This window comes from Melanaphis sacchari, unplaced genomic scaffold, assembly GCF_002803265.2.
Source record: "Melanaphis sacchari strain LSU unplaced genomic scaffold, SCAv2.0 Contig27_pilon_pilon, whole genome shotgun sequence".
Taxonomy (NCBI): Eukaryota; Metazoa; Arthropoda; class Insecta; order Hemiptera; family Aphididae; genus Melanaphis; species Melanaphis sacchari.
Window position 1 is genome coordinate 16,403 of NW_020271152.1, and position 137,217 is coordinate 153,619.

The window sequence follows — 137,217 nt, forward strand, 5'->3', positions numbered from 1 at the left end:
AATTTTTAATATACTTTTTCACTGAGCAATGAGGATGTTTGCATTTAATGTAGATAAAAAAATAAGGTATCAATAATAACGATCTTAATTTATCTAGAAAACTATGATTTTTAGATGAAAGATCAACGAAGTTTTTTTTCGTTCATGACAAACCATACATAACGAGGACTCAAAACCAAAATGTGCAGCCATCTCAAGATATCCAATAGTTTTAAAAAATAATTTTAAACGGAAAAATATTTTATATATTTCCAAAATTAATAGTTTTTAATAATAGCCGCAATTATAAAAATTAACAAAATTTTTCTGCGTGAAGTCTTGTAGTTTGGGTTTGTTCTAATCAAAACTTGACTTAAAAAAAAAAGATAACTAATGTAAACAATTTCAGTCAAGTACTAAAAAGTTCCACAAATAGAACCTTTTAGATGTGAATACATTTTTTTCGTTTCGTTAAAACTTTTTTGTTCTGAATCAAATGTGTGTTTCCTGGGAAACAAAATTATATCGGTACAGCACGATTGCGTACCTACGTTTTTTTTTAACAAACATTAGACTGTCAGAATGACCTTAAAACACACGATTTCGTATGATTTCCTGTACAATGTTGCCGTTTATTAACACTACATATGTTTGTCAAAAATAGGCAAATTAATGAAAATAATTAACTTGAGTTAACTTTCAGTTTTTCTAAATAGTAACTCAACATTTTAAATGCTTAGCGGTGTGATGAATATATTATAAAATAGTTATGTGTGGTTTTTTTATTATTTATTGTGTCTATCATAAACTTTTGGAGGCAATAAAAACTAAAAATGCTTTGATTTTCAACTTTGACAGTGGTTTTTGATAACAAATTAAATCTAGCTGGTACTTGTGTAAGTCAAAAGTAAAAAATATCTAATACTTTCAAAATAACTGAGAAAAACAGAGAATAAACTTAGAAAAAACGTGAAACTCATACCATATCATGAAAATATATACTTGATAATAAAGGCTGACAATCTTTGTTCTGAATAGTTTTTCGTGCGGAATGATTAATCGTTGAATTCAAATTTAACACGTCATACATTATAGTGACTAACTCAATTGCGAGTTACACTTGATATTTACTGTACACCTAACCTATCAGCTATCTATTTATCCTTTTTTTTTGTTTTTGATATATTGTGTTGGAAGAAATTGAAATTTAAAAAAAAAGCCTTAACTATTTTCTTAATTTATGCTTGTTGGATCTGGTACCCGGAGTTGCTTTCCAGATTTGACCTGTGTAGTGTGTATGTTATGTAATAAAATATATTAAATAATACGTTATTACTTACTATATTGAGAGTATATTTTTAAAACCTTTTTTTAATAAAATCAATACCTATAGAATATTTTTAACACATAATTTAATTATAGCACCAAGGTTTTGTACTATACTAAATTAATTCAAAACGTGTATACTTCAATGTTTCGAACACTTCTTTGCATGTTTCATGAATACTTATCTCAAAATCTAAATGTAACTTGTGAATAATATAATATACAATACACATATTTCGAAACGTTTGGCGGCCCACTTAATTATTGAAGAAATAACACAAGTCAGTAATTATTATTTTTTTTTTTTTTTTTAGATTTATCAAAGAATACAAAATAAACCACTGAAATATAAAATCAATTATTTAAACAACTAATTGTTATATAAAGCTGAATATAATATTTCGCTGTGTGGTTAAAAGTAGGTACCATCAGAAAATCTGATGAATCGGTAGAAAATTTAAAATCTTGCTCTGCAATTACTATTAGTTATACAAATAAATAATTTATTATCAAGTACAAAAACGAATTTTCACCTTAACTTTAAAAACATTATCTTTTTTCCTGGTTTAGTTTTGATTTGTTCAATTAAATCAATTACAGATTTTGAAAAATTTTAATTCTAATTAACCATTAGTGCCAATGTTTAATTTCGTTTTGAAAGTTCTGTTCAAATAGTTGTTATGGGTCAGAAAGAAATAAAACGTTTATCTCACATTTACAGCGTATTGAATTTTCACATATTTTGTTTTTTTTTTAAATTTAATTAAAGATTGTTGTTTATATAATCATTTTTAGAGCCATCTTCTTGTGTTCAAATAAGCCAATATTTTCAGAAATTTAATAAGGCAAGATGATTTTGTTTTTCTGAAAAAATTAACTCAACTTCATTTTTCGTATCTTCAATTTAGTAATAGGTTTAATACTTAATACATAATATTTACTTGCTGAAACTGAATTTTATAATGCTTTGAACTGATCGTAGTTTACACTAAACGATATGTAACGACTATAGGTGATGTTTACAACGTACAAGTTGTGCAACGATAACAATTTATGATGTACATCAACAACCGTTATGTACAAACAACTTATGATGGTATATGATAGATATCTAAAATTCCCCATCCTACATTTATTGGTTATGTACACAATGTAAAACACTATAGTAAAGTTAAATACCTAATGTTACAGAAATCTGAAAAAATCGCATGAAAATATGCACAACTTCGAATTCCGGATAAATTTCACACGATCCTTATCGAACATATTTAGAGATGGGAATTTTACCGTCAAAAATAATATTGAAATAAATTTTTTATAGGTAATGGTGTATAATATTCCTGTTTAATAAATGTATTACTAACTCAATCATTGTATCACACGTTACCTATATAATGTATTAGGCATAATTAAATATGTATGAGTAAGATTTATGAATATGTGATCTTAAAAATATTTAAGCTTAAGTATAAATAACAAAAATTAACTTAACATAATTATATTTATTATTATTTATCATTATATAGATACCTTTGTTAAAAAAAAAAAATAAATATAATTTTACTAATTATCTATTTTAAGTATAATTCATAAAATTCGTCGTCACTTAAAATATTATGTTCATCTGATAAGTTATCAGATTTAACCAGATAGTCCTAAATATAATATTCCTCTTCTGTCTTCACTATCATTTTCATCTACAACCAAATCAACATTTTCCATATTTTTGTTGGTTATTAATTTTCTTACTGACTTGACATAGATATTTGAAAATTAATTGGTTGAACTAGTAGGAATTGATGGTGTTATTATTATTATTATTTTTTTGGTCTCAAAAAATCAATGTTATTTGTATTAACTTGAATAAATAGTAGTTTTTAGGTATTTATTTTACTAACCGGTTTCCTTTCTATTGTGAGCGTGGGGATGAATAATAGAGTACCTTCCAGTTGCATTCAAAGATGCTGATAAAGAAAATATAGCAAAGGAAACTTAAGAGAGTTCTGTGTTAGAACAGATTCTGTTCTACCATTTCGTACCACCTAATCTAATCTAACCTAACCTAAATCCATGTACTTAAATCACTTACTATATACGTATACGGTAGTTGGTAGGTAGAGTACACTTTAATTCGTGATGTCGCCAAACGCGGCAATGTTAATTATTGTAATAAAAATGAATTCCTGGTTTTGACAATAAATTCGTAATATTGAAGTATCAATATCGTAAATATTGTAGTGGAAGTGGAACAGATGTACTCAAAAATGTTAACACTCATATTCTAGTATTATCTTACTTTTCCTTTATAATTATATAAAGTTACAGAAGACGAAATATAATTATAAATCACCTTAGAATAGGCCACACTTCAATCATCCATCTACATATAATGACAAAAAAGGAGCCAACCAAATGTAACTATATTTAGTGTTCAAATGAGAGTCAAGCATATCCTTGTTGAATGCCGTAATTATCGGAGTGATCGCGAGTAAATTCTCTGCTCCACACAATTATATTAAATTCTTAGTTCAGGTTGAAATGCAATTCATAATTTAATTGCGTTCTTAAAAAACAATTCAATGTGTATAAAAAAATATGAACTATGTTTTGTGTAAAGTAGTATATTATAATATATATTATATATATATCAATTGAAATAATTTAAGTTATTGTCAGACAAATGACCACAGCTGCTGAAGTTACTCCTTTACTTGTGAATAAAATATTATTAAAATAGCGTTATTGTTCAAATAAAAACAATTAAAATGAGGAATTACTAAAGCTTATGAACGGTTTAGACATTTTATTGAGTAAAAACAGTATCGTTAAAATGTAAGTAAATTTACCGGGTAATTTTATCGAACTCGATGTTGTATCAAATAATATGATCATGTAATATTATATATTTTGTTAATGAATATAAATAAAGGTGGTTCTTAGATTTTAAACTGACAATTATTTTCGCCTCATCTCCTAAATAAATAAATAAATATACATACTCATACATAAAAAATGTATTACTTAAAATATTGGATTAATGGGAAAAAGTAACTTATACCTATTTTTTAGGATTATCACTAATTTATTTTATACTATAACGAAAAATAAAAGAGTTATTTATAACACAATTAATTATTTAATAATCTGCAATTTTACCGGTACCGCTTTTATAGAATTCCTTATTACGTTCCACGAATTTTAACCAGAAAACAATATGAACCAACATCGATGAGGTATTGTATGCGCTTGATAACTTGTTTTCCACGTAATGCGACGTCAATAATATTTTAAATTCAAAAAGTATTAAAAAAATAATAAATATCGTATTATTATAAAGTGCCGGAAAAATTAACCTAATGTAAATCAAAAACATACATTATCCACTACAATCAAACAATGAACTAACACCGTTACATACGCACTATACTAGTTGTAAAAATATTTTATATATACATATATGTAGAATACGAGACAACATATAATTACATTATTATAACATACTGCCGTCCATTAATTTTCAAGTTATGTATAAACATAATATGGTTTAAGTAATATATATGTAGCAGTGATTCTCAATTATTTTAAATAGCGGTACCTTTTTGTTGGACCAAATTTATCTAAGGTACCCTTCTGTAAATACTATGAAGAACATGATAAAAATGAATACTAGTCATTATCAATAACCAATTTAAATAATTTATTGAACATATTATAAACAAATTACAAAATTATAGTTGAAAATAAATAAAAAAAATTTACAAGACAGAAAAAAAACTATTTTAAAATTAAGAAATGAGTTTATGAGTTTGGTAAACTAATCACTAATAAGATTGGTATGACTGCTTATTTTTGGAATGTTTGACAATGCCTGATTCAATTTATGATCACTAGATACAAAGGTCGAGTTCTAAATTAAGAAGATTTCGATATTTAATATTATTAGTCGTATAGGCTAAAAATCTCACCTTACATTAATAAGTGATAGTAAAATAGTAAAGGGTAAGAGTATTATTGTAGATATTGCATTTTGACTCAAATCTTCAAAACTTGCATTATTTAAATTCAGTCAAAATTCAATATAAGAATTGCTGCTGAAAGTGGATTTCAATATTGAATCTGAAGTAATATCGATCAATTAATATTTAGTTGAAGACAAGCTTGAGAGCTTTCCACAAACCGCAAATGGCTACAGTACCTATCCATGGTATTTTAACAACACCTCTCAATATATAGGGAAATATTGTTCAAATTAATTTTTCAGCTATTTAAGTTTTCAGAAAAATCATTGAAAATTCAAATGGAAGCCTGCTCATCGTTTCCCTCCAAAATGGCCTGCATTATTTAAAAACACTCTAACTCTCTTTAGAAATGCACTCTGCCTAATAATCAAGTTTTCTTTTGAATGCACATACTCGGTAGTTCTCATAAAAAATGATCAAAGTTCTTCCTTGTAAGGGAAGACTTAGCTTGTTCGTTTTGTTATAAATATCTACCGAGTACGATAGTTGATAAAGTCTAGTGACGTCATTCATGGTTTTAGCTAATATAGCGTTGTGGTCCATTAGAAATAAAGCGGAATACCTACATAGAATGTTAGGAAAAACTTTTGAACAAATTACACACTGTGGCTGGCCATCGTTTGTTTCTACGAACCCTACCCTTCAAATAACTTACGTTGTATTTACGTTTTTTAGTCTTTTTCGGCACAGAGTTCATAAAGTCAGGAGTAACCGAATTGGTTCCCGTTTGAAAAAGGTATTTTATTAAGTAGAGCCGAATTGGTTCCCGTTTGTGTACAGGTAATTTTTAATTTTTAATAATTGGTACAAAATATATAAATTAGATAGTATAAAATATAAGTATACCTACACGGCTACACTCTATAGTCTATAGCAGTTCGTAAATATTTTTTCAAAAAAAATTCACGGGCCAAGTTTTAAGTGTCATTTTTATACTTATACACTAAAAACTAAAGGCAAAGATACATACAAAATCCATTTATTTAAATATGACTTAATATATTATGAAATTACTTTTATTATAATAACTATTGTTTATTTTTATTTTAATATTTTGTACCTACACTTATAAGTGATGAACTATAGTTGATTTCCAAATCAAAAATTTAAAATTGTATATATTTATCATTTTTTTTTTTTTAAACACATTAACACACATTTTTAACCAAGCCTACTTTTTAGCTGACAGTCCTAAGCCTGTAAAATTGAGAAGGAAAATGTGCGTAATTAAACTATTACTATTCGGATCAACTTAATAAAAAACGATTTTGAACGAAAACCAATTCGACACATGGAGTTGGAGCTCGGGAACAAATTCGGTATCAGCCCATAAAGTCACCCGTACTTGGCAGTAGGGTACTACTCATACCTGAAGTAATAAAAGTATTATCATGAACTTCGTCTTCATTGGTTATGTAAGTTATGTTACCTTTTTTTAAAGGTTGAGTAGAACAAAATAACTCCATAGTAGGCGTTTTATTAACAGATCTACTTTTCAATCAACGAACTATGTTAAGTTATTAATGATTATACTACTTAACGCTTATAATGTATCCCACAGACTGAAAATCGACAAGTTTAATGTAATACAAATTACGAAAATATACCATTGAATATTAATACAATTATATTTTATAATCTTATCTAAATTTATGCAACGTATGTCATTTATCTATTAATCGATAATATATAGTCAATGATGTACAAACTATAACAATGTATTAGATAATATATAATAGAGTGTACTAACGTTATGTAATTTTATACGTATAACAATTTTTTTGTCTTTTTACTACAAAAAATTGTAAATAATTTCTTTTCATTATCATATGATCTGTTTACAAATTAAATAAAACTAATAAATTTATAATGTCTTAAGAATTAAACTCGATTAAATATTTAAATTACAAATATTTTTAAAACATTTATTTGGATAGTTTTGACCAAATATACAATAGAGGTATAAAATTATATCCAACTAAAACAAATATTTTATTTTCTATAACCCATAGCAATCAACAATACAAATAAAAAAATATTCGTTTTTTGTGAACTAACAAATACCTGTGCGAGTCCTTTTAAAATACAAATTTTTTAAAAATTAACTTCAAGCTGTTCATCCTTGAGTTAAAAATTATCTACATGTATCTAATTATTTCAAATCCACGTACGCCATAGATTTGGCTGTAGATCGCTTATTAAACTCACACCCAAATTACCTTTTTTTAACAAAAATAAGAAATAGAACTAACAGGTATTATTTTTTATCTTAAAAAATTATTTTGACATATTCAATAATAAACGATTTTACGTAAAAATAATAAAAATAAGGAAAGAAATTCAATGCAAAATACAGGTTAAAATAAGTACAAAAGAAATAATTTTATATGCAGATGAAAAAAGTTTTGGTTTACTGGAAATAAATACAATTTTATCAAACTCAAAATTATAGTAAAGCAAAAATGAAAAAGAAAATATTTCAGTTGAACAGGTAATCTGAAAATGAATAATTAAATTAAATTTGAAAATAATATTAGAAACATTATATAATAGTTAATATTTGTTATGGTGTGAAAATGTAATTAACTACCTATATTGTTATGTGCACGTGATAAAGTTAAGCGAGCTGTCAAATAGTGGTTACAAATAGTATTATGGCCTCCTTTAAACTTATATCCGCATAGTGAAATGTATTAAACGTGATGAACTTCATTGATCTTAAAATACCTTAAATAATATCAAATGGCTAATAGTTAGATATATATTTATCTTGTTAAAAGTTGATAGTCAAATGTTACTCTAATATAAATATATTGAAAATTTCCTCTAATTAGTTTAACGCTATCGACAGCGTCAATAAATACAAATTGTGTCATTTAGAAATATACATACATAATAAAACAAATTTATACACATTTAGGTAGTATTGATAATATTTGTAGAGGTTGGAACAATAAATTTAAAACATAAGTCAAAACAGGACACCCTAATAATATTTATGTTTTCATAGAAGCATTAAAAATGAGTAACGCAAAGGTAAAGTCTCAAAAGTGAACAATAAATAAGCTGAGTAAATTAAAAATTTAAAAATTAACTAGCTTCGTACATAATAATTTTATTTCGAGCAACCTATAGATTTATTTAATGGGAAAATTCGAATGTTTTAAAAGCCGTTATAGTTTAATAAATAATAACAATGAAGTTAAAATATTTATCTAAAGAAAGTGCATAATTTTAATTATTAGTTCTGATATAATTAAGGCATAATGTTGGATAGCGTTAAAACATTTCTAAAAGGTCGTAGGTTTTTAAAAACATGTTTGCCCATAAGTCTCAACAATTATTAATAATATTTTAAACATAACATTTTTCCGGTAAAAGTTTAATGTATGAGTTTTTAAAAACAAAAACGAAAGCATATTCAGCTATTCGTTTTTAAATTACAAAAAAAAAAAAAAACTAAAATGAAAAAACTATTTTTTTTTTTAAATAACTCTTATGCGAAAATTCCCGAAAGTAAATAATAGTATATTATATCATATAATGTTGATAGGTTTAATTTCAAATGTAACACAAAATCAAACGAAGTTCTTCGTTGATTATCATTTATCATAATTATACATAATTGATTAAGCAAATTATAAAAAGTTTGGTTCGAAAAATAACAGCACTGACAGTTAGTATATAGCTAAAGTGCAGGTTCGCTTACACTTATCTAAACCATTCAGAATGTAGTAATTGCGTATTAAATACAACTTCATGAAAACAAAATATTAGATTTACTAGATTTTAGTGTATCATATATAGAGACATTCCATTGGACTGACAAGTGACGTAAACAAATGAAGAAGACGAAACACTTCTAGTGATACACTATAATATATAAATACGCAGACACGTCTATAACATCGATAACATATGTATATAAGTCACAAGGTGATTCACCAAGAAGTATGTCAATTGCTCACTCTTATTTCATTCTCTTTTTATATTATTATTATTATTATTATTCAATGAGGAATTTATTCAAAATCTGATTTTAGAATAATTAGTATCTTATACTTAAAAACCGTATTTTCAAATGAATTAAATGTTTTTTACTACTTTTAAGAAGTGTCTTGAAGCAATACAAATTTCTATTTTGAAATGAGAACCCTCCTTTTTATTGTACTCGTAAATTATTTAGTTAATAATTTTTTTTTTAAATTTGATTCATCTAATTCAAAATTTGAATGTGAAGTTTCTCAGTTATTAAAATATTTGTACCAAGAATACTAGTACTTAAAAACGGTTTTAGAGAAATATATTATTTGATCTAATATTTATTATAGATAATTATGTTGACCTACATTTTTACAAATTATAAATATTGATTGTTAAATAAATATTAATTATTGAAATTTTCATATCACTGTAGCTCCTATATTTTCTAAAGCTATTAGTTTTTAGTATACAAAATAAAATAACTAAAACAAATCGCTCGATATTTTGATTTTAGTACGTACAATATTTACTAATACTGAAATTGTGTACAATACAAAAGGGAAGTTCGCATTTGAAAAATAAAAGTTTGTATCTCTTCAAGAAACTCATTAATAGTATAAACAATTTTTAAAATTTTAAAAATATGGCCTTTAATTATTATATTTAAGAATTCCAAAAAATAGATTTTAAATAATTGTATTATTGATGAAAAAAGGGATAAGCTTGGTGCTCGATTAACCCCATATATAAATTATGTTTTTGAGATAACTAATGAATTTTTATATTATTAAGTAACATAAAATAAAAGGCGTGTAAGGTATTAAGTATTGACAAATGGTTATTTAGCAATATTTATTCTCGTACATACTCTATTATCAAGGCCAGGTGTAAAAGTGGCCATAAAGGCTGAACCTCTTCCCCTTTGGACATTATTTTAAAGATTCTTTTTCGTTTATATACTAAAAAGACGTAACACTTAATTATAGTCTATTTTCCTTTCCAGCCTACGTTGCATATATTATAATGCATTATATTTTACTCGCCTTTTGCAATCGTATTTGATATTATATTACTATATATTAACTGTAATAACAAAAATAAATAAAATAAACTTTCAAAATATTTCCAAAATATATAGCTATTCAAATCTTTTAAAAAAACATAAAACTTAAGAAAGTCTAAAAATAATATTCGGATTGTGACTTTTCGAAATAGCTTAAATATACTTCATTAAATAATTTTGTTAAAAAAAAAAAAATAAAAAAGTTTTATTGTCAGAATCAAATATCAAACATACAATCTTTCATTAAATTACGTTACATTACGTTATGATAACATAAATTATACATCCCTTAATTTATTAATATTAGAAGCTCAACAATTATTTGATTAAATAATATGCTAGTATTATGTACTAGTCACTAGACATTAGTGAAGTTAGATTAGTGTTCTTGGATTAAGAAGGTGAGAATTCATCATAAAATTAATGATGATAAGATGAAATTTTATATATAATATTTATGTATAACCATTAGCCACAGGGCATGAATAAATTATAGGAATTTAAGGAACGAACGATCACGAGAAATTATAGGACAAGATGAACGTCTAAACATCTATAAATTGTTACATGAGTATCTATGTAATATGAAAACAGTATAAATACGATTTTGGGGAGAGGTAAAACTTGCAATTGGTATATTTCCTGTACTATAAAGGGCTGATACTCTATTGTAACTAAGGCGAAGGAAACAAAACGGAACTAAATAGTTTCGAAGGGAAATCGAGACCGTGGGATATGGGAAAAATAAAAAATAAAAGGGGAAACAAATAAACATACGATAGCTAGAAAAGTTAGAATAGCTGGAAAACAATAATTAATATTGTATTAACTTTGTTAAAAACTTATCGTTCTCAACCACACTCTAAACAGTACCTAAGTCACCGACAACGTTTATAATGAATATGTATAAATAATTATAAAGATTTCACGTTTAATAAATACGTAGTTATATATATGTTATGAATTTATGATTAAAACACGATTACCGCAATTACTGGAAATATAGTAAGCTATACTATATAATAATGTTTTATTATACTGAAATGTTGATGAATAATATTATTCAAATACATATTTATTTAATTATTTTTATTTGACATACGTATATAACTGCATGAACAAACAAAAAATAATAAAATTAATTTAATGAAATAAACTTACACAATTATTACATATATATATTAATTCGACTTTAACTTCACACATTACATTTAAATTAAATTAAAGAGCTTAGTTATTATATGATTACATTAAAAGAATATCACGCAATTTTACGTTTACAAAAACATATTTGACATTGTTGTTTTTAAAACAAAAACTAATTAATGATATATCTAGGGCATCTCGAATATTTTTATTAATATTTAAATTAGAAAGCAACTATTATAAGTATTGTAAAATTGTTGATTTTTTTCAAGTTTTAAAATGATCATACCTTGCTTTAAAATTAAAATATTAATAAAATGCTACGAAATGGCCTGGATATTTAAAGGTATAAAAAGTCAATTCACATTAATTTTAAAAGAACAACAGTGTAAAATGAATTATAGCAAACGTAAAATTTACTATAATATTGTAGTTGTACATTTGTAGGTTTTATAAGACAGAAACAACAAATGCATTTGTCGCGTCATCTCAACTAATTAAGTAATAAAGTTGATTAGAAAATTTACAAATTAGTTAAATTTATAAAGTTTAAAAAAAAATTAACTTTTTAACTAGTGAAATAATATTTCAACGTTGTATATTAATAACAATATAATTATCACGAGTCACAACGTATGACAATTTATTGAATGAGTGGCGCCATCGATGTTTTATTATAAACACCGATCGTCCGTTGAACACGAAACAACGGCAACAGATGGCAGATAGCGACACACTCACAAGGGCAATAAGCTACAACTTAAAAAATTGGCCACGATCAACCGCACCCGATCCAAAATGGTAATTTACCACTGGTAAGTACCTATGAACCTATTATGATATTATGTACTTACCTATGGCCTACCCCTATTTACCTAATCTATATATCTACTGTTGTGTGGTTAACAGAATTTGACGTAATTACATGTATTATTATATGTATAAATTATATGATGATTTTATAATTTATATAATACTACAGTAAAACCTGTCCTGTGAGAAATTGCATGACACCAATAAAAATGTCCGTTTTAAGCAGGTTTTCATGTAACTGAATAAAAAGGAAAATTCTCTACTATAAAGTTACAATATTCTGCATGATTAAGATTTAAGGTTATAACATTTTCCGGCCAATAATAAAAATTAAAATGTAGAAAATTAATAAATATCCTGCTTTTAATTATTTTTATACATCTCATGGACCAAATCAATACATTAATATATTAATATAAATAGGCAGTAAAAATCAATTTAAAAACTAAAATATAATAAATAATTAACAATCAAAATAATTGCCCATATACACCAATATTGATAAATGTCAATATAAAAATTAAAATACAATTTAAGAAAATTTAATTTTGAGCATAATGCTTAGCAAGGCGTAGGCCAATTAGTATATTATTTTAAAAATAAAGGGTGCAACCACACACCTAATCCCCTCCCTAAATGACGCCCCTGTTTCCAATCATATAAATATATATATATATTACGTAATATTAATATATTGTTTTATATCAATATCTATCATCAGAGAACTATATTAAATGTGTAGGCTTATTTAGTAAAGTACCAACCGCGAATTCGTGAAACTTGGTGGCACTAGGCTTTAGTCTAGACTGTCTAGAGCAGCGGTTCCCAAACTTTTTTTTCCGCGGTGCCCTTTTAGAGGCACCAAGTTAGCCACGGTGCCCTGCTGTATATAACATGAAAGATAAAACAAAAAAAGTACTCATTGAGAACCAATTTTATTAATTGTATTAAACCTAATACAATCTAAGCATTCTAAGCTACACAACTAATTTAATTATAAATTAATTCATTTTTAAAAAGATAAATAAATTAAAATTATTGTTATTATGATTATAATTATTACATAAAAATATTACAAATGAAAAATATTTACAATTTAATTTTAATTAATGTGATTTATGTGGCTGCTTATTTTGGCACAGTTTTGCAATGTCAGGTTTTATTTTTGATAATTGGAGTCGGAGGTCAGGTTCAACATTGAGGCGGTTGCGGTATTTGGTTTTAGTTGCAGCGTATGACGAAAATCCTGACTTGCATAAGTAAGTAGTGGCAAAGGGTAAAAATAATGTTTTCGCTTTCTCGCTTAAACCTTCATAACTTTTGTCTTTCAAACTTAACCAAAATTCGGCATACGAATTGCTGTTGAAGGAAGATTTTAATGTTAAGTCAGAAGTTAAATTGATCAACCTTTCGTAATCACTTGAAGATAAGCTTGAAGGTTTCATACAAACTGAGAATGGATTCAGTACCCATTCATGGTCTTTCAACAATACTTCCCTATCTGCAGGAAAATATTGCTCAAAAGAATTTTTTAGCTGTTTGAGGTGCTCAATAATCTCGTTGACAATATTAGTAGAAGCCTGCTCATCATTTTCTTCTAAAAAGACTTGCATTATTGGAAAACATTCAAATTTGCCTTTAGTAGTACACTGTGCCCAATAATCAATTTTCCTTTTGAATGCACTTACTTTGTGGCTGGCATCAAAAATTGTCATAGTCCTTCTTTGTAAGGAAAGGCTGAGCTAGTTCATTTTGCTAAAAATATCAGCCAAGTATGAAAATTGACAGAGCCGTGTTACATCTTTCATGATTTTACCCAATGTAACGCTTTGGTCCATTAAAAATAAAAGAACTTCAGTTCGTAATTCCATTAACCGCGTAAGAGCCTTGCCGCGTGACAGCCACCTGACTTCTGTATGGAAAAGTAATGTACTATGAAGACTTCCCATGTCATCACACAAAATTTTAAAAAGTCGGGATTTCAGAGGCCGTGACTTGATAAAGTTGATTATTTTTATAGCATCATCCATAACGTTTTTCAAAGAAAAAGGCATGGTTTTCATTGCCAGAGCATGTCTGTGCAGTATGCAATGACTACTGCGAATTTCTTTAGATTTTTCCTTTATTTTAGCAACTGCTCCAGCTGTTGCTCCTACCATGGCCTTCGCACCATCAGTACACACATCAATGCAATTGGTCCATGGAATCTTATTTTCGGTGAAAAAACCATCCAATAATCCGAAAATTTGGACCCCCGTCGTATTTGATAAAAGTGGTCGACAAAATAAAAGGTCCTCTTCAAAAGAATGAATATTTTCGTAACGAACAAACACCAACAAAATAGCTAGACCTGCCACATCAGTTGATTCGACCATTTGTAGAGCAAATTTTCTGTATTTAATAATAGAGACAAGTGTTTGTTCTACATTTGTAGCTAAATCTGCTATTCGTCGCGCAACAGTATTGTTTGAAAAAGGAATTGTTGACAACTGTTTGGCAAATTTATCGTCAAGCATACAAGTTGCTATATCAATAAGACATGGTTTTATAAGCGTTTCAGCAATAGTATGAGCTTCACCTTTTTGAGCAATGCGGTAGCTCACCATGTAAGAAGCTCTCAATGCATTTTCGTTGTCAGTTTGAACGTGTGTTTTTATTTTGTTTTGAACAGCCAATAGTTCAGTGCGCTTTCGTTTAAAATAGTCAGTCGTTTTACCTTCATAATCCGGATGGGTCTTTTCAAAATGATGACGCAATTTTCCGGGATACATGGAACGGTTAGGAAGAACTTTCAAACAAATAACGCACTGTGGCTGGCAATCATTAGTTTCTGAGAACCCCATCTCTAAATAACTTTCGTTGTATTTACGTTTTTTGATCGGATTTATGAAACCATTTGCATTTGAATTACAATGATGAATTACTTGACTACCATTTTCGTCATTGATTCTGCCTTCTACGGACTGAGTACTAAGAGATTCCTCTGTAACAGGCTTCTTATTAAAATGTCCACCTTTCAACCAACGGTCCATGTTTAAAAAAAGAGAAGAACACGTAAACGGCGTAAACAATGCGCGCACTAGATACTTAAATAACACAATTCGACTAAACGGTGTAAAGTCACGCACACTACTGAAGGTAAAGAGCTCAAGTAGTTCCAATTAACAGACTAATAAGTAATAGTTAATTGAATACATCGTCTGACATGATTAGATAATAAAGGTACAATCAGTCAACAATCAACAATTATTTGTAATAATTTATTACCCATAAAATCATATCTGGTAATAATATTATACTGATAAATACCAAACCCAGTAATTGGGCATATGGTTTTTATATACATTTTAAACTTATGAAACGTAGACCGCGGTGCCCCCAGAAAGTGCTCGCGGTGCCCCTAGGGCACCGCGGTGCACAGTTTGGGAACCGCTGGTCTAGAGAGATGGAGGCTCACTTAGCACGGAAATTAAATTATTAAACAGTAACGCTAGAAGCAAAAAAATTAAAATATAAAAATATAATAATGATACCTAATACAATTGTTTTCTTACACTTATAAGTTTATTTAAAACTACGATGTATGTATATTGAAAAATAAACTTTTTAAGCTTTCTTTTGATTAAAAGAATAATAATTTCTCTGTAGTTTTTTAATATCATAATGAAAGTTACTGCGGTCGCCAAACTTAGACGTACCTCGAGGGCTCCGTCATAAATATCCCGCTGGGTTTATTAGTAGTCATGAAAAAAATGAAAGATGCATTTGGAAATTTTAGCCACGGCCCTCAAGTTTACTAAGCGTGTTAGCCACTGGCTCAATGTTTAATAATATAACAGCAATATCACAGGCTAGTTATAATGTAGTCTATGGAGTATTATGAAAATATGAAAACCTATTAATAATTTATAAATCTCTTTTTATTAAAATCAGTGACAAAACTACTTCCACAGTTTTAATTTACTTTTACATAATATTGCTTATAATACTTATAGTTGTTTCTCTATTTTTTTTTTTTCATAATATGCAACATGCAACAACAATTATTATGCCTACTTAAATTCACATAACCATATAAGACGACCTTGCATAATATTATAAGCATACAAACGTTGCTTAATATTTGTTTTCTTTTATATAATAAAAGCGCATGATGCATTATGACGCATGATACCATCCTATATCGAAATTGGATACATTCAACCGTTTACAGTTAAATCGACAAAGATTATATATTTTTTTAAATATTTATTATTATTATTATTATCGAATGTGGGAGCACAATTTTACAACCATGTTTATCGAACATAAAATTAACTCCAGTACCTTTATAAATTATATTTTAATAATGCATGTACATTATACACGCACAATATCATAGAATTTAGCCACACTTTAATTATAAACTGAGTATAATTTAATACTTTAGTATTGGGTTGGTATCATAAAAATAATACCTATATATTTATATCTGCAATCATAACTTTTTGAACATTACGAGTATTTATCAATTTATAATATACACAGATTCTTCTTAATATGTCGAACATCACTAATGTCCAACTTAATTTTAACTCCCCTTGAAACTACCATTACACTCAATAACGTTTTACTCTTAATAACTCGATATGAAATTAATCGATATTCGTTATTTCTAGTACAAATAACATTTTTATTACGGTAATAACAGAAAATTGCACAGTACATATTTTAATATAGCGATTGTGCGCGTACGTCCATGCAACACAATGAAATGGAAAATGTTAAACGTGAATTAAATGTGCTTAAAATTTCGGACAAAGTTCGTTTAATATATTTAATTAAAAAAGATGACCGTAAAAATGTAAAATCGCAAACGAATTAAAAATTCCGCCAAATACGTCATTATGTAAAAAAAAAAAGATGAAATTCTGACGTTCAATAATGGAAATATGAAAAAAAATGACTTCTTTTTTGGACACTGATAAAATGGTTTACTCAGTGCCGAGATAAAAACATACCAGTAAGTGGAATGATTTTACTTGAAAAATTAAACGAATGTGCAAAACACCTAGGACACACTAATTTTAAAGCCAGCAGTGGTTGACTTACAAATTGGAAGAAAAGACACGATGTAGTTTTTCAAACAGTTTGCGGGAAAAGTTTTTCAATGGACACAAATGAGGATTCGAATTGGATTAAAAATCCGTGTGGACCATGGACAGATGACGACATTTTATCAAAAACCATTGAAAACGAAGACGAACCACGAAAGGAGGAGGAAGTCATTGCCGTTTCAATTCTACAAGTTATAAGCACTTTAAAAAACATTTGAAACATTTTTTCGAGACTACTACACGTGTGGGATATAGCGCTTTTTCCGCATTGTCGAGTTTGGAAAACGTCGTCGAAGACAGGAACAATAATAAACAAACTTTAATTGCGGATTTCTTTAAGAAAAAAAATAATTTATTAAGCATCGTAGTTCACGTAGGTTACCTATGTATTCAAATCGTATATTTTGACTTAACGCGTTAGATATACCTAAAACGATTTGATTCGTCAGCAATTTCCATAACTCGCAGGCATATTTTCCTCTACTATGATTTAGATATCAGCCAGACAATCCGGTCTGCAATCGTACAACATTAGCGTCTAGAGACTATCGGTATTTCGTCAACAATTGTTACGAAGTTTTTACTTCAATCACCGTTCATCCCGAGGTTACCATCAATTTAATATAGAAGAGGTGAGCCAGTGGATACCGCCGCCGCGGTTTACTGTATGCATAGACGACAGAGTGATAGACATTCAGAAATCGTCGCATTTTTTTATAATAATATAATAATAATACGTATACCTACATCTTAAAGCAGAATGTACCATATTATGCTGTAATACTGTATTATTGTTATTGACTTTTGAGTTATAATACCGCCTCGCTGACCATAGGCGTAACTAGGGGGGACTTGGGGGGGGCTTAGTCCCCCCAACATAAATTTTATCCCCCCCCCCTGTCATAATTCCTAGTCCCACACTCCCGCCAATTATAGTAACATTTTTAAACTTAAATTTAAAATATCGTTTTATTTTTTTTTTATTAATATCTTGGAAAAATATTAATTTAAACTATATTATTGTATGTAATGATCCTGTGTAAGACGTATCATATGCTGTGTAATTTTTACCACACAAATACTCCCTACTAAGAAGTTGTCAATAAACTAAAAATCGTTAAATTCTTTATATCTAAAATAATACTTAATAATATGTTAATATATAAATATTTAACCTCAATACCACTTGGTTTAGTATTTTTTTTATAATTAAATATTAATTTACATTTATATTACATGTATAATCAATGAATATAAGGTATTTGGGGGGTATGGAGGGCAGAGCCTCCCACTTAATTTACTTATAATAAAAATCCTAGGACTGAAACCCCTCCTAACTTTAAAGTCTAGTTACGCCTATGTCGCTGACACGTCTAACGTATCTATTATAACAACGCCAGAATATCGATATTATTGTACGTGTTTATACTATATAAGTGTATATACTATATATATAATATTTAACATGAATTATTATACTATTATGATTTATGTCGTACTGTGATGTTTCCGGTTATTTGACAGCATATAAGATAAAGTCTGTATAGGTACAGACGTACAGCTTTTGCGGCGTAAATAATAAAACTGCACACAAATGACAATTTTTATTTAATAGGTTTTCACGCACCACGAATAACAATATTATACCGTACACCTCTGTAGGTACTAGTGGCGCCGTGTTGTGCTGTAAGTATAGTAATTTGTTTTTTTGTGTCGCATTTACTACTTAGTTGAAATGTAAACCAAATAGGTTAATTACGTTTTAGAGGCTAAACATCAATATTTTTATGTGTGTAAAAGTGAAATTCATTCAATTGGTAAGATTTTGAAAAATGATTAAAAAAATTTGTTTATCACGCAAGTAGTCATATTCTTCGCCTATAAATATTAATAGTATCATTAATAGGTATCTATTTTTTGCTATTGATAAAAAAATTGAATTTATCTATTTTATTATTTATATAATAATTTTTTATACTTATCTTTATGTGTATAATTTATTGTGATCTAGACTCTACACTGGTGAATAAATATAATGGTATAAATAGGTAAAATTTCAAAAAAATGTTATCAGATTATTAAGAAAAATATTAGGATTTTTTACTTTTGACTGATCAAAACACTGACTAGATTTAAATTGAAAACAAAATTCTTCTCCTCTCTCCCAAATAAAAAAAATAATAGTAAGAAAATTAAAACCTTTTTACTTCTCCAAAAGGTAATGACACTCATAAAAAACATATTAATGTAAAATCTATACATTTATAGCTTACTCAGAATCTTAAATTACAATTTAAAAACTTAGTAATAAAAAAATGTTAATATTAATTGTTTTTTTTTTTTCAGTAAATAGAAAAACAATTTTGTTATTTAAGACACTGATGATAAGTTGCATAGACAATAACTAAAAATTTATAAATCATTACTTCATTAGTAAGTCAATGGTCTCCTTAACATGATTTAGTTGTTAACATTTAGTTTTTTTACATTTTAGTAAATCATTACTTTTTAGCATAAGCATAATATAGTTATGTTAATGTATAATAATATTTAATTATATTAAAATACAACATATAAACATACCTATATTTTATACAATAACGTAATGTTTGAACTTTAAATGTAGTAGCTAAATATGATTTTTTGATATACTTCATTGTGATAATATGGTATTTGTATTTCCAGTTAGTAGACACTATTTTATTAAAAGTATTGATAAATAGTTAAATAGTTAAAGCTAATTCAGGAACAAGATATTATACAAAAATCAATATAAACACTAAAAATTGATATATTCTTAAGAAAATATACGGTATTAACTATATTATGTAAATATATTTATATATAAATATATAATTTTGTTGTATTTTTACATTTAATAATAATAATTACAATAGTATTGATAAAAATTAATAATAAATATTATAATATAGTAAATACAGTGATATTATAATAATATTATAAAATACTTTTAGAAATCGAAATTATATTCGTTTTATACATAAATGTACAAACAACATTTTAAAATTATACGATATAACTTTTTTTATTTAAATTTCTTTATTACTCTTTTCAACTCAAATAAATTTATTAAAACAAAATAAAAAAATTTAACTAAGAGTTTACAATAAATTAAAAGTATATATATAAATAGTAATAATAAAAATTATCATAATAATAATAATAATAATAATAATGTAAAATGTTTGATTGTTTAGACAACAATATTGATCCTTAAATATATTGTATACAATGTATTGCTCTTGAATAATTTGTGAACCAATTTAGTGATTGAAGTTGTTCGAAACTCGCGATCAAAAAAATATAGTGTGTTACTTTATATAAAGCAGCAAAAATTAAAAATAAAACACAATGGTACAACTATTCAACGATAATAATTTAAACGCTATTACTTTCAACAATATAACAATACAATATAATAGAAAATAAACTATAGTTTAATATTCAACTATAATAAATCACAAATTTAAGAATTGTACTTATTAAATATAATATGACGATGAAAAAAAAAAAAAAATAAAAAATGATATACTTAAATAGAATTAATAATTAAGATTTCAGTAAACCTTTATGTAAAAAAAAATTTTCTAAACTTTAATGGGATGTTTAAGTGCGTTTCTAAGAAATATTGTTTAAATAATATTATTTAGTTAGTCAAAAGTGTAGTTGATGCTCCTAAGTTATCAATCTCTCGTTGAGCTTTAGATATTTTTACTTTATCTTTAGGGGTACCATCTTCTCCAGTTTCCATAGCAAACATTTTCATTTTTTCTTTAAAACTTAATTTTTCTGGCACTGTACTACCTGCTTTATTAGACATTTGTTGTTTTTGTTGCTCAGCTAATAAACGCTGTCTTGGATCCCTAAAATACAATAAAATTATTTAAATCTATCATACTAATACTTGAATAAATATGTATTAATAGTATTATTTACCTGTATACTTCTTGTGATCCGATCACACCTGGTGTATTACCACTGGTAAACTGAATGTCTGGACTCCGTGGTGATGCTAACATTGTTTCTGCCTGATCAATGAAATTCTATAGAAAATAACAGAAATTATTTATCAAATATTTATTATTTGAACACAATACAATATGATACATATATACATGCTAATAATAATAAATAACCAATTCTTACATCAGGATCTTCAATAATTTTCTCTAACGTTGGAGATGGTGGTGAAGGTGGGATTGATGTTGGATCTTGAAATGATACACGCTTAGGTGTAGTGTTTGCATTTGGTGTAGTTACTACTCCATTTGGTGTAGATGTAAGAACTTGTGGTCTAGGTGGTGTTGCTTTAGTTTCCACTTGACTCATGATGGCATATGAAGATCCACGTTCCGGAGGCTGTGGCGGGTCATTGTTGTTGGGGCCACCTAATAAATTGTCCAACCTCTGAGATGGTAAACTTCCTTGTGAAGCCAAATTATAACCATAACCAGAATTATCCAACGATAAGTTGTTGGGTGGATTCACAGAACGGTTAAGTCTATTAGGTGTATTGTTATTATATGATTGATTCATTAGCTGTTGCTGTTGTTGTTGATATTTGAGTTCTTCCTCCTGAAATTTAAAAAAATCAGACATATGAAACCGGGTTAGCATGATTATTATATTAGAATTTAATATTTATTCTATAACTGTACAACTATTATTATTATCATAAATATGTTCAGTACTTGTCTAATAGCTTTTATTGCATGTTTGATGATTTATAATGCTATCCACAATGTGTAGGTTATCTATCTAGTATTTACCAAATTTTATTTATCTCTACATTTTTTATCATTTTGAAATCAAGATCTTATCCTCTTACAAGATTAATTAGTAATTACTTCATTAGTTTATGTTTTTAATTGTAATGTGATGTCAAATCTATGTGGTTGAAGTTAAATAACTATAAATGTTATTATATTATTATTTCTTAATTGTTAATATGCATTTTTAGACTATCAATTATTTTTATACACATATCATTCAAAATAAAGAAATATGATTTATTACATAATAAACTAATGTTTACTAATATTAAAAATTAAACAATTTGTAGTGGTGAATTGAAAGAAATTTTTACAAATAACCTACATATAATTTATTAATTGACAAAGTTGGATAAAAAATTTTATATACTAAACTATTTTCATTTGTAAATAGCATTTTAAATTAACATAGAATTATGGTAAATGATAGCACATTGGAAAAAATGTCTTATGTTCTATGGTATAACGTATTCTAACCTTAAAGTACAATTTTTAAGCTGCAATTGGTCATATTTTAGTTTACAATTATTAGTTCATACTGACTGTTTCGCTTTGGAACAGTCTTGTGATAAAATTATTGATGTTGTCTGGACTAGTGCAGCAAAAAAACAGTAACTTTAGCCCTATCTATTTTCTGTCAGTTTTAAATTAAAAGATTATATATCTAATAGTATTATTAATTTAAAAATTATGTTTGTTTAGAGGCCGCTACACCTTCCTAAAATGTAAGCTTAAGCATGTTCATCGCCAAAATATACAGCTCATTACCTATAACTTGTAGAGAAAATGTTTTTATATCATTAAAAAGACCAGAACGTTTACTTTTATCTCTCTTTGTTTTTTTTTTTAATAACTTGATTAGAACTATTTATTAAATATATTCTGTTAAAAAATATAATTACTGACGACCCCAATAACACTATTACGTCAATATTATTATTGTTTTGAAATATTAAATAATGTTAGTATTGTAAAAATCTGTCTAATAATAATTGTGTTCAACAGATAATTATCATAACCAACCTTTCTTTTAATTTTCAATTCTGCTTCTCTCATTGCTTCCATCTCCACTTGCTTTGTTTTCATTTCTTTTAGTCTTCTTAACCGTTCTTTTTCATCGCTAATTCTTTTAAACAATAATGAAATAAGTTATTACTCAGCACTAACTAAAATTCATAGTAAATATAAACATACCCATTAGAAGGTACAGGTTGTGAACCCCTTTGTGAACCATTCATATAACTAAAATTATTGTTTGGAGTCCGAACTGTACTTGCAGGCGGTCTCCTATCACTTTGTTGTTGAGCACTTCGCATCAACTGTTGAACTCTTTCATTTGCCTCCTAAATCAAGGTTTAATTGATTTTAATAAATATATTAACAATTAAATTATATCATAAATTAAAACATTAAAAATTATTAATTTTACTTGATCATCATCATCATCATCTTCTCCCTCTTCTTGAGCCCTACGCTCAAATTCCTTTTCTAACCTTAAAGCCCGCAATTGTTCTTCTTGGCTAACAGTTCTGTTTGGTCCAAGTGCAACAAGTTCGCTTATTTGTTGATCACGCCACATTCTAGCAGCTTCTCTCCTACGTTCTGCTTCTTTTTCTTTTTCTTCTCTTTGCCACGGATTAGTTCCTTGATAAGGATATTGCTTGGAGGGCTCTGTTGGTGTCTGATAGAAACCCCCTCTAGGTGGTTCACCACCACTGGCCATATAGCGGTTAGGCTCATTACGTGGAGGACTCGTCTGGTAAAGTGGGTGTGTAGAGGTTGGTGGTGGAGGAGGTGGTGGTGGTGATTCTCTATATGCTGGTGGCATGGGCTCAGGAATTGTAGCTCTCATTGGCTGATTAAATTGTTGAGAACGAACAATATCTTGTTGTGGTTTTATTTGATCTCCGAGGTATGGAGTTTGCTTAGCTTCCTGGTAGCCATGATAAGGCTGAGCACGATTGGGTGGTGGTCTCTGTTGTGTAGCATATTGGTGAGGAGACATAACTCCACTAGATCTCATTTCACGCCTACGGACTTCTTCAGTCATTTCTTGTAATTTTGCATCCTGTCTCAACATATCTCGCGATGATTGAGAACGCATTGTCATTCCCTGTTAATAACAAGTATTAAATACATTTTTACCAGATACTGCTAAGACAAAATCACAAGATCAATATTATTACTTGGTTTTGAAAATTATAAGTATCCTTATTAGATATATATGCCGATGTTGGTCTGTCTTTCAAATGTTGTGTGGCATCTGAGCTTTGTCTGCTTTGCAATGATGATTGCGAACCTCTAAAACTCTTTTGTAATTGATTTGGAGTTCTGAAAATATTTACATAGTAATTTTAACCTAGGTATACATATGTATTATTACACAAACATACCTTTCATCAGGTGGACTTGGCAATTTTCCAGACGGCCCATATCCATTTTGGTCTTGGTTTCTGTATATTTGGTTAACGTTTTGATAAAAACGTTCACTAGTCGTTTCTGGAGTAGGACTATTATATTGTTGTTGCATCAATAGCTGTTGCTGTACATGCTGTTGATATGCAGGATGTTGTTGTGGTTGATATACACTTGGGTGTACAGATGGTGATCTTTCTGGATGATAATTTCCGTTTAAGAGATTCGGATTAGATGGTTGACGAATAGCCATTTGGGAGTGTGGACGAGGATCATTTAGATTTTGGCTAGATCTAAAAAACATAATGATTTTTTAATATAAAGTTATTATGTGGCGCAATTAAATTAAATGTTAAACTTTTTTTACCGAGATCTAAGTGTATTTTGTTGATGAAGATTATATGTGGTTGAAGTGCGATTGTATCCAGGATTAAATACTTCGTGTTGAGTTGGTGGTCTACCGACTACAGGAGGTATGGACGTGCTAGCCCCTTCAACGCCTATAAAAAAAATGTAAGTAAATATATTTAAAATGTATCAATAAATTTACAAGTATAAGTTATACATAATTTTTAATTTAGATTAAAAATAACTTACTGTGGAGAGAAGGGACGGATTTCGAACTTTGAATTTGTGATAGATGGTGAGGTGGTGGACCTCTGGAGTTGATATTTTGTTGTTCGCTCAACACCCGAGATGGTAGGTCCCGTTCGCTCATACGACGAGGACCTAATTCAAAAAAAATACAATTTATCATCTCATAAATCAACATGAAAAGTATCGTTTGACTAAGCATTCAACTAAATGAAATAAACATTCAATAAATAATAACTATTCAGTCAAGACTACATACATTCAGATTTTCCGATTTAAATAAAAGCAAATCAGTAAGTGTATATGTATATTGTTTAAAGGACAAATATTTCAAAAATAAATGTTGTCTTTAAAAAATCAATTCTAAAAATTCCTAAACTATAAAAATTAAAAAATCAAATATATAATAATATACAATTAGTAGTTTAAATTTATTACTATTTTGATTTTTGAGTATAAAAGAAGAATATTGAATTGCATGATATCTATAATTAAATAAAATATTTTTAAATGTCAAATCTAATTGAAAATTTTTGAAACCCAAAGATCATTAATTGATCAGCGCCGTTATATTATATAAATTTAAAAGATAAGAAAACGCCAAAACGATTACTTTAGTATAATACTTTGTAAAATATTTCATTCCTTAAAAATTAAAAATGAATGTATAAAAACTATGAATAAATTAATTTATAAATTTATAACATGACTATAATAATTAAATAAACAAACAAGTCACATACAATTTTCATTACAGCCATCAAAAGAAATAATTATGATAAAAAATATAAAAATTAATATAGGTACACTTAAAGTTCAAATAAATACATAATATAATTGATAGAAATTGTGCTGTGCGAGATAAAATTGTGATTTGTGTTCAAATCATTCAACAAAACAATTATTTAAACACAAAATATTAAGACATTTTCTCTCCACATCACAGAAAACGTCAAACAATGCACTGGATATTATTAACATCGTGTATTCTAAATTCCGTTAAATTATTTTGTATTTATGAATATATCCATTGCATACATACATAATAATTAATATTTAGGTTCTTATACTAAGATTTATTTTCCAAATACTTTTAATAAGTATATTTATTTAATCAAACGAAATCATTATTAGAAACAATATTACATCGATGTTTTTAATAAATCTATGGTTCGATAAATTAATACCACTTATTGGTAGTGATTCACCTTATACGTATATTGAAATTGATTATGTCTAATTTATTAATAATTCCCCTGCTGTGTATTATATAAACCTAATAACATTATTCGCTTTCGCTTTGTACAATAAAATTATCCTAGGAGCAGAAAATGTCCAGTTTCCGCAATGGTGTATTTAAAAAAAAAAAATGTAAATGAAAAAAAAATATATGTAGTTTTTAAACTTTTAAACAAAACCTTTTTTAATTTAAGAACTATATAATTACATGCAGTAACACTCAGCAAATTAAATTTAACATGAAACAACAAAACAGTAATAATAAATAGATTAAATTATATACATATTATTGGGATCTACTATTCCATTTAGGTTTTAAGCACAAAATGATACAAGTGAAATTTAATTTTTATACTATTCCAGATTAAAATTATAAAATATAAAATATGCTCTTAAGATTAGTTAAATTGTTTGAATAAATATTAAATTTGCAATTCACTAAGTTCGCCATACATACAAATACTAATGTACCAGTTTTATTAGAATAATTATTGACAGATTCAACTCAATTATTAGTATGACTTAATAATTACTTTTTATAATTTTGTAAGAAATAAAAATTTTAGATGATTATTCTTTTAAGACAGTCTTGATAATTTAAGATTGTTCGTTAAAAGTTTAAGTAACGCAGAATTCACTACAATTTTTGTTTTTATTTATAACCATAAATTTATTTATATTTGTCTTACCTAATTTTAAAATGAATTATTTTTTTAATCACGACTACGACATTCAAATATTTTTAGTTTTATATTGGACAGGAAATCTTAATTATGCAACTGCAATTTCAAAATTCATCATTTAGCGTTGAATATAAAAGTAAAAAAAAATTTACCCGCACAATAGAGAAACACGAACGATAATACAGGCAGCAGTTGTGGAGAGAAAAAATAAATACATTTGCTATATGCAAACGATTTGAAATTCAAACATTTATGACGGCACACAATCGATAATTAATCAAAACAGAGTAATTCGTTATAATTAAGAAAGTAAAATATAGCATTAAACACTCAAATATTTAAATATATTAAAATCAACGGTTAAAATAATTTTAATGCTTAAAAAAAATACAATAACAATTTAACCAATTAATTGATTAACAATATTTACGTATTGTTTATATAGACAATTATATTTCGAAAAAATAATTAAAATAGATAAAGATTATAATATAGATTATTAAGTTAAAAAACTTTAATAAATTTATTGTTTAAATTCGACAGTAAGCGAAGTTGTAATTACATTTTGACCTGGAAAGTCAATAGATATATTATACTAAGCAAATTGTTAATCTATATTTTTAATTTAACGACTATCCCTTCACAAGACTCATCCCGCGGGAATTTCATTGCTACGCGCCTGTGCAAAGGTAATTTAAAGTTCTACACCGTATTGTAAACCGACTACAGAATTTTAAAATACGACTACACATAAAATACAAACGCTGCACACCAAGCAAAGCCACATAGCCGATGTACTATGACTACAGAATAAGCAAAAGCAAGCGCAATTTTTTTTTCGTTTGTTCGTTCTTTTATATATACAGTTTGTTTTCGTTACAAGTGTGTATTTCAGTGCTCACAGCGAATTATTATGATTATCGGGTGGTTCTGCAGACGAACAACAACCTGCAGCACTGTGTCGTGACGATGACGATGACGGCGCCGGTACGTCTTTATTACCGACGACGCGCCAAAGGTCTGCCAACGCGAAGCCGCTACTTCTCGACTCTAACTTTCTTAACCTCCTAATCCGCCTGCCTTTTAATCCGGTGCGGAGGACTCGCCGTAGACCGTCCTTGGGCGGCGGTGGCGACGATGACGAAGATTCGCCGTCCGAGTCGTGCGACTGCGGTGGTTCCTCGTCATCCAAAAGCGTATCCTGATGCTCTTGGTTCCAGCGCAAAATGCCTCCCACACTGGCCGACTTCATTTTCATCAGCAGTAGCTCCTTGTTGGCCATGTAATCCCGGATGGCTTCTCGCCGCCGATTTTTCTCAGCTAGCAGCCCATCACGAAACTCTTTTTCCGTTTTTTCTACATCCAGGAACACAACGTCTTTCACTTGGTCGTACACGTCCACGCTTGAGTAACGCCTATGAGACCGACAAAAGTTCGACACGGACACTGAGTCTGAACTCTTACTATAATTGACAGTAGCAGCTCGGTGATCAGCCGCTGCCGGCTGCCAGTTAAGATTTGTCTGGAGTTGCTGACATCCGCCTTTCAGCCGATGGTAACGGGTCACCGCCGCATCATCACCACTTGCACAGTCGACAGCACCACCACCACCATCAATCGAACTCAGGGAACTGTCAAATGCAACGCTCTTCTTGAAAAACCGTCGCCGGTTTTGCGTCGCATTCGACAAAGTGCATTGCTGCTGCTGATGCACGTCGGTTTCGCCATCGCTCGTAACTTCAGTCAACACGACACCACTGCTCTTGTTATTTAGTCGATCGTCGCTGACGCTCATAGGTCGTATGAACACCATACGGATAGGTTGACGAACCACTTCGTAATCATCACCGCTACTCGTAACATCAACACCACCAACACCAAGTTCGCCATCGGACAACAAGGACGGAGACGAGGACAACGAAAAATCGCGGTGATTATGAAGACGAGAGTGACGGTTAGATATCCCAGACTCACCGAAGAAATCGGGTTCGGACCTGTAGTGTCGGGGCGTGATCACGCCGATCTCGCCGAGCCTGGAGAATCTCCGGGTCAGCTCGGCTACTTTACCGTAGTTAACGATTTCGTCTGTGTCCAATGAACTGGATCGTTTACCACGTAGTCTAGACACGGCTGAGGCAGAAGTCAGCTGCAACTGGCCAGCACAATCAAAGTGATGGTCGTCATCGACGGATGAATCCGAATGAATGTCTTGGCTAAACCGCCGAACTTTGGTCAAGAAATTTCCAGTTACAATGTCTTCAAGTTCACGGAGCACTTTGTCCCGTTCTTCAGCAGTAAGCTTGTCCCGACTTTCCGTAATTTCTTCCATGCCGCCATCATTTCTGTCGTCTTTTGCACTTATGATGGACGATGACGACGACGAGTTGAGTGATACGGCTTCGCTACAGTTATCACCATTACCACCACCGCCTTCACCGCAACAACACTCGTTATTGACCACACTATCGCACACGTTTTCGTTAGAATCGAAATCTGGACCTTTGTATGACTCGACAGCACTAGCGTCCTCCACGTCACAGTTGATCAGCTTGGCCTGATGCTGCTGGAAGATGTCCTCGCACAAGCACAGCTCGTTTTCCGGTGGTATTTTATAGCATTTCTTACGGACGTCTGGCACCGACAGATAATCGGATGGGGGTTTGTAAGAGGGCATGTGCCCAAAGCGGGGTTGCGTGAAATCCCTGCAGCACGCTACGTTTGTTCTACCTGCAATACCACCACCACCAACACCTATAACCCACACACAATTCACCTGATAAAGATAGCACGTCCATCATCCAAGTGGATATCACCTCTTCGTCGCTACATTCATGTATGTCATGCATTGATAAACTGCCTTGCGGGATTTTTGCTTTCACGCGGGGCTGATAATCAGATATTGGCCTTTTCCTACGGACGGAATCTAACAACGGGTGATTTTTAGTTGTAAATATATACTACACGGTCGGCCTTCTAATGATGTTTCTACATTTCATTTCAATAGAGATTTTTCAGTCGAAAGAAATGCGCGCAAAGTTATTTGCTTTTGCTGAACGAGAATGATTTATAGAAAGCGATCGACTCACAATATTGTACGTCGATTTATAATAAGCAAGTTAGTCATATATATGAAAAACAAATCATTAGTAGAAGTAGAAATAGTAGTTTTAATCAATTAAATCGTCTCGATGGGTTTATTCACAAATCACCAACAAAAGCACTTTTATCAACATCCCGGTTATACAACATTCTCATGTTATACAAAATATTATTGATATAATTATAATTATTTATAAGATTATGTTTTATATCTTACCTCTAGTCATAACAGGAGACGGTTGAGAAAGTAACGTAGCCAAACCATGGTGTATAGCCCCTTGTTTGGCTACTTCTAATGACACTATCGGTCCCGTACGTACCAAATATTCCGCTGCCCTGAATTAATAATTAAAAATAAACCAGGGAAATTAAAAAAAAAAATTATGTTACTTACTTTTCTTGAGTAATACCGACAAGACTTTGTCCATCAACTTTTAACAGTTGATCGCCGGCCTGAAGTCTTCCGTCCTAATAAAAATAATTAATTAATATTATTGATGAATAATTGATATTTAATCAAAACAGTATGATTATTTATTAATACACTTACAGCATCTGCGGCGCCTCCTTTCACTACAGATTTTATATAAATACCTAACCGTTCTTGGCCAGCGCCCTGAAAAAAATAGTTAAACAAAAATATTTAATACCATTCACTATTTCAAATCAAACACACAGTGATTTACCTTTGCCGCAACAATGCTCAAACCCATTCCATTATTAGATTTATGCAATCGTATTGTTTGTACGTCCGGTTCGGGTGCTTGTATAGCATAACCACCACTCCTATTACTTAACGCGCTTGGACTTCGGGCCTGTTAGCAATTAAAAAAATTAATTAAAATGCATTTAATGTACCTATACTATTATTTTTATTACAAACAAATGTATTTAAAATTACGTTTGGTAAAAAGTAGACGGTCCACAGCCCAGACGCGTTTGAGTGAAGTGTCAGACGACACATACCGGCTTGCTGGAGAGGTTGAATAAATTCAATGAGACCAGGGGGTACGCCTCTAGCCACTTCGTAGCTGAACCCTTCTTCAGGCTGTACAAATGTGATCATGAGTTCGTCTTCTTCCTCCAGCCGTATCTCACGGCCGTCTGATCGGGCAAGTTCATCGGCCAAGTTTTCAGCAACCTATGAATAAACAAAAATGTATTAGTCGAAAATGGTATAACAGCTTTCTTTGACAATGACATCCTCTTCAAAATTGTCAGTAAAATAGTAAGTTGTCAAAATATAATTAAGTATATATTAAAATATTAAACTGTTACCCGAACAACGTTGTCAATAAGTTCATGGGGTAGTCTCGGTTCATCGGACGCTGGTTGGTATTTAACCAACAAGGCTTTGAGCTGAAGCGAATTAAGTTTGAAACACGTGGATGTAATGCTTGCCAAATCTTCACCGGTATACTTTGGAGCCTAAACAGTAACGAGTAAAATAATAAGATTATATGAACATGCGGTAGTCACATAGCTTGTTTATGAAGTATGTTTATCACTCACGTGCAGCAAGTCCGCAGCTTGTGAAATCAACGCCAACTGACAGTCGGCGGAAACTTCTAAACCCTGTCTTTCAGCCCATGCCTGCAAACGACCGATACGCGATTTTAAGCGCGCGCCCCAAGCGCGCGTATAATAACTCGTATCAGCAGTAATCAGACGGTTAAACGCCCAAGCGTTGATGAATCTAAATACTTGATTGTATATTTGAATGGTCAGAGACGCGTTCACGCGGCCTTCGCGAAGTGTGGTCATCATCGTACCAAGCTTACTAACAATCTGTGCAAACGTCAAAACGTCAAATTATTATACTATACACTATACAAGTATAGTAGATTGAAAATGTTAGTTAAAAATTGAAAAATAAATACTTTGTCAGGTCAACAACTATCAAACGATGATTAAATATGAATAAAAATAAATATAACGAACCGAATTAGCGGGTAAGTGTTCATTATCGGCATCCGTATTATCCGCAAAAAGGTCGGGCAACACTGACATCAATTCTTCCAGTATACATTCAACGATAAATCTGACAAACATTAAAATTAATTAATGATAAAGAAATTATTTTTTCGAAATTATATCAAAACAATTAAATACCGCATAGCCGCTTGCTGGGTGTCATGGAGCATTTCAATGGTCTCTGTTAAGAAATTGGACAAATGGCGATCGCTGTGTAAAAATTGTCGTAACTCAGTGACGATCGCCAGCCAAAATGACAGTAAAGTCAAATCATTTTGTTTTCCCTAGAAAAAAAAAATTACCCCATTATATTTAAACAATAAAAACTTTTAGTAATAATAATTCGGACATGGCGAGGGAACTTACCTGTATCATAGTATAAAGTATAGTGGCGACTTTAGCGAAAGTCAATGATAAACGATTAGCTCGTTCCATCGGTGTAACATCGGGTCGATACGAAGTCGATGCCCTATACCTAGCTAATAAGTACAGACAATAAGCGGGAGCGTGTTTGAAGGTTAATGTCGATGGATCGACATCCACGGTGACCGCATGGATCCATGCTTCTTCAGTCTCTTCCCGTACTTCTAACACGCAGGGTAAAATGTTGTCTGCTACCGGGGCAGTGCTGGTGCGACCATATACAGCAGACAATCTAAAATAATGTCAATAATATTTATTTATTTTTTTTTAACCTTATTATACGCAACTGTTGGACGTCGCTTAACGCGGAAATAATATATTAAGTATACACGCATGATATCATTATCAGCCAACATCGTCATCAGTTAATAATAATGAGTATAGGTAGTGAGATTTAAAAATATTAATACCGATTGCCATCACGGCTGCTTGTGATCGATCTCTGCGATCTAGTGTCATCCTTATTCCCTTGGCTAGAAGTGGAGCGCGTTTCGATATTACCGTCCACGTCAAAAGTTGTCTCAAAGTTTTGTTGCATAACAGCTGAGTGCTGAGTGTTGTCTACTGACCCACTAATTAAGTGTTAGAAAAAAAAAAAAAAAAAAAAAAAAAAACAAAAAAATAATAATAACGAACAAAAAATACCAAAAGCACGTGCAAAAATAAATATCAAGCAATTAAAATATGTACGAGATAATAGTGAAATATAATCGCTGTGTACAAAGCAATTGCAAAAGTCTGCACGAAATTATATTTATTATTTACCTGTCATAGTAATCTTGAACGTTTCTCAGGGAATTGTTACGAGGTCGTGGTCGTTCATCGTAACATGGATCTAAGAACCTAAGATTATTCAGTCGTCCGAATTTTACTATTGACCCGTTCTATGCCCGACACAAAAAAAATAAAAAATAAAATAAATAACAATAATTTTTATTTATTTCAAACAACTTCAGTAACTTCTCGACTATGTCGACTATCCATTGGTAGTGGCCAACGTGTGATTGAAAATTTTAATATTTACGGCTTAGTCTCAATTCATAGACACAAATTACCGGGGATCTAAGAGCTTTATTATACTACTCCGAGTTTTAAAACTCAACATCCCCAAATAGTTGTACCCAGTTCACACATATCATCATAATATCTATTATCTTAAATAATTTGTTTTTATGTTTTCTATAAATGTCGTAAAAATAAAATTATATTATTTTACAATGGTATAAAATCATAAGACTAACCAAAGCTAAAACAAAATTATGTTTTTGTTTTTTATTACTTTTATCGTTATACTAAATAGTTAGCCGTTAGGAGCTATTATATTATAGTAAATACATGCGATAATTTTTCTTTATTAAGCTCCTAATACTCGCATTTAACTTATGGTACTGTTCACCAAGACCATCTCATGTCGCTGACCACCATTATTAAGATATAGTAATATACACATAGGCGCATTGTACACGAAAACTTACCTGAAGTATGGTGGTTTCGAATATCCGTTGCCCGCCGACATACGTTTCTGCGTCTCTACTACAAGGTGTCACGGTAACAATACCCTCTGTATGTGCGATTACGCAATGTCGGGGTTGGATATTGGGACCGTTAAGTTGAAGACATTGAGCGTTACTTGGTTGATTCTGTCTCTCACAGCCCACTTCAGTCACGTTGGGATGAATTCGGTACCGTTTGGGATTCACCACTTCCATACCGTCTACGATAAGATGAATATAAATAATTGAACCATGAACAATATAACAAATGAACGATATTATTTCAACGTTAACTCCATTCACTGCACGATAATAATAAATTTAACACATTTTTTTTATTGTTCAAACAAATCATAAGCATTCGAAAATATTTACTATTTACCACCGTACCAATAATTAGTACCATACATGCCAGTTCAACATCCATGCATACGGATACAAATATTAAATGATTACATAAACATAAATTACATTATTAATTAATGATATTATGTAATTATGTACTAATACGCTTTTTCAATGCTAGCATAACATACACGATATCATTATCGATCAAAATTGTAAAATGTACAAATAATAATATTATTATAATAACAACAGTGGGCACATATGCAGGAATTCGTTAAAAAGTTTCATCCGACTTATCCATTTTATCTAGTTGACAGGTTCAGTTAACGAAGCAATTCATAATAAAGCTTTCACAATCGATCGCGATGCGGAAAAAATATAATTTGAAAGGTTTCTTTTTTTTTTGTTAAGTTTTATTTCTTAGAACTACAAAAATAAATTAACTATACTTTTACATATTAAAATATATATAATACTGACCAGCATTGAGTTCTAAAAAGAACGGCAATCTATCCAGACCGTCCTCGTATCGGTATTCCAACATTTCACTAGTGCTGTTTTGTTGGTTCCACTTGTGTGTCGGTTTCTTTTTCCGTTTTCTAGGATGGTAATCGGCCGGCCTCCGTCGCACATGGAACATGATCGATCCTATAACATATAAACGTTTTCCATTTACTAATTTTATCTGAAAAATATTTTGACCTTTCCCCGTAAATATTAATTAAAAAATATGCGAATAATAAATAATACTACGTTGTTTAAGAACTAATATATTTTTTTATTTCTTTTTTTTATTCAGGTACTTTATTTTTAACTACCGATTAGACTATATCATTAAATATCCTTGAAACAGTTGAAACCGTTGTTTTTTTTAATTTAAGTAATAGGTGTCTTAGTCTCTAAATAAAACCATCTACTAATAATTTATTATCGATCCAAATACATACTGTTATTATAATGTTATACCGTATTTTAAGACGTGAATATCTTAACTATACATTTTATATTCAATATCAAACGGCTAAAATTAATGAAAAATAAATATATATTAATGTAAAAAAAAAGTCTACACTAAGTCTAACACTATACTAGATAGGTTGAGGTGTGATTAATATAAAATGCATAATATGAAGCCATTATCAATAAGAGATGGGGTATCGTTTAATATGTATGCAAAAATCGAGACCATGTGAGCTATTCTTATTTTAAATAATGACATATTAGGTACTAATTTTCTTTTTTATTTAATAAAAAAAAAAAAAAACACATGCTTTAAAATACACAAAATATGTATTATTAAGTTTATAAATTTATTATTTTTATGTAATTTATTACTTACTATTACTACTGTAGTTAAAATAAAATAAATAAATATGTTTACATAAAATATTAAACTACAATTAAAACTAATATTCTTATCATCAAAATCTAATTTATATTTTCAGCAATAAGCTATTTGTATATCACCTAATAATTTTAAACCAACGACGAAACATTAACTGACAATTACTTTTGAATTTTTAATAATGACTAATAAGCAACATAATATTATTATGGTAGTAAAATGGTCGGGTAGGAAAAAATAAGTTATCTTATAGTATAATAAATTTACAAAGATAATCAAGCACATATGCACATGCATATAATTCACTATCGACGACACTACATAAAAGTCTCGTTTTGATAGGTCATATACAAAACTCAATTTTTCGCTCGATGTCATACGTTTAACGAATTACCAAAAACGGTAATAACTGACGAATGGTAGTGTATAATATAGTTAAAATATAAAATCCAAAACTCCAAATAATAATAATTTACGATTCCGAGTAACATAACTTGAAAAACAATAATTAACTTACCATAATATAGAATACACACCATTTTATACATCATATTATTTATTATATATTAATAGAGCGAAACGATAAAACAATTTATACGATCCGTCTTTTGTATTTAATCGTTCGGGCATAAAAGACAATCATTATTATAACCATAATATTAAGTTACACGTCAAGAGTTGAGCAGTTGAATTAATATTCAGGTGAAGATAAATAAAAAATACAAGTAGAAAAAATTGCTGCGAATATATCACGTAGACTCGCGTTTCGAATATGACTATATGACTACGTGGATTTACTTAACCCTAAGACTACAGTGATTGTTCACAGGGATAAACTAAAACAGTAAAACCACACTGAGACATAGTAAAAAAAAAAAATGCTTTCAGGCATGATATACAGAATATACGTCGCTACATAATATCATGTAGAATTACGCAGTTTGCACACGTAACCCAATTTTAGACGCAAAAAACGATTTGCATTGTGTGAGGGTGTGTGAGTGTGAGTCGACAGAGATCATAACACAATAACAATAAAGTCGTTATCTCCTCCCTTCGGCTAACGGCGCTGGCCGACCACCAACACCCCCGATAGAGAACTATATATACATAATAAATTCAGTGTGCTGCTACCGTCGCCGTTTATACGACGGTAAACAAAAAACAAAAAAAAAAATCGACTTGGCACATTGCAGACGTAAACTTTTGAAAAAAAAAAACTGTCGTAAAAAGGGCACGTATATATAATATATATAATAGCAGCCAGCTAGCCAAAATACAATGTAACCCCTACCGTGTCAATCTGGCGGTTACAAAGACAGGCATAGGTGGCAGGGCCAAAGTACACATACATTTACTGACCTATAAAATATAATATTGTTATTGTTACTATTATTTTTCATTTCAGAAATATCGGAGGAATACGTAGACGTACTACGCAAGCAAAACCTACTACAAAACGTCACATTGAAAATGCGAAACGTCTCATCATCTGTCGACGTCATCACTGCAGTGATGAACGGTAGGAAGATTTGAATTGGACTACTTGGAAAATGATCACGGCACACAACAAACGTATAAATTCTAATGCTGTGTAATAATAACTATAATATTGTTAAGATACAAATCACGTAAAATTCCACACGATGAAAATAAATAAGATACCAGCTGACCCGTTAATATAATTACTTCTTAGTTATTATGTGTACATAATATATTTATATCAATATGCAGCTTTTAAAATAAATCGTATTTATATTATAACTTTCACTACATAAAATTAAAAGATCTGGAGGATTTTATTTATGACGAATTTATGTTTTTATTGTATTTATCTGCAATGTTATCATTTTATTATACTATATACTCATACGCATTTCATACTATTGTGAGAAAAAATACTTTGTCTAATGTCATATTTCCTTGATATTTAACCTGAAATTATATTCTATTATGTCCAAGTGTGTATATTGTATTTATATCGGTACTTTTTATAGTTTACAATAGTTAATATATAAATTTCCATAATAAGTTTATAGTCGAAATCTCAGTCATAGAAATCACGAAGTTTACATATAGTAAAACGAAACGCGGAAGTTTTATTGCTGTGACTTGTTTTTTATTCGGTTTTATCACACCAAACAACTAAAACAACAATATATCCGTCCACATAAGTGCTTTTTATTTAAGAACTTTTCGGAGATAACAATGAAGAACTCACGGGACCGAAACAGATGGCGAAACGACCAGACATTTTGCCGTTTGCAGTAAAATTATATACACAACGATATGAATATATTATATAAATGTACACAATGATAAGTTATTACTTATTACGTTCGGGTGTGGTGCCCTCGAGTAACTTTTGAAGAATAAATTCGTGACGTAGGTACATACACTAAAAGTATAATTTATCACCGAGGGACCAAGATAACGACGAAGAAAAAGAAAACAGAATTACCTACATATAGTTGCTGTAGAAACGGCCGATGTGATACGACGTATGTTCACGTATTATCTGTATCAAAAAATACCAGAACCATCAATGCACTATATACTTTATAAATTATATTTTATACACAGAAAATGATGTACGCTCTGAGAGAAATATGTAAATAGGTGGAAAACGAAAATGACCATCACACAAACTGAATTCGACCGAAATGTAATCAAACGTGTCATCAACGCATCATATTAACTACTAACCTATTATCATTTTCATTATTATTTAACACTAAAGGTTTTGAATGGATCTATGCCATTAAACATACATACATAATATTTATACATCATTATATATCCCAAAGCGTACACCGCGGACTAAATAATTATGGCCGTTAATTGGGCAAAATGGTTTGAGGGCATTTACATAACATTTGTTTCACGCTTCTGACAGGGTCTTTCGTTATTAATTAATCGAATTTTTACGCGAGACGAATATTTACATTGTACAGCGTTCAAACTTTGAGTCGATGAATAATTCATAAATCAAATTTATAACTAATGTCTAAAATGTTTTCTACCAAGAAAAATAACCATGTTTTTAGATCGTATTTTAATTCCATTTAAAAAATAAGAACCAATATTAAAAATTGTAAATACCTAAGTACGCAATTTATTTATATTCACAATACATTTTCGGAAATCATATTAAGAAATGTTTCAGTCGAAAACTCTCAATAGCCTTGACTATGTACATTAAAATCCAAGATGTATAACAACAACGTAACTTAAGAACTACTTTAGACGAGATGAATGTATTTTTATATTAAAAACGAGAGTACAACATTTTATGTATTATTTCATTGAAAACACTATCCTTGGAAAAACTATATAATAGAGAACACAACAATGCTTTCAAACCTGACAGAAGACTATTTTTAAAAAGTAATTCTAATGCTATTATATAAGTATTTTTTTTTTTACCTGATAAACTTTGATCAGTTTGATCAAACATCAATAGATTGATCACTGATGAAATAATACATTTTTATTTAGCTTATTTTCGTATTAGGTTTATAATTTCATACACACTTAGTTATATATTAAATAAATATTATACTGTAAATATTAACGAATTTAGTTTTGTATAATTTTATATAACAGGGGTACTTAAACCTCTTTGAGAAAAGACATTAATTACATTTTAAAATATATTACTAGTAAAATTTGTAAAAAAGTAAACATTTTGTTTCGTTATTTTATCGATAAAATGTAATAGGTATATAAAAATTATCGTGTTTTGTCTAAAAAGTATAAATATATAATATATTTAAAATCAAACAAATTTGATATAGTAGGTACTTAATACAGATAAAAGAATAACATAAACAAACTTTAATACACTTTTACGCTGCTACTTTGATTATCAATATATTACATAAAATATAATATACAAAAGTATTCATCACATAAAACACAAACATCGTAACTGTACAAACACGACTGTCAAAACTAAAACCATATTTCCGGGACGCCTACTATAAATCAATATCCATTTCATTTTTAGTTGAAAGAATATGTATAGAATACGGATATATTGTATATTATATAAACCACAGCGAAACAAACGATGTACACACAAACACATAAGTATTTTGTTTATTAAACCATCTGTACCTAAAGTAAACGCAACGGAACGGCGATGAAATACATAAAGCAACAGTGAAGTTTCCTACCATGACAATGGGAGAAACATACACATACAAGTACAAATTTATCGCCAATATGAAAATTGTTAATACATCAGACTTGTCCATATCTTAATCAAATGTATACATAGGTAATAAAGTAATACAAAACGGATACACGATTTTGCATTACACGCAATATACCAACGATGCAGAATATTAAAAAAAAATTTTTCGTTATTGTTCCGTTCAAAATTTTCATTTGCCACAGACACACCCTAAATATTATGAACACGCGATTTTCATATAAACCAATAACGAAATTATAATGTCGATTCTAATTATAATATATAATATATTGTATTGTTATAATTACACACGCGGTAAAAGCATAAAGTATGTTAATACGGTAATTTATTAGTTTTTTTGTATACTTCTATGAGTGATATAATTTAATAAAAAATATTTTTAATCACATTATTTTTTTGTACATACATATATGAACTAATAATAATTAAAATTAAAACGCCGAGAGGTATGTAACTCAAAAACGATATACGTTATAAAGTAATGATGTATGGGTTTGCATAAATAATACAAAATAATAATATTTTGTTCATCCTTCATCACCAACATATTTTAACCTATAAAACGAGTTCAATGATTTATGATGTAGAATTATATAGTTGTATGAAAGTACTTAGATTAGGTTTTTTTTTTTTAGAACCATTACTCCACAGCGTGAACATACATTAAAGTTGAAACGGCTGATATATAAAAATAAAAAACGAAAGTTTCATGAGGAAACTTTGCCAACATGGTGGATATAAATCCTACGTGACAAGATATTGAAAATGGAAACAGTCTGAAAACAAAAACATGATAATTACCTTAGAACCTTGATTGTTTGCAGACTGATAGTAATAAAAACGAATCATATTACAATAAAAGAAGGTGTACAAAAATATATAGAATTATTTCTATATTGCAATAGATTTTAAGTAAATAACAGCTATCAATTTTTTAATAATCAATAATATACTTATGTTAAATTATTTTTAATATAAATATCGAATCATTTACCTAATTATTTTTATGACAAATACTTAATATGATAATTATGAAGTTTATAACTCTGGTATAGGATAAAAACAAATAAAACTTTTTGTTTTCAAAATCCTTATTTTGTAATTTTTAATTATTTATCAATTTTTGCTTAGTTTTAAATTTAATTCAGTTTTGTATAGTATCAAAATATATTAATATATTACTTTTGATTAAAATATCTAAAAAAAAAAAAAATATTTATCTATAAAAAATAATATATCTTCATTGATTATGAGCAAATATTAAATTGAAAATGGTTGAAAGCTATAAGAAGAATAACATAAATTGAATCAAAAGTAAAAGAAAAAAGTTCTATAGTACATTTTATAGGTGCCTACAATCCCATGCGATTTTTCCATTACCTATCATATCGTAAATATTTTCACTAATACATAGCCATCATTTGATTCCGTTTGTACTGCAACATTATACGTATTTTATACGATTAATCGAACAATAGAACTCCAAAAAGCCTTTTTGATTACAGGCCAAAAAATAGAAACTCAATAGAAATAAAAATGCCATTAACGCTATGTTACGTGGGTGTCATGACCTTACGCAATATTCTTGTTATCAAATATTTAAATAAACATACAGTAACAATATTCAACATTAAAATATATATTTAAAAACAATATTAAACATATAATACGTTATGCAATTATAACCATGATTATATTTTCAATACATCAATATTTGTTTATATAGAGTTCGTATAAAAACACTCCATAAATGTTATAATTCATTATTATATAATGTTCACCAATATAATAAGTAGTAATTAAAATAATATGCTCAGCAATAATATATTCTACAGTGTTTTTTTTTTTTTTTGTTTTTTTTTGTATACAATGTTCTTTTTTCCAAAAAAACATCTGTATTTACTATCAGAAAACCTTGAATAATACTTAAAAGTTAACAACAGTCAAATTGTTCACATTTCATCGATGATATACAAAGATCTATAGGTAGATTACTTGTTTTTTTCAACATTTACTCAAATTTTTAAATTCATATTCTAAGAAAAAGTTTTAGAAAAAATATTAATACACAATTATAAAATATTTTATTACTTATCAAAGATATTTTAAGTTTAAAGAAACAATAAACTCCTATTATCCCCTTCTTGTCACTCCACTCCACATTAATAATGAACTATAATTTACAAATAAAAAACAACATCAATTCAACGTTATACACTAGTATATCATAGGTGTCTTTTATGTTTTTATTTCATTTAAATGATATTAAAAATATAAGTTGAATACTTTTTATGATTTATGTATTTCAAAATTAATATAAATAAAATTCAAAATTAACTAAAAACTGGGCGTACTACTTTTAAAAGTTTATTATATATCTTATGTCAATTATTATTTATAATTGTATACAAATACAAAGGATTTGTAGTCTACTTTAACTAACGATATAAATCATGAGTCACAAAATAAATGTATCATGATGTTTCAATGATATTAAAAACTAAAAAAATGTAAAACATGAATTTTTCACCATCAGCAGATAGGTACTAAATAATAATAAATATAGTAATGTAAATATTATTTAAAATATATTATTTATCATATTTTCACCCCACATTGATTACGAAACATCATTATGCTACATCAAGTATACATATATAAAATGAAGTACTATATCATTATATCTAAAACATGAAAGTTTGGACAGAACACTTATGTAACATTATGAATATCCTAGTAAAAAAAATATTACTAAAAATTAAAATGTTGTTAATATAAAATGTTGGTTTTAACTTGGTACTATTTACAAAAATAATTTTTTTTTTTTTTAAATATCTTTGAAATAATTAAAGAAATGGATTATTTCAGAATTACTTTATTAACAATACATCATTCGAAAAACCAATTTTTCCGTTATTGATTTATTAGTCAGTCAATGTATTTTTTAACTGATACAATAGCTTACAATAGTTTTTTCTGCCTTTTCGTATCATGTCTACATGCGATAACTCAATAAGTTTTAAATTGCAATAAATGTTTTTGACATTACATGTTCTTTTCTTATCTTATGAACAAAATTGGAATACTGAATTACACGAATAATCTAATTTTAAGCTTATAAGTGACAAATTAACAGATATTAAAATGCTTATTAATTAAATAAATTTTTAATTAATATAATAACCCGTATTTTTAACACTTGAATAAACTGTTTTTAACGAATACAATTAAGTAATTCAGGGATACTATATGAATAATTAATATTATTATGAATAAAAACAAAATTTAAGGTTTTGAAATTAAATACCTTAAATATTGATATGTTTATCCAAGTTACCTAAAATAAACAATAATTATTTTGTAAAACTATCAACTATACAATAATGTATAAATAGACAATACAATTATCATAATATATTAAGAAAGAACAATTTTAATTTATTCATACATGGTTTTTATTGCTTTACAGTATCCAGATTTCACAAAAAAATTCAAATTTAATAAACTGTAGCTAAATATTTTTAAATCCTCAGGCAAGTATATCAAAGATTTTGTTTAAGTTAATGAAAATTTCAAAATAAAAAATATAATTTGAAACAATTTTAACGTTTCTCGGAATTGAAATTAATGGTAATTTTAGTACATCATTTATAATGACAAGTCCAAATAGAACACATATTTTTTCCATCGTAAATAACATACAATGAATTAATGAATCGAGCAATGATTTAATTGAGTGTAATATTTTAGTTTACCATTTAAATAAATTATAAGCTATACTAGGATTTAGAAACATTTAAAAGAAATACCGTATAAAATAACTACGATTTATTATTATTATTATTTATGCATACATATATACATAATATATATATTATATATTCAGTATAGACAAAAATATATCAATACTTATTTGTTAGGGGCATAGAACTCGACTTAAATTTTGTAGCTCTTGTAGTTTTCTGGGGCTAAAAATAATGAAATTTAATAACAAAAAAAAAAAATTCCACTCATATTCCTAAAGCAAAACATTACTTGGGTTTTAAAGTCTCTTTGAAAACTGTTTTCGTAAAATACAATTAAAATTTGTTTCATACACAGTTCACGTTTATTTTCTGCATTACACAAACCCTATCTGTAGTAGACCCTCGAGTCTAAACAAGTTAAACCTAGTATATGTTCAGCTCCGGAATTTCACTGTAGAATAATATAACTACTCAGGTTTCGTCAATTAAATTACAATTAAAGCCACGACGTGATCAATCTACCTTGCGAGATATTTACAGCAGTAAATTAAATACATCCAGAAAATGATATTTAAGTTAAAATGATATAGATTTCAATGAAAATCATATTACACAAATAGTTATACTTAACTCATCAACGCGGACGCGTTTCATATATGAACCATATATATAGTTATGATGGAAAAAAATAAACAGCTCGAATATTCAAAAAATATGTCGGAAAAATAAATACTTAAAATACAAAACACACACACACACATATATATATATATATATATATATATATATGAGGATTTGGTAAGATCATTCTAATTCAAGATTGCAATACTCACGTGAATAAAAATCAAAAGGATGAATAGAGGATTTCCTCCCAATATGCGTTATCGTCACTACAAACCCTTAGTCCTAGAGCGACCCATATTTTTATTTAACACATAATACAATTTCTATAAGCCCTTTTGTGAATAATGTTGAGTGTACAGACAACAGCTCCTTTAAACCACCTTCCGTTTGGTTATTTTGGTTTTTGAAAAACAACAAATAAATGGAATCTAACTTAGAAACACAAATGAATGTTCAACTAAGCTAGTTATGGTAAAATACACTAATATTACTTTAAGAAATATTTAACTTGAATTGCATAATAAGCAACCTGGTAATCAATTGAAAACAATATACTAAATAGAAACTAAATAATTTGAAATTATTACAATAAATTAAAATAAACAAATATGAATACAATTCCCTAATAATTAACAACAATACTACAGTATAATGAAAATACTAATTCAGCTTATTTTAAAATGTTACTATTTATCGTGGTAATTTTTATGATTATTTGCAACTAATTTTTTATCAAATAGCTTTTTTGATGAAGAGCAATAATTACTATTTTAAGATTTAAAAATATTAAACTTTGCCTGACTGAACAAAAACCAATAATAACTGTTAGTGCGTTAGTGTATAACACTTTAACTACTTATATACTAATTTCTGTTAAATATAATAAGATCAATTAAAACTAATCAATTAATTACGGGGACTTGTATAAATGAAATCATAATTTAATACCAAGTTACATTTAAAGTATTTACGACTTAACCCATACTATACTTATTACATTAAACGTATTTCTTTTAAAACTTTAATTGTATTGACAAACGATACATAATTCTATAAATTAAATTCTATTGGCATATTTATTGTTTACTAAGAATAATAATATTATTGTGCACAGTTAATATGATTTAATATTATAATGATACAAATATCATTTTCTTTTAATTATTTGAGTTAAAAATTGAAAATCAATTAGAAAAATATACATACATAATCAAGATTTAATAAAAACTATTATGCTTTTAAAATTTAAAAAAAAATACTATACCACCTAAGAGTACTTCACATTCCTTGTTTCGTAGGCGAAAATTTGTATATGACCAAAGACCAATCATATTTTACACAATTTAACTAACTATTATAATAAAAAATCTAATCAAATTTATGAAATACGATTTAAAGTTAAAACACAAGTAACGTTATGCTGAAACGCCCAATATATTAAGTATGACTGGCGAATTGGCGAGTCGCCGATCAAAATTGTATACAAAAGAGACCCTTAAAAACGGTGGCGCTATCTTCACAAAAAAAAAAATAAATAAATAAATAACACGATGTGATCTAACCAAAATTAAATCTAAATATGATCCAAACATTAAAAATGAGAATTATCTTAAAATTTTTACATTTAGAATTTAAATACATTATTCTGGTAATAAATAAAACGAAATATCAATAATATAAACGTTGTAATACAATTTTTATAAAGTTAATCATATTCAAATTTGTGCTTTTTAAATACGCTGCTAGGTTAAATTAATAAATAAATAGTTTTTTCTCATAATGAATAATGTATAAAATTGTTAATGCTTGAACAAATGATTATAATTAGCAAAGGTATATTGTATAAGAACGTGGAATTTAAATCGTAAGTAAAAAAAATTGTAATATAAGGGATTAAACGAAATTAATGCGAAAACCAATAATTTAATCACTAACTATAGATTAAAAATCTACATTTTTTTGTTTATCTGTAATAAATATCTATTGAAACATATACAAAATCAATATTAATTACAACTAAAGCTAGGTATTAATTCCTAGCGTCGAAAATCCAAATGTATTGGTTAATGGTTCATACTGAAGATATACCTCATACTAAATTAAAGAAAAGAATTTTTATTTTGAATATTTTTAAATATTCTAATCAATAATATTAATAAATAATTCCACCCTAAAAAGTTTTTAAATATTTACATGACAACACTAATATAAGATTGTATTTATCTTATGAAGGTCTACAATTTATTTATTGTTTTTATACTATTTTTGGTTAATTTTTTTTTTATATGATTGGTTATATCTAGTAAAAGATAAGATTTTATCTTGCTTGTGAACAATCCGCGACTATGTTTGTTCAAGAATTAATTCATTAATTGTTAGTAAGACTAGTGTTAGAAGTGTAAACAATTATTAGGTAAATATTTATAATAATATAAACGAAAAGGGCTAAGTTTAAGAGTAATGGTTTTTAAAATAAAATGCAAATTTTACCATTTTGTATTACATATAAAACCTAACCATACTCATTATAAGTTTCGATGAGCATGTAATTTATAATAAATAAATCAATCAATCAAATTCAAAAATTATATTAAATTAATGGCTCAATATATGCATGGCTATATTATCATAAAAAATATTTTTCATGGAAATATAATACTATTATACTTGGAACATTAGATAAATTCGTCATTAAATGATTCCATTATATTGGCACTATAATTATATCCTAAAAACTTCAAAACAATGTCACTTTTGTGTTTTATTGATTTCAGTGTTCTGAACCTTGTAAATAAATTATATGGACTACTTCGAATAATTCAAACGGACGATTTTTAATTTGATTACCAATTTTCAAACGGCCTTCGCGTGTCGACCACACTATCTTATCTAAGTATCATAGTAATCTGCTTTTGTAACTAAATTAAGGGTACAATATATGTGCAATTCAAATATATGTAATACATAAATACTGCATTACCATATTATGTTATGGTTTTTTTTTTTTTTTACGTATGTTATGACAAAGGACAACCCCTTAATTTATTTTCAATCAAACAAAAGAATCTGCCAAACACATAGATAGTAAAAACTAAGGTATTCTTACAAATATATGTTAATATAAATTGTTTGTAACTAAACAAAAAAGTAAAAATAAGAGAAGGAATTAAAAATTAAAAACTATTAACTTTAAAAATGCATAGGTACCTGATAAATAATTCTGTTTTTAATGATGCAATCTATTTAATGGAAATTAACAACAAAATATCTGATATTAGATAAAAGAAACGTATTATATAAGAGAAACGACTTCCCATTGGAGTCATTAGGCTTAGACGGTAATTAGTTAAGTTATAAAATAAAATATTATTATATTAATATTTAATTAAATCACTGAAAATGATTACATTCTTACCTAAAGCAAAAATAAAATAAAATATATATACATATCGTTATAATCTATACAAAATCCGATTATATTTTTTTTCAGTTTATATATCTATAAAAAAAAAATATAAATTAGGGTTAAAAGAATAAATAAAAATTTTATATTTATCTTTTATAACTGCATAATATATGTATTAAGTATATTATTTACAATTCAACACAAATGGTACATAATATATTTAGTTTTCCAGAAAAACGAAACATCTATAGTTTTATAACATTAGAAATTTACATTTTAAATTAAATTATCGAAATTACCTATTCATTCGATAAAAAAATAAACTGCATTGATATATATGAGGCACGGATGTAAATAATATTTTATATAATAATAAATAAAAATAAACGATATAAATTTAATGTATAGTTTATGCATATAAGTAAACCAGTAATAAAAATGTATGCTCAATTACTATAAATTGATTACTCCTTTTTATTCCACAAATATTAAGTATTCATATAACTATAATCTAGTTTATATACATTTCACATAGATTTTTCATAAATCTATGACATTTTTTTGATAATAAAATACAATTTTACATAGGAATAACGTAATTTTTTTATCTCTAAGCATTAGTTAAATCTCTTATGAGTTTTATCTCCAAGCCATACAAAAATTAAATAATGTGTTATTGTTATTTGGGAAGCGGGTGAACAAGTGGCTCCACTATAAAATATATGATTTAGGTCGTCGGAAACCTATAAGGCTTCATAGAAAAATACATCAATTATCGGGTTGCCAACTATCCAATACCAAATGTAAAAATTCTATATTTTTGTACAAACAATAATTTATATAAATAAATAAATTTATAAATTAAACCAATAAGATCTGAATTCTGATTAAAAACTTCTCTCAACTAGATTAAAAATGTAGTTTATTATAAGTAAACACATAAGTTTTTAAAATATTCTTAGCTATAAATTGTGACAATCTATTTTTTTAACTACATATTATAATTTCTTCAATATGAAAAAAAAAACTACATCTTAATTAATATTATAATTATATTTATTATTTTATTCATTGGTAATTTTTAGATAAAATGTAATTTACCCCATGTATTTAATTTTCATATTTTAGAATACTGTTGACAATAAACCACAATTACTACGTTTAAAAATACTATTCATCAAGAACAAGAGACAATATAATATATACAGTATATAGAGTACACACAGTATACACATTGAGATATTCATAACTGTCATCAATTATCATTAATCATAACCCGGAAAATTACGTAGGCAGTATATTATACATTTCATTGTTAATAATTAACATAGCTAAAAACAAACAGTTAAACATTGTATCATTTATGTGGCATAAAACTATATACGAATAGTTAGCCAATTGATTTCCAACATACATAAAATAATACAACAAATGATTATGAAATAATACGATAATATTATGTATGTTTTAAATACACGACTGAAACAACACTTCAACGTACCAATAATGCCTATACAACACGCCGTATTTATACTACCAATAAAAGTATTATAATGTACTGCTAATGATTTGAAGATTACGTATAAACATAGGCGTAGTTAGGGGAGCTTAGTCTCCCCCAGTTCAAAAAATAGCCCCCCAGAATGCATACGAAGCCCTTCACAAGTCAGTACACGTCTAACTCTAGGGAGGCTACAGCCCCCCCCAAATTGACCCCCCTACGTCTATGCATATAAGTTACAAATTTTAATCTTAATTAAAAATAATTCTAAATTCTAGGTTCGCGAATAAACATTTTTTAGTACAACTTTTGTATAATATAATTAAGCAATAAACGTAAAAATAAAACATAATTCGTCAAAAAAAGTTTTTTTTATCAATTTGTTTAGTTTTATCGCTTACGAAAATAAAAAATATAAAACTTTATATTGCACCTAATTAATGTAACTTGAATGTAATATTACTAACCGATCATCAAAAAAAAATATTACGAGCATGTCTGTATAATTAAATGAAACAAACATACACTTTAAACTTTTAAATAAGTATTTTAAAATTAAAGATTTCATAGGTGAATATACCTATATATATATATATATATATATTAAATCGTAAAATATATTAAATTTAAATAATTTTAGAAAATATATTTTATTCATACTATACAAATTTATAGATTTTTTAATGGTAAATGCGTATTACTGAAGCAGTTGTTTTATTATTTGGTATGCTATCTAACGGTTAAAAAACCAACTACCCACATTTGTTTAGTAATAATAATAACCGTAAGACAGCAGTACAATTTTCATATATTTCAATATTAAAAACATTTTATATTTAATTAAATAGGTGTTTGCAGTAAGTAAGAATTCAAATAAGTATGTAATGAAAAAAAACAACTTAATAAATTATTTAATATTTTAAAAATCAATATTAATTAAAATTTATTCAAATTTGTTTCCAGTCATATAATAATTTTCGTAATAATTTTAATTATTATAAAAACGTGTAGAATTTTACGATTCATATTTTTCTTTATACCATGCTTATCAATCAATAATCAATCTTTATCCATGCATACACTATTAACATTGCAATCACATTAAACATAAAACTTTAATACCCTTAAATTTTGATTAGACTATTACTATTAATATTTAATTTAGAAAACTTAATATTGACCTAATTTTTTTTTATGCAATTGGTACAAAAGTATTTAACATTAAAAATCCATTATTAAATTTATAATAACAAAATCAATGATAAATTATAAGTTATAATCATATATTTTAATCTACTTAATCTACCTACTTAGAATTTATAAAACTAAATATTAGTCGCACCATAATCATAAACAGATAATATATCCGTAACAAAATTACTTAAAACAAATAAATGTAAAATACATGAATAAAAACTGAAGATATTAATCTACTTTTAGGATTACCTCTGACCAGTAAAAAATTTAGGAACACATTTTTACTCGCATTAATGTAAGACTAGTTTCTACTTCCTGACCTTAAAATGACCCAGGTGACGTGCACATTATAAACCCATTAAAATAACAAGAAAATATACATTAAAAAATTATTATCTTCAATAATATAAACACATAAGTCAAATCAAATTATTGTTAATACAAGAAAATATTGTGTGCCTGATAAGCATTAAAATAATTACGATAGATCCACATACAAAAAGGGTAGAACGCCAAACTAACTGGTTACAAAAATAGAAAATTACAAATTTCTTGGAATAAAATATCGAAATAATTTCAACAATTCTAAATAATTTGAAAAGTATTAAACCTGGCACATAATTTACACGTTTACAAAGGTCTATAAAGATAAAGACAATGCCGATATTTGCTGTTCACGCAGTAAATTAAAATTTCACCCGAAAAATAATATGGCTACGTTGACATTTTTCAATCTAACAACTGAACAGCCAAAAAGTCTACTGTTAATTTTATTGAAGGAAGGTTTACATTTAATAAGTTACGTCAACTTATGTGAAAGAATAAAAATACATTTGAGTAGTGTGAAGCGCCTTGATTATAATCGTCAAGAAACGATCCAATTTGGCGAATTATGAATCGTGAACTATACAAAGTTAATGCATAATTAAACCTTTACAGAAATAGTGAATTTGGACCAAAACACAAATGAATAATATAATACATACTCAGTGACTAAGGCTGTTATAAATGTAAATAAATAATGAATTAAAAGTATCTTTCAAATATAGTCAATAAATAAAAGTATTAGTGTTTAATAGTAAATTTTAAAATTAAAGTTTATAACAAATAATAATGATTGTGTAATAATGATCTACTCATAGACTTTCAAAAATTTAATTATCTGTTCACATAAAAAAGTATACATAAGATCCAAAACAATTTCTTATTACAAAGATCTTAAAAACATACATAGTAAAACTAATACACCAAAGAAAAATATCCATTAAAGTAAAAATTCTAAATTCTTATTATAAAATGCAAATGTTTTGAAGTATCATAGTTCTATTATTATATTTTTTCACAATATCTACACGTTCCAAATAGATGTCATACTTTTCGATTCATTTTATTTATTTAAAATGAAAATCAATTAGTTATATAATATTATTGTTTGACAGAAAATAATATTTCGTAGTTTAATTACACAACTAAATAATCTGCAGATTAACATTGGGTCGCAAACTCGCAAATACAGTACTATTCCAACCTTAAGGAGTTTTTTTTATTAATAGGTTTTTATTTTTATTGTTGAACATTAAATATTGTAGTCTAACTAATATGTTTAGTTTTAAGTTGTTTTTTGTATATCAAAACAATATATTTGTGATCAATTTGCGATCAATTAGTGATAAAAAAATCATATGCAAATATCTAAAAAAAAATTCAGAAGGAGATTAAGTAATACACTTAGATATAGCTACATAAATAATAAACCGAAAATACAATAGACATTAAATACTAATTATGCTAACACTCGCGTTTTTCTATATAGCAGGGGCACGCGGTTAACATCGGCCGTTAGCCGTTTATACAACAAAACCACAATCATATATATATAAAAAAAAAAAAACAAGCCATGTGTACAGAAAATATCGGAAGACATAAAACAAAAATAAGTAACATACACACTACTTTATCGACGTCTTGTACATTTGTGTATTCTTTCCAAACTACGCGACGACTCACAAACGAACAGCGACCCAAAAACTATATTACACTGTACCTATATTATTAAGAAAACAACATGACAACCAAGGCATGTGTAAATAAACGTAATATATACTTTTCTAAATATAACCCTAGTACACGTATTATAATATTTTAGGGACAAATTGATTTAAAAAATAAAACTAAAACTAAAGCAAGAATGTTATAATATTGTTATACATAATTAATATGATGTATTAAACTTATAAGTATATTGTATACGGAGTGATCTATTTAAATGAATACACTAATTTTCAGTCGTTAGTTATTATTGAAAAAAATAAATATTTTTTTATAGTTTGAAGTATTTATGTTAACACTGCATTTTCACAAAAAATCTTATTTTATACTATATTTTTATCAAATAGCTTGTACGTTTCAATTTATATTTCACAATCAGGAAATTCAGAATACTGTTTTCGGATGTTTATGAACAATAGGTATAGATTATAGAATATTAAACCGTTTTTAAACAGCGTAATGAACTACTGCCACCGTACCCTCTGTCATTTTACACCGTTCATCTAAACTTTAATTTTCTATTTATAAAAACCCGTTTTCAATATTAAATATTTGCAAATCAAACAATATATTGTTTCTGATTAAAAAATAAATAAAAAAAATGAAAATTATTTTTTTTGTAAAAATATAGAAATAAATATTTTTTTTACAAAATAATTTCTTCTTAGAAAAATTAATGTAGCCATTTAAATAGATTACCCTATATATCTGTATCATAAAGATATGACGACAAAACGGAAGCACGCGCAAACGTGGCTGTCTTGTCGACGCATTGCAGTCATTTTCCTTACGTCGTATACCCCAATCCATCATGTTTGAAGTGTTGTCGTCGTTGTCAGGGTACAAACACCGGGCGAGAGTCGTGTGAACGTTACGTACGTATACAAAATACGGAGGCGATGACAATAAAAAAAACCTTGACCGTACTACACTTAATAATAATATAAATAAAAATAATTATTATGATACGATTAACAGCGGTAACACAAAAACCCGGTACGAGTCGGAATTTCGGATTGACAGCGCGAACACTTCGTATACCTACATGCGATGATTATATTATACATATATTACAAATTTTACAGTACGGAAGAAGGAAACTCGATTCACGATGTTGCGGTGAGACAATCCCATATTAGAACGCGACAAGGAAAAAAATTTATCTCTTCTCGCACCGCCCAACATAACTACGCGATATTGTTATATTATTGTTATAGGTTCAAAACGACACCAGTGATGGTGGTTCGGAATGGCATGAAGTATATACCTACTTTGTGAGCGAGCACAATATTATATGATTTTATCATACCAATATTTTACGTTTTTACAAATTAATTTCATTATATTTTGTAGATTATATGAGTCAAGAAGATTGTTTACGAAAATTGATTCGGTAAAAATGTGGTGACATCGACTGAGTGAGACTACCGCATATAATTTATTTATTTATAGCTATTGGCTCATTTTATTATATTTCGTTTGTATTATTATTAATTATAATTTATAACAGACTTATCACGAATCCCGCGGCACGAGCGCGTCATGCGAACCGATAGGATACGACAGCGTGACTGAGGAAATCTTCAGCTATCGGCGCACTCGTCGAGGACAAGGACTTTCCCACTGCGCGCTCTAAACTCTGTAAACATGCTAACCACTATATACGACTACCGCCATTGACACACATACCACCACATTATTATCCCTTTGACGTATATGTATTATACATAATAACATAAAAAAAAAATCGACACACAAGGACAACACTATACGGCTTCTGATTTGCCGATTTATTAAATCCGTACCCTTATTGTCTTTGATCGTTCAATACAAATACGTTTAGAGAAAAAAGTCATTGGTCGTACTGCAATCTACAATTTACAAAATTCCAGTATAGTAAAAATTTCTCTCTTCATAATGACGATTTGTAAGTTAACTTTAAACTTAAACAATTTATATGAATTAGATATTTTACATAATTATGTTAAACAAAAAAACCTTTTTTCTGGGGAATAGTTATTTGGCAAAAGGTGCAATTCAATGAAAATATTATTTTTTTTTTTTTTAAGTTTTCCCCGAGTATTTTGATAACTATTAGTATTTTATTTTCGTTTTGATTTCCCTTCCTTCCTAAAACAAGTATAAAATAGATGTAATTTGTTAGAAAAGACTATTCCCTAAATATTGAAAAATTATTTCCACAAACAAAAAATGTATTGTAAAATCAATACGTTCAGAATCTAATTTTTTAAGGGTATTCGGTAAAGTGTATTAGCTCCTAAATTTCAAAAATCGAAAGTAAAATTACACATAACCTAATCTTTTTCAAAACAAAAAATTTATATACATAAAAAAATAAAAAATAAAATTGAAAATTGTAGCCAAAATATGAATTCTGCAACACTATTTTGGTTACTTTCGTGATGGCCAAATTTTTAATAAAAGTTAAATTTTAATAACTGTTAACTAAACATAGTAATGTCAATATAATGTTCTGTTATAGGTGTATTAAAGGGTAATGAAAATTTTTAATTTAAAAAAGATAATCAAATGGGTATCGTTTTGCTGTGCATTAAGTATCGAGTAAATCAATATTATAGGTGTATTTAATTTGAATTCAAGGATATATTATCATTGTGAACAAAGAGCGATCCTGAGCGAAGACTATATTTCGTCAACCTATATTACATATGTTTTTTAATATAATAGCTATTAAATCTATTTATTTTATTTTTAATATTAGAAAAGAAAGGTTATTATAGTTTTTTTTTCCCGAAAATATTGCATTTTATTATTAGATTTACATTAACACCATATTATACCAAATTATACAATTCAAAATTTAATAACTTATCTCTGTCAATACCGTAAAATAGTTAAAGTAGATTTATAGTCTAAAATATAAATAAATGATACTAGTATCATAAAAAAAAATCAAAATGTCATTGTGTATTATAAAATTCATAAGAATTGAATGTACCTACATAAGAGTTTTAAGTTTCCACGAATATTTTTAAACTATGGCAAAATAATTAACGTTATTTATCATTTGAATAAGTAATTTCGTCTAAATTTGGACTTATAATGTCCATGAAAATAATTATCTTAGTAAATATTTTAAAATTCATGGTTTCAGACTGAACTATACTTATGAAAAATTGAAAACTTATATAAAAACCATAAGTTTTCATGAATTTTTAACTACAAAATAATTTTCAATTTTAAACAATTTTGATAAATTTCGTTAAAATTCTAATTTCAAATAGGTACATATAAAAAAAATATTGTGACTATAAATTTTTGATATTTTTTATTTTAGTAATAAGACTACTTATTAAGAACTTTGCATTTAATTAGTAAGCAGTTTTAACTATTCATAAAACTTGTTACTGACATTTATAAAAAAAAATTTTTTTGGAATTATAACAAAATTAAAAAATTAATTTAGAGAACATCTATAAAGTGTAAAAATTGCTGTGTTTCCTTAATTTATTACATATTTTCATCGGTTTAAAAAAAAAAAAAAGAGAGAGGAATTTTTAATTTTTATCTAATAAAAGTACAAACTATATCCGATTTTCTATCCAAAATCATTCTCAAAGTTGAAAATCGAAGCATTTTATCAATAACTTCTTATAAAAAAATACATATTATTCCAAAATCAATACATTTATTCCTCCGCTCCGCTCAGAATCTAAAGACTAAAAGTATCTAATCTATGACACTTATTTGTCATTAGCATAATTCCATTAATTTAACATAGTTGATTAGTTTTTTTAAATATATTTTTATTTCCCACGCCTTTGAATAGTGTTATCAAATATTTTAAACAAAATGTGTTAGGTAAAACATTTCATTTTTAATTTACTATAATTATTGATTATTTTGTCACTCTACGAGTTTAATGACTTCTAAGCATTTTAAATTAATTATAATGCTGAATATATTACGCTTATCTAGATTTTATTTATACTGGCACATATATTAGATAAACCTTTTAAGGATTATTTCATTATGCACGACTCTAGACATAAATATTGTAAAATTGACATATATATATATTTTTTTAACTTCTCAGTTATTTTATTTCTTAGTAAGCCACGTTTGTTTCATTTTAAATTCAAGTGAATTATCTAATCTAAACAGTTTTTATACAATTTTATCAATTTTTACGTTTATAATGCAGTTTTGCAGCTATTATAATATACTGGCGAACATAAATCGTAAATTAACCCAACATTATGTATTAAACACACGTAAATATTCTCTTGTCTAAATACATTGTTGCAAATTAAATTTAAATGTACCACACATCAATAACAACTACAAATTAAACATCTATAGATAATTGTGTTTAGATTTAAATTACACTTTAATCAACTTGTATTAAATGTATAATTTTTATTATAAATACGAATCATACCAATAATCAATTTTTAATTTTGCATATTGAGTTTAATGAATATACTAATAACATATTATTCCCTATAAAAACTTTAATGTTAATTGCTATATATTTAAACGAAAAATACCTCGTGAACAGGATAAAACTCCAGTCTAATTACGACAATAATTTCACTTCCATGAAATAAATAATTTTGTACTCGACAAATAAAAAACTTTAAATCTATAATAAATACTATTAATTTAAAATTTTTATAACAAAAGTAACATCGGTTAAGCGAGAAACCTAGTTTAAAATTAGATTATTATTTTCGATAAATTAAAAAATAAAGTTTATTCAATCTATTATACCTACTTATTTTATTAAATTTTAACAAAATATATTGCTTTTTTTACTATTTTACTATTTTTTCATTATAGCAAATAAACTTTAACATTCGATACTTAACAAAATCTAAAAAAATGAAATTTATTACATATAAATAATAAAAAATTCAAAGAAATCAGCTATCTAATAGGGTTACGAATGTATATCGTCATCGAACAAGTCACAATGATTTTGAGCGGAGACGATGTGTAAGCCTCTATACATATCTTTTAATGATCGTTTACAATTTATGTATATTAGGTACTCAAGTGCCGGCTTGTATAACCAATCACTAAATATTAAATGAATCCATAGTGAGCTTAAATGTGATTTAGTTACTCATTACATAAATCAATTTTTAAGTAACCCGGTATTAATACAGTAGTCTAAAAATATTTTACCCAAAAACATCGCAAATTTGATATGATAATTTTTCTATTTCATTAAATATTATTGTTATTAACTTAAATCAATACTAATGTACAAAACACGGAGTAAATATGTCCACAGTAATATTGTGAAAATATTATTGTGTATAAAAAATACATCATGTCTAAAAAAATATCTAGGCAATGCAATTTATATTTTTGGAATAAAATTAATATAACTTTAACTTTTCAAGAAAATATTGTTTTTTTTTTTTCTTAAAATTTGTAAATATACACAAATATTTATTTGTATATATTTTTATATAAACAATTTTAATAATGATCCTGATTTATTAATGTTTAATATGATTTTAAAAGTTACTTTGAAAATAATTCAGTTTTAACAAAAACAAAATGCTCTCTGCGTGAAAACTATACAATGTTAATTATTACGTGGTTTCATACATGAAGGAACAGAAGAAACCATATAATGAAGAGACATTTACACGAACAAAAAACCGCTCACTGGAGATACAATTAACAAGTATGTCATTATTTTTTTTTTCGGTACTGTTTTTATATGAAATACGTAGTTGACAAAAAAATAATAAAAATACCTAACTAGAAGAATTAATTTTACTTAAAACAAAACACAACATTTTTAATAACAGTTGAATCTTTAAGTATATCAAAAAAAATAACTACAACAAAACTTAATAAATAGGTAAACACAAGCCCGTCAATAAAAAACTAATACATTCTCCATAACATGGAAAAACATGGAATCTTAAATATATTTTTGGTGATCGAAATTGTAACGTGAAATAGTTAATAAAAATTATCCATAAAATCGAATAAGGATTAATTATTGAAATAAATGAATACTGATGTTATTCTTTGGTTGCCATGACAACTGTAACAGTTGGAAAAGAAAAATCCAACCAATTAACATACTCGTATATTAAAAGAATTACTCGGTTTAAAATACTACTTTCAATCACCTACCCTAAAAAAAATTAAAAATTTTAGAAACCACCCTAACATTAATATATCAATTTTTCGACAAGCTTTTTTCCTTAAGACATGGATAACTACTAGCACAATTTAAAAAAGAGTAAATAAAAATAATAAATAAATTCGATTTCTAACCTATAGATAAGAATACTTATATATTTTTCAAGCTCTAATTAATATCTAAAGAAGAAATAAAAATAATATTTTAAAACCATTAGTTTCTTGATTAGTTTAAAATTTAAAAGCCAATCAAGTGAGAACTATGTAGTATTATTAAATATTAAAATATCTAATCATATTCAAGCTATTTAAATTTCCATTTCAAAATCTTTACAATATTTCAAACTGATTCTATTTAATTCCTTAAAAACTGTTTTAAAAATAAATTTCACTATATGATCTTTAAAATAATATAACTCTAAATGTGTGTAAAAAAGTTTTAACAGTTATATTCCTCATTATTTGTATAAGTTTTATCAATTCAGTCTAATATTTAAGAAAACAACACAAAATGTATTCGGCTAAGCTGAAATTTAATGTGTTTAAATTTTGTAAGACAGAAACAATACATACACATTTATATTTATTTTATTTAGTTAAGTTATAACTTAAATAATTTAATTATCACTGCTTATTAAAAAGTAGGATCAATTTTCATTTATATGAATTTATATCAAATTAGATATTGTATTACCTATTGGCTATTGGTTATTATATAATTATTGAGGATAAATTTATCAGAGAATCTTATTTTTAATACATACTAAAACTGATAATTGGTAACCTAAATTATTTTAAACTTAATATTTAATAAAAAAAAATAATAAACAATAGTGATTTACTCACCTCTAGTTTGTGGATGATTCATTAAAATAGCTAATGGACACTCATCATCATCAAGTATATATTCCCTATTATTGTTGTTGAGTATTTCCTTATTCTCTGAAATTCCATTGTTCAACCCGGAATTATTTTCATTTAATGTGATCGCATTGTTAACCTATGTTCAATTATAATTAAATATATGTAAGATAATTTATACATAAAATTTAAACATTTTATAAAAATATAATTATACCTGAACAAGACAAAAATTGTGAGGATCCACTTTATCTAGACCATATTTAGCTAACATTTCTTTAACAACTTGTTGGGCAGTATCTCTAATAGATAATAATAGAGTTTTATAAGGCACATCTCTACATAGGGATTCACCATAAATTTTGAGAGTGCCACCTGTATCAGGGCCACCATCTTTACTTCGAAATGCTTGTAATTTTCTTTCTAATTTTTGTTGACGTCTGCGTCGCATAACTGCTTCTGGATTAGAAATTGATCGAGTAAAACTTGTTTCTGGTAACTCTAAAATAAATAAATCATACATTAATTTTGAAGTTAATATAAAAAACCAAAAACGTAGAATTATGTTACAAAATATTATCTATTGCACATTTACATTATATAATTATTATGAAATCATTTTCAGAATCTTTTTTATGGTTATAACACAATTACACACCTTTTTCCTTTATTCATTCAAAAAATCACTATTTGATTACACACTAGTGACATTGAGAGTTAATTTGAAAAATAAGATTGTTTATAAGTATAAATATTATTTGTATGAACTTTAATGTACAGCCCACAGTGAAAATAAAGAAGAAAGACTATACTTGAAAGTTATGCAAGTATAATAATTTATAAAATAATAACAATAATAAATCTACATTAAATATTATAACACTATTGTTGTATACATATTCTCATTAACATATCTAAATTTATCTTGTATAATATTCAAAAGTCTACCAAAAGTTATGATTTAGTCAAAAAATAATAATTATGTTGACAAACCATTTCTAACCAAACCTCTACAATCGTTATTTGTTGTCAATCCTAATTCTGATTTGGGAGCAAAACTTGTGAATTAATGATCAATTCTCAAGTAAATAAATATAAGATAAATATTTTTAATATGACCAATTCTGAAATTACCAATTTTAAATTTAATACATGTTATTTATACATACACAAAATAATAATGTATATAATATTGAACATACTATTTTATTTGATGCACAATCGGATAGTACTGTTATTGAATTAAATAGTATCAAAAGGCAATCAAGCTAAACAGTTTTTGTATACCTAGTACTAAATTTATTATTGAAGTTATAAATAATATTAACCAGATCAGATTAATAAGAAACATTACATACCAAACTTATTTTATTTAAAATTAAAATAATTAAAAAACTTGAGTAAATATTAATAAAGTACCAATTTCACGTGTACTTATGTATACCTAATTTAAAATATGAATATAAAATTATATTATTAACATAATAGTTATATACAGTTGAAAACTCTTGTTTTTTAATTAAAAAATATGCATAAGTATAATAAGTAGAAAATAAAGTGTTTTTATGAATAAAAAAATATTTAAATATTTTATGAATAGAGTAAAAAAAAATAAATAAATATATATATTTATTTATAAATAGGTATCAAACTATTTAAACAAATACAAAACATTGAATAATATTAAATATTATAGATAACTTTTCTTAAAAACATTTAAAATAAAAGAAAGTCAACTAACATAGAAAAAACTTATCAATCTTTGACAATTCAAACACCTACAAAGAACCCTTTAACAATCATTACTGTTGTCAGCTACAGAATTAATTAAAAAATAAACACATATATATATTAAAGTCTTAGTTATTGATTATTATAATTAAAAAAGTACATCAGTTTCAAAATAGACATAATGAAATATTATCGTTTATTATAATAAAAATATAATGGTCAATGATGTGCACATTACAGTATTTAATTATATTTGATACATAAATTTAAAATTAAGGTTTAAATATTTTAAATATTAGTTATTTAAAATATGTGGAAAAAACCACATTAACAATGTAAACAATTGAAACTTTTTTTTTTAAATTATTTACGTTTTAATCAATTAACTTTTAATATTCTATATAATATTTTGATTTATAACCAACAGTTAAAGTATCATCACAGGTTCTAAGGAAAGTAAATTTCATATTATATTGAGCATTTGATGCGCTCAAGACAAAAATTAATTTAACTATTATCAAGATTGAATAGTTAAAAATGAATAATATTGCAAGAAAAAATTTTTACTTTACTTTACCTAACCAAACCTTACTTTATATAATATGATAAGTCGTAAGATAATAATAATTTACCTGTGTATAGTTTTTCAGCAACACCAGCATCATTTTCATCATTTGGACTCAAACCATGACTTTTAGCTCGATTCAGTTTTTCTTGCTTTTTCAACTGTTTCTTTTCTCGTTTTGATAGCTTACGCTTAAAACTTGATCCCGCTTCTTGGAACGTCCCGGCAGGCATCTTTAAAAAAAACAATAGTTAAATGTGTTAAATTATGACGAATAAGTACTAATATTTAAAAAACAAAATAAATATTTACATTTGTTTTTTCATCTATTCGACGTAATAAAAATCTGCCTTCGCGATCGTCTTTATGCCAGTTCAACTGTACTAATAATGGTTTTTCATCAACGTTGAGTTTTCTTTCGTCTACATAAAGAAAACAATTTAAATATGAACATTTAAATTTAATACAGTAAATATTAATAACAATATTTTATTTATATATATATATATAAAACAAATGAATTACCTCCATTTTCGTGTATTTCGTATAAAGCGTACTCTGGAACAGATAACATTCTCATATCTGGTCGAAATTTTTCAATAAGGGTTTCGATAACTGCCTGTGACGTTGCGTCAGATGCAACACGAATGCACTTGGTAGCAACTTTTTGACCCGTTCCAGGTTCTTGAAAGTAAAATCTCATTACACCGTGGAAAAGCAATTCCTGCAATTCAAAAATAACATAGTTATTTGATGAGAAATTTTTAACATTTAATGTAAGAAGTTTTGTACCATTATATACCTATAATGGGTATGTGAGAAATGTTACGAACACTTTAAAATGCGTCATCGCGGCATGCAGTGGTTCTCAATATCGAACAATGAATCATTACCGTGTCACATTACTCATATTATTATCATTACTAAGTAAGTTTAAAATGATATTCTTAATAAACCAGTTATATTTAATAATTAATATTTTTTTTGAATTGTAGAAATTCGTAAAATTATATAAATACTTTTACAATGCTATTTAAACTGGTGGGAGAATACGACACCATACCTATTGACTATTGTTTCAATGAATGCTACATTATTTTAAATATACCTTACTAAAACCACCTGCCTATAGTTCCCACGGACAAACTTAAAGCAACAAAATACATTACTACTACACATAACACGCTAATAACTGACAATAATAATAAGACTACAATATTAGTAGTACGTAAAACAAAAAATTGTCATATTATAACATAACTGTTATTAGTACAGAAATTCAAATAAATGTGTACATGTTTATTGTTTGATATCATAATAAATGTACACCAATTTTTTTTATACTAAGATCCACTAGAATTATATTGAAGTAACACGTGAATTGTTTAATCATATTCTTAACAACTTTTAATAACAACCATATCTTATTTAAATATTTTCAAAAAACATATTCATACATAATAATACATTGACTTAAAGAATCTTATAACAAATGACCTCGTTAAAAATTAAACATTTTAATACAACCTTAAATTATACTAAAACAAATAACAAAAATGTTATTTTTCTACTTTGATACACAATTATTATATTTGATAAAAATTATAAGTTAAGTGCTTACTACTTTAATGATAAACAAAAAATATGAATGAAAGTCCTATTCATCAGCAAATTCCAGTGATTATAAAATATAATTTACGTGGGTGTATTCAATGGTCAAATTTTAATACGATGCTATGGGTTTAGTTTCCAATACAATGATAATTATTTATAAACGATTACTTACAATGAAATGTTTAACTGTGCAATTTTTTTTATATTATTGAGATCGGATTAGTTCAATAATTAAATACAATGCTGAGTCACTATATTCCTAAGATATTTTATTTATGTACATGACTCAGTTGATAATAAAATAAATATAATAAATAAACAAAGCACATTTAAGAAAATAAAGTAAAAATAATGATTTTAAAAAAATGTAATAATCATTTCATATTAATTCATGTTAATAAGTTTAGTTTAAATTAGATCAAGTTAAATATTTAAGATAATAAAATATTTTGTAAATTAATATTATTATTTATTTACATAAATCATTACTAATAAAAACTACATAATTTATACTTTTTTTTTCATGTGGTTAAGTTGTTCAAAAATTAATTTATAGTTTATGCTGACATTTTAAATTTCCTTGTGCATTTTATAACCCAGATAAGCCATTTTACATTATAAGATAAACTGCACAAAATGCTGTTACACTTGGTTTTTCGCACTTGTGATCACGTACCCAATTATTGCTTGCAAATATTAAGGTATAGGTAGTATTTCATACGCTATATTAAGTTATCGATAATCTAACCAAGTATAGGTACAACATTTATAACAATTACACAATCTTGCTAAACTTCGATGTAGAAGAATGCGACAAGGTTAGAGTGTACACAAATACGACATCAACAATGCGATTCGTAGTATTATGAATTATATTTCATTTCTCTTGACTGTGTCTTCAGTACTATACAATGTGACACATCATTGGAAATCAGAACATTGTACACAATGAATGTGTTCAATGAAATTTATATACATATTACGTATGTGAGTGAGTGTATACACACATACACACAACCATGTTAAATCGGATGAATGACCTGAAACGTGAATAATATATAGAATGTCTCTTTCACCGTTGTATTTATCCATTGAAACTTCTCCGATAATAATTAACCATGGACGTTCCGTGAGCAAATCCCGGTCATCTTCATGCCAACGTGGAATATAGTAGTAACATAAAAAATAACTGGTTGGTCAATGCAGTAGCAAATTAATATCTTGTTAATATTATATTTAAATTTTAATATTCTAAATAATTCAACTCAAAACTATGCGCAATTCAGTAATAATAATAATAATAATAATAATAAAACAATAAACATAATTATAAAAATTATAATAACATTTATTTAAGTTAACATTTAAAACAAAATTAAATTGATTATTTAAAATATAAATGTATAAATATATTTATTATATTTATGTAGATTGTACAAGCGTGATTTATATAAAATACAGATGTCCAACAAAAATTTAATATACAATAATAACATTATTATATATATAATAACATTAACCCGTTGGCCTACTAAATTAAAATAATATTATTTATAAGTTTTTATTTATTTTTTTGCAAAAAAAAAATTATAAAATTAAAGCATTACTAGCCATCATAATCAATAAATTTTATAATAAATATCTATATTTGTAAGTAACAAATATTCACTGCAGCTATAATAATTAAAAGGCATTAATTGTTTTTACTTATAATATTTCAGAGATATTGTACCTCAGAGTGTAGTCGTACTAATCAGTCCTACTATAGGTGCTTCCAAAGGACATATCCATTTAATACTACTTATTGATATTTTGAATGAATAGTTTTTATAAATAAAACTTAGTTAAAAACAAATAATTTTCTGTTTTTTAAATCTCGTATTTTCTCATACTGCGAAAAGAAACTTAAAATTAAATTAACTAAAATAAATAATAAATATGATATTTTATTATGCAATTAAGTAATTAAGTATTGTTTAAAAATACATAGGGAAATTTTTAATTTCTACAATTACTCTAATATAACTAAATGCTTTACTAATTAAACAATGCAAACTTATAACAGTAAAAAAAAAAATTCGAAATTGTTATTAAATCAAATATCATTTAAGATTTTTTTCTGTAATGTCTCTTACATTTTGTATTTATTTTTGAAATCATTACTTTCATTAACTCTGACATATTACTGTACTATTATAAAAATTAAGTAAAAAATAAAAATGTAAATGAGTAAAGGTTACTTTATAACCTATGAACATCACAACAATTAAATACATTTAAAAAGTATAAATCATATGATGTACCAATAGCTGATAAAGATAAGTATTTTACAAAAAAAAATAGTTAATTAATAACAATGTCTTTTCTAGATTTTAAAAATATAATAACTCTTAAAATAAAATATTTTATAAGCTAAAAACATGAAAAATTATAATTTATTACAATATAATATTAATTTTATAATATAATAACTCAATTCACTGCAATGTTTATAAAAACTAGAATTAGCCAAGTAAAGCACATAACACTTTTAAAAATTATTGAAATAAATAGCAATAAAAAATATGTAACGACTCACGAGGAATTTGTATTTTTTAATGTAATTTTAATTACAATGAAAAACTTAAAATTTCACTATTTACACTAAACACAATAAAAAATATAATAAATATCGAATCAAAACTTGAAAATATCTTTTAAATATTTCAAATTGTTAAACTCAGAAGTTAATAATAGACTAAGTATTTCTTTTTTAAAAATTTTTGAAGAAGCTAAGAAAATATACCTAAATGAACACTAAAATATGTTTACATAATACAATTTTTTAGTATTATTTTAATAGAGTTTAATCATACATAAATATTAATGAATATTAATTTTATTCATATTATTAATCTCGCAAAAATTGTATATGATTAAAAGTATTAAACGAAAAATCTACTTACAACAATACAATTTATATTTTATAATTTTTCCACTTCAAATTTTATAATCTCCAGAAATAAAAATGTAAATACCAAAATATTAGATTAAAAGAGTTAGCAACCCTCTTTCAATGGCATTATATGTCAGCACAATTATTTTTAAACGCGATTAAATAAATAAACATATAATGAATTTGCAAACTAATCACATAATATACTCTTCTAAATCGTAAATGTATAATATAATAATATAATAAATTATATGATGTATTGATAGTCAAATTTACTAATTTATACCATAAAAAACCCATTTTATTATACATTATAATCTATATACTTTGATATAGAATAATATAGACACTAGTATTACATAACTTTATATAGGTGTATATTTTTTTTCATATGAATAAAAAAAAAAAGCTGTAAAGCACGTGCTATTCAAGAGGCCAGATGTCCGGTTTAAATAAGAATTCTAGTTGTACTGCAATATAAATAATTTACCCGAGAAGAACTACTTAAAAAATTAAGTTCTATTTAACTGATCTAAAAAACAAATATACGTACTGACACATGTATTTTTAGCTGCATATTTTCCTTATGATAAAATATCTTGAAATACCAATAACATTATACTGATCCATACATTAATATTCCTAAATTTATAATTTAAAAAAAACCAAGAGTAATAATAAGTATTATATCTTTTGTCACTACCTAAATATAATTATATAGAATATATTTTATTTTTTTTTTTAAACATCTATAACTTGATAATTGGTTGATAACTGGATATATTATAAACAAATAACTGTTTTATTTTTTAAGTATAATATTTAGTATTAGTTTAACAATCGCAATACATTGGTACTACCATTGATTATAAAGTATAAATACGATATAATATTATAATCTACCTATTAATAATTTGAAAAATATATATTTTTAATCTCAACATTAAATTTTCATAAAATTTATATTATAAGTAAGATTTTTATACTAAATGCTTTAAAGTTAACTATTATACCTATAATAAATTACAAAACATGATAATAAAGGGTGTTATGCTCTTTTGCACACCCTACCCAGTCTGTTATGGGTTCCCATGCGTTAGACCGTAAAATTTATAAAATATACATTATACACAAAACTTCAGCACATAAAATACAAACATTACTTTTGACAATATCTTGTTTTTAAATTTATGTTTAAATAAATAACAACTATTATACTCATCAATGATCTACTCTCACTATGACCTCTCAGCAAAGATTCAAAATTCTGATATGAGTAAAATATTTACTAAATATTTTAGTCTTAACACCCAGTTTATAGTTAATAAAACTATGAAATTTTTATGCGAGTAAATTAATTTAAGTTACCTCATTTGGTTCAGAAAGTTCAAATAGATCCAGTCGATTAGCATTCCATTGTTGAATAACACTCCTCAGAGCCTCCCGTTCTTCATGCCTTTTCATGGCCATAGTCATTTCAGGATTCATGGTAACCTAAAAAATTGTTAAAGATATTATATTTCACAGATGAAAGAAAGGTGGGTACTTTTTTTAAGAAAATAAAGCATACGTATAACATGATCTACATTATAAGGGCTTATAGAATAATTTTTTTTTATTTTTAGAATAGGTGCATAATGTATTACGTAAGCTATTGTAATAACATGGACCTATTATACGAAAATAATATTTACCTATACAGCATACGTATTAAACAAAATACCTACAGCAAGTATTGTATATTTAAGATTATTAATGAAATATAAATTAATATTGTGTTATGTTATGAATTTAAATTTATTTTTTCAAAATAATTTTCCGACAGTAATATCTATTAAAAACGTTGATAAACAAAAACCATTATATTAAACACTTATTATTATCTGCATAATGATAATAATATAATACTAAATACAAAAAGTAAAAATAATTTAATATAAATAATTACTTAAAATATTTTATAACATATTAAAAAATTAATGTCGTTAAAAATTTAAAAGTAGATGACTTTTCTAGGACCTAGCGATGTGAAAAAACTCAAACTATATGTATAACAAAACCTTAAAAATATTAACGGTTCTTTATTGGTGAGGCTAGAAACAAAACACAGAACTCAAGGTATGCTATTATTGTCACGTCGTATGGTAACTTATTGAAGTGTTGAAAACCTGATCATACTTTGTTACTAAATTCCGGTACATTAGTTATATGCAGTGTGAACACATTTTATGTTTTGTCGCATGTGACAAGAATCTCGATGGCTAAGAATTAAAAAAAACGTATTAAAAAATCTAAATAGGTATACATCAGATATATTATAACAATATTATAATCGAATTAATAAACATAATATTATAAATATATGTAATATTTTAATGTGTTAAGAATAAAACATTAAATTATAACATAGCTTCACCAAAAATTTGTAGTATGGCTATGTAGTAATCAATTAATTATTTTAATACATTGAATAATTTTTACATATTATGTAAGCTGTACTTTACTAACTTTAAGAATAATACTATACATTAATTTATACAGTATGATAATATAAATCTCAACATTTTTGCAAGTCGTATAATCATTTTCGTATATTCAAATTTCTAAAAAATCTTGCTAACAATATCATAGTTATTAGTGTAGTATTTAAAATCAATTATAAAAGTATAATACTTAATAAATATTATCATTGTAGACTGGTAAAAGACTGTTTAAACATGAAATAGGTAAGTATGTATAGATGGTTGTTTCAACAAATAATAAATACCTATGTATGTTTAATATTATGTTAAAGCTATTCCTTTAACGCCACACCCGCATTGATTATCTCCGTCGTACAAATGCGAAACATTACAAAATGTACGTTCAGTTGTTAGTTTTAATATTAGAATTCATTAGCCTATAATATTAACTTATTTATTATCCTATTGACTTAGAGTTAACATTATTGCCTGTGTTTTTTTGGTGTTATAAATTGAAATATCAAAAAACATTAAGCGACGGCGATTCAATAAATACTAGTGTAACGTCCTCATAACGCATATTATACTCGTAAATTAATTTTAACTAATACTTTATGATAATTGACACAATAAATACAATTAACTTTATTATTATTATTAACTTAAGTATTTTTATTCAAAACATCAGGTAGATACTTATATAGTATAACAATGTTAAAATAATAATAAAATACTTAATATTTTTAGTATATTTATTTAATATGGTAAATGATTTATAAAATATTTATTTTTTTGTGTGGAAGCTAATCTATTAACATACTAAACAACTATTTAAACACGTTGATTAATATACAAAATACTCGATAACATGCCGATATTATAAGAAACATTACCAACTATTTATAACTCAATCAAATGGCAAACACGTATCTTTAATGTGGACTTCAGGATACAAAAACATCGTCGACAATAACAAAGCAGACCAATTGGCAGAACACGCTCACAACCATCCCTTTACCAACCAAGCTTTTCGAACCTGGATATTCAAAATGTATATATAGAAAATATATAGAATAGAAAATCCGTTACTAACTCACTGATGAATGACAATACCTTATGTCAAGGGATAACCATATAACGTATGCAACACCTGTGGCATACAACTCACCACTTCAATTATAGAATGCCGCAATTTCCTAGCAGAAACCTTCTCCTCTATTGACTTTAAAATAATTCCCAGCCTAGACTTTACTACTACAATCATACAACTTAAATACATCAAAATAGCCAATATCTACCAAGGAATATAAATAACATTGTATTGTATAAATACATTTTTTATAATCTCCAATGGCTGTTCCTGCCGCGAATGTATATTTTAATAAAAAAAAAAAAAAATTTGCAAAAAAACTAGTAACGATTTTAGTTGATGATATTAATGATATTATACTTCCGACATATATATAAACAACTTGATAAACATGCTGTATATTGTGATTAAAATGTAATATTATCAATAGTTCGGTCTCGAATTTTAAAATACCTTGTATAACTAGTAAGTTAATTTAGTAAAATGTACTACGAAATTATGGTAACCAAATCATTTGACTGTGGTTAGATGACTTTTGTTATAAATTATATGAATTATAACTTTCAATGATATACTGATATAAAGATATACAATTTTTTTTAAGTATGAAAAATAAATCTACTAACTTTTTAAAATATTTGTGGCGATAATGTAATACACACTAGTTAATGTTAATATAAAGTAAAATATCAAATTAAGTATGATTTTAAAACCTATTCAAATTTAACGCCAACATTTTCGTAGTGTTCTAATATATTCTTCTTTTACTAAAAAAAAATGTGTTAGTTATACTTTATCAGTAAAACATGGTTTTATACCTTTTAGACAATTTTTGAACTTGAATAGTCAACATGAATTTCCAGTACCTACATTAAAAAATTCTGATATCAACGTGTATGTTCAGGACGTAATTGACAAATAAGGCCAAATCAATTCATAAAATTTGGATACCAATTTAAACTACAGAACACTAACTATCATAATATATGTATGATATATTGAGAGCATAATAAATAACAACTATTGGTAATTAAAAATAAAATAATGTGCAGATATTAACACGATAATATCACGCCCACATTCCAATAAAATATCAACTATGCAAGTCTCGGTGAATATTTTATATTATTCTGATAAATATACTTCCTGTAAAACAATAAATTTAATTATAAATGGACAATAGTACTCACTACTCAGTAACATAGAATAAATTAAATATTTTTAACAGCTCTATATGTACCTAATACACAATGCACACGTAAAATAGTTGTGTATATATTTTATATTTATAAATTTAAAATATATTATTAATAGTTAAACTAGTATTACATTTACACAAAATGAAATGTAAAAATTATTTTGTTAAGAAAAATTAAAGATGTATCATAAAATACAGTTATATTAAGATTAAAATTTTAGTATTGAATCGTTTAATTTTATTTCTTCAGCAATTTTCAAACAAAAAACATATTTTACTTAATTTTTTTGAATGAATCAAAATCCATTATTTCATGTTCAAAAGAAAAACCAACAAATAACAAATGGGCATTTAATAAAAATGTACAAATTGTATTAAATGGTCTTCAGAATATTATTCTTAGAATTGTTAATAATGTAATTTAATGTTCACGCATTTAATATATCCGATCACGATCGTTGGAGCTAACAGCTGTTATCACGCAGAACAATTTCATTAAAATGCATGAACAATATAGAGCGTCGAAGACCGGACAAGCGTAATAGCAATACATAGTATACACATGTATAATAATCAGCAATAAACCGTTATTGTACGCGAAGCTTCCGACGCACCGTATTGAATACCGTATTATACAAATAAAATATAACAATATTATTATAATACATATTATATACTGTTACACTATGTTATTCCTGGTTCAGACGAGAAGGGAAATGAAAAAAAAAATAATAACATTGGCGTATCATCGCGTACATACGTTTACAAATGAAAATGTGTTACGGAACACCGCCGCCGCGATGTGTCTGGTCTACCATAGCGACTGGACTACGAAGAAGACTCATCATGCATCCAGATCCTACATAATATTATTATTACTATTTTAATAACAATCACTATCTTATAATATTAAAATATTATCATAAGCGGCGTTTGTAGGTCTTACAAGTTTCAAAAGCAAATAACTACAACATTTACAATAATATTATTATTTTATTGTTTATGATATTTAAACCGTTTATATAAGTATATTATGAAAACAATTGTATATCATTTTGAAATAATTTAAAAATTGAATTTTATCTTAGTATAAATAGCTAATTTTTCGTATTTCTTTAACATTGTTAATCCTGATCTGTTCACAACTTTGAAATAAAATAAATTTTTATTAACTGAACTATAATATTATTTTTTATGCTTTTATGTATAATTTGTTTAAAAAATTTAAAATACTAACAACTTTTATAAAAAATTGAGTTATAATTTATTTTCTTATCTAAACGTAACCTTTTAAAAAAAAAAAAAAATTAAACCCTAAAATTCTTCTAATTCTCCGTCAAATATTATTGTTATCGTTATGGTAGTTTAAGCACGTGTCTTTTGAGTAAATATATTTTATACCTAATTGTACGCTATAATATGAGAAATAAGACTTACTGGTTCTATAATAAAACTCGATACGACAAGAACGAATTAATTGCGATTTTGACGATTCACATGCACACATTGTTCTCAGGCACCGGAGTGCGTCGTTAACGTAGGTCAACAGTGCAGCCATTATATTATCGTAACGCGTCGTTTGTTTTAACTTTTAAACATGCAAAGATAGTTTATATCCACAAGATCAATTCCGCGTGTAACCACTGAGTTATCCCAAACATATATTTTTATAATAATATATTATATGAATCAAACAAGATCTCTATTGTTTTGTAACGATTGTAGATTCCCCGCGAAATTTATATTTTCGTAGGAAGCCAAGCCAGTGACGTTATGAGGATGAATACCATAGAAATACATAATAATATTATTGAAAAACCAGTAGCGACGCGACGCGCAGTCGATCACGACAATTAATATTATACACGTTGCACAACGGTGCCGCCGGACTCGCCATGCAAGGCAACACGTCATAATCATATGTTGAGAACACACCCACGAAATCAAATAATAAATAAATTCCGCATCTCTGAAACGGGTGTCGTATAAAAAACGAAAAGAAATATAACAGCAATAATAATGGTATAAAATAATCCAATACAGTGATATCATACGTAATAGTATTGTTATTAGCACCTTTGATGTAAGATCGCTGCAATTTTGTTTTTTATTTTTTTTTCACATCACACCTAGTATAAAAAAAAATCATTTTTCCATTGATATAATAATTTTGATTTTAAAATTATTTAATTTATTAACTAACTTCCAAAGCAATAACATAGAATTTCATTTTATAAATCGTAAATATTTATCATTATCGACAGACAACACAAAGAACATAATATCAAACTCTTGTTTTCAAGGTTGTAAAACGGCATTAATCTATCAATGTACTTTTAAACTAGCACAACTACTACCTAAATACTTTTACCCAAACGATATCAAGGTTTTTTGACATTTTTTCTAAACTGAACAATACTTAGATTAGGTAGGTAAGTATCTTCAATATACATAGATTAAACGATTGTCTATTAAGATTGTTCACTTGTTATACGTTATACCTATTATAATCACACAAATCAAAAGTTGATTATTGAACACAATTATTAATTTATAATAATATTATAATTACTTATCAAATAAGTACTAAACCTATCTTTACCTATCTTTAACTTATCTATAATCATCATATTTTTTCAAAAAAAAACAGTTAAGGAATACATAGCTCTTTTTGATGACTTGGAACGAGTATTTATTATTTATTGTACTTATTCTTTGTCATAAATTAATAAGTGAAAACATATTTCCCTTATAATTTTTTATTAAAAACTTCATTTATAAATTTTTAAATTTTAATAACTTATTATCAATTTATAAAATATACCACTCTAAATATTTTAATAGTTATACTTACATAAATAATAATATTTATTTGTGCAATTTTAGACAATTTAAATAAGATATATTCAAATTCAAAAACCTGACTAATCATATAACCTATAACATTACTGAAAACTGAAAATTGTTTTTAATCATATTTTAATGCGTGTTGGTTGATTCGTCGAAACCCTATTCATGAAAATGACATTTTATTAAAATATATTTTTATGGAACTTAAAATTATGTATCAAAACTTTTTATTAACTTAAAATAAAATAATTTGAGAATCATTTTGAATTTTAATATTTTGTAATAAATTATACTCGTAAAATAATAAGTAAGAACAAATTTTGCGAATAAAATATAACTCAGTCACGGTGTAGTACATTTGATTAGCTAACCTTGTAAACAAATAAATTAGGGGATTTACGAAAAATAATGATGAAAATAATAACAGTAGACAGGGACGAGCCTAGTCATTTCCTGTTGAACTGAGGATGGGCGGTTTTATCTACATCAGCCAGTGGTTATAACCTACTTGGAAGTGGGACAAAAAAATAAATCTAAATACGGAGGAATGACTATAATATGCGAGTGTCTTCAGACCTTCAGTACAAATATACAATGAGCTTTCGTGGTTTCCTGCAATTGTAAGACTTGGTTTCCGTTCAAACACTACAGATAACAATAATAATCAAAAGTAAAAATCATTTTAAAACATTTAAATGGCATCGTTTGTGCAAATACGTAGACATTTATGAAAATTCAATAAACAATTCAATAATATACCTTACTGGGAAACCATTTAAATACTTGTATTAAGGTTATTACTAATCTCTTTTAATCTGTGGCTTGCCTTTTTTTTAAGTGTTATACATTATATTCGAATAAATACAACTAACTTTATAATACGTTTAGTCTTTACTATTTATTAAACCAACAAAAATGACACGAAATACAAATTATTTTTATTTTTTTTACACTAACATTAGTTTTATAAATGTATTCAAAGTGTGATTACTTCGAAAATCCACTTTTACTCAACCGCTATGCACATTTACAAATACAATTCTATATAATAAGAAGGTATCTAAAATATTCAAACAAATCCAATGCAAAAAAGACAGTTAGAATTTATGATATGCAATTTTGGCTTATATATATATAGTAAAATAATTAAATTATCATTATAGCTAAAACGGGAGGAAACGCAACTTCCTCGAGTTACACATAAAAATACTAACATCATACTTGACCCCCAAACTTATTAATACACAGCTTCAATTAAAATTATTCTCGTTGTATACAGGAATTAATTCAAATTAATTATTAGCTTAACGATTAATGAAATTTTTTATATAAATAATATCATACAGTAAGACATTATAATATGTTATACTGAATTTTAATAATTACGTATTTAGATACCTATTATTTTTTACATATTATATTATAAAAATAAAATATAAATTTAATGTTCTACAACTCCCAAAGTCACCAAGGGAATAAATGTTCAGTTTCTAAATTAAAAAACTAAATTGATATTTAGTAATTATACCAAATAAATAATAATTTATACATAGAATACCTTAAAATAGGTACCCGGGTTAATTTTTTTTTACTAAAGTTCGATTAAATATACGATTTAAAAATTAAATTGCCAACTATAATAATTGTATAACAAGTGTTATTGAAAGTAATATTTATTTTTCTGGTTCAAATACGATTTATATTAGGTATTTTAAAAACAAATAATCTATATAAATAACCATGACTACTACAAAACATTAAATTAATTTTCCAATTTTGAGTAAATACTATTGAAATATTGAACTAGAACTATTTTTGTTTACATTAAGTATTTAAATAGATATAATTTATATCAATTATGATAATTTTATCCTACCTATGAATTACGATATTATGACCTATAACACTTGAACAGCTAATTATTTATACACACTATACACACACACACATACCATGGAAACATGAATATAATAAAAAACTGTATTAAAATTTAAAATCTTACACCAAAGACGTTAAATATTACCAACGAGATTATTTTATAATCAATGTTAACATCTACAAATCTACAAAATATTAAATATTTATCTACTTGTAAATATCCTGTATAACAATTTTATATCAAAGTATCATAAATAGTGCGATAAAATTATGAAACAGTAAAAAAATATATGAACACTTTATTACGTACAGAGTAATAATTATTACACCGAAAAGAATGTGCCCCAGTAAACTATCACCTACCACACACTCAAGTGCATTCCACGCGCAATATTTATACCCATCTGTTTCTCAAACACTTTTGTAATACACATAATATCTGGCATTGGAAATAAACTGGATTTTTAAACTAAACATATTTGCTATAAATATATATTAGTAAACAGAAAACACTGAAATATACATTAAGAAAAAAAAAGAAGGAAAAACTATACATATCTACTATTTATTTTTATAATATGCTTGATAAGTTAACACTAACGCACGTACAATAACCTCTTAAAGAATGTACTTTAAAATGACAAATATAAACATAATCACTGATTACGTATTTAAAACTGAATATACCAAGTATTACCTGTTGAATAAAAAATATAATAATAACATAACTTAATAAACTAATTAAATATACTAAGAGCACACAAAAAACATCAACAAAAACTGTTGGTAACAACATTCTTTTACTTAGGTACATTTAAATGTTATCAATAATCATTAATTTAAAATAAAATTTCTGAACTTAAATAAGGATAAAATCTTAAAAAAAAATAAAATAATTTATCATAGATTTTAAATATTATTAATTTTAAATTATTTATAATCTTTTAATAAAAAAATACAATTAAAAAATACACTACATTTTTACCACATCATTAAAAAAAAATATTACTGCATACTTTTCCAAAATTATCTAGAAATTAGATTACCTAATAATAGTCAAACTTGCTAAGTGTAGAGCAAAAAGTTTTGAATAATTTTTGGCAAATTTTAACGAATAATACATTATTGTTACACATTAAGCATTTTTTGCATTGCTTATTTACTCACTAAAATGCAGAACACTTCCTAAACACAAAAATATAAAAAATGACCTATTAAACCATACTATACACGCTGTAATTAACAATGATCTTTCGAAATATTTATTCAAAACAATTCAATCTTTTACATCAAATCGAATGTTTTAAATCAAAATAAAAACAAAAAATGAAATGAAATTATTCCATAATAACAAAGCTGTACTTCTTTGGAAATCAGTCATATTAAGACCAACCTTCTTTGATAAACTATCACGATATTACTGAAAACCTTAACACTTTATTAGCATTGTTTGCTGATAATGACACGGACATCATAAAACAACCCCTCCTTAGAATCATCAACACTGCAAAAACTCTAATCATCTTTAAATTAAATCACTGCCTTATTTTTAAAAAAAAGAAACTAAACAATTATCTAACTAATAATGCAACAAACAATTTTTCATTAAAAAAATACGATATCCAGCAAATGTGTGTAAAAAATTAAGCTATAGAATGGAATAAAAAAAATTAACACTGTAAAAGTACCTCAATATTTTTCATAACGAAAAACTTTCTTGAAAAATCAACAAAAACTTTTGCAAGGCTACACCAAAATTCTTTATCCCTTAATTAAGTACAAATGAAGGTACACGTGAGTCATATGCTATATCTACATTAATAAAGCTATTTACGCATTTTCTCATAGCAAGAAGTTCATAAACCCACATTTAAGTGATCAAACACAAACAATTGAATGTTTATGGAGACGCGTAAAAGTAAAATGTAATATAAGGTCACGTGGAGCAACAAACCTACTCGAAAGATAACTATACAGGAATGATGGTGGCGTTCAGTTTATCCTACCAATTTATTTGAAAGTTTTTTAGAAGCATAAAAGACACATTTGTAAAAAGTTTAAAATTTTGATGAAAACTGTAAAACTTTAAGCTCCAATAAAAAATGTTTAAGAGTGTTTAGGTAAGTAAAGAATACATTTGTTCAATAACATACAACACAAGTAGTTATTTTTTGTAGATAGCATACGACACGTATACCCAAATTAATACATCAAGTCTTCAAATTAAATCAGACGTACTCCTATCGGACGCTATTGGATGACACTGATAACACTATAACGAATTACCACGCGAATTACATTTGCACAAACAAACTTTATATTATATATTTTTTTTTTTATTATAAAATAAGTAAGAATATTTTATACTATTTTTATTTATTGTCATTTAATACTATATTTAACACACCTTTTCTCAAATTTTTAATATTATAGATATATAATATGTATTACTTCGTGTATTATTAAACTTATATTAACATGTAATAAATAAGAACATTTTAAAATATAATAAAAAATAAAATAATACTAATAATTTATCTAATTACACACCTAGGTTTATTACGTTATATTTATTTACTACAAAAAAATACAAAATATAATAAATTAACTCAAAATGCATTCCAAAATCGTGTATTAAATTTGAATATACCCAGTAAAGTATTGTCAAACTTAAATTTAAAGTCTTAATAAATGTAAAAACAAATCAAATTTTATTACGTTATTTAAATTAGAAATATGCTATTTACTCCATACCCACAGTAGTAAATTCCAACACTAAAAAATGTACCTACTATTTTTTGTTCTGAATGTTTTATTTTTTTTTTCTAACAAAAATACTTTACATCATTTTTAAATATATATAATGAAGTAGTTTTTATTTATCAGCAAACAAAATGTAGTTATCGAACCATATTTTATGGTTAATGTGTAACTGTTATACTATAACGTATAATGTATATTAATATTAAATTCAAATGTAAGAATAAAAAATTCGCGCAAGGAAAATCGAACGGCAATCCCAATTTTAAAATGTTTGGAGTAACATTTGATTATTATTTATAATATAAGTACCTGATATATTAGGTGGTATCTACTTATAATACTGGATGAATTGAACACTAAATCAATCATTATAGAATACGGTTGTATTGCGATTCTGATATTACCTATAGTATTTTTATTATAATCAATTGTAAATTCGTGTCATTATATTTTATTATCCACAGATGAAAAAAGAGAACCTTATGTCGACACATCGACGTGCCCGCTACAAAACAACTCAACTTTTATGACAATAACTACCCATATAGATATTTAATGAAAACGATCACGCTGGCACTACTGACATATTATGTGTGACTGAGAAACAATTTTGTTTTTCAAGAAAGGCCGTACCGTTTAGCCGCACTACAAAATAGAATTGATGACAGAATCGCGGGTGCATATATATATAATATGTGTGTGTGTGTGTGTATTTGAAGTTATTACACGTTGTATTCGAATACTATATAGTGATTACTGATTTAAGATAAATATAATAACGAACAATAAATAATACCTAAAATAATGGTTTAAATGTCATCGTCAATGCGTCTCCCCCGCGTCAGATTTATTACCACATCAAAAATTATGTAAAAAAACAAAAACCGAACACATTGTCACGATACTGTAACATTAATATTTAATTATCATCAACATTATTTCATGAAATATGACACCAGAGGACGAGAAGACAACGTACCGCGCACGTATTGGCCGTGGTCCATAATATTATATATTTTATTTTCCGCGTTAATCAATGGCACGACTATTTCGCATTGCAGAATGATGTGCGGAAAAAAATCAAAACAATAATAATTATAAATTAATGACAAATAGATACCACATTTCAACATTAAATTATAAATAATAATAATAATAATGTAGGTACTATGTAGGTAGGTACAATAATATTATGTATCTTTCTCGATATCATGTCTTATCTCTGCCCCCTCTCAAAAACACACCTATCGGTAGAAATCATTACGTCCTCCAACGAGCCAGGCCTTGGGAATGTTTGCGCAGGACATGGCTATTCGCGAACAGAAGAGTCGGATACCCACACATATCATAATGTGTTAAAAATTATCGTATAGATTGGAAATCGCGCACAGTGGTTGATCGTAATCGGCTAGCAGATACGGACAAATAAGTAATAGAGGTTACCTGGTCACCGTGCGGCAGCCATCTTTGCACGCAATCTATACGTGAACTCGGCGGCGGCGGCGCGCAGGTAGCATATTACACTGAATACGGGGACCACCGCTGCCGCCGACAATTCAAATGCGCGAAACCTAACCGCCTTTTCCGTTCGATGTTCTTGGTTTTTTTTGGCGACTAATATGGGTATAGTAAACATGGAGTGGGGGAACAGAAATATGTTAACGATGACAGGTTATCACAAGTATGTAGGTAAGGTGTGTGGTAAGTACTCACTTTTTATCGCAGGGCGTCCGACAATCAACAGCGTTTGCAGGCGGTAGTGGTAAGTACTGCGGGATTTCGGTCAACGGTCATCATGTAGATCGCACACTTACACGCCCGCGGCTATGACAACACAACGGGTCGTGCGGCCCCTGGGGCCATAATCCGAAGAAAAGAAAACAGCGTCACCAATACAGATAAAAAATAACACGGTCACTCGCGAGACACCAGATCAGAGCTGTCGCGTTTATATTATTTTGTTGTTAATAATAATTAATCATATGTTACACTCGTAACGGACGATAGGCGCGCGGACACTGTTCACTTGCACATCGTCAGTGCAGCAGCGGATTTTAACGTATCGTCGTGTTTCGCGCGAACCACACGATAATATATAACACTCGGAAACTACGCACGGACGAACAAAAAAACACGGATTATTGATAATCACAGCGAGACGCGCACTGCGTTTACAACTCTACTGCTTCAATACGACGCGACACGCACACGGGCGGCGACAGTGGATTTCGAACAAAATTACAAACGGAGGGGAACGGCGGCGGCGACGAAGAAAATAATAATAATAAAATACGGTACAACGGCACGGCGGTCACACGTACGAAACGTCACGCACCAGTCGACGGCGGTGCCCGTAACGATAAAACCTGCTGTTGGGCGCATGCGCGAGCCAGGTGAAACCAGATTTGCGATAGTAGCGCACCGCTGCGGCCAGGCATGATGACCGGGTGGGGATTGTCGTGTAACTTATAATACACACTGTATACGCGTTGTATGCTGGTGTTACACTGTGATGTTATATATACACATATATATATCCATATAGGTGTAATATGTATATACAAATAAAATTATAATATAATATTATGTAGGTATATAAACACAAAAGAGACCTGCTGGCTGCTGCTGTTAGTTAGCCGACAGCGAGCGGCTTCTTATTCGTCTTCGCCGCTAGGTAATATTATTTATATATACATAAAAATTTAATATTATTCATTTCTTTTTTTCTTAACACCCTCTCCCACAACCTTCTTCCACAAATCCCATCAACCTCCCCGCACCACACATATCCTCTGACACTCGATACTCATCGTAATTATAATACACAAACTGCGTATGTATATAATATTTTAACGGACATACAGACATAATACCTACATGTTATGTACGTATACCTAGTACTTATCTATAAAATAATAAATTAATCCAAACAGACCGTTGTAAGAATAAATTTATTTTGAAATTTTATGTGTGATAAAACGAAAAGAAAAAAATTGAAAAGCTTTATACAATATAACACAATATTTTTACTATTTTACTAATACAATCTATGAATTATAAAATGATATTACAACTATTATAATATACGAGTATTGTATGTGTTACCGACAAAAATTGATGTACTATACCAGTTACCACAAATTAGATGAACTATCCAATGTATTATAATAACTAGTATAATTAATAATTATGCTTTATTAGTAAAGTACCTGCCTACAAATATTTAATATTTATAAAATAAACATCTGCAAATTTGTACTTCAACTATAATACTATATACGTTTAAGGCTTAACATTACCTTAGAAACATACAAAACTGTTATTATTATTGATTTAATCATATATTATACAAGACATCGTTTACATTTTAAATGACTAGTAATATAGGTAGGTACAGTGTACACAAGTACACAATAAACATATGAACCAACATAATAAATAACAAAAAAGTTATTCATTCCTAGTTGGGTGTATAAATTATCCGTATTATTTTAAAAAGTGTATAGAATTATGAAAGAGAAATTTTTCCGTGTTAATTTCTGTATTGTTTTTTCTTACTAACTTAAAATAAGGTTAAAACTGGTTGAAATACGTATAGGTACGGTTTTATCTAAATCTGATTTTCGATTTCTCTACATACGTATAAATTCAAGAGATTTCACAATACATAACTTGTAAGTTGTGAACATTTATCTAAAGAACTAATACTTAAAAATAAAAATTATATAAATATTTTTTATTTTATAAAAAAGATTTGATTTATTGAAACGAGATTAATTATTTATTTACAGTAGGTACATGAAGATATTTAATACACAGTATAATTGTTTCGATATTTCAAATAAAATATTTTTTAAATTTAAATTTAAATTGAACGATCTACTGATACAAATGATATATTTGAATTTTCTTTTAATATAAATATTAAACTATAGATAAATTATAAATAATGTAAGTATTATTAATTTCCTAATTTAAACATATAAATTTTAAGATAGAAATATAATACAAAATATTTATATTATTAATGGATATCTAGGATTAGAAATAACAAGTAGTATAGTTTATTTGTGATCAATTACAAATAAAAAAAAAAAAAAAATTAACCAAGTTTTAATTTTATTTAAAGTGGTTTTATAAGTTTATAACTCTAAAAATTTTATGTGGTGCTAACTGTGCTCAGTAGGTACCTATGTTATAGCAATATAGGTAGGTCAATAACGACACATAGACTTATAAAACGTCTTTATCCCATGGTTGGCCCACTGCCCTACTCTTTAATTTTATATATATAATAAATATAATTTATTGAAAATATAAATACAAAAAAGATAGGCAAGTGGGTACTACTTTTCTGTACAGTAAGTGTCGAGTGACAAATTTGAATTTAATGAAATAATAATGTATATAAAAAATGATTATAAGTGGACATTGTTTAACAGCCTATTATATCACCAAGTTAAATAAACTTAAAATACATAAAATACATGATAATTTTTTGATATTGCTATAAAAGTAATTTATTTAATGGTAAAATTATAATAATAGAATTATTTAATTTTTATCGAAAATATTACATTTATAATATTATGATATTTAATTATTACAATAGGATCGTGTAATAAATAGGCAATAGTTTAAAATTAATTTAAATATTTTAAAAATGTCATTGAGTATAGTAATAGTGTATAATAACGGAAATTAGTGTTCGAATTTTTCCACATGTTTCACTCAGCTTAAGTCGCTTAAGATTTATAATATAAATAAAAGTTTCTAATCTCTTCAAATAATGTTTTTGAATTAAAACGAAATTACTAACATCATAATTCTCTGTGAATGAGATTAGTTTTATATTATTGCAAACTAAATTTACCAAAGCTTTTAATGAATACTGAAAATATTTCTAGTCATAATGATTAATCATTTAAAACCGATCATATTATTTACATACATTATGTAAAAACATTTTAAGATAATTAAATTTTGATTACCTATTTTAGATTTAGATTTAAAGTATTTTTAATAGTTTTATCAATAAAATACATACCTATGCAATGAATTTTTATATTTTTTATTTACCTATTTACATTTAAATACAAAATTCATCTCATACATAAATAAAATAAAGTTTCTATTCAAGAGATGAAAATGTTAAATGGTCTGGAGGAAATTTATTTTCCTGGCCTGAATTTTTTTTCCCACTCTACCCCTGGAAATAGTAGATTAAAGACAATCCATTTTGTTGAATGTAGCACTCGTTGATGGTTAAAACTTAAAAATGGATTAAGCAAATCTATATATATCTGACTTTTATTACAGTTTATTTATAGTTATTATTAAAGTTAATTTACCTATTATTAAATTTTAAGATGATGAAAATATAAACTGCTTCAGTGAAGAATTTTTTTTCTATGTTTGTTTAAATATGAGTTATTTGAATTTGAAATCATAGGACTTAAAATTGAGTAGGTAAGTACCTATTTTTGGGCGTGGTACAAAATATCGACTGGTTGAAATTCCGACAGACATTATAATTTCTAAAAATCAAATTGTACATAATTATTATTTTTTTCAATAAAAATTAAAAATTAAAAGTACTGTTAAAAAAAATATAAATTTATAATTTTGTTTACTGATAACAAAAAATACATATTTTTAATTAAATAATTTTATGATGTGTAATAATAAAATAAAATAATTCATAAATAGTTAGTAAATAACATATAATTTTAATAATAATAACTTTTATTGTATTATGGTGTTAAAAAAAAAAAATGATCTGTATTTTTTAAAATATTTTTAATTTTTATTATTTTAACGATTTATAACGATTATTTTTACCGCAAATAATTGGTCACAATATATTTTAATTTGTCAATATTTACTTTGGTTTATCGACCTTTTATTGACATGTTGTAGTTGTACTATTCAATATATTGACTATTAGCGTTTCAACTATCTAATATTTTCTTCTACTTTTAACTCATTAAAAACTTTAAGTATTAAAAAAACTCTTTATAGAGCTCAATTTATAATTTTTTTCTAAACTAATTTGATTACATTATACATAATAATTTTGGTTTAATATTAACTATTTAAATCAATGTACTCTACAGTAAGAATCCAGCATATAAATATAATATATATGTATATATAAATTTAATATGCACCACGTGTAGCATGAGTAAGATAGAAACAATATGAAAATACGATCGTCGACTATATACTCTTAAAAATGTTTTTTTTTTTTGATGTAACACTAAAATAAATTTTTATTTCATCAACTGCAGTTAAGTTATCAGTGATCAGTACAAATAAAGTGGACAGAAAACTTATTTTAGATTTTGTTTTAAAATTTGTCATGTTTAAGTGAAAATATATCTTTCACTTAGTACAAATAACATATTCTAAGTTTTTTTTCATGTATGAACTTTTTTTAAGGTACCTAAATAGTGTAATATATACCTTATATAATGGTTTTTGCTTGCCATGATATCTCTGACATGATAACTTATATTCACCCTTTAATTTCGTTTACTCTAAAAATCATTCGCCCCACTGCTTTAGGTAGGTCTACCCGAAAATAATATTCTCAAGCCAAGTATGGTAGTACCTACTACCTATTAAGTTATATCCTATGTATAGATAGTTAATAAATCTTTCTACAAATAATTAAAATTTGAATACAACGACAAAAATTGAGTAAGAATGTAAGATAAAAAAAAAAGTTACCAAAAATATCGATAGTTAATTAATTTTCAAATTTATTGATTTAAATATATGGTATATTAATTATTAACTATAAATTCTAATTTCAAATCTATAGTATAAAAAATTTTAAAAAATGTAAATGTATATATAACACTCTATAACATAAAGACTCCTGAAGTTATAAAAACTTCAATCGTCATAATATTTAAGCTGAATTATGTAACTGTACACTTGAAGTACAGTTTTTAATCGATAATTATTGAGTTACTCAATTCAATTTTTCTTTATACTAACACATTTTTTCACTGAAGATCGCCCTGCCCCATATATAATCGTAAAATTTTATGGCGTAAGTCGCATAATATCAAATATATTAACAAAATAAATAAATAATATATACATAATGTTTCGAATGCGGAATGGGTCACTTTTATTAGTATATTATATTTAAATTCAATGATGTATCATTTATACAGAAAAAACGATTTTAGGTTAAAACAGTTTATCAGTCTATATTACCAAATATATTTCTTAATAGTTATAGGTATCAATAAAATAATTTATTTTATTTTTAGTATTATTTAGTTAATATCCTTTTTTTTCAAAATTATTGCATTTATTATATTAGGTATTAATATTTATTATAATAATATATTAATTTATATTTTTACATATTATATCAATTTATACAATTCAAAATTTAAAAACTTCTCTCTGTAAATACCGTAAAACAGTAAAAGTAGATTCATAAAATAAATAGATAATGATAATATTTTCAAATAAATCAAAAATACCTACTATTTCAAATAATAAAAATTATAACAATAAAAAACATGTAAACATTTTAAGTTCCCATAAATAATATTTTTAAATTATAACAAAATAATTAACATAATTGCTATTAGTTATAGTTTAAATAAGTAATTTCATCCAAATTTTAAATTAAAATAATTTTATAATGTTTATATTTTATAGTTTTAGTATGAACTACTTATGAGGAATTTTTAATTAAATTTTCAAAACAATGAATTATTTATTCATAGTTTATTTAAAGAACTTTAACCAGTTAACCACAAAATAATTTGCAATTTTTCACGAGTTTTAAGAATTTCGTTAAAGTTTTAACTTCAAGTGCATATAAAAAAAATTAGGCCTATGTAATTTTTAATATTTTTATACAGATATAAAAATAACTTATGTGGGATCTAGTATTATATTTTCAAGAATTTTGACCCAGTGAATAATTTTTATTGACATTCATAGAAAAAAAAATCAAAAAAAGAAATCGAAAATTTAAATTATCTATAATTAACTTAAAAAATTCAAAATATTTTGAAAATAATATCATACATAAAAAATAATAATATATTAACTTCAGGTTGAAGAACGAACCGATATTCGGTATTTAACTTGACTAAACAAAATAAACCACGATTGTGCGCAAGAGTAGTTCAAGTGTCAATTTCAAATTCGTTTACTTTAAACTACAAGTGCATTTCGATGTCGATGCCTAAATAATTTAGTTAAACATATAATATGAAATTTTTCAAATACTTTACCTATATAACGGCTATCTATACAATACTATTGAACTATCATTAATTATAGGTACATTTAATTTAGTATTATTTAATAAAGATAAATTATAGATGCATACAACTCAGTTCAGATTAGGAATACATAATAGTTTTATATTTAAATTGATAAAATTAATTCCAATTCTATAATAAATTGCAATTACTTTTATATTTATATTTGAGAAAGTGCGATCACTCAATCACTGGATGATTTCTTTCCTCGCCATATTCATGTTTTTAATATAATGTAGCTTATATAGCACATATTCTTATTATGCCTTTGGGTATAGATTGTATATTCACTAATTAAAAAAAAAATTTTTTTTTATAATTATCACAAAACTTAAAACATTGGTTGATTGTTATGAATACTAAATAAATAATAGGTACCTACTTGTAGAATTTATAATTAATTATATTAATTTAATATTAAATACAATAAATTTATTGGAAACTAAAACAATTGAATACAAAAATAAGGTAAGTGAATACCGGCCGCTCGCTATACAGTATAGGTATTAAGTGGTTCACTGTAATGGATGTGTTAAATATTTAAATTTAAATTCAATGCTACCTATAATATCATTGTACGTGAATAATGATTCTGGGAGGAAACATCGAATATTGTCTTTTAGCCTATATCAATAAATATGGTTTCATATAACTATAATGTATACCTAGGTTATATATAAGTTATTTGATATTACTGTTAAAATAATTTATTTTATCAAGTACCTATCGAAGTACTCGTATACCTATTGAAGTTTAAAATTGCGATAGAATAATTTAATTTTTGTCGAAATCTTTGTATTTAAAAATGTTATTAATATTTAATTATTATAGTATTATACCTATATTTATACCATATTATATTATTATTATATTAACTTTTAAATCAATACTACCACACCGTAAAACAGTAAGAATGGTTTATGATATAAATTATAAATAGGTAATAGCTTAAAATTAATTTACATATTTTGAATATATCATTAGCCATTATGCATAGGAAAATTCATAATATACGCAAATGTCTCAAGTTCCCCACAAACGATGTTTTTTTTTATATTTTAACAAAAAAAAAACTAACATATCATTATTCTTCGTTTAAAATGTTTAAATACCTATATAATTTCATCCAAATTTGAATTTCTAACGTAGGTGTCTATACTAAAAAAAGTTGTGATTACCTATACATTTATTAATTTTAACATGAACTACATAATATGAATTAAAAAATCTCGTGATTTGGTAAAAATTTAAAAATCGTGTCTACTTATCCTTGATATTTTTAAATAGGTACTTATGATTAAAACTTATAAGAAACGTTTTGTTTAATTTTCAAGCTTTTAAACCTAGAGAAAAAATTTTATTGATGATAATTAAAAATAAACTAAAATTCTCATGTCTAAAATAGCTTCAAAAAGAGTCAAAATAATTTGAAAGTTATATTATGTTTGTAATACGCTTACCTATATAAACATTTTATGCAAATTTCAAGTACATCTATCAACGGTTATTCATTTTCGAGTTAGATTTTGTCAAAAATTGATTTTGCGTAAAAATCCTCATTTTCCTTGATTTTTATTTATTTTTAAAAATGGTGGTATCTAATTTTTTTTTCAAAAGTATAAAGTAAATCCATTTTTTTTATCAGAAACCACTTCAAATTTGAAAATCGAATCATTTTTTACCTATTTATCGTATGCATGATTCGTATATATTGTATACATTATGCAATTGTTTCTTAAGTTTTAAACTGAGATAACAATCTTATGCTAAAACGCTGATAATATAGACATCAATGGGCAATGATATCAGATTAAGAAACAAACACCAGATACAAGAAATCCTGTTGGGGGCTATACGTATGATGACTTTTAACTTCTGTCATTGTTCCGTTGTTTGCCTAATCGGTCGAAATAGGATAAGTGTATAAGTATAAAACACAAACGTCAAATACAAAATTTAATGTACAATGTACATTAGGCTATTAGTATGAATTAGTAATTACTTATATGATTTACACTTTGTCACTCAGAATAGATGTTGGCCGGACGCCCACATCTACAACAAAAACATTAAACAAACGTTTTATTAATGAAACAAAACTTTGCCAGCTAACAATGCAACGTATACATGAATTTAAATGTAAATAATTTTATAATTATTGTATCAGCTAATAAACTCAGTTGTTATTGCCAAAAAAATGTATGTAAAAATGTGTAAAATGAAAACACATGTTAAAATATATGTTATCTAATATCTTGTAAGAAATCCTATTATTGTCTTTACACTAAATTATCAATACCTAATTGTTTATTTGTAAATATTGTGAAATGTTCAAGATTAAATGTAATTAATAATATTTTCAACTTAAGATTTTAGTCTTGGAGTTTATTTAAAAAAAATTGTGATACCTATCTACCTATTTAAAAATAATATTTGAAATCTAATACTCAATAATAATAATTTAAAGCAAATTCAATAAGTAATTACTGTACACAATGATGATAAAGCCATTACTTTTATTTATTAAAAATAACAATAATGTTTTAGGTTCAATTTTCAACCATAGTACACATTAGGTTTTTTTGTAGATTTCATTAATTGACGTTTGTGTATTATATCTTAACATGATATCTTAGTAATATTTAATGATAGAATATTTTTTAAATTAAACTATGAATTTTTATACCAATATGTTATTAAATTATTTTTTTTAAAACTCTTAATATTAATAATGTATTATTTTCTCAAAATTATTACTATTTTCGTAATTGAAAATTTATAAACTTTAAATCTTAATTAAAAAATTATCAATAAAAATCAAATGTTTTAATCAATAATTTAATCTTTCAATAAAAGGAATATTATGGCATAATAAGTTTAATTTTAAAACAATGAAAGAAAAAGTAAAAAAATACAAATTTAAATATCTAAAAATGTTTTTAAATTTATAAAATAATATTTATATTTTTCTAATCCTTTATTTTCAACAATATATGCTAAGCCAGGAAAAAATACTAACTACAAAATAATAAAATGTTTTAAACACCTGTAAAGATAGGTGCTTATTAAAAACTAACAATAGTTAACTAAAAATGTATATATTTTTTTTCATTCATAATATTATTAAATTATAAAAAAATAAACATAATTTAAGTATTATTTAGTTCAGTCTACATTTGTATACACATCCATTTATCAGGAGATGAATCAGGTTTAGACCAGGATCCACGTTCTTTGAATTCTTGGTAAGGCATGTGCCATATCAAGCCATTTTCAGTTTCTTGAGTTGCTTGTAAATATGTTATAGGATCCTGAGAAAATAAATTAAATTTGGTAACACATTTTATTATTTCCATTTTCAAACAACTAAATGAAATATATTTACTATGTATTAGTATTAAATTATACATAAAAATATATATGTCATTATATATGACCTTACTTTAATAATAATTTCATCTCCTGCACGTATTTTTAATCGTAATCTATGTTTTTGTAACCATTTTTGAAATATGCTTTTTACATGAACATCTTTTAACAAAAATTTATGACCACGCATAAGATCTCTGGTAAGAATTTTTGTATTTATACCACTATACATTGCAGCATATAAAACAAATGGATCATCTTTGGATCTAAGTAAAATAAATAAAATATTATAAGCAAACATTTATATTTGTTTAAGATTAATTTGTATAACATAATCATTTTCTTACAGATCGTTTGTAAAAAATATATGAGCATTTTCTTTTATAAAATTAAATTCTTTTCCCAACATATTAACTAGATGTTTTCTGCCAATTAATAATACTTTTAATTTTTTTTCAATAAACTTCTTCATAATGATCTTGGTCTATACAACAATATTTTTACAATACCTAATTAATAATAATTACTAAACAAGCAGATACAGTTAATCTTAAAAGCCTTATAACATCTTAACTATTTCTAAATAATAATCATTATATTATTTAAATATTATTTTTCGACAGTAATCTATATGAAAATTCTAATTTTAATGGCATATATCTGAAAGAGAAATCAAATGCATTTTTCATGTATAACAACAATTTTTAAAATATCTATTTTTTTTAAACAATTTAAAAAAAAATTAATAATTAAATGAAAATTGATTAAAAGAGAACAGATAATTTTAGATATTAATGGAAAAAAGGTAAAAACAATAAAATTAGATCACATTTATCTAAATAAAACTCAATTATGGTTCAAATTTTTTTGTAATAATCGATAGATATTTCAATATATTTTTAAATTAATGAATTTAATTAAAAACTGTATTTTGTCTATCACAATTTCTAGATTATTAATAACAAATTAATTTTTTTCAAAAATTATTCTTGCAAAAATGAAAACTTAACCAGAGTTTTTAATTTAATTATTTTTTTTATTATTATTTGAAAAAATAAGATTAAAAAATAATATTTAAAAAATGCAATTATCCAGAGCAATCGTTTTTAATCTTTACGTCATTAAATCAAAATGTCTTTATGGAGTATACTTGAAGTTAGATACCTACTTAGGGTGAAACATATAGTACTTTAGTGATATATCGATTATACAAATAACTTAAGTACCAGCCACTAATACTTATTACAACTAAATATTAAATTTCAAGAATTGTTAAGTCAAAAACAATTTTATTATTTTCTTTTAGTTATGAAAAATAATTGTTTTTTAATTATATATCTGTATTATTATTAAATACCTAATCCTCTTAATTGTTATTGAATTATGTTAATCTTAATTATAAGTTAATATCTGGTTGAAAATCTAAATATTTATAAGTTAATTGAATAAAAATTATATTTGGTGTAAGAAAAAAAAATATTGTTATTACTGTTTTAATAAATTAATAAGAAATATATTTTATATTCATCAAACATATTTTTTTAAATTAAAAATGGTGCAATACAAAAATACTTTTAAAGTCGTATAATTTATATAGTTTCAAATATAACCTTAATTCAAACATTAGTATTTTAAGAGAACAGTGACATTACTTAGCAGATGAAAAATAACTACCTCAATTTTAATAAATAAATATAAAATATAAGTTCTTACAAGAAATATAATACTTGATATAAACATATGCAGTCTGGTTGCATAGTATGAAGTAAATTAAATATGCTCTCTAAAAATATAAATACTTTTAAAAATACCTGAAAATATTTATTATTGTTACTATACTGTCTATAACTCTCTTACCTTTATTAATGACTTGGGTTCAAACTTGTGCAAAAGATATAATGTAAAAAAATATAATATAATTTTTGTCATAAAATAAATCTGTGAAAATTGATCACATTTATAATTTGTTACAAAAAAGAATACACTTGTTCTGTACATTTTTTTTCTTCTAACGGTTACTACCTATTATACTACTATGTGGAAGATGTACATTGACAGATAGAAACCAGTCGCTGCCTAGTTTATTTTACATACCTATTACTTTGTTTTTTTTTTTATTAAAGTTTATTTTGAAACTATGTTTATATGCCCAATAAAAAAAGGGTCTGCCCAAATATATTTTAGTGTATCCTTTGTATACACCATTTACATGTATAAATTACTAGAATTACATTATAACTACTGATCAGTAATTCTTACTATTCGAATCCGTATAACCAAAATTAATTCTAGTGAATGTATTGTGGGCTGTGTGTTAACTAAAAAGTAATATACAACAATTTTTTTCATGTCTCTGATACACTTATTACATTTAAAATTTATACTTAAGATTTTTTATTTGAATAATATACTAATGAATACTATACTATTTTGTCAAAATATACTTACTAAAGAATGGTTACCAATTTTTCCTCTATATGCATATGCCAAGTTTAATCCATCTACTACCACATCATATGGTGCAGTTATTTCAATGAAATCTTTAAAATCATTCAACTCTTGAGGAGAAGAGTTGTTAAATATATTTTTTCCAATCATAACATTTGATAAAAAACGTTCTTGAAGCATCTTGAACTCAGAATCTGAGACATCAACATTTTTCAATACTCGATTACAATTCTTACATTTTCCACTAGAAAAGAAAATACATTATTCATTAAATATATTTTTTATCTCTAAAGCTAAACATACTATAAGCAATATTTACTCATTATGATAAATCATAGTAGTAGTAGTCTTAATACCAAATTGTTTAAATTTGTTACGAATTAATTCTGCTAAATCTTCTCTGATAACATACTCATTATCTCTTAAAAATTCTAATACTCTACGATGGCTACAATTTACATTTTTTTCACAAAGATTAAACCATGCTTCAACTATTTCTAATGGTAGTATTCTATGTCGATTAAAAATATTGTGTACTAAATTCCATCCTAAATCAATTTCTGCTTCTTCAAATGCTCTTAAAATTATACAAAGTAATGTATTTACTGTAATTTCATCATCAATTGTTGATGCTTTTATGAATTCCAAGGAATCATGCCATAAAGGTGTACAACAAATTCCCATTACTATACCTTAATAACAAAATAACATAATTAATAAACAAAATATAAATATTTGCATATTATCAAACTATTTACCTTCAAGAAGAACAGGATTTAATAAATGTAGATTATTTTTAAACAGAGAATGACAATTAGTCTGAATTTCATATTGATCTTCATTTGTTAATTCTTTTCGCAATTTATAACATGAACGAATATATAATAGCTCTAATGTTATATTAGGTTTACCATTATTATATTGTTTCATATACTTCATGAATGACTTTATTAAGTCTAAGCGCTGTTGTTGTGAACATTTCTCTAATATGTATCCATTAACATTTTTTTCATTTAAATATCCATGATTAATGGCCAAAACAGATGATTTCAATACATTCCAATCAATTGTTGTGGAACTTGAATTGGTAATAAATTCTGTAATAATACGTTTCTGTTCTTCGCTGGCATACCTACCTTTCACTTTGCGTGGTGCAATTATATCTGGAGTAACAACCGACAGAAACCTTTGAGTATAAATACTAGTGTGTCTTGGACTTACCACCTTTGGAAAATACCAAAACAGATGTTTCCTTATTAATGAACTCATTTTAAAGTAAAATTCATACAAACAAATAGGTAACTAACAAAATGAATTTTAATTAAATACGAGTTATATGTATGATATTAAAGTAATTATATTTCAAATTCAAATTGTACTAGAAATTTAATACTTATTGTATGATATTATTTAGGTACATCATGATTAAGTAAACAATGTTACGATCATTGTTAGCTAAAGTTTACAAACTTAAATCTTAATCGAGTTAATTATTGATAATTGATATTATAATTTGTAACAAGAATTTTAAAATAAAAACGTGATTTTAATTTTTGATAATAGTGATAAGTGAATAGTGATAACAATCATTAATAATTCGGATTTATCAAATTAGCTAAAATTGTCTATATGTTTAGCTATTTTTCTAATAGTCCATATAGATATTGTAATTAAATATTATTTAATAATATTTTCAATTATATTCAAATTTCAAAGATAAGTGCTGTAGTCTGTAGGTATTATTCAGGTGGTACCTCTTGCAAGTTATCTACTGTCATTGAGACCAATAAATTATATATTCTTATCTATCTCTACCAGATCTACCATGAATTCATAATATATTGTCTTTGATCGTGATCTCTACAAAACCTGGGCAGAGGCCAGTAGGCTTAAGTGAACGAAATAAAGAGTTTCATAAAACATAAATAATTTCCACCTTGTTAGTACCTAATAAAGTAATAAACATCACAGTATTAAAAAATATGAAATAGCCGATAGGTACTTATTTAAATTATCTTATTATGTGTACCTACTGTTAATTATTATTTATAGTGATGTTTAATTAACGTTTAGAATAAGTAATCAAAATTTAATAAGCCATTTGCCTAATTTTTTAAAAAAATTAAAAATATTTAAAATGTATTCCAATTTGTTTGTATTGAGAATAAGCTATATATTGGTTATTGAAACATCCGTACGCTTAATAATAATATAATTTAAAACGTGTAGACATTTAAATTTTAAGAATTAAATACGCCATATACGTATGATACAACACGAATCGAAAATTGGAATTCAAAATCAGAAATAGAATTGAAGAAAATTTTTTCCTCGGATTTTTAGTGACCCATAACGTGTAAATAGTTAATGAATTTTAATTATTGAAGTCTAAATATTCAATAAAATGTATCTTTATATTTAATATTATTGTAAATAATACATATAGACGCAATGATTTATTAAAGGAAAAAATTCGAAAATTAATTTTTCATGTGCGTTGTTAAAACCATAATGGGTATAAATAATCTAACTAAATTGTTTATTTTTATTTATTAGACATGTTTAACTCAGTGCTCGAAATGGAAAATTTTCTGAACCGGAACGCTTTTTTTTGGAATAGGTACATACCATAGAATTGGGGGCTTCACCCAACCAAAATAATAATAAATAATAATTCTATATTTATAACTCAAAAATTACAGCGTCAATACAATTTTATTTACAATAACTTCCAAAGCGATTCATAGGTCTTATCACACTTTTGTTTTCTTTTACGACTTGCATTATCATCAGCTGAATGTCGACCATTCAATAACCAAGATCGAACGTATTTATTTTATTATTTTAATTATACAACAAAGTATTTACTACTTTTCACTTTTTAACTAAAATATAATAATTTGTTTGAAGATTGTTGGCGAACCTTCTCTCAGAATAGCATACATGGTCACATGGACAATATTATGCTCAATCGTGTTGTAGCCGACAAACTAGTAACTACACTATCGGCAGACGACGATTATCTAAAGATAAGCAATAAATTTACTAATGCGTCGCAGTCGTTTGTCGCTTATTAAATATTTTACTATGCACAATTCTGCAAAATGTTTAAATTTTACAAAAATGTGGTAGGTACAGTAAAAATTTGTTTGAACCGGAACGATAAACGTATTTTTTTTACGAACCGGAACGCTAAAAATTTTTTTGTCGTGAACCGGAACTGCGTTCCGGTGCGTTCCGGTCCATTTCGAGCACTGGTTTAACTATACAAATAGTATATAAGAATACACTATGAATTATTAATGTATGCTATTATGTAAATATCATTATTTATTTTATCTTAAACTATCGAGAAGTTTTTTTTTTTTTTTTTATTTAGTAGAAAAATTTATTAATTTGTATGGATATATTATTCAATATATATATACAACAAACGTAATTTATATATTTTACTATTTAATATATATAAATATTAATATAAACATAGATTAAATATTTAATCTATGGTACCTATAAATTACTTTTTCTGATTTTATTAGAATATCATTAAAATCAATGTACAATATTTAAAATCATCAATATATTTTTTTTTAAAAGATAAACGTTTAAAAAATTATATTAAAATTTACTGAATTAATAGTTATACACTTATATACACATCATTGACATTAAAAATTTAACTTAACTGGTGTACTTCACAAGTTTTTTTTTTTAAATTACTTGGTAACATTTTAAAAAAACACAGAAAATCATAAAAGTAAGTTAAAAAAATGTGAACAATCTTTAATCTAATTTAAAAATACTCGACAAAGTATTTAGCAATATCGATAAATATCGTTGATAAATAATTAATTAACGATAATGCATTGTCTTCAAAAGACTCATGTTGTGCATAAAACTATCAAATCTATTGAAAATTAAACACAAAAAAGAAATTTAGTAATTAAAAATGCATTTATAAGTAAAAAAAGGCAAAAAAAACACATCTATCGTCTTAAATATTAAATGACACACATTTTTGTAGAAAAATTATTTTTCCATTATTATTATTAAAAAAAAAAAAGCTTTTGCCTTTAAATCCGAATCCTACTTATTGCTCAACACTTCGATATAGGAATATGCCACGAAAACAACTCGATAACCAACCACGAAGAAGTAGTGGCAACGTACTGCGAATAAGCGGTGACAATGGCCGCGAAATGTAGGGACGACACTCCGCGAAAGCGAATCGTTAACTGACCTCAAAGTTGCAACGGCATCAGTCGACGAAGTTGTAGCGGTATCAGTCGGAAAAGTCACTCTAGTAACTTTCGGCGAAGGTGGCCTAACCATCAATGGGCCCCTAGAAATAACTGCAACATGCTGTAAAGGCCTATGCGTGATCTGGCAAGATGGCACATTCGAAACAGTTGGCGTCGTTAGTGAATGTGATTTTACAACTAAACTCGTAGACATATCGCAACATGCCGTACAAAATTAAACTTTGACATGGCCGGCTATAATGGCACATTCAAAACAGTTGGCTTCAATGGAGAAGGCGATTTTACAACTAAATTCTTAGAAGTATAGTATCCGTAACACGCCATTAAGGTCTATGCGCGATCTGGTATAAGATGGCACATCGAAAATAGTTTGCGTCGTCGGCGAAGACGATTTTACAGCCAAACTCACAGACGTATTCGCGCAACAAATAATACAAAATAATAATATAATAACTTTAATATCAATATCAATATCAAAAATATAACATGAAAAAAAAATTAGTTTTATTGACTGACTGTCTCCATTCAGAATTGTTTTTCATATACAACGATGAATCATTGAATTCAAATTTAACACATCAATTATTGTTAACCATTTGACAGATATTGTACAGCAGAGGGGTATCCACTTACCTTATCCTCACTACCTTTTGTTAATTTAATAATTGATCGTAAAAAGGTCAATAAATAAAAAAAGCTTAGAAATGTTTAAGAAATGTTTATCTTAACTTAAAAAAAATTTAATTTCTAGCGCAGCGCCCCTTTAAGAGAATTACAATTTGACGCCCGGGAAGATTTAATATTTTTATGTTTATTTTTATTTTTATTTATTGTATATTATTCTACTAATAATTTTTTTCCCGTAAAACACGGTCCTAATGTTTTTTTTATAATTTAGTATATTTTTTCAATTCCATACGTTTCCCAACATGCTTTAATAAATTTTTATTGTTCATCAGTTTTTTTTTTAAATTTATGAAGTTATTATTTTTCATTTTAAGTTAACTATGTAATGATTTAAAAAGAAAATGGTAATGAAGGGGGTAATATTTATCAGGGGTTATTGACTATACACCTTTAGATCAATTATAAATCATTACATTACCTTTCTTCTCTTGGCAATGACTTCTTTGCTAATGCTGTTGTAAATAAGGTGACCAGTGCACGTTGAATAATTATAAGACTTTTTTCACTTAAATACGCTTATTATTTTTATTATAATTTTTCTTTAACACATGAACTATTTAATACATTTGACTTTAACATAAATTTATTTTAACACTTACGTCTTTTCGTGTATATGATCTGTGTAGTCTTTTACACTCGCTTATGATCATTTACACAAAAAGACGGGAAGAGCACTCCGCCTGGACCGGCGGTGACCGGCCCTCTTATATCGGATGTCCTGTGTGTGTGTGTTTGATCCGACTATAGGTCATTTTATTGTTTTACATGATTATATTAATAGATGACTTATAGCTAAAGGTTATACAGTAATTAAATATTTGATTTTTGTCATATTGATAAATTACTTATAGCTAAAGGTCATAATTATTAATTTTATTATATAAATATTTAATTATGATTGCTTGGAAGCATATCATTACAACTATTTTTAAACTAATAGCCGTTTGAATTTCCATCAGCATGTTTATAACATTTTGATGACACAAAAAATCTCGATCCGTAATTCGGATTAGACATTTTTTTCTAGTTATCTTTGGGACGCAACTAGTATGCATAGTATGCAACCATAAAAACGGCGTACCGAGTTATCCACGTCGAATTTCCGCAAAGGCACCAGCAAGCGAGTGATGAGAAGCGACAACGGCACACTGCACGAACGAATGTCGAATTAAAACAACTTGTCGTTCCAATGTTGAGACAACGGAGCTTTTTACCCGTGAACATGTCGCATACGTGGGTAATGGTATCCACTGCTATAACGACGAAGGTCGAAGAACAGTTGAACGCGATTATCATTTATCAGCGTAAGGCGGCGACTGATTAAGCACCCTGCAGAGTTAGAATTGTTTTTAAATTTTAAACAAGTGGTTTTATTCGAAACATAAAAAAATTGTAATACAATTATGAATTATTATATAAAATTTACATTTGGTGCATAGATAACGGTTTGGTACCGACAATCGTAGTGTAGGCGATGTAAGAACGATGTTACTTTATAATGTTCCTTTAAAAATTATGGCTTTATATTTATACTTACTTGAAACAAATATAGTTATAAAATTGTTTATTATGAATAAATTTAAACATTAATTGTTATCATATTATTATTATTTGAATCAATTTTTTTTTCCCGTTCATAATAGTACTGGATACAAAGCGCAAACGGTATATTTTGCGATTACGTGAACAGCTACAGCTTCTAGGAATATTATACAAAACTTAATGTCACTGTTGAAAACATATAACAGTAATGATATTAATTAGCAGCAGTAATAAAAACAATAACAAACACAATATGATACAGGTAAACATAAACAGTAGTCAGTAGTGGTGAAACTTCCAATTTATTCTCACGTAGAATACGAACAAATAATTTAAATAATAAACTCAATCAAATATTTTTTTTTTACAAATTTGAACGTCATAATAAATTATTATTAAAATATTAATATAAAAAATATAAAATATAAAATATTTCACAGTTTACAGGTATTGTAAAAAGAGGTAATTTATTCAATTTTTACTTTTAATCTATTTTTCTAGTGTGGTTTCACTGGTGTACCTACTGCCAGTTGTCTAAATTAAACGAACGATTTATTACATACGTTACATTTACACGTTGCACAGTATGGTTTTTTTACTCTAGAGTTGGTCTGCAAGTGTACTATTAGTTAATCAAGTAGAACAAACGAATTATTACACACTTCACATTGATACAGTTTTATGATCTAACTTGGAACCTGCTGATATTAATTTTATTGTAACATTTTTTCATTAGGTTGTAGACACGTTGTATTTTATTTCTTTGTATTAAATAAATAAATTTTTCATTTTAAATACAATTTATAAGTTAATGTTTATATGCTACTCACATATTCATAATATATATGATATTTACGTGATTGTGCCTAAACAATCGAGATCCAAGAGAATAGGGGATACACAGTTGTAAAATCTATAACTATCAATACTTTCCTTATTGAAGTGAATTTGAAAAAAAGTTGCTAATTATCAAAATTAACGACCTAAATACTTATAATCTACTAATAGTACAAAATATAATAATATTGAACACTAATACGTAACTCTAAAAACAAAACATCAACATAACCATAATAAAATTAATATTATTTATAATACTTATTCATTTTTATAAATATACGATCGCATTTAATTTTCTGTGTAAGATAATTATTTATTTTTATCTGTTCATAAATAAGTTGAAAGCCTAGGCTAGGCATAAATTAGATTAAACATATCACATTATACAAGAGTTACGAATGAAACGAAAATAATTAACTATTACCTACTTACTTTTATATACTTAAATTTCATTATTTTAAAATAATTCATATTATATTTATCAAGGTTTCTATAAAATTTCGTATTTTTAATCAAGACATGATTATATTATGGTATATTATATTTATTTTGAATTACAATTTATGGTTTATTTGTATATTATACAATGTATAATTATAATATACAACCAATAATAGTATAATGCAGCGTTTCTCAATCTTTTTTTTATGGCGACTCCTACATATTTTTTTTTTGTATACTCGCATAGATTATTATTAATTATTATAATAATACTGTACACAATACAATGTTTTATATTTATATTTTATTTTTTCATTACTTTATTTTATTATTTGAGCTTTTAAATTTTTGTATTTTTGTGTTTGGATTTTAAATCATACGTTAGCGACCCTAATTAATAAGTTGGCGACTCCTAAGGGGGTCATGACCCCCAGGTTGAGAAACACTGGAATAATGTATAATAAATAGGGCTCGGATAAATGTGTCCATTCAAAAAAATAAATTATTTATTATGTAAATTCAAATTACTATGTAAAAAAAAGTATGTTATAAAAAATTAAGAAATGAGTAAATAATTACATTTGCATTACCTTGAACAATAAGAGCTTCTTTAATGTTTTGAAACTTAAATAATCAACGGTTGTCAGCCAATAAGTTTTTATATACTGAAATGACTCGTCTAATTTAAAACCGGATTACCTGATGGTAAGTTTAAAATAAAAATAATTTATACTACGTAATACTATGTATAGTACTTATGTTTCAATAAAGTCATAATACGAGAAATACGTCGAAAATGTTCTAAAAAAAATGAAAAAATGCATTAAAAACATCAAAAAAATTGCTGAAATGCAAAAAATGCCCTTAAAAAATGTTATGATTAAAACACGGAATACTTTAAATACATTTGTAACTTGGAAAGCATCATATAAGAAACTTGAAAAAAAGATGCAAGTGCATTGAAATCCGAGCCCTAATTATAAATATATATCTATTATCCATTTATCCTATTATATTTATTATTTTGTTTCACTAAGTGATTAGCTATTTGATGAAAAAATTACATGATATCAAATTTTAGTATCCAACTTGTGAAAAGATATGACATGCTTTATGACGTTTTTAATGATTTTACTAAGTAGAAAAAAACAGTTTCATTTCATGAATTAGATAACTTTTCATAAAATAGATGATTTCATCAAATGGATGTGAAAATGTGACATATATGAGGTATTGTCGAATTTCAGAAAAAAAAATCACTAAATTATGATATACTTATCTTAATTTAGCAATAATTGGTAAAATAAACTTTTATTAAACCAAAAATATTCTCATTAGTTATTACTATAAAAATGTAATAGACATTAAAATGTTCTTAAATTCTTTATTTAGTTCAATTTATTATAAATATATTTATTTGATTTTTCTAATTAATAATTAATATAATTTTCGTGTATTATAATAATTAATAAGCGCGCCTCAGGAAAAATAATCATATATATTAGTGGTCGGCAACCTTTTTGGAGTCTCAAGCTACATTTATAAATATTATAAAAAGTTTCGCGGGCCGCACAAAAATAAAAATTTCATATTTATATTATTTATTTATTATGAAGAAAAAATACTACTATATTTATTTAATTTGTAATTTTTAAGAATAAAATTTTAATATTGAATAATATTAAGTGATGTCTTATAATAGTGTGGAAATTACAACTGTATGAAAACAAATTTAACACGATTTTTGCTGTTAGATTTTGCTCACGATTTTTTCAATATCTGCATTAAAATTGCTAGTGCCATCTCTATTAAATGAGTCATAAATTAAGTGGTCATCAGTTAATCATGGACCAAAGTGGGTTTTTAAATTTTTTTATGTGAGAAAAGACTTATTCGCATTCGTACATTGATTCAAACATGCTTAAGTATTTTGCATTTATAATTTTTATTGTTGCAAATTCTGAAGGAGTTCAGCAAAACACAGCGAAGGTGAAAGTTTAAATGAATTTTTAAGAGTATCTTGTGATTGTTAATCTATCATTTCCATTTGAAGATCAACACTCAACAGGAACTTCGTTAATATATATATTAAATGTATTCGAGAGTAATGTTAAATATTGTGAACATTGTTTAAAATTTTGAAAGCGTTTATTAAATTCATATTGAAATGTCGAAATACTTTTAACAAACTTAACTCTCGAAAATGAGAATTTCTACGATTCAAATAGACTTACACATGTTGGAAAATGTATTAGTTCTTTTATTTCAGTATGAGACCGTAAAAATTTTAACTTAGTTTCAAAAGATTTAATACGAGACCACATATCAAAAATAAATTGATTTTTACCTTGTAGTTTTATGTTAAGTTCGTTCTTATACTTCAATATATTAATGAAAAATAGCATACACCATACTACACACATGTTACATTTCATCATGACTGATTAAATAAAATGTACAGTTAATTTTTTTTATTTTTATTTGAAATTTTGTTATATAATATATAATTGTATAATATGAAATTTAATTTCAAGTGGGCCACATAAAATAGACGCGCGGGCCGCCGGTTGCCAACCACTGATAAATATTATTGATAAAAGATCATCATTAATTGAGTTTGTGATCACTTTGTGTATAAAAAATAATGTAATTGGATATAAAATTAATTTTAGTTATAGAAATCCTTCATGGAACTATTATTGTTTTCAACAATCTGAATTCAATGATATAAAACCATTGTACGAGTATACGAAAATCGATTCCTAACGATCTTTACCAGCCTTTATAGCTAAGTATATTTCATATGTTTTTTGATAAACCTATTAAATCCATTTATTTCACTTTTAGAATTATATAGTAGGTTAATATATTTTTTTCTGAAAATATTACATTTATTAGTTATATTATGATAAAAATATATTTTTTTAATGTATTTTACAATTGTTATTTGATTTATAAATATATTAATTTAAATACTGTTAAACAGTGTGGATAATTTATCTTAGTATAAATAGATAATATCTTAAAATAAATCAACATTTTTTTAATAATCTTATTGCCTGTAGTAAAATTCATAATAATATAAAGTAAAACCTTTAAATCAACACAAATAAAATGTTTGATACATAAAAAATAATTAATATTGTTGTTTACGTTAAACTACGTAATAATACTAATATCATTCAAATTTTAACTTCTTTAAATGTCTATAAAAAAATAATTGATATGAATATTTTTTAAATTTTTTAGTTCTAACATAAACTATACTATAATTATGTGAAACGTTGTATAATATTTATAAATCTAAGCTATAAAAGTTGAAGATTTAATAATTTTTAATTACAAAATACTCGTAATTGGTATTTTTTGTGATTTGTTATACATTTAAACTTCAAATGCATATCAAAAATGTGGCTTTGATTATTAATAATTTTATTCAGATATAGGATCAGCTTACTTAGAATATTGTATTAAGTTTTTAAGAATTTTGATCGATAGAATCATTTTTTATCGACATTTACAGAAATAAAAGTTTTAAAAAATATTCAAATTTTCTTATGCTTATAAATAGTTCAAAAAGAATTAAAATATTTTGAAAATTATTCCATACATATAAAATGATAATATAAGCATTTGGTGAAAATTTCAACTCTCTATGTTAATTCGTTTTTTAATTGTAACAAGAACAAGAATATGATTGTAAAAACACAGTCTATTTTTGTTTGTGTGAATCATCGCATTTATTTTATGTGTATTTTATAATAATACAGAATCAAATTATCGAGTCAAATAGTTTTAAGGATTACCATTAAACTATTGGACTTAAATATTCTGGTTTATACTATATTTTTACTTATACCGAGAGCTGTTTTTCGATCACCATATTTCGTAGAACACAAAATTAAAGCGGGTTTCGTGACAGTTTCGGGATTTTATTACTAACGTGCCGGCATTAAAACACACAAAGGACTAAAATATGACGTAGTCGAACGTAAACACCCCACAATTTCATTATTCATACATCTACCCAGTCGACAAACATCGGCGCGCGCAGCAGCAGCTGTCGCCACCAACCCCCGGACCACCACTACCCGACCAACAACCCTTACAGCACCGCATATTCTACACGTATACCAATTACCAACCATACCAGATCGATTCCACGAGAATATTATTACATACATTCAATCCATTATAATTTATGATATTATGAGTATAATTCATAAAAGATTTTGACGTCATTTTAAGGAAAAAAACATAACAAAATTCGTACTGCCAAATTAATTTTGTATTATTAATTTAAGTATTAGCTGTGTAAATTGACCTATTATTTAATTTGTTACATGCGATGTTTTTGTATTGAATTTTTACAATATTCCAATATTAAAGTGAGGCATGAGCATTTCTATATGTTAACACATTAAATTCATACTTATAAGTCGCAATTCGAAATTTCTAACATAGAGAGAAAGCAAATTGTGTGCTGACATATACTATTTACACACAATTATAACTAAGTTATATAACTAATTTTCTTGCTGCGGACACAGAACACTAAAATTTGTTTAATAATAATCGATATAAACAGAATAATTATTAATCTTTTGATGCCAAGGTGGGGTAGAAAAGATGAAAACACTCGGCTATTAGTTTATTGAAAATATAATTTCTTAATTCACCAAAAGATCGCGTTTAAATATCTGGTAGAAGATAAAATATATATACAGTATTTTGTGCAGAAATTTAGCAAAACACAACTAATTACAACTGAAGGTACTCGTTAAAATATATAAATAATAAATCAATATATTGTAATTTTGTTTTTTTTATTATTATGTTAATAATAATAAATATTTTTTTTTGTGTGTTAATTAATAAAAACTTAAAACATTATAAAATGCCTAATTATGTTTTGATCACGAGTATAATAACGGTATGCATAATGACCTAAAATCATTTAAGAATGAAGGTAAAAAATATCATCTATATCTTGTCCTTATGAGATACTTTTTAATTTAAATAAATCTATAAATCCAATATTCATTATTTAAATTATTATTTCATATTTCTAAGTATCAAATAACTGATAATCTAAATAAAAACATATATTTAATTATATTAATTATATTTTTTATTTGTCGATTGTGAAATATTTATACAATTATTTTTTAATTCAATTTTAATACAATATATTATATAATTTATAATGAATATATTAATAAATGCTAATATATTGGATAAATCATGTAAAGCATTTTTTATACGAAAAGTTTAAAACATTAATAATTTAAATCTATAAAAGCATAAATACTTCAATAATATTTTTCAATTACTTGATCTTAGACGGGCGGGTGAAAATGTTTATATCATATAAATTAATCTATGATTATTTTCAAACTAGTATACTACCGTCTGAGAAATTCAACTTTGTCTTAATGTAAGGTTTTTTTTTTTTTACTCTTAACAATAAAAGTTGATAATAAGATATTGTAACAATATTTAAGAATTTAAATACAAATTCATAACACATTATTTATCATCATATTTTAATACATCGAGATTACTTGCGGTTAAATATTAAAATATTCTATCCGCAAAAAATGGCTATCCATGGCCGATCTTGAAGTCCTCTTAAACCGCCCCTATTACGCGATATTGTTGTGGGTTGGCGAGCCATTAGTGTAATAGGCAAACCACTGTCTCGCGTAATTTTTATTTTAAAAGAAAATAAAACTCTTTGTTGTGTTGCCGTATCTTGTTCTTATATAAACTATTATTGTGTTATTTTGATGTAGGGCTACGGTTGGACTACTTTCTTTTTTTTTTAAACAATCATTTAATATTTTAGCTCTCCAGTTTCTTTCTAAATCCACCAAGGTTACAAACAAATATATATCACCGCTCATATAATTGGATGGGCTCAGCACGTTTGTTTTTTAAATGTTGGCAGTAGTGTTTTTAATACGTCGTCACGATAAGAAATCAATACAAACGTGAATTACACGCTGTATACAACGGAATAAATAAAATAATGCTGTAGTATGAACAAATTACTTTACTATAAATGTATTTCTATTTTAAAGCTTATAACCATTACTCATTTAATAATGGTCAACATATCTAACAATATTTAATAATACATTTAATAGTATTCTAAAATTTGTTTTCATGTTACAAAACTCAAATTTAATACACGGGTGCAATGGGTATAGCCGGTATAGACTATAGATGTATAGCGCGTAACAGTTGAGAGTTTTGGAAGGGTTGGATCAATAGAATACTGCCTGCGGCGGAGGCATCTGCGTCGGCGGTTGATGCCAAGAGAAGCATATTATAGTTGGGCAGGTGGTTAAATGTTTATAATGCCCGACAAAAAAAATGCCATTGATTTTTTTTTTTTGTATCATTTTTTTATAATAATATTATGTCTTTGTTATCATAATATACTAATATTATTGTCATGATCGATTTGCTGTAATAGGTACTTGGAGACTTTTTTTAAATAAAAAGACTACGTTACTAAGGTTAGGTTTGTTTTTTAATTAATTTTTATATGATAACATAAAATCGTATTTAAAGGTAAAAAATTTTTCTTTTTGTATTTAACAGAAAAAAACATATAATAATTATTCATTATATATCTAACATTTATATTCTCCGTCTACCTACCTGATTTGACGGCATCGGCCATGTATTAATCAATTATTTGAAAAGGTTCTTTTCTATTTTAAACTACCTAAAATAAAATATAGCCAAAAGATAATGTTGTTTCCATTCAATAGATGCACATAATTAATAGTCAATCTTTCATTGAAGGACCATTAATTCTAAGTAGGTATAATTATTGTATGTTGTATGTACATATTTCCCGATTCAACTTTGCATACTATACACATAATATACCCATTGCAGCACAAACCTTCGTTAAAATTAAAAATATCATTAATACTTACACACTTCAAGTTGGAAATTGGGGTGAAGGCTGAAAAGGATAAACGGAATATTATTGGGTGGTAGGGAATTGGTCCACATTATACCATATTCTAAACAATAATATTTTTAATGAAATTAAAAAATAAGAAGCAGGAGAAATTTAAATTTGTTAAATCTTTATTGTAAAATAATAAAAAAAAAAAATAATAATAATAATAATAATAATTATAAACTTGACTACCTATAATTTCTTCTTTTTTTTTAGTATTACAGTTGGTAAATATAATTTTTCCGAAAATATTTTATTAGTTGTATTGAATTATTAAAACAAATAAGTAATATGTATTTATACAATATTGTATCAAATTATATAACTGCAGAAATTTCATAATATCTTTCTGTAAATTGATATTTTGTTTGTTTTTTTTCAATTATTTTGAAAACTAACTATTTGATCTCTTTAAAATAAAATTAGATCCAATTTATTATCTTAAAATTATCCTTAGTTTTTTTTGAAACTCAAAGAAATTTATCAAATACTTACCGTGTTTACTGAGTATAGTGTACACGCAAAAAAAAAAACACATACAACATTTTAAAATCAATATACCTAGGTTCATCGCTTTGTTTAGAATTTAAAATACTTAACTTTCATTTTTTTAAGAATCAGGAAAGAGGAAAATAATTGAACATTTTGTAAATGTCATTTTTCCATTAATATAGGGTGTATAGGTACACAAAATGTAATTTAGAATTTAATAGTACCTGCTATACATGAAATAATTTGCATTTATAATAAATATTTGATGGATACTGTTGAAGGGAGGAGATGACCATGATCTTAAAACCACCATTTCTATATATTATAACTAGGACATGGTAACTATATTAATTATGTATTATTTACATTTGCATTAAAAAAACGTTCTCTATGGACATGATAAGCTTCACCTTTTTATATGTAAAAATAAGTTTATAAAATAAAATATATATGTATAAAAATCTGCTAACTCATTGCAAGTTATTTATACGTTATTTATTTTTCGTAATAGAGTCAAATCAAAAACTAATGTATATTAAAACCTGTCCTGTGCGGAATTGCACGGGACCGATTAAAATTTCCGTTTAAGCAGGTTTCTAATGTTTCTATGTAACTGAATAAAAAGAAAAATTCCGTATTATAGAGTTGTAAAATTTTGCATGCTTAAGATTTTAGTTTATAACATATTCCGACCAATGAGAAAAATTAAAATGTTGAAAATTAATAAGTATCATAGGCTACAATAAATTTAAATTTTTAGTAATAATTGCATAATATGTATTATTTAGATATTTTAAAATAATGATAAATTTCAATTCTGAAATTTGAAGAATATACTATTTAGTAGATTTTAATCAAATAATAATATAATAAAATAAAGTAAGCAAATAAAAATATAATTAAAAATTCCAAAATTCGTGTAAAGTTTTGTACAGTTTTTTCTTTAACAATTAACAACTTTCTTCTATTATTTTCATTTTTTCATTTAAATTTAAAAAATTTTTGAAGACACTGTGAGAACAAGTAAGACGAGATGAATAACAGAAAAATACGACTATACGGTGTGACAATGATGATCATTGATCACTGATGATATAAATTCAAGATAAAATGTAGTTATACTACCGACACATATTAATATTTCTGACCTTAATAATTGTTTAATAACAAAATAAATTTAAGTATCAAAAATATTTTAGTTCATTTCATGATATGATTTTCCGTTTGTAAGATGTACGTGTATATGATTTACAGAACCAAAAAAACTTTCTGTTTTACGTTACACAGGTTCCGTTTTATCAAGGGTTTAATCCTATGTTAAATCATATAAATCTGTCGGGACCATAATAAATTTCCGTACATAACATGATTACGTCTTAATTCTTAACAAAAGTCCGTATAAGACAGGTTTTACTGTACTTACTAATTTTAAAAATATTTATAAAGGCGCCTAGTATTATTTATGTGTAATATGTACCTATATAATATAAATGTATATAACTTTTCTTTTCGTATAAGAACATTTACATTTACTGTGTCACAATAAACTGAATAAAGTGAACAATAGTTACCAAAAAATATTATTCGGACCTAATAATAAAATGGCTCAAATCTTCCTAAAATATACTTTATCTTTTTGTTCAAATTCCTACATTAAACATATTAAGTAGTAAGAGTATTCCTGTGTAATACCTACCTAACTGATTTAATTGTTTTTAGGTATAAAAATTGTACATGGTTGAAGTTTGGAATAGTTAACAATATCTTGGAATTTTTGTGAATACTGCATTTTTGACCTTTTTATACAAGTCCAGGTAATGAGACAATGTAGCACTTAGTGAATAGGGCTGCATACTACTTGCGTCCCGCAAAAAGGTAAATTTTTCAGGTAGTAAATTAAGTAACTTGCATCCCGTTTTGCGAAAGCAACTCAACCATATTATTCTTCTTACCTGTCATTTAAGTCATGACCAAGTTGTGTCCATAAATATTATGTGTCCAGCATTACAATAATATTGTTCATATTATGAGGTATGTGTAAATTTTATCTACGGGTTTAAAAACGTTTTTTAGTTTACTCTTAGTTTTAATTTTAATTGACAATTGACGATTTTATAATAAAATATTTTTTAAACTACGCATAATAATTATTTAAACATGTTTTTTTTTAAATAATAATCTATACATTTTTTGTATAGTTTTATTTTTTAATGTGATGTTAATGTATTTTTAATGTAATTTAATTAAATGTAGTGGAATCATATGCAATAAATAAATTATAAATATATAATAATACTTTGTAATACTTGATGAGTGCTATGCTTATGCTTTATTTATGTCAGGATGCAACTAGGCTGCCTAAAAAGGTATACCGGGACGCAAATAGACTATAACCTTTTTTGAACCATTTTTTGCGGGACGTAAGTTACCTACTGATAATTAATTTGGACGCAAGTAGTATGCACCGGTGAATAGGTATCTCGTACTCCAATATATCATACCTGATGTGAGTCTTAAATAATAATACTAATAACCTAATAGTATAACAATATGATCAAAAGTTAATCATGTAATTTATATACACTAATAGCAGCATAATTTTGGGTGAGGGACACAGATACATTACACAATACACACGTATTGATACTTATTAGTGAAACTCATTTTGATACTGAGCTAGTAAAATTAAGAGAAAGCCGGCATACATAGTTTAATTTACCTGTAAGCATTTTTTACTGAATGATATTTATTCACATATAATAGGCGCTAAAACTCAAAACATAAAAATCAACCAACGTCCAACATGTTAATATTTGAAACACTATTAGTTAATGCTAAATTAAAAACTATACTTTTTGTTGTTTTACAAAACATTTACTTTGATTATAATGAATTATTAATATCTGTGGAAATCTGTGTCTCCAAGTCTCTCCCCCCCTCAATAAAATAGATAAATTATCAAGATAAACTAAACAATTATTGTTACTGTATTAAAGTATCTATCGAAATATTTAAAACTATAATAAATTATGGAGGTTTGAAAACTAAAAGCGCCGCCGTCGCCGAGCTTTCGTTCGTCGATCAATACTGAGTCGTCAACAGCCGGTGCGAACCAATCACACCTCACCCTTGCGAAACGACGATATCCCTTTCATCTACCATACGCAACAGAATCGGCGAGCACATTGTTTAAAAATTAAACTATAAAATTTACCTCTTCTAATGGAACAAAGATTGCATAAACTGATGATCGGTGTGACTAGCGTAGTGCAAATAAATGCTCGTTTAGTATAATTTCCGTATTAAATTGAATTGACGACGATGAAAAAATGTATACACAAAAAACTAGTAATAAATTTTAGAACTACAAAAATACAAAATATAAATGAAAATAGGTAGAAACAAGTAACGAGTATAGAAAAAAATATTATTTTGTGAACTGCATCCAAATAGCGGGTCATAATTCAAATTAGGGTCTAATTTTAAGTTTACTTTCCATTAAAATATTTTTATAAGTCATAAAAATAATTATAATATAGTATACCTATATGTATATATAATAAATTAAACAGTATAATCATTATAAAAACCCATTTATATACATTGCAATTTTCATAACTTAATTTTGAATTAGTATTTTTCTATAATGACTAGGTACTTATTTTTTTATAAATATAATTTAAAAATCTTAAGATTAAAAAAAAAACACAGTATACGTAACTATAAAATTGCATCAAGGTACTTTGGTGGTTGTATATTTTTAAATAGAATATAACTACTCGTAAGATTTTTTTTTTTTTATTGAACATAAAAGAAAAATAATTAAGTATTTCAAAAATTATATTTTAGTGAATAAATTTTAACAATTTGAAATTTTTTAATTTTCAAACAATGGAAAAAAATATGAAAGAAAGATAGTGTTACGAAATGTTGTAAATCAATAAAAATGATAAATACAGTAAAGGATGAATTTCAATACCTACATTTTTAGATGTATATTCATTATTTAAAAAAATAATCTTTTAAATATTCAATAATTTTTACACAATTAGTGTAATTAAAATATAAACTAGTACAGTTTGTATTAAATCACATGACTACACTTTTCAAAATGTATTTTGTTATAGGTTTATAGGTTTACTATAGGTTTGTTGCCCAGAGTATCTTGGCACTCGGTAATCTTTAAAATTTGAAGAAAAAAAACTTTCGACCAAAAACTAAGTTTATGCTATATATAATATATATATATTAGTCCGTGAGATTATGATATTTTTCAATAGGTAAATCAGTTAATTTATAAATAGGTAATGACTCTTTGAATCATATAAATATGAACATTTACTCTAACTTTTACCTACTAAAATTATTTCATCACACATAATAATATTAATATAAATTAATTTATTTTGATTTAATTCGTTTATTATTATTTAATACTTAAATAATATTTTAAATATTTAAATATTTATAGAAACATAAATTTTTTCAACGATGGACAGTTTTGTATAACGTAAAATGGAATCGCACAGGTTATACGTTCTCCTATGTCTTCTCACTCATATCTATACCCTCTGAGCTGAGCAGAAATATGTATTTTACAAATACAATATAATTTATGTTTTAAAACAACAACATTTTAAGGTATTTTTTTTTATTTATATTATTAACATAACATTCTTACCAATAACGAACAGATGCGCCACCCATCGTGGATCCGTTGTATTACCTACCTGCATTTTATACTATATTTTTATTTATTTAGCAGGCTAAGTAACTATACCAAGAATTAAGGAACCCTTCGTGCATGCGGAAGTAATAAAAAAAAAAATGAGTGGACTAAGGTCACGGATATATGGGCAACGCATTATATAACGTAGATACATAATGAAACCTTCTTAGTCTGAGCGGGAGATTATTATTTGGCTTCAATAGAACATTTGCAGTACAATGTGTTTCACATCTATACAAATACATAGGTCAGAAAGGGCTGTTTCATAATAATAAAGATACCATGTTGTGCACATGTTTTATATTAAAAAGATAATATTCAGTAAACACAGTACAAACTAATACAATGAACTTTAATACTACAGTGATGTCGAATCATTGAATATACTCTGCCTTAAACATGATTTTTTTATTAATAATCGTTAATTTTTTGTTTACTTATTAATTATTGTATCCATAAAAACTAAAGTTTTCTGTTTTAGCTCTTTATTTTCGATATAACCACTAACCAATAGCCACCAGCATAATTATAAAAAATAATTACATAGTTAGATACCTAATAAACTCTTCTTCGATATAGCTTCATTATTATTGCCTGTTTAAATTATTAGGAAGGACATATCTCTTGAAGCCAAAAAATTAAATATTGGAATACTATTTATTCGTCGGTTCCGATACACAACACCGTGGATACGTGGTCCCTATACAATTATTATTATCGCATTTAGGAGGAAAATCGTAATCATATATATATATACATATACGAGTGTGTTTGTATAAAATATTAACGATTTTTTTGTTTGGGCCCGCCCTACCAGTAGCTATAGCAGGTGATGGACAAGGGGTAGACATGCGTCGCCGCGTCGGCCATTTTATCTTCGAAGTCGACATCTTTGCGGTGGAAATATCGTACAACTCATAATACACATAATATAAGGCTGAAGAGTTTAATGACACAATACGACGCAATGTTTTTAGATAGGCTCATTGAAAAATTATTTACTTTAAACATAAAATATATCCCATTCGTGACCAGGACGACGGAGCCTACGGTTCGAGACGAGAACGTATCGGTTATACGATTTTTTGATCTCGGCCCGGTGTGCAGCCTGTAACCTCCCGCCCCTCCCCCCATGACGCTACAGCGTTCCGTAAACAAACTGGCGCCCGCGTGTGCGCGTTCATACGTTTGTCCGGGGCTCAGGCGCTTTACTACGGTGGTCGCCGGTGGGTTCATCTTATCGACAATTGTGTCTTGCTCAATCTGTTGTCCCGGTCGGTCGTTTCCTGCGTTTCGTCCGCAACATCGTTCCACGTCAAGATTTGTCTCAGCATCACTCATCAACACCGGTTTTTTGTGCTACAGTTTTTGTCGTCCGTTGCTCTCGTTAGCGTAACAGTTAACCGCCGCCGCCGCAGCCGTCGCGTTCTCACATCAATTACATAACTCAAACAGTTGTTTCGATTTTTCCGTTCCGATAAAGCTAGGCGAACGACGATCATCGCGCGGTAACGTCGCAGACCGTTTTACGCAGTAGCGTGTACATGCGAGTCGGCGTGCTCCTGATCACAACACTTGTGTAAGTACGTCGAAAGGTCAACCCGGCGGGGCGTTGCGTGATAAGACGAATTAATTCTGCCGTATTGCTTTGCGTCTAAATTCTTGTCTATGGTGACCGTCTATGTGAATATTACGTTTAAGTTTTTTTATCGTTTTTATAATACTCGTTGGCCATCCATGCGACTTGGTGCAACAAGTGAGATTTACACCGAGCCATTGGATGCCGGTCAGTTTTCGCTGGTCTTCGAAGTGTCGTCGATTTCCGTCTATCGTTATCTATCTGTGATCACCAGCTATACGTTTAATCTCCGTATATTTTAATCGTTAATTATTCTTGTGCCGCCTGTCGCTTCTGATCCTCTTGTTTGTCAATTCCATTTCTTACCGTTTTATTATTTCGCCATCCTGTATTCTCTAATTTTCAGTTTAATTTTATTTAATTTATATAGTTTATTTTTTTGTTTTTGTATTACTTTATTGATTCAATTATTTTTGTATTCAATTATTTTTTTTATTTTTGTTACATTTTATTATTTTATTTTATTTCCTTTTATATAAATTTCAATTCTCGTGTCAATATTCTTTTCACGTTTTACTGCTGATATCATTGAACTCCGCTACAACTACACCGGTTACAGCGACACGCGTCCAATCGGATACCTCATTGAACGGTCCAATCGTGGAAGAGCTGAAGAATCAGAAGAATGTAAGAACGCGTGCTGTAAACTCGTACTGCCGTTATTTATTTAGATATTCAGTTTAGGTAATTATAATTGATTTTTATATTAATTTTTTTAGTTATATTTTAGTTTTAGTTTATGATGCTTCTAGACTCTAGAGGCTTTGATATTTTTATAAAAATAATGAATGCCGGGTAAAAACAATAACAGCAAAAAACCATTATTTTTCCGTGTATTTTTCTATCGCGTTAAAGAATAATTATTATCTTATCAATAGTACTACTGTACTGTACGATATTATTGTTATTATTTGTATTTATGTTTATACACATTATAAACATCACAGTACTGTATGGATCTATTCTTATCTACCTATTACCTATTACCTAATCACATTTCCAAACAATCCAAACTGGTAATTGGCACTAGACAACGCGTTCCATTGTTGCTAGACCACTAATCTTTAAAGATTATGAATTTATGATGTATAACTAACTATATTGGATAAAAACGATGGAATTGTTGCCTGTTAGATAAATATAATTTGAAGTGAGGTAAAAGAAGCTAAGTATGGTATAGATACAAACGTACAGAGGACTAAAAATATTAATGTCAGTCCTGATAACTATTTTCATCTCTACTACTTAAGATCCACTTTTAAAACATTAACTTTGAAGAGTCTTCTGTCCATCTTATTGGTAGCCTACAGTAGTATGTTTTTGAACTAAAAATTGAAATGACAGGATACAATTTCAAAAAATAAAAATAAATTCTAATACATGATAATATATCTCTTAAGTTCGAAAAATATTAATTAAATATTGAAGATGTTTAATTTGTTCTGTAAGATAGAACTATCTCAATTATTCAAGATGAAATTGCTACGTGTACATAAAGTTTGAATAATAAATAGGTACACATAATTTTCAATCTAACAAATAAATATTTAATGGGAATAATACTAAGGCTAATTACATATACTTATGTTATACGACCAAGAATTAAAACATGCTGACAAAATGTTAATAAATACGTGTTCACTATCAGTAGACATTAATAATAGATATTATTTATGAACATTAAAATATGAATTAGTTTATGGATGTATCATCCAGGCATCTTACAAAGTCTAGGTGCTAAGCTCAACTGTACAAGTATAGCTATACTCGAGGCTATACTAGATACTTGATATACTTGATCTGATCTTTATACTTTTAGTACTAAATATTTTATTACAATAAATCTTAACATAAATAGAATTGGGTAATATATGGTTTATCGTTAAATAAATATGTTTAAAATATAAATAAGTAGGGATCTCTAAATAACAAACTTCTTTTCTTAAATAATTGCTTCTGTCTCTATACACTTTGTAAACTTCCAACTATACAAAGTTAGAAATTAAACTATGAATCTATGAGATTTTCATCAAGCTAATTTTTGAATAATACAATAGAGCGAATGGTATTCAGTTGTGTTGTTTTGCAAAAATTTCAAACACTATTTGTATTTAATTTTTTTTCTTATCAAATTTTTTCTAGATTTAATCAAAGTAACATTTTATATATTGAATCACTACATAGATAATGATCTTGTTATCCCTAGTCAAGTTCATGATCAAAGCATCATAAAGCAGTAAAGCATGTTACACACAATTTAAATCAAGTATAGAAAATCATATCAATCCTCTAAATAAAAGACTTGTCTTGCATCAACAAATATCCTTGGTAATTCTAAACTAAAGGTTAATAAGGTGATGGTGTTGTGTCTGGCTTATTAAATAGTACCAATATATTTATTAAATAATAGTATAAACAAGTATAAAATAGTTATTTAAGAGGTATAGTTTATAATTATATTTTTGATATGTCTGTATAATATTATGTACAAAAATGTTATATGTAATAAGCTTACACTATGTTAATGGGTTGGTAACTGAACACAATGACATTTTCATAGTGAAGAAATAAAATCAATTTTTTGTTGATTTTCTATTTATTTTATTTGTCTATGTTTGTTGTAAAAGCTGCAATGTGTAAGAATATGGGACATTAAAGTAAGTATTTAGATAAATAATATATTGCATAAGTTATTTAGTTCAACAATACAATTTAAAATTAATAAAGTTATTATAATTACTGTAATAATTGTTCATAATGATATGTATAACTTTATGATAACTAAATTTTGTGTTTTAAAACTAGTTGGAAATAGATAAGCATTAATCCCTCAAATTTGTTATACAACATTTTAATTAGTCATTAAATGTATTTTAGTACATTTATGTATTTTATTACTATGTTTAAGTCAAAATTGGCTTAAGATAAATTTAATTAAGAAAATGTATTATTGTTAAATCAATTTATAAAATCTATTAGCATTAGACAGTACTGTATTTAAATAACTGCTAAGGTATAATACCTAATTTTATTGTATAATATCTACAATGTGAAACCAAAAGAATCAAAAGATTTAAATAACTATGTAATAAAAAATTTAGTATCTATTAATAGTGATTTTTAAATATTTTTAAGGAAGGATTACTAAAAATAAAAGTAGATAAAGCTAGTATAGGTAGTAATTTTTAATAAAATTAACTTAAGCTGTTATATTGTTATTCAAAAAAAATAATAGTCCCAAGTATGTAAAAATATTAAAATTATAATATTCTTTAGTATTTATTCCTTAAAACAATTTTTCTCAAATTATTTCCAGTTATAATAGTGAAGTATTCAAGATTTTTAAAGAAATTGAGTGAATCATATTGGTTCAAAATCGATTGTTCAAGAAGTTTGAAGTGTGATATATCATCAGACATAACTATTACAAATCAATGCATCAATACATAATTTTAGTATAAAAATCTGAATGAAAAATAATACAACAATATAAATTGTTAACATTAATTTACATTTTAAATAAAATATAATAAACACTAGGTACTGTAATGCTTCATTAAATACATTATTTCCAATAATTTATCATCAAATGTGTACTCAATCCAGATTCTCCACGACTTTTATCTAGTGAAAATGGAACATATAACTGATCAAATCTCTGTACCTATTTGTAATAAATAATCCAACTCTATTTTTCTGTTATATCAATATCTAAATATTCAAGCTTATCTGTTGGTTTTTTTTTAATTTTTAATTTTTTAATTGTTGTGGATAATATACTTTATATTTTAATTGTTCCATTTTTTGTAACACATACTCTATATTTGATATTGAAGTTTCCATCTTAAAATCTACAAAAAAATTATTAATACTGGTAGGTCGCCGTGGTAATTATTTGGTGAAAATATTTTTCAAAACTCTTTTGCACAATAGAAATACTATGCATAATTTATTATCTGATTGATATTCTAAAAAAAATCTGGTTGAAATGTTGAACATATTTCACGGACTTAAATACCGTAGGAGAGAATTATGAATTAACCATTTTGTACCTTTTAGAAGTATAAAGTCATATGTTTAATTTTCAATTTTTTCATGAAAATTAATGTATTAAAACCTGTAAAAAATTATTGTTTGTAACTTTTTTTTACATATATTTTGAAAAACTACATCAACGATTTTCAATAATGAAAAATTAAAAATTTGGACATAACTACTTCTGTCATAGAAAATTTTTAAGACTTCGATCTAATTAAAAATTTAAATTGTGTCATAAAAATAATTTTAAATATTATGAATTATTATGATAGTGCTAAAATCGTTTCAAAAACTATATAATATACATAACAAGTTATTTTTATTCAAGTTATCGGATAAAAAAAGTGAATAATATTATATATCTATTATCTAGGATATGATGAACCCTTAAATTTTGATCAAGAATGAACATAATAATATATTGGTTGACGTTACACTCACATGACATGTGTTCTCTGTGTCTTACTAAGTATGTATAACATTACAAATTTGCATTCAGTAGAATTAATTTTTTGTTAGCTTTAGTATTAGAGTGAATTAACCAATTATCAAAGTTAAAGGTAAGAACATTATGTTTTTTAGATGTAGACAATACGTGTGGGTGTAGCATCCTTTTAAGAAATGTAATACATTACTATTTGCTTAGTACCTCAATAATTAAAAGTGGACATAACCCGCATGCTACTGAAATAAATACTGAATTATTTGCAGTAGGTATAACGGTTAAATGAAAATATTCCAACGCCTGTGAGTACTGTGTAATAAACGATCAAATAGGTATCATATAATAATAACATTCATTTACTAAAAACAATAACCATAAAGCTACACATCTATAAGTTTAACGGGTTCTTTTTTTTGATCAGTTTCATACATAATCTTCTCTTTCAAAAAATGAATAATAGATAAATATTCTTTTTTTAAATTTTTTACGATCAGTAAACATTGTTTTTTTAGAATCTTTCTCATATTTTAGAATTTAGATTTAGTGCAAAGTAATGAATGTATTTTTATTTTATTTTATTTTTCTTGGTTTTGGTTATCAATTTTTTGAACAGAAAAAATACATATTATATTTTATTAGAGCAGTTTCTGGTAGAAAATCGAATCTGGTTGGTAATTTGATAAATCAAAATTAAAAATTACAGACAGTTATCAAAATAATCAGGAAAAAAAGTATTTGTGAAAACAAATTTTTTACGCAATACCAGTTTTCAAAAAAACTGATTTTGATTTTTGTACAAGCTTAAGAATGAATAAATATAAAGACTTGAAATATTATAACTAGATATAAAATAATTTTTAAAATATTTTGGCTTTTAGTGATGATATTTAAAGATATTTTAAAGTTTTTTTCGATTTATGAGTGATATAATTTTAAATAAAAAATAAAATTTGAAAGTGAAATAATAGGTTATTTTCTACGTCACTCATTTATTTATCAAAAAATATCAAAAATACAGTCACATTATTTTTATAAGAGTTTAAAGTTTCCGATTTTGAATTGTTGGTAAAAATGTTTAGACTTGGACTAGAACGTTTAATAAGTATGTCTGAAGTTCAAATTTTAATACAATTCGTCAAAATCACGAAAATTTGCTAATTATTTTGTAGTTAAATGTTTTTAAAATTTTCATGCAATTTTTTTAGACAAGGATTGAACATTTAATACAAGGTTGTTCGGGTAGTTCTTGCTGAAACCGCGGAAAATAATTAATTTTAAACTTACCTATTTATATTGCAAATATACATTGTTTCACGATAAGTCAATAACATTAATTTAAAAGTTAATAAAAATAATATATATATGTTGTAAATTTATAATATTAAAATAATTATTAATATAATAAATGCAATTTTTTCAGCAAAAACTAGTTTAAACTATCATATAATTATCGAATCAATATAAATTTATAAAAAATATAGTTGTAGCAATATAGGCTGATAGACTGTCTTCGTTCGGAATCGATTTTCGTATGCATTGATTTATTATTGAATTCAAATTTGACATGCTCATCCAATGTAATAAGAAAAGTGATCTCTATATCAATGACATATACTTACTGTACTTATAACAGAAAAGTTACTTACTTAACTTATAAAAACTTGAAAATATGAGTTATATTCTACTCAATAAAATAATCATTGTATTTAACTTTTTAAAGTATTAACTTAGATGTGTATACTATATTTATGTGACTATGTGTATTGTACATATACTAGCGGGTTACCCGTCGCGGCTTTGCCCTCGAAATTTTAATAGGTATTTATTAAAAAATAATTTATGACAACAATTTTTATTATAAAATGTCTCTATAAACTACATTTGATGTATTTCCATTCGGTGCCAAAATTACTAAACTTGTGGGCTTACTGACTTGAGTATGCCACATAAAATTTTCCATGCGAAAAAGAGCCTAAAAATGTGAGATAGAGATTCACGGCTTATAAGCGTTTACTCATTGATGTATATAAGATATAAGTATTTATAGTTTGCACGTAAAATTTTGGTTTTTTGCCGATTTCAACCCTTTAAAATCAAAATTTAAAAAAATCTTATTTAAGTGCACGATGAAATAATTATAATATTGATCTACCCTCAATATTTCAATAGTATTTTAGTAGATTCGGTTCTGCGTTAATTATGAATCAGTCTCTCAGGACAGTCGTTTATATATACGGATACATAATATATATGTTTATTATTTTGATTTTAATTCATACTTTTATAGTTTTATGACTTGGCCAATTCTTTATAGTCGTATGTGTGATATTCATAAATACATTTTTATATATTTGCATTAGGTATAACATTACTAAACTATGCGTGATAACATCTTTTATTTATCTATTTTAAACATTTTTATTTAATTGCTATTCGTTGGATAACGTTTTACAAACTAGTATACATATTACAAGTATCATTTTATTTTTATACAATTAAGAGATATTTTATAATTTTTTAATTAAATAAAATTATTTTATATTTCACTCAATAATAGTGTCATAGATGTAATTTGAAATATAAATCGCCGAAGTAACCTTCTAAATAAGTTGTAGCTCTCTAAAAATTTTAAAAAATTAAAGAAATAATGTATTTAGATACTTATTTGTTTATGTGTTTAATTTGCTAATGAAATAATGATTACATATATATTTTTTAAAACATTTAAAGATATATATACTATTACAGTTTTATATGTATAACTTATTCTTTATCACAAATTACAATATCTGAATTAGATACCAATGAATTCAATTATGAATCTTATTTTGCAAATATTGTAATTTTTGAATTTTAGGTAATTTTTGTCTGTTTTAGTTTTTTTGTAATTAATTTTTTTTATTTACTTTTTATATATTTTTATAATTGCAATAAATTGAAGTTTTTACAAACGTTGTATAAATTATTGTTATTTATTAAATTTTCTTATAAATATTTTACACGTTCTGTACTTTTGTTGTGCATTTAAATTTACTTAAAAATATTTGAATTTTACACTTTACTGAATTTTTCATATCTTTATAAAACTATAATTCTTAGGTAGTTATACTTATAGTGCATTTTATATTTATTTTTGAGTGAATTTTGAATCAAACTAATATTCACTACATTTTCCGGATTTATTGAGCGTTTTACAATGTATTTTTCAACATTTTAATAGTTTTTCAATTTACAGCCTAAACTAATAATTTGAATCAACAATGTTTGTTCAGAGTTTACAAGTTTATGTTGTTGTTATAAAATACAGATAAAATAATGTTAAAGTTTTGTAAATATAAATAATAGGTAACTTTAATAAGGTATTGTTTTGTATGAAACATGTTCCCATATTTTACTGATTAAATTAATAGAACGATAACATATCTGAAAAAATGACTAATATTTTCGATTAGTATACACGAAATCGATTTACTTAAATTTATTTTAAAATTTAAAAATTGAGAAATTATTTAATAAACGAAGTTAAAACAAATATATGAAAAATGTGAATAGATAAAAATAAATCGGTACAATACTAGGACAGGAAAAAGTATATATATCATTAACTAAAAGAGATGCTCTCAAGCATGGTATTGTTTTTGTAAACGAAACTATTTTAAGATGGTACACCTAATGAATAATAATGATAATTTTCGGCACACACCATCACATAGCTTGTACTTTTGTATTTTTCATATTTTCTTTATCAAACTCTTAGCAAACGAATCGAATTAAATTTTTTTTTAAATATTTTAAATCTATAGTTTGAAATAATTTTATATGTATTTATTGCTAATTGTCTCAAATATTAATATTTTTTCGAGATAATCCTGTCACTTCCTCGATCACCTCTCAACTTTAAACGTGTGTATAAATAAGAAATTATTGATAGTTTTTATTTAGAAAAAAAAAACAATTAATTAATACAATGTATAACCTTAAAAATATCTATAATTATATAATAATTAAACGTATAAAAAAATTTAATTATTTTCGTTTTAAGTAGAACTTTAGGAACTTTACGCTTTAATAAATAAATACATATTAGCTATGTTATTATTCTGTTTTACCTACCTTATTTAGTCGTTTGTGATTTGATGTACCTCGGATATCTAATCCCACGAGGTATACTTCTGATTGTTGAGTTGATGAATGTTGGTATATTCATACCACATAGTTACCGATGTACTTAATTTAGTTTACTACGGTATTATTAAACGCACAACAATAATAAAAGCTCTTCTGTGATAGGTACAGGATATGTGAAATCTAAACTATAATTAAACTTAGGTGTTTAGTCAGACTGAACACACAGGCTTATTATATTTATATGACAAAATCTTAATGGCGAAATACTAGTTATCTGTAGTTTGCAATGTTCGCTTTGTTGTAGTCGTTGTAGGTTACTATATGAAGCAGTTGGCAAAATATTAAATAACATATTTAATGAGTTGCGATGGCCCTGCATTCTAACGGCCATTTATCCAAAAGCCAGTGGTTCGCATTCTGTACTGTTCTATCCGTAGATATTTAATAATAATATTAATAATTGAAATGTACATTAATTGTAAATATTTAATTAATATATTACAAAAATCAACTAAGTAAATACTATTCATTATGAATGGTCTCAGCTGTCTATGCTTCAACTCTTAGAACTATGATAATAATAAATAAAAACTTTAAAATAGGTAATTATTTAAATTTATCTTTGTATAGTTAAATATATTATATATGTACTATACGTAATCGAGTTCGGTAGTAGGACTCACAACATGAACTGCGCGACCGGTCGGCGGTCGTACACACTACACTGTAGTTTTCTTTAACTGCATTTTCATTTTCATTTCCACAATGACGATCGTATTACGTTTGGGAATCAATGAAATGCAGAATGCAAGTCCATCGCAGCTCGTTTATAATATCTTTGTTTTTTTTTTTTTTTATTGGACCTTGAAATTTACTACAGTTAAGATAAATTGTATCTATATAATAGAATATTTTGCTATTCTGATGCATGGTTTCTTGCGGCGTGACATTTGTAGAACCAATTTGGTACCTATTACTACACATTAGGCAGTCTGTCTTTATGTCCTACAATTTCACAATATATTATTGTATAAAAAGTAAAAGCTTAAATTCGTATCCGTCACAGTTGTTACGTTACTTACTAAGAATACTTCACAAAGCAACCTGCCAATGGCGATGCTTTAGTTCAAGTCTGGGAGAAAAAGTTGAAAATAAAAATAAATCAATTATAATTACGAGTTATAATTACAATATTAATTAGAAAATAACACGCCAAAAATAAATTAACCATAAGTTAAAGATCAATTATGATGACGAGTCTGTGACGTCAAAACTATGAGTTGATAACTATTTTAATAAATAAAATAAAATATAAATATGAATGGGGATATAAGTCTCATAAATTATAATAGTCATAACTTAAAACGCAAATAAATATACAATGATAACCCACATCCGTTTTTCAATTTCCCTTGATCACCGCATTAGCCAGAGAGACAAGTTCGATAATGTCTTATAGGTATTTAATTTATATTGTGTATTTGATTGTTTTTGGGATTGACCTTTTTTTTTTTTTCCAGTAAATCGACGACCGAGAGGGTACCGCTTTCGCATTACTTCCTCCCTGCCGCCATCGTTTATTTGAAATCAAATAAATACACATTTATGTGAAGTGAGACGAGGTCAATCTCTCCGACTTCACTTCTTACACGGGTTAACAATAAATTGCCTTATCTTGTAAAAATATGAGTATACAATAAGGCGAGGCCAATCTCCCCGAATTACTGCTTACATGGGTTTAACAAATTGCCTTATCCAATAACATGAGCAACACAACAATAACGATATATATTGAATCACTGGGTTTACTAGCTCGGGAAACTTGACTTTTAAGGTTTTAACTAGTCTATTCATACGAAAACTTTTACACAAAAAAAAAAGCAATTTATAAATATTATTACATTAAAATTTGTAAAAAAAAATATTTAATTTAAATATAATAAAATAAAGTTATTTGTCCGTATTCTAAGTTGGTATTAAGTTTTATTAAGATAAATGTCTGATTGTCTTTTTTGACACTGCAATCGGCAGGCTGTTTTAGTAGATTGTAATAATTCGAAAAGGGCTTTATATATTAGGTATATAGTATTATGTGTTACCTTTTTCTTCTTTCTGACAATGTTTTCTCTATTGATATTTTGAAGGTAACCAGTATGCGTTAAAAAATTACAACACTTATTTTATTTGATTAAACTTTTAACTTTATTACAAAACTTTTTAATACATGATATATTTTTAATTTTTACTGTTAACAATCTTCAATGCTTATGTCTCCTTGTATATACGATCTGCGTATTCTTTTACTCTCGCTTGTGATCGTCAAAGAGACAATAAGGACACTGTGTATGTGACCGGCGGTGACCGGCCTTTTTATAATAATATTCTGTGTGTTTTATTTATTGTTCTTATGATCCGACTATAGGTCATTTTATTATATTGTAATTAAATATTTAATTTTTGTTATACATGATTATATTAATAAATGACTTATAGCTAAAGGTCATAATTATTTATTTATTTTATTATACAGTATATAAATATTTAATTATGATTGCTTGGAAGCACATCATTATATCCACCTTAGCCTTTTTGTGATGTGTCCTTGCATCATAACATATAAATCTAAATATGAATTTATACAATTAAGATTAATAATGTATATTGAAATAATACATTTTTTTTTTTTTATGTGTACATTTATAATATAAAATTGAGATTAATGGATATAATATAATAAAGCATAATAATGATACTATTAATATGGATTAATTACATTTTTTTTTTTTACATTTATAATATATAATGTAGTGATTATGTTCAAAGTTGATTATATTTCTTGAATTCATGCATATATGGCTATTTAATTGGATTTTGATTTGTTTATATGGATAATTTTCTGGTGTTTGAGTATAGGTTCTTTTGTTTTGAGTTTTTGATTGATTTATTGACTGTGCCTTGTGAAATGCGATTTTGATTAAAAATTGATGATGGTAGATTTTGTTGTTCTTGTTGTTGTCTTGTGTTGTGCATAATGAAATGAGTGATGCTTGTAAATATTTTTAATAAGCTAGATATAAATTCACCAAATATAGTAAACCAGTTGTTGAAACATTTTCATAGTATTATAGATGTAAATTTCTGCTGTTATTAAATGTTAAATACTTTTGTGCACTCATGTCCATTATAGTCATATGCAATAAAACCATAAGCCATGTGAAGTTGTAAGAGAGTAGGTGAATGTATGAAGTCCATTATGATTATGTTGAAGGTTGATTATAACATTTTTGTCTTATAACTTATAAATATATATATATGTATATGTATAGTAAGATACAATGGTTGCTTAAATAAACATTATACAATATGAGTAGTTTTAAAATTTAATAGGTACTAATAAATAGTTCTAATGGTTTTTTTTTTTTTTGCTAATTTTAATGAATATAATATGACGTTTTTATATTTTTTTACTTAAAAACATTTTTCGTGATAATCAATCACTATTAATATATTTTTCTCATTATGTATGTTTTATTTAAATTTTTTTTTTTTTCTAACATATATTTATTTTATATTTGTATCGAATAATATCTTTTAAATCATTTTTAATATTTATTATTTTTTACCTTTTTTTTTTAAAATATTTATCAATTTTATTTTTGCGTCTTTAGAATTTAGGCTATTACTCAAATCATTTGTATAATTTTTCATTTATGCGATTTAACACTACATTATTTTAATATTATTTAATACCTATGTATATTTCTTTATTATTTATTTATATTTATGGATTCAAAAATTTTTGTATACAATTATTTGTATTATTTTGAGATTTAATTTAATTAAACATATCCATTATGTATATAATTAATATTAAAAGATTACATATAATTAGTATTTTAATTATATAATTATATTTATAAGAGATAACTAGACTCTTTTTCTTTTTATTATTCGAATTATGTCATTGTTAAACATTTTTTTTTTTTATTTATTTGATACTTATATATATTTATTTAAGTAGATTATTTTTTTAACATATTTGTTATTATTGGATGAATAATATTCGCATCAAGTAATTTATCTAATTGTATTTTTAATTCTTCTCATTGTTGTGGGGAGATCCTGTGAGGTGCATTGAATTTTGGATCCGTATAATTTGGTTTTAATTTTATTTCGCAAGGATCTACATTAGCACATTTTATATGAGAAGTGTCAGTCGTAAAGAGATGTATAAAATTTTTTTAATAACTCAACTACTTCCTTATGTTGATATTTGTCGAGATGTTGGGATATATTTATTATGGTTCCCTCACTATCCATAAGTATTTCTTTGTCATTGTTCGAAATTGTGTTTGATGTTTTTATGTTAATTTTTATTGATTCAATGTTATTATTATTATCTAGAGGTTTTTGGGTGTCTATAAAATCATTTGGAAGTGTATTATCGATATTATTAATTTATTAATTGACGGTACTTTGTTCGACAATTTATCAGTTCTTGTCCCTGGGATCCAATGCGTGTTTTTATCTACATTATACAAAACGATTATAGCCTTATTGTTATAATTTTTCTTTTGATAGATAATTGCAGTTTTATTAGTGTCATTGTAAATATAAGTGTCGTGATTAAAATAATCAGTTATTACGGCTAATTCGTCATCGGACATCCAATAATTAGGCAACTGTGTAATATTCAATATTAGTAAGATATCTGCTATAGAAGTAATTTTATTTAATTTGTTATCATTTAAAGCATTACATACAGCATAAATGTTACAGTTACCATCTCCTGTGACATTTTCTCCGGGTTTATAGTTTTTAAAAATTGATTTTATTTTATTATCATCTTTTATATTAAAGTCCATATTATAATCGTCATTTCTTTTAATTATGTTACTCATATTATTATTATTACTTTTATCATTTTTTGTATTATTATTGGGTGATTTTATTTTATCCTTGAAACCATCGTCAATATTATTTAATTTTTTAATTATTTTATGAGTGTGGTAATAGTTAGATTTTAAATGTATAACCTTTTAATGTTCTTGAGTTTTCCAATTATTAGTTATATGTGTTTTATCTTTATGACAAATGAGAAGATCGATATTTGTATTTAGGAATTCTGTAAAAATTGATTGTTTGATAATTGCCCAATTACATTTATCTAAACCTGAGGCAATTGTAGGAATAGCAATTTTAAAATCATGTAATTTTTGCATTGATTTTTTTAAAGTTTGAATAGCAATAGTTTTATGTCATCGTACTTAGATTTATGAAAATATTTTTGTTTTGTTATTAGGTGATAAATTATTTTATTTCCTAATTTTATTGGAATTGCATCGCCGATCTGGGGTTTTAATTTTTTAAGTTGAGTCGTTGTGTTTCCAAATATTATTTTTATTCTAGAGGCTATTCCTCTAGAAATTTTTGAATCTGCAGATATACAATGAGCAATTGAATGGTCAGAGTCTACAAGAAATATGTCAGCTACTTCCTCTCTAATATTATTGATATTTGTTTTAGATATATTAGTGTAAGTTTGTATTGTGATTGAATCATTCAATATTAAAGTGTTACTATGAAAGTCGATGATAGCCTTATTATTGTGTAAAAAATTATTTCTTATTATTATATGACATGTTAAATTTTTGACAATAAATACTGATGTTTCAAACTCATGAGATAATCGATTTTTAGTTTAATTATTGTATATAGAGCCATAAACAGTACAGTTAATGGAATATTGTTTGGGACTGATAAAGTGATGTTTTCTTTAATTATTTTATTTTCGGGGGAACAAGCGTGTGTCTGATACAACAAATATTGGCTCCTGTATCAATAGTTATTGGTGTATAAATATCATTAAGTTTTGCCCGAATAAATAAAAGTACAGAAATATGATTGATTTTGTGAGTAATTGCTGGTTTTTTAACTGACAATGAAGGGTAACAGTGAGTGTCAGAAAAACTGTTTAACCTATTTATTACTTTTTTTTGAATCGAAAATTGTTTATACATTTGTGCTGAATGTCCTATCATACCGCATAGTTGACAACTAATTTGGTTATTTTTGAATCGACAATTTTTTGTAGAATGATTGTTTCTCGAACAAATTGTACATTGCATTTTATTATTGTTATCGAAAGTATTTTTGTTTTTAAAATAGCAAAATTCCGTGGTATTATTATTTTTGAAGCATATTAAAATTTTATAGTGAAAAATCTTGTCGAACAAAACCAGAAATATATAATGTACCATTATTGTAAACTTATACTAATAGATATTTTAGTATTTAGAAGATTTAAGACAAAAAAACTCTATGTCCCATGATTAAATAAAAATTGTTTCTCATTTGTTAAATATGTATACAAAGCGTTGTATTAATACTGTAATAAAAAAAATATATCTATATAAAAAAAAAGTAAAAGATTTAAACGCCTATTATTTATAAATAACTATGTTTCTTATTTGATTTTATTAAAAAAATATATTAATATCACAATCTTAATAGGTTTTATTATTACTTAAATTATCATTTGTTATGTACAATAGAAATTTTTAAAATGTTTCAAAATTTTTGGCTTAATTTTAAGCTATTCGCTTTAATATTTTTTAATTCAATTAGTTTTTTCTTATTAAATGTAGAATTTTTATTTCCTTTTATTGTTGTCCATACCTCGCATGCGTATACATAACAATACCTAGAGTGTATTTCTAACAGAATCCAACCATAAATAGCATTTGAAGATTTTGGTTTTCCAAGCAAACTTATAAAATTAATTAAAAACCGTTACTCACACACCTTCTATAAAATAATTAATTAGAAGTTTTTTTTAAAGTTAGAAAGGGGCTAAGTCACTGTTCCTCGCATTTTTCAACTTGACTCTAAAAAGAGTAATAAGGGAAACACTAAACAATAAGGAAATTAACGTAATCGGAAACATATTTAGCATATACAGATGACATCGTCATTCTTGAAGAATTTAAAATAGATTTTATATAAAGCACAATTTGATTATTAAAAAAAAATGAAACTTATAATAAATGAAAATATATTAAAATACATGTTTATTACGAAAACGCCGGCAGTTGTGAAAAACTTCAGAATATTACTTATTCAAAGAGGATAAAAATTTCAAATATTTGGGGGGGTTAATATAAACCAAAGAAATAACGTGCATAACGAAATAAGGTCGAGATTCGTTTCATCAAATAAAGGATGTCTGACCAAGAGAAATTTTAATTTTGAAAACTGTATTTATATTAGTCTAATAGCCCGGTCAATGCAGTAAAAATAGCCATCTAATTACTCTTTAACTGTATATGATTTAGTATATATATAGCTACTTTTTTTAAAAGAACAAAGGAAGCGTGTTGCAATGTAACTCTTAATAATTTAATATATATCAATATACAATCAAATATGTTACCTATAGAAATTTAAGAATGTTTAAAATACATTAACACATTTTTTTCAATGTTAGAATTTCGACAATCTTTGAATATTATTTTGTTGTTAATATTTTAAATTTTAATAGCTATAATCAACTTGAAAATGGAACAAAATTGTCTACATAAAATTATCTACTATAATTATCTGTCATCTGAACTATAGATTAACACCTATGCATTTAATTAGAAAAAAATAAAAGTAAATTGATCCAGTGTTTACTATAATGGAAAATAAATTACAATTTATGATTATTAAAAATTATTTTTATTATCATGTCATAATATTAGGTATATATTGCATTTATATTATATAATGTATAGTTAGGGAGGTAAGAATATTATGCTGATAGAATATTTTTGGCAGATCGTTGTCACATATTTCAGGGCATTCCCATGTTTGTATATTTGATATTGCATAAACATAATTATAATTTAAAAAAAAAAAAGATACAATAACAAATAACTCATTAAACTATAGCTGGTTAGTAAAAATTAAATTAAGATTAAATTGCTTTAATACCATTTATCATCATTATTCTAATTGAAGTTAAGTAAATTTATAGTCTAGGTTGTATTTTTAATTATATTATATATTTTTAAACAGTTTTCAATCCAAATGGACTTAATGGACTTTCATTTTATTGCAAATTAGCATTGTATTTTTCTGTTGATTGTTCAATTAAAAAAAAGATTTTTGAATTCTATAGATGAATACAATTATTTTTAATACATTTTAATTGATAAATGAACAATATTAAGTTTATAAACACCTAGTAATTATTAAAATGTTAGTAAGTTTATTTTTCTGTACATTAGTTGCATATAACTTATCATTACACTGCATTTATTTGAAAATACATTAAGTTTAAATATTTTGATACATAACAATATAACAAAATACTGATGATTAATAGTAAATCAGAGAATTTTTAAAATTTAAATAAAAATCACAAATAAACAAATACAAATTAGATAATTTTATTAAGTTTCAACTAACCAATCTTTAATATTGGCTATTTTATGATTTATCAAATTAAATACATAATACATATCATATAGGCACATAAAAATCCTTCATGCTTTTTATTATTATAACTGACCAAGGACTTGAACTTTAGATAGTGTTAAACTTAGGACAGACATAAAATTAGAATATGAAATCTAATTCTCTATTATTAAGAACTATCATTAATTAAAAATTAAGGGTTTAATGAAGTAATATTTATTGGATAAACTTATTTGAAATTAAGAATCTTTTAATAGTTCTAAAACCTATTATTTTAATGAGGAATGTGTGGATTTAAGAGAAAATATTTAAACTTAAGATAATATAAGTATGATAATATGTAGTTAAGGGTGCACAAAAACCACAGATATAGATGCTTATAATTGTGCAAGAATTAAATCTTTTTTCCCCTCATGTTATATTTAAATATTTAAAAACCAAGTTTACTTGTATCATACCATCAATTTGAATTTTGAACTTACAGAGATGAATTAAGTATAAATTACTTATCCATCACACATTGCTCCTGCTATATAAATCTTCCTTGTTTGTAGATATTCTATAATTAATGCAATTATTATCCTAGTATTTTTTTCCTTTAGTATCTGTTTGAAATTTATCAAAAATACTATAAAATTACCATAACTACTTCCGTGTAATCTGTTAGATAACATGACCTTATATAGTTAAATAATATTTTAATATTAATATATAATAATTATTGACATTTTACCATTATGGGCTTAAAGCTTAAATGCTTAATACATTTTTCTATATTTTGTGATGACCATTATAACTAAAATAGTTTACACAAAACAAACAATAATAAGATTTTCCACAAAATTAATAAATATAAAAACAATTTTATTTTCTGTACTATTGTGTAAAATTATAACCACAGTCCATAGATAATAATAATTATTTTAATAAATCAGAATACCAACTACTTAGTCATCTGGCTTTTACATACCACTATCACCAAGTCATTCACCACATATTACAGTTTGGGAACCTCTGTTGTAGCTGGTAAATAAAAAAAAAACCCACAAAAATAAAAACCAGATTTGTCATTTTTAATAATGTGTTTCTAATTTAAATTAATACTATTTGTAATTACAATTATATTTATCTAAAGTTGAATTTGATTAAATATATAAAAAAACTGTTTATTTTTTTTGTTATTTTATACTTTTATTTGGAATAGTTTTTTTTTTTTTGAGAAAGCTTAGTTTAGGTATGTTTTGTGAGTGTGTGTATATGATTTCAAACTTAAACCCCTGAATAATAAAATATGTAAAAAGGATTGATATTTAGAAGTTATTTAATAATAAAATTAATTTTAATTAGCATTGACAAATTTTTTACTACAGTTTCCCATCATAGATATATAATAAAATAATATTATATTATATCTATAATCTATATAATGTGTTTTCCATATAACATATTTGAGCACCTACTAATAACAATTTAATTTTATGTATTTTATTATTTTTATTGTACTTGTTTAATTTGTTTTATATGTATAATCTTAGCTAAAAAGTTTCATAGCTAAATAATGATTCATAATTTATTGTATTTACATCAGGGTGTAATGTTTATGCATTCTAGACTCTTATTTCTTTAAAAAAGTTTAAAAGAAAATAATGTTTAATCAATGTCATCTACCAATCATATTCTATTAGTAACTGTTTTATTATACTGTTTTTATTCACTTGAGCACGGATTTTTGATTAATGTGATGTTCTGACAGTGTGATTAGGTCATATGCGCGTAATAGATAAATAGTAGCAGTTATTGTTTGCAATCATGATATTTTTACAGTGATTTCTTTCATTATCATGGTAACACACGCATAGTGTAGGTGATAAATATTTTTCACAGTTAAACATCACTAGATCGTATAGAACATTTAAAAAATTGAAGAAAAAATAGCTCGACGTGGTATTGTACGTATTTGTTTTTCAGTAAAATAACTAATAAGTGATAAAATAACATTATTTATTATAAATTATAATATATTGGATAATTGAGACAGAACAACGATGTAGTAACATAAAATGTTGCATTAGTCTCTTAGTAGTTGGAAGTACTTCAACAGGTACGATGACGAATAAACCGAACCGTGTTTCTAGACGTGCGTCCATTATTCCTCCAACGAACGTGCGGCATCCTCGCATACTGTGATAATAGATATCACTATAACAGGCTCGCTTGTTAAACCTCCATACGGTTCTCACGGGCCGCCCCCCTAACCAAAAAACAGATTCGGCGCCGTTCGTGTTCGCCGTCAGTCGACACTGACGCAGAAACATACTGTTGTCGTCTTGTCGTTCTGTCTGTTGTCAGTTTTCGGTTTGTAGTCGTCCACCATTGTACGCCCCTACGCCGCCGTTGTTGTTATAATAATAATAATAATAATAATAAATATTATTTTATCGCACTGTTGACTATTGTATTTTATGAGCGTTCCGCCGGTAGACGCATTTCTTTCCGTTGCTGCGTGCACACGCACCTTGATATTTCCGAACAACTCCGTGGATCCTTGATTGTCGTTGTTGTTTTCGAAGACTCGCACTCCTTAGCAGTAGCCTACGCTGATGATTGCGTCCTCGTCTGCTAAGTCTCCTCTCTCGATTCACTGTCGCGTGTGTAGCCCTATCGCGTAGGATGCGCCCTTAAATATGTAAATCGTCCGTTGTGTCGGACATGCGTCAAATCGTAATATGAGCAACACCAGACTTGATCATAAAGGTAAATAAAGTCTATGCAAATCTCTTTGTGATCGTATACACGTTGTTATTGTTTTTACTGCTGTTCTCGTTGTTATTGTTTTTACTGTTGTTCTCGTTGTTCTAGTGTCAAAACTCATGCTTTTTCGTTTTGCTCTTTTTCAGTTGACGAAAGTGCTATCATCAATTTTGGTAACATCTATTTACCATGTTCACGGTGGGAGTGAAAGGCGGTGGCAGTCCATGGGTAGTTTGCAATCTAGATCAATTGATTGAAATTTTCCCTTCAGCAACTTTAAGCGTTACATTCGACGAGTTGAGGGAAACATTTAAACCAAAATTACCACCAGGTGCTGATCTTAAAGACTACTGTGGAGCTATCTTATTAAGCCTTATGGATCCGGTCACCAAAAAGTGAGCATCTTATAGCATTAAGTACCTATTTTTACTTATGGTTTTTATAATACCTACTATTATTTTTTCTTGCAATTTGAGTTTCATTTAAGTATTTTGTTGTTAAACAACAATTATTATATTTACTTGATTAAGTAGGTAATCATTATAATTATCCATTAAATGGCAATTATAGTTTATTATGTTTTGCTGTTTCATACTGATATTGTTAATATTTTATTTGTGTAACTTGTTACTACTGATCTTTTAATAATTACTTGAAAAGTATTTTTAATTTTTATCAATTCATAATAATAAAGTAATAATATTATGATAAAAACTGCTAAGTATATTATCCATCTTTTATGATAGAAATATACAATATATAGTTTACGTACAGGGTTGATCTTAAAATCAATAAATGATAATGTGTAGTTATTATTTATTATTGAGAATAGATTTAAAAGAACACCTAAATATTCAAAATACCAATTATTAAATGTGCAATGCAAATTATATAATTTACATGAAAAAATGTTACTTATATTATTTGTGTATGGGAATTTAACATAAAATACTTATTATTTCAGAAAACATGAAGATTTTAAAATAGTTTTATTTACAATAACAGCATATATTATTCATTTTGTATTCTGAAATTATATTATTGAGAGTATTCTGTTCTATCAATTTGATTTTTAACTATTAAAGTATTTAAAATAACGTAAATAGTTTTTGAAATAATGAGTGTCTTATGTTAAATGAATCATTGATTTAAATAAAAGAGAAGCCAAATCTTTTTTGATAAAGTTATACTGAGAATATATTTAGAAAATTATAAAAATGTATATGGCCTCTGGGATTTATCAAGGGGAAGGGTATTCAATGTATATTAAAGGCAAAAAAAAAGAAAAGATATCTGTTCTAAACTGTCTGTGATTGATATTTTTAATCGTAGTGTATATTATATTTTGTTTATATAATAATAAACATATTTTTAACTTTTTTAATTATTTTATTACAAAAATATGAAAATATTAGTACCTATATCCGTTCTATAACTGAACATTTTTACATAAATTCATTAGGTAAGGCATTTAAGGAGATAGAGTTTTAAAAATATAAAAATATTAGATTATTTAATTATATTAAAGTTTATGCTTATTTAATAGTTTTTTAATTTCTACTCATTGAAATTAATTTAGACAAATTTGTATAACAGGAACTCAAGATTTTAGTAGTAAGGTAAAAATTTGAAAAAAATTTTACAATTACTGCATGTTTAATCTTAAATCTACTACTTAGTATCTCAGCCAGACAACCTTGAACTTAATTAGTATTTTTGAATTAGCTAAGGAGCTATTAAAATATAGTTTTTGGGTAAATTTTTAAATTTTGACATTAAATGTGTTGTACATTTTGGTTTTTTTTTTAAAATAACATCCAATTTTTGACTCTAGGATGCTGGATTTGAATAAATCTTAAGTTTTAAAATAATTTTTATTTTTAAACATCAACTTACACTAATTTAAATTTAAGATCATCCCACCAATATCTTAAGTCTAGTAAATTTTAGATCTGATACTTTAAATATATATTATAGTCCTTATACAATTATGTCCTGTTATTTGATTCATACTTAAGAGTGTTCTTTTTGTTAAGTCTACATCTTATTTTAGACAGAAGTGTGAGAAAAACACTTATGTATAGCCGCAAGTAAAGCTTATCTACATAAACTAATTTTAGTTGATGAAATTTATACTTAATATTATTTTATTTAAGTTTTTATTTATTTAAAAATTATTATAAACAATATTTTAATTCTACAATGGATTTTAGTAAAACCTATTAAGGTATCAATAAATTGTGTGTCATTAAAACTTTTTGCCGACAAATTAAATGAAAACAAAGTAAATTTATTTCTTTGTATTTTGTTTTCATATATTTGATTTTTTATATATAAACGAGACTGTTCTGAGTGACTGATTCATAATCAACCTAGAGCAGAATTTATTAAAGTTATTGATTTGACATTTTGAGGGTAAATTAATATAATTATTTCATCGTATACTAAGAAAGGGTTTTTAAAATTTTTGATTTTAAGGGGTTGAAATCAGCAAAAAACAAAATTTTATGTGTTAACAGTATACTAATATACAGTGTGTAAACGGTAATCAAGAACATTCAATATCTTTGCGTAGAGACCTGATATTTGAATTCTGTTTTTTTGGTGTTTGACATAAAATACACATTTTATGTCTTCAATTTTATAGCAAATATACGCGCATCTAGTCAACTTTTTAATGCAACCTGCTTTAACCACTAATTATTTTTGCCTATTTTTAATGAATTTTGTAGTGGAATCAACTTTCAAGTCAAAATTGACCAAGTTACACAATTCAAAAATTAGAAAAATTGATTTTCAGCTTTTAATTGAACTCTGGAATATAATATAGGATTGTTAAAGTTGACATTTTATAACTATTTATTAGCGGTGATAATGTCGTTATTTCTAATTACTAGACATAATTTTCTCTTTGGTTGTGTAATAAATCATAACTTATTATTTCAGAAAAGCATTAAATTAGTATATAACAATGCAGCCAGCCAACTTCC

The 137,217-nt window shown here is 26.1% G+C and overlaps 5 protein-coding genes across 12 annotated transcripts in view; 1 reads left to right on the forward strand and 4 right to left on the reverse strand.

Moving 5' to 3' along the window:
- Positions 1-13,436: 13,436 nt before the first annotated feature.
- LOC112595543 (zinc finger BED domain-containing protein 5-like) lies at positions 13,437-13,943 on the reverse strand. The gene has a single exon (XM_025340790.1). The coding sequence runs from the start codon at positions 13,941-13,943 to the stop codon at positions 13,437-13,439; it is 507 nt and encodes a 168-aa protein (XP_025196575.1).
- A 129-nt stretch (positions 13,944-14,072) lies between these two features.
- LOC112595517 (zinc finger BED domain-containing protein 5-like) lies at positions 14,073-15,362 on the reverse strand. Its single transcript, XM_025340767.1, has one exon. It carries the CDS (start codon positions 15,360-15,362, stop codon positions 14,073-14,075), a length of 1,290 nt encoding a protein of 429 aa, XP_025196552.1.
- A 5,613-nt stretch (positions 15,363-20,975) lies between these two features.
- LOC112595472 (afadin) lies at positions 20,976-81,003 on the reverse strand. 7 transcript variants are annotated; one of them, XM_025340699.1, is made up of 32 exons: positions 80,388-80,981; positions 67,802-67,927; positions 62,410-62,608; positions 62,197-62,306; positions 61,952-62,117; positions 59,806-60,089; positions 59,574-59,727; positions 34,968-35,135; positions 34,122-34,360; positions 33,412-33,530; positions 33,057-33,218; positions 32,590-32,878; positions 32,362-32,507; positions 32,191-32,290; positions 31,762-32,037; positions 31,528-31,677; positions 31,151-31,390; positions 30,936-31,064; positions 30,800-30,865; positions 30,644-30,717; positions 30,467-30,585; positions 29,924-30,073; positions 25,232-25,363; positions 25,002-25,134; positions 24,613-24,927; positions 24,406-24,550; positions 23,649-24,332; positions 23,414-23,562; positions 23,243-23,345; positions 21,594-22,022; positions 21,384-21,490; positions 20,977-21,310 (listed from the first exon to the last, which is right to left on the reverse strand). In XM_025340699.1, the coding sequence occupies exons 2-32, from the start codon at positions 67,919-67,921 to the stop codon at positions 21,094-21,096; spliced, it is 5,874 nt and encodes a 1,957-aa protein (XP_025196484.1). In that variant the 5' UTR covers positions 67,922-67,927; positions 80,388-80,981; the 3' UTR covers positions 20,977-21,093. The 7 variants fall into 7 exon arrangements, with proteins under 7 accessions (XP_025196486.1, XP_025196484.1, XP_025196485.1 ...); XM_025340701.1 differs by lacking the exon at positions 33,057-33,218 and having other exon boundaries at positions 20,976-21,310; XM_025340700.1 differs by lacking the exon at positions 29,924-30,073 and having other exon boundaries at positions 80,388-80,980.
- A 9,083-nt stretch (positions 81,004-90,086) lies between these two features.
- LOC112595426 (mitochondrial ribonuclease P catalytic subunit) lies at positions 90,087-94,275 on the reverse strand. The gene is made up of 6 exons (XM_025340627.1): positions 93,550-94,275; positions 93,111-93,483; positions 92,792-93,035; positions 90,691-90,827; positions 90,417-90,609; positions 90,087-90,285 (listed from the first exon to the last, which is right to left on the reverse strand). Exons 1-6 carry the CDS (start codon positions 94,058-94,060, stop codon positions 90,145-90,147), a joined length of 1,599 nt encoding a protein of 532 aa, XP_025196412.1. The 5' UTR covers positions 94,061-94,275; the 3' UTR covers positions 90,087-90,144.
- Positions 94,276-114,907: 20,632 nt separating this feature from the next.
- The window catches only part of LOC112595402 (sentrin-specific protease 6-like), a 41,532-nt gene continuing 19,222 nt past the window's right edge, over positions 114,908-137,217 (forward strand). The window contains exons 1-2 of one of the 2 annotated variants that reach the window (XM_025340586.1): positions 114,908-115,089; positions 134,374-134,622. In XM_025340586.1, the coding sequence (XP_025196371.1) occupies positions 134,417-134,622 (206 nt within the window). In that variant the 5' untranslated portion in view covers positions 114,908-115,089; positions 134,374-134,416. Of the gene's footprint in view, positions 115,090-133,769; positions 134,231-134,373; positions 134,623-137,217 lie in introns of those variants that run through there. The other variant, XM_025340585.1, reaches the window with a different exon arrangement.

Coding starts and splice junctions, on each gene's coding strand:
- LOC112595426 (XM_025340627.1), bottom strand. CDS start 94,060: ATGAGTTCATTAATAAGGAAACATCTGTTTTGGTATTTTCCAAAGGTG. Junction 90,828..92,791: donor AAATTGGTAACCATTCTTTA/GTAAGTATATTT, acceptor ATTGTTGTATAG/ACCAAGATCATTATGAAGAA. Junction 90,286..90,416: donor GAGATGAAATTATTATTAAA/GTAAGGTCATAT, acceptor TTATTTTCTCAG/GATCCTATAACATATTTACA.
- LOC112595543 (XM_025340790.1), bottom strand. CDS start 13,943: ATGCAAGTCTTTTTAGAAGAAAATGATGAGCAGGCTTCTACTAATATT.
- LOC112595517 (XM_025340767.1), bottom strand. CDS start 15,362: ATGGACCGTTGGTTGAAAGGTGGACATTTTAATAAGAAGCCTGTTACA.
- LOC112595472 (XM_025340699.1), bottom strand. CDS start 67,921: ATGAATCCTGAAATGACTATGGCCATGAAAAGGCATGAAGAACGGGAG. Junction 62,118..62,196: donor GAATAGATGAAAAAACAAAT/GTAAATATTTAT, acceptor TTTTTTTTAAAG/ATGCCTGCCGGGACGTTCCA. Junction 32,038..32,190: donor AACACTTACCCGCTAATTCG/GTTCGTTATATT, acceptor ACGTTTGCACAG/ATTGTTAGTAAGCTTGGTAC.